This window comes from Antechinus flavipes, chromosome 4, assembly GCF_016432865.1.
Source record: "Antechinus flavipes isolate AdamAnt ecotype Samford, QLD, Australia chromosome 4, AdamAnt_v2, whole genome shotgun sequence".
NCBI classification, from domain to species: domain Eukaryota; kingdom Metazoa; phylum Chordata; class Mammalia; order Dasyuromorphia; family Dasyuridae; genus Antechinus; species Antechinus flavipes.
This window is the reverse complement of record NC_067401.1, coordinates 157,138,562-157,277,203: the sequence shown is the minus strand read 5'-3', so window position 1 is coordinate 157,277,203 and position 138,642 is coordinate 157,138,562. Positions and strand designations below refer to the sequence as shown.

Sequence of the window (138,642 nt, the reverse complement as noted above, 5' to 3'; positions counted from 1 at the left end):
TAGTGGTATCCAATTGTTAACCAATTGAAGCTGGCTAAGTTTCTTTTTTTTTTTTTTTTTTTGGCTTTCTCTAATTTTTTTTTAATAAGTTTTTATTGACAGAACCCATGCCAGGGTAATTTTTTACAGCATTATCCCTTGCATTCACTTCTGTTCCAATTTTTCCCCTCCCTCCCTTCACCCCCTCCCCCAGATGGCAAGCAATCCTTTACATGTTAAATAGGTTACAGTATATCCTAGATACAATATATGTGTGCAGAACCAAACAGGTCTTTTGTTGCACAGGGAGAATTGGATTTAGAAGGTAAAATAACCTGGGAAGAAAAACAAAAATGCAAGCAGTTTATATTCATTTCCCAGTGTTCTTTCTTTGGATGTAGCTGCTTCTATCCATCCTTGATCAGTTGAAACTGAGTTAGCTCTCTTTATCAAAGAGATCTGCTTCCATCAGAATACATCCTCAAACAGTATCATTGTTGAGGGATATAATGATCTCCTGGTTCTGCTCATTTCATTTGGCATCAGTTCATGTAAGTCTCTCCAAGCCTCTCTGTATTCATCCTGCTTGTCATTCCTTACAGAACAATAATATTCCATAACGTTCATATACCACAATTTACTCAACCATTTTCCAATTGATGGGCATCCATTCATTTTCCAGCTTCTAGCCACTACAAACAGGGCTGCCATAAACATTTTGGCATATACAGGTCCCTTTTCCTTCTTTATGATCTCTTTGGGATATAAACCCAGGAGTAATACTGCTGGATCAAAGGGTTTGTGCAGTTTGATAACTTTTTGAGCATAGTTCCAAATTGCTCTCCAGAATGGCTGGATGTGTTCACAATTCCACCAACAATGTATCAGTGTCCCAGTTTTCCCACATCCCCTCCAACATTCCACATTATCTTTCCCTGTGATTCTAGCCAATCTGACAGGTGTGTAGTGGTATCTCAGAGTTGTCTTAATTTGCATTTCTCTGATTAATAATGATTTGGAGCATATTTTCATATGTCTAGAAATAGTTTCAATTTCTTCGTCTGAGAATTATCTGTTCATATCCTTTGACCATTTATCAATTGGAGAATGGCTTGATTTCTTATAAATTAGAGTCAATTCTCTATATATTTTGGAAATGAGGCCTTTATCAAAATCTTTGACTGTAAAAATGTTTTCCCAGTTTGTTGTTTCCCTTCTAATCTTGTCTGCATTTCTTTTGTTTGTACAAAAACTTTTCAATTTGATATAGTCAAAATTTTCTATTTTGTGGTCAATAATGATCTCTAGTTCTTCTTTGGTCATAAATTCTTCCCTCTTCCACAGGTCTGAGAGGTAAACTATCCTATGTTCTTCCAATTTATTTATAATCTTATTCTTTATGCCTAGGTCATGAACCCATTTTGACCTTATCTTGGTGTACAGTGTTAAGTGTGGGTCAATGCCTAGTTTCTGAAGCTGGCTAAGTTTCTAAAAAGATTTAGCAAAGAACCGGGAGCCATTAAAAAAAAATTATAGGAAAAGTTAGAGACACCCGAGCTTCATGTTACTTTTTTGCTAATTTTATGGTTTACAGGTAGGTTTGAGAGATGGTCTGCTCACTATTCTCTCAGGAACTTGGTTATCACTGACCACAGATTGTCTGTCTGACAGTCAGCAATGTTTGTAAAACTATACTAGAGTATTCCTAAGGCCAGAAGACTTTAGAATCATTGACAGATAGATTGTTGGAACAATAGCACTCTAAGGTCAGGAGACCTCAGGATTACTGCTATATTTCTCCCAGAAGCTGCACCTATCACTCAATATGAGAGAATTGGACTAGATGACCCCTAATATTCTAGTTTTAAATTTATGATTTTATCATCATAATCAGCACTTTTTCTGCTTTTCTGCTAGCCCTAGATCCACAAAAGGGTCCCCTAGACCTTATTGTATCCCTTAAAGAAAAATCCCCAATCTTCACTATATGTATACTACTTCACCTTTTCCCTGTTGGCTATGTCTCCCTTTTCATCACTAATTTCTACAATGGATCCCATATCTCCTACTGAGTTTTCTGACTCTGAGGATGAATGTAAACATAACTTTTCATTTTCCTTTACTTAAGGCAGTTATGCCCTAAGGCCATGAAAATTGTCTAGAAACTTAGATTGGGCTTGACGAGGCATTAAAGAATGATGGAAGTGGGGAAGAAGAGATGATAAACTTAGAATTCCTGCCTCCAGAGCAAAACATCCCTGTGTTCCTTACAGGAAATTTTTAAAAATAGCAATACATCAAAAATATCTTATTTTCGTAAAGAGGACAAGGATGCTTTACTATGAAGGCAGAGATTCTGAGCAAAAATTATTACTATACATTTAGGGTGCTGTGCAAATGGGAGAAATGACCCTCAGTGTCATAACAGGACAACATTTACAGAATTAGAGAAAATATATGTTTATGTGTAATATATACACATATTCATCATCAGAGTTTAATTTTTATTTTGTCTCATATTTTTTTTTTTTGGTCTCATGATTTTTTTTTTACAGGCATGTAAAAAAAACTAGAGCCACAGGCAAATGCTGCAGTTATACTAATGTTATTATCTTATTTTGGGTCCACTAAAATATAATTTTTATTATAAGGTTCAATAGATTTAGAAAAAAATAAAATAACTGATTTTACTCCTAAATTTTTTGAGATTAAGATCTCCTCAACTAAAAATAGTCTTCTTAAATCTTCTCATTGTATGCTAGATAATTACAGGAAAATGTGTGATTAGGCAGTAGTTTGTCTAAAAAAAAAAAAAAAAGATATGAACATTTGTTTAGTGAGTCAACGTATTATGCAGCCACCAAATAATAATAAATATTAATAAATAATATTATACTTAAGATAATATATTATTAACTATTATTATTAGTTAATAAATAACTAATGCAATCTTGGACTGGATTAAAAAAAATAGCTTCAGGAATAAGAAAGAAATAATTAGACTGTAATCCGTGCTAGTCAGATTTCCTCTAGAATATTGTGAATAGTTCTGGGCATCACAGTTTAAGAAGGACATTAATAAGCTACAGATGTCTAGAGGGAAGTAACCAGCATGGGGAAAGTTCTTAAGTCCATTTCATTTAAAAATATGATGAAGAAACCAGAGATATTTTAGCTTAAAAAAAAAAAACAAAGAACTATCATGTACTCTCTAAGTATATGATAGTTGTCTTTTAAGTATTTGAAAAGCTGCCATTTGGAGGGGTGAAAAAATTTAATTTAGCCAGAGAGGGCAAGACCAAGTACGAAGAAGCCAATTTGAACTTCATGAATGTCAGGAAAAACTTCCCTAACAATTAGAGCTGTTGTAAGGTGAATGAACTATCTCAAGAGGTCATAGGACACCAGGATCACAGCTCTAGAACTAGAAGGGATTTCTAAGGTAGGAGGTTATCCCTCCTTAGCAATTTGCAAGCCTCTTCGCCACTTGTTAGATATATTGTAGTGGAATTTCTTCTTGGTATAGTTTGGATTAGATGGCTGCTGAGGTCTCTTACACTTTTAAAATGTTGTGATTTATAAAGGATCCAGCCATAGCAAATCCTGCTTATGTGGTATAGCCATTGGGAATGATGGGAACTCTAATCAAGTCTACCCTGTTCCCTTTGTCAACCTTGTGGCACACCAAAGGAAGTAATATTCTTGGGATTGTTTTATCTTGTCAGCATTACCAAGGCTTGACTAACCCAGCAAAGTCTTCTGCAGATAAAGGACCCTTCATTTCTCTGAAGAGGCACACTAGAAATAATCCTGTCTTACTATTCTAATCTTTATGAACCAAAGCACCCTCATTATTTTGTATTAGTATATCCCTCTTTCTGTGTACCCATAATACAATTTCTGATACAAATAGTACTAGAGCATCTCTCTTGGCATACAATTTATGAGTGTAAATTAAGGGACTATCCCAGATGTGATAATACTTTTTAGAAGGTTTTATAATAATACTTTAAATCACATCATTTCAGTCACAAAGGGCTATTAGATTATCAGTGACCTGATTGTTTTGTCTTTTAACAAGATAAAGAGCTATCAGAAACTTTTGTCAGTTATTTATATTCCAAACAGCTTTCCTGGAACCTGGTGTTGTGTCACTATCATGCTATCTTTTTTTTTTTTAAGTGATATTGCATTTTAGCCCTCTTCCACTAACAAAAGGCAGGGGAAGAACCAAGGCAAATACAGGGTTTGCTGCATCATATCAAAAGACTAAATTTTGGGAGGCCTTAGGAGGGAGGCCTCCAGAATGCTGGAGTAAGCTCATATGGCTTTCAGGAGTTAAATTCTCAGTATAAGCATTTATACCTCAGAAATACTGCAAACATGACAAATCAAGGTTGATTTATTGTTTTGTTGATTGTTACTATCACTTAAAATGATGGAGAAATGGTAATAATTCAGATTAAACATAAAAGTATATCGTCTACTTTTTTTTTTTTTTGGTGGGGATAGAGCTAGTTATTAAACATTAACCCGCACATCTGGATCACTATATGTTTGGAAGCACATAGAGAATTCATTTCCAAAATAACTAAATTATGAATCATACATGAAGTCATCTAGATGTAGAGGAATATCTTGGCCCACATTCCAAAAGTAATAACAGAAAATTATATGAAGGACCATTTCCTCTAACCATATTCAGGCCAGCTATGCAATTGACCTTCATAGGCCTGTGTGTTCAAACTTTGGCTTAACTCTATTGTGGTTTTTATTCTGACCCATTGTAACAGTGACATAGTCTTTTCCTCACTCAGTTTTTTAAAAGAGAGAGCTGGAGCACAGAACTCCTCTAGTCTGTCCATGGAAAAATCAGGAAAATAGAAGTATATTGGTACAAAGCCAGCTGGGACAAAAGAGTCTTCCACAAAAAAAAAAAAAGGGGGGGGGGGAGTATAAACCTAGTTATGGTTGTCTCCATATGAAATTTCTGTGAGGCAGAAATACACTGAGATTTGCTCTCCATGTGATCCTAATTTCTCAAAGGAGAGCATTGAAGACTTCCAGACCTAGTGATCACAGTAGAAGAAAAGCAGTGTTAATGGATGAGGACAGGACAAACAATGATGAGGCCTGATACCTGGAAAGGAAGAGAAAAGGTAGAAGGCAAGAATGCTAGAAAAACAAAAGATGGGTAAATCCTGTACTCCCAAGAACATAAAACAGTGAGATTCATGAAAAAAAAAAAAAAAAGGAAAAATAAACTGACAATCTAAAAACATGCACAATGCAATAAATAAACATAATGCCCTAAAGGATAAAGATTTTAAAACCACCAGTGGAGTGGGAAGGAAGCAAAACAATAAAGTCTTGGGAAGAAGGTTTGTTTTGTTTTGTTTTTAATTTATAGAAGCCCTCAAAAGCCAACTGCTAAATGTCACACACAGCACAGAAATAATATGAAACTTGTAATTAAAAAAAAAAACTAAACAATAAACACATTGTTCTAGTTTCTTCCACAGATACTATAATTTACTGTTAGGTTCTTTAAACTATTTCTTAAATTTGAGGGCATCTGTTATTCTGCTTGAATAAACAAATGAATGGAAACATCATTCATCTTTCTCCTCAAAAAGAGTCCCAGTGGAATGGTAGAGCACAATGGAGACATAATGAAGAAATAAAATATTGTGGAACTTGAAGGTATTTGGAGTTGATTCTTCAGACTGTCTGGATTTGTTGTGTTTTTTAAAAAAGAAGGAGGCTTCTCTTCCTTTAGGTACTACCAAGAGCTGAATTTCAACAAATGCTCAGGAATAGGAAATAGCCAACTTTTATATTTATTTCTTGCTCAGATTTTCAAATATATAGTGTTCTTAAATCAATAATTACTATCCAGAACTATCTTTCAAATTTTGTTCATATTTTATAAGTATTATAACTCTTCTGCCACAATTCTCATATTATAAAATGAGCTAATTTCACACATGCTTATTTACTTTTCTCTTTCTCTAAATTCTGTAGATGGCATAGGTCAATAAAAAGTACCAAGGCATTAGAATCAAAGAATGTAGAATCAAATACTGGCTTTATTATTAAGTTTTCTGAGACTCAGTTTTCATAGTTAAAAAAAAAAAAAGTAGGGACTGTACCAGATGACTTTTAACTCTACAGTCTATGATTTCTGTAAAAATATGATGATAGGTTCAGAAAAAATATTTTTAGCTTCCAAATTTGCTTTTGTCTATCTTGGAGTGCTTAGAATTTTTTAAGATGATTGTATGAAGACTCCATTTCTGATTTTATATTATCACAGTGTTGCAATTGAGTAAGTAATTTCCTCTGCTATTATTGAGTAAGTTGCTGTTACCAAACTCTTTTTGTATACTGTGATGACCGCATATTTAAAATCAGCCAGAGTCAGGAATTCAGGTTAAGGGAAAAATCTTCAGTCTTTATTCTCAGTAGAGGTGAAGAAGAATTGCAATAGCAATATGGGCAGACAGGAAGCCAACTAGAAGAGGGAGATCGAAGGTGAAGGGCCATCGTGATAGCAATGTGAGCAGCTGTGACAAGACGCCAGCCAGCAGTCTCTCCTTCCCCTTCCTTTTCCACTCCCCTGCCTCTACCCACCAAAACCGTCATTTCCTATACAACACATCAGGACTTGCACAAAGAGTGGGCGGGGGCCATTCTTTCTCCAAGCATATATATTAATAGAGTATGGTCCAGTTACTATTTAGCCTCACGTGCTTGGGACCTCAGTGCGTCAACTCAAGCCTCAGCCCATTACCGTATACACTTCTAAGAACTAGAGTCATTATTTTGTGTTTAATAGTGGTAGCTTTAAATTCTTATCCATCTTACGACCCATCTTCCAAATAACTGCTCATTGTGGGCTCTGGATATTTGGTATCTTGTTTTATTTTCTTATCAAAAGTAATATCTGTGCCTTAAAATTTGTGTACTTCTGTGTTGCTACATGATTGGTTTAGTTTAAAGGTTTGTGCTATGGAGATAGGTGAGCCATGTAGCATCTCCAGCTTTTGGAGTCAACACAACCTCTAGAGAAGGAAAAATAAGAACCCATATATCTACCTACTGACATTTAAAAAGAGCAATTCCTTTTAACAAATCTCTCAGATTGGCTAAAATGTGGGAAAACAAGGACACATACATTGTTGGTGGAATTGTGAACACATTCAGCCATTCTGGAGAGCAATCTGGAACTATGCTCAAAAAGTTATCAAACTGTGCATACCCTTTGACCCAGCAGTGTTTCTACTGAGCTTATACCCCAAAGAGATCTTAACAGAGGGAAAGGAAATGTGCAAAAATGTTTGTGGCAGCCCTTTTTGTAGTGACAAGAAACTGGAAACTTAGTGGACGCCCATCAATTGGAGAGTGGCTGAATAAGTTATGGCATATGAATGTTATGAAATATTATTGTTCTGTAAGAAACAACCACCAGGATGATTTCAGAGAGGTCTGGAGAGACTTACATGAACTGATGCTATGTGAAATAAGCAGAACCAGGAATACAATGATCAATTCTGATGAACATGGCTCTCTTCAACAATGAGATGATTCAAACCAGTGCCACTTGTTCTACACTCAGAGAAAGGACCATGGGAACTGTGTGGCCCACAAAATAGTATTCTCCCTCTCTCTGTTGTTGTTTGCTTGCATTTTTGTTTTCTTTCTAAGTTTTTTTCCTTTCTTCTTGATCTGATTTTTTTGTGCAGCAAGATAACTGTGTCAATATGTATACATATATTGGATTTAACATATTTTTGAACATATTTAATGTGTGTTGGACTGCCAGCTGGGGGGTGAGGAGAAGGAGGGAAAAATTTGGAACAAAAGATTTTGCAAGGCTCAATGTAGAAAAATTACTCATGCATATGTTTTGTAAATAAAAAGCTTTAATAAAAATTAATTAATTAAAAAAGAAAAAAGAAAGAAAGAATAGTGTAGAGGCAGCTAAGTAGCCAATGAACAGAACACCAGCCTTGGAGTCAGGAGGATCTAAGTTCAAATCTATTTAATTTACAGAAGCCCTCAAAAGCCAACTGCTAAATCTAAATATCACTCACAGCACAGAACGACTTTGTGACCCTCCCAGAACAAATTACTTAACCTCCATTGCCTCCAGAAGAATAGTGTAGTAAACTCAGTTGAGAAACCTAGATATTTTTCTTCTCTCTAGTCTTTGGACTTACTACACATGTAATTATTTCTTGAATTGTTTCTGTTTGATCACTTTGGACTATGCTGTCAATTTTGGCTTTGTAATCTCCTAGCACCCTAAAAAAAATGGTCAAAGGCTACAGAGCTTAAAGAGGCCTCATTACTTTCCCATTCAAAAGTGGCTGGCTGATAATAGCCACTTTCTATCAATTATTATCATGGTAAGGTCATTGACATTGTAGATCCATAGAAATCAGTCATCAACTCAGCATGTTGTTAACTTTTTCACTTACTTGTCCTGTAGCACAAATCTAGCAACTGTTCATTTGAACCATGCTCTCTATCAGTGGTCATAGTACTGCATTCTTGTCTTGTTATCTTCTCTGATCTAAAGTCCTTTTTATATTATACTGTCCCTGTACTCTACTTCTTTTCTGCCATCCTTTCCAAAGACTTAAGGAAACTTGGACTCCAAAATATAGACTCAACAGTTGGCCCACTGTTATTTGCTGCCAAATCCATTAATACAGATTAGTTGACTATATTTCTTCCTGACGCCAAATAGTACATTATCTAGATTCTATGTACTATATGCTGGGACATGATTCATTTTTCATCCACAAGATTTTCCTTGTTACTATATATTTACATGCTTGGACCTCTGCCTTTTACCTAGTCACAGAACCTCCTGAAAACACACTTTCATGTAAATGGTCACTACAAGACCTCCTGTCTGTTTTCATGATCATTATTGCTAAACTATAGGATTATAACAACTTTCTCTACAGACTTCCTATTAGAGTCTATGGCTGAAATTTTCCTGGATCAACTGTCCTGTTATGACTTAGCCTATCACCACCCAAACTCAAGAAATATTAATAATAGTAATATTATGAATGTTCTCCTTACTTGTACTTTCTATATATATAACATATAATAATTATATATATATATAAATAATATATATGTAAATATAATTGTATATGTATAATATAATAATATAACATAAAATAGCCTAAACTTATTTTACTTAACAAGAAATTTCTTATAACAAGAGTTAAAAGAAAAATAACTTATTTATTTATTTATTTATTTATTTTTAGCATTAATAGTGTATTCTTAACCCAAAATTTCTAACAACTGTTTGTAAACAAGAGCCAGTTTGGTTCAACAAAAAGAGTACCAGACAAGAATCAGGTGACAACTAGATAAGAATAAACACTTCTACTAACATACCAAAGAAAAGTAACTAATTTTCTTCCAGCATCAATTTCTTTATTTGTAAAAAATGAGAATAATATTATTTGCTGCAGTTATCACACAGGATCATTGTAAACAAAGCATATCTGTATATAGTAAAAGGTTATGTAAATGAAAGTTGTTGTGAGTACTATTAAATTATTTCTGACATCTAGTTACTAATGTATTCAGGTTCTAGTTTTAATCAAGCAGGAAGTCAGGTGGAAGTTTATCCTCAGTTGTCCTTTAAGAAGTAGATGCTAATTATTGTCAGCCTTTCTCGATCTTAAGGTCGCTAATAGCTGTTAAGATCAACTGAAATTCTTTTTCATAGAGGCACTTCCAGCTTAAACCTTCTCAGGGACTCCCTATAAATTCTCCACAAAATCTAAGTATAGCTTTTTTGATCTTCTTCAATCTGTTACAATTATTCTTCTCGGAGTCCCTCCTAGATGAAAATAACACAATTCTCTGGTAATTACCCCCCATTTCCCATTTTTAAGCAAATATAAGTTTTAAACAAACATAAATATTTTTATTGACTGGATCAGTGTATTTTAGAAGAAGAAAAAACAGAAGACACTATAGAATATGTGAAACCTTGGCCCATGTGGAAATAACCTATTTTTCATATGTTTATTTTAATTTCCTTTTAGCAAACATTTCTTATTCAAATATTCTTAATCTCAATGGGATATGATGAAAAAAATCATTATAAAAAGAACTCATGGATCTTTTGGTAACCACAGACTATGTATGTTATTGCTTAGACAGCTGTGATCAGATTCCCCAAATCTGAGGTTTGCTTTTTACCATAAATTCAGTATAATATTAAATTGGATACAACAGTTAAGCTACAAATCATGCTTATGAAAATTGTAAATAAGGGAAAGGGCCTCTAGTGTCAAAAGCACAAACATGAAAATAAGTAATTTTGAGTTTTATTCTCATTGCTAATGTCTCATAAGCCAAACATAGTTCTCTTCAGTTTCTAAGCATTGCCTTATATTAAGTCGGAAAACTACATTGATCCTTGTCTGTCTAGGAGAAACATTATAAGATATCTCTCACTAATTCTCACAAAGTGTCTTACCATATAGTCTCACAAAGTGCATCTTTTAAAACCACAAAGGAACTAATTCTATCAGTTACTTGGGAAAAGAGCTATGCTGTTATGAATGAAAATGAAATCTTTCAAGGAAATGAAAATTCAAGCATATAACTTTCAAGGTAAAATTACACCATTCAGTACAATTTTTAAAAGGTATGTTTATCTTCAAAATGGGTATTAATTAATACCTGGCTGATTAGATCAGGCTCTTTGGCACTATATTATATTTTATTTTAGTATTTTTTAAATAAAACTATCCTTTCTCAACTACTGATTTTGTATTTCAAAAGGTACTTGTTGAGTTGTGTGTCTCTTTGTGACCTTATATGACATTTTCTTTTTTTTTTTTTAATTTTTATTTAATAATTACTTTATATTGACAGAATCCATGCCAGGGTAATTTTTTTACAACATTATCCCTTGCACTCGTTTCTGTTCCGATTTTTCCCCTCCCTCCCTCCACCCCCTCCCCTAGATGGCAAGAAGTCCTATATATGTTGGATATGCAGTATATCTTAGATACAATATATGTTTGCAGAACCGAACAGTTCTCTTGTTGCACAGGGAGAATTGGATTCAGAAAGTATAAATAACCCGGGAAGAAAAACAAAAGTGCAGATAGTTCACATTCGTTTCCCAGTGTTCTTTCTTTGGGTGTAGCTGCTTCTGTCCATCATTTATCAATTGAAACTCAGTTAGGTCTCTTTGTCAAAGAAATCCACTTCCATCAAAATATGTCCTCATACAATATCGTTGTCGAAGTGTATAATGATCTCCTGGTTCTGCTCATTTCACTTAGCATCAGTTCATGTAAGTCTCGCCAGTCCTCTCTGTATTCATCCTGCTGGTCATTTCTTACATAACAATAATATTTCATAACATTCATATACCACAATTTACCCAGCCATTCTCCAATTGATGGGCATTCATTCATTTTCCAGTTTCTAGCCACTACAAACAGGGCTGCTACAAACATTTTGGCACATACAGGTCCCTTTCCCTTCTTTAGTATTTCTTTGGGATATAAGCCCAATAGAAACACTGCTGGATCAAAGGGTATGCACAATTTGATAACTTTTTGGGCATAATTCCAGATTGCTCTCCAGAATGGTTGGATTCATTCACAACTCCACCAACAATGCATTAGTGTCCCAGTTTTCCCGCATCCCCTCCAACATTCATCATTATTTTTTCCTGTCTATATGACATTTTCTTGGCAAAAATACTAGAGTAGTTTGCCATTTCTTTCTCCAGCTCATTTTACAGATGAGGAGCTGAAGCAAACAAGATTAAGTGACAATAGCTATAAAGTCTGAGACTAAATTTGAACTGAAAAAATGAGTCTTTCTGATTTCAAAGTCCACTGTTCTATCCACTGTGCCATCTAGCTGCCTTTGAAAAAGGGGGAGAAAATTTCTGAATTCAAAGGGACTTCAGAGTCTACCTTGTAGGCAAGTATCTTTTCTAAAATATCCTTGATAAGTAGTCTACCTGTATCCACTGGAGTACTTACAGTAATGAAGATACATTCACAACTTGAAAAGTCTATATAGAGGTATCATGGTATAGTAAATAGAGCACTGAACTTTGAAGCCAGGAAAACCCGGGTTCAAATCATGCCTCCCACCCTGATCCTATGTGACCAAATGCAAGTAATTTAACCTGAGCCTCAGTTTCCTAACCTATATCTGTAGTAACTGTTTTACATAGAGATATTACAAAACTTTAAAGCAAGGTAAAAATTAAAGTTATAATTTATTGGAGATAATTTATTAGAAATAATTATTTGCTCCAAAAGTTGTCTATTCAATTTTAGGGAGTAACCATAACTGCTAGGAAGTTTTTCCTTAGAATTACCTGAAGTCTATCTCTCTGCATCTTCAACCCATTCTTTCTAGCTCTGTGTTCTGAGGCTCAGAAGAACAAATCTGTTAAACAAATGTATATGAGTGTGCTATGCAGACCCCTTTAATTTTCTACTGTCTCCTAAACAAGATGTGAAATGCCATGTATTAGACAAGCATTTATTATGAACTTACTATGACCAGATAATATGTTATAGATGTGTATGGGAGAAGATAAAGACAAATTTAAAATAGTCCTTGCTCTCACGGAACACTACAGAGGTAGTCTTTGAGCTGACCTTATAGAAGGGTGTTAGGAATTCTAAGATGTGTAGAAGAGAAAAAAATGCATTTCAGGCACAAGTAAAACACAGAAAGAGCAAGTGGAATGTCTTATATGCAACGAAAAGAGAGAAAACTGGACTATATTGACTTGAAGCAAAAACATTTGGAGAAGAGAGAGAGTAGCAGAGAAAGCAAAGCAATTAAACCAATCCAGTAGAAATAGAAAGAATGATGGCATCATTCTTTATGTAGAGAAACCTATATGTCCATGTGGTTCCTCAAGAGAAAAGAAGTCAAAGCTTAAAGAAACAACCTAAAAGTATCCTTTCATTAGGTCTGTGAGTCATATGGATTACAGGGGTCTCTGTGGGACCACTAAAGGGTAAGAAATAAATTAAGATGTGAATTTTTTGTACTTTCCACTGGGTTAAAAAAAAAAAAAACAAAACTTTTCTTAAATTAAAAAAAAAAAAGGTCAATTATTCTTGCTGTTTGCCTGGAGTTGAAAACATTTGATAGAAAATTAAACAGGAGTCAAATACAAATTTTGGAATTCCAGAGGAAATCCAGGGTAGGCCATAAATCATAGAAATAATTATTAAGATGTGTTAAAGATGGAATTGAATGAATGGTGAGTCCAGATCTACACATCCTAAGCCACAGGTTAAAAATAGAACACCTTTTTCCATGGATTTTGAATTCCTCACCCTAGTCTAATCACTCCACAATTATCCATCATCTTGTCAATATCCTTCCCTAAAAGGCTTTACTAAGGATCGAACATAGTATTACAGAGAAGTTCTAAAAAAAAAAAAAATTGTGAAACTGCAATATCCCCTTTTCCGGGAAATATATTTAAATTAATACAGGCTAACATAGCTTCATTGCTTTTGGATCCCACTGTCAGCTTACATTGAGATTATAATTTGTTAAAATTCTTAACTATTTTCCACAAGAAAAGTTTCCATTTCAAATAAGGAAATTTATTAACATTTATTAATATTTGTTGTTTAGCCAATTATTCATGACTCCATTTGGGCAGAGATACTGGAATGATTTGTCATTTCTTTTTCCAGCTCATTTTATAAATGAAAAAACTGAGGCAAAGAGGGTTAAGTGAGTTGCTTAGGGTCATACAACTAGTAAATGTTGGAGGCTAGATTTGAACTCGGAAAGATGAATCTTACATTTAAGGATGCCCCAAAGTGGGACTGTGGAACTGATATCTAGAGAAGCAGTAAATTCCTTCTCACTAGAGACCTTCAAGCAAAGGTTACCTGTTGGGTTTGTGGTAGAGGAAATTATATTTCAAATATGGGATAGCCACTTAGATCTCTTCCAACTATACAATCTAGTGATTCTATAAATTTTGGAAATGTCAACAACAATGAGCATTTATTATGAACTTACTATGAGTCAGATAATATGCAGTAGGGGTGTAAGGGAGGGTACAAAAACAAATGTAAAATAGTCCTTGCCCTCAGGAACACAGCTGAGGTAATATTTGAGTTGACCTTTGAAGGGAGTAAGAGTTTCTAAGATGCAGAGAAGAGAAAGGAAGTGCATTATAGGCACAAATAAAATCATGGAAACAGAAAGTGGAATGTTGTATATGCAAGGAACAGAGAGAAGACTAAATTAGTTAGGACACAGAGTAAATGATAGGAAATAAGGTATAGTAAGCCTTGGAAAGAGCATTTGGAGTCAGATCCCCAAAGACTTTTAATGTCAAACAGAAAGATTTTTTTTTTTAATACTAGTAAATAGGGAGCCTTAAACTTTTTGAGTGGAAAAGTGACATGATCAGACCTATCTTTAAAAATATCACTTTGGCAGTTGTGTGCAAGATAGATTGGAGTTGGGGCAAAGGGTAGTGTGGCTAATTAGAAAGCAGTTGAATGAATCTAGATGAAAGTTAATTAAGGTAGTTGTATGCACAGACAGAAGAGGTCAGAAGAAAGATGCTGGGAAGGTAGAATTGACTTCTGATGATTGATTGATTGAACTTGCAAGCATGAGAAATAAAAAGAATATTAGTTCTTGACAGAAATAGGGAAATTTATGAGTTGGTTTGGGGAAGGAGTAGAGGAGGAATGTGCATTCTAATAAATATTCATGTTAAATTTGAGATAATTATGGAACATCTAATTGCAAATAACCAAGTTAGTGATACAAACCAGGATAAACCTCAGAAGGAAGATGAAAACTGGATACATAGATTGGTAATTGTCTATAGACATCTGATAATTAGATCCATTGAGTCAGATATCAACAGAAAAGTGTAAAGAGAATGGACAGAATATTTTGGCACTCCCATAGTTATGGGAAATTACTTTTTTCAAAATCCAGCAGAGACTGAAAGTGATCTGCCAGACAAATAGGAGCAAAACTAAGAGGGAGCAGTGTCACAAAAAATCCAGAAAGGAGAGAAAATCAGGAAAAGATCAGAGAAGAACGTTCTGAAAAAAAAGTCATGATTTTCAACAAAGAGATCATTGGTAATTTAGAAAAAAGCTGTTTCAGTTACATGATTAGGTCAGAAGACAAATGGAAAAGTAATGAGAAATTACTGAGAAGAGATGAATTAGGAACAAGTATAACTAGATGTTCCTAGGGATTTGACTGTGAAAGGAAGGAGACACATGAACAATGATGGGACAGTGGAGTCAAGTGAAGGTGTTTTAAAGATAAAGAAGGTTGCTGCCCTTTACTCACCAGATTGGCAAAAATGACAAAAAAGGAAAACTTTAAATTACTGGAGGGGCTCTAGCAAATGAATAAACTATGGTGGAAATTAGGAATTGGTAAAGACATTATGGAAAACAACTTGGAACTCTGCCTCCAAAGTCAATAAATTATGGATTTATTCTGATGCAGTAATACCATTGCAAGGCTTATAGCCCAATTAAAGAAATAGTAAAAGGAGATGTACAAAAATATCTATAGCAGCTCTTTTTGTTATAATAAAGAAATGAAGAAGGTTATTCATCAACTGAAGAATGGCTGATAAAATTATAGTAGATAGATATATATGAATATTACTACGAAAGCAAGAAATGACAAAGAGGTTGGTTTCTGAGAGTCTTGGAAACATTTAAATGAAGTAATACATATTAAAGCAAGTAAAATCAAGACAATAACTTATGTAATAACATTATAAAGAAAACAACTTTGAAAACTTCAATTTAATTAGCAGTAACTGACCACAACTCTGACTGAAGATGAAATGAGGAATAAAAAATATTTTGAGATATTGTGGTTTCTGTTTAGTCATTTTCCATCATTTGTTACTCCTTTTGGGGACTTCTTGGCAAAGATATTGGAATGATTTGCTATTTTCTTCTCCCAGATCATTTTATGGTAGAGAAAACTGAGGAAAACAGGGTTACATGACTTGTCCCAGATCACATACCTAGAAAGTATTTAAGATTGGTTTTGAATTTATGTCTTCTCCAGGACCATTACACACATATTACCAATATGTTTTCTTAATTATGCATATTTGTTTCCAATTTTTATTATTTTATTATTTATAAGCATATTTTCATAATAGCCACACTTGTGAAAGAAGAAACAGATCAAAAGGGGGAAATATACACCAAAATAATTAAATGGAAAAAATGTGCTTCAATATGCATTTGAATGCATTAGTTCTTTGTAGTGTCTCTTAACTCTACCCTAACTTTGTAGCTTCCTTTTGAGCTACTCTTAATGCCCGTCAGTTTCAGCACAATTAGGCCACACTTACCTGTTTTCAGGCACCAATCGGGATAACATAGAGGTAGGGGTGAAGCAAAAGAGAACTTATTCTCAGATAGCACATATTTATACCCCACTGAGGATCTGGGGAAAGGGAGAGGTCCTCTAGGAACCTGGCATAATGGCATTGGCAGGAGAAGAGGGAGGGAGGTGTGCTAGGCTTTGAGAGCACTAAGGAGGGAGACATGGTATCTGGGGTCAGACACGGCCTCCTGGGGCTATGTCCCACCTCCACATAGGACTTATCTGCGCCTCAGTACCTCTCATCCCTCAGGTCCTCCCACATGCCTTGAACTGCATTCCTTGCTCCTAGAGGCTTTTTAACCCTTACAATTCTTTATCTGGATGTGGATAATATTTTTCTTCATGAGTCTTGTCTTGAATTATTGTGCTGCTGAGAAAAGCTGAGACATTTAGTTGATCATCACACAATGTTGCTGATATTACTATATAATATGTTTTCCTGGTTCTTCTCAGTTTTCTCATCATCCCAGGGTTTTCTGATCATTATTTCTTATTGCACAATAGTAGTCCATTACATCTGTATACCACAGTTTGTTCAGCCGCAGTTTCCAATATTTTGCCACCACAAAAAAGGGTAGCTATAAATATTTTTGTACATGTAGGCCCTTTTCTCTTTTTTATGATCTCTTTGGGATACAGATCAAATAGTGGTATTAATAGGGAAAAGGGTGTGCACAGTTTGGTTGCCCCTTGGGCATAGTTCCAAATTGTTTTCCAGAATAGTTGGATCAATTCACAATTCCACCAACAATGCATCAGTGCCCTAATTTTCCTTCATCCTTTCCAGCATTTATCATTTTCTTTTTTTTGGCATATTAGCCAATCTGATAAGTGTGAGGTAGTACCTCAAAGTTGTTTTAATTTGCATTTCCCTAATCAAAAGTGAGTTAATATACTTCTTCATATGTCTAGAGATAGTTTTGATTTCTTCATCTAGAAACTGCCTAAACATATTCTTTAGCCATTTACCAATTGGGTAATCACATGTATTCTTGTAAATTTGACTAAATTCTCTATATATTGAGGCCTTATCAAAAACATTTGCTGTGAAGATTATTTCCCAGCTTCTGCTTTCCTTCTAATCTAATCTAGAATTAGATTCTAATCTAATCTTAATTGGCTTTGTTTGTACAAAAGCTTAATTTGCCGGTCAAAATTATCTATTTTATATTTCATAATACTATTTCTTGTTTGATCATAAATTCATCCCTTCCCATAAATCTAGAAGGTAGACTATTCCTTTGGTATTCTCATTTGCTTATGGTGTCATCCATTATGTCTAAATCCTGCACTTATTTTGACTTTATCTTGATATATAGGATGAGATCTTGGTCTATACCTAATTTGTCTTGTTTTCCAGTTTTCCTACAGTTTTTGTCAAATAGTGAGTTCTTATCACCAAAACATATAACCATATAACAAAACCATAAGAATATAGTGTTTGATAAACCAAAAGTCTTTAGGTTTATCAAACACTATGTTCTTATGGTCATTGACTACTGTGCCTTGTGTAACCTAATCTATTCCAATGATCCACCATTCTATTTCTTAGCCAGTACCAGATAGTTGTAATGCTTGCTGCTTTGTAATATGGTTTAATATTTGATATTGCTAGCTCACATTTGCACCTAATCAGAGTTTATAATCTTTGTGATATATTGTTGTTATAATCTTGAGAGTATTTTGTTCAAAATTTTTGCATTGATATTCATTAGTCTATAATTTTCTTTTTCTGTTTTATTTCCCCATAAAAATTATTCTAGATTTTTCTTTCTCTGTGTTAGCTCCCCATAAAAAGAGTTTGGTAGAATTCCCTTTTTACCTATTTTCCCCAATAGTTTATATAGTATAGAAATTAATTGTTCTTTAAATGTTTGGGAGAATTTACTCATAAACCTCATCTAGCCTTGGGGACTTTTTCCTAGAAAATTCATTAGAGTGTTCGATGTCTTTTTAAAGATGAAGTTATAAAGTCATTCTATTTCCTGATCGGCTAATCTGGGTAATTTATATATTTTTTGGTAAATATTAATTTCTCAGATTGTCATATTTATCGTTATATAATAGAGCAAAATATTTCATAATGATTCCTTTCATTTTATCTCCATTGGTGGTGATTTCACATTTTTCACACTGGCTATTTGGTTTGCTTCTTTCTTTTTTTAATCAAACTAATCAATGGCTTATATAAACTATTGTGAAGTGTCTTGGGTGAAGAAAATCAAGGAGGTTGGTATCACTATCAAAAAGTATGTGGAATGTGCAAAAATGTTTGTAGCAATTCTTCTTGTCATGGCAAATTGGAAAATTAGTAGATGTCCATCAGTTGGGGAATGGCTGAATAAATTATCATACATGAAAGTAATAAAATAGTATTGTTCTATTAAAAAATGAACAAGCTGATTTTAGAAAAGCTTGTCTCTGTGAATACTAAATATTTATAAACCCATACTAATTTCACCTTTTTCCTTTTTGTCTTAATTTTTCTCTCCCAACATGACTCATGTATATATATATATATATATATATATATACACACATAGATATATCTATATGTGTATATATATATATATATATATATACATATATATATATATATATATATATATAGTACTCGTATAATTAAAAAAATGTATGTGGAGGAAATATGGAAAGAACAGAGGGGAAATAAAAAGACTAAAAATATAGGAGATCATGTCATGAAAGACTTTACAAACTAGAGAACTGTGCATTTGATCCTGGAAATAACATAGAGAGCCACTAGATTTGAGGCAAGAGAATAGCCTGGACCAAACGATAAGGTTTGTGAGGTGATGAAAATCCATAGCAGGGAGCCCCTAGTGTCAGGAGACACAAAAGTTGTATATAAGAGGTATTACTAAGAACACAATCAACAGGATGTGAATATTTTGGAGAGTGAGAATGACATCTAAGTTGTGATCCTGGTTGACTCGGATAATGGTGCTCTCTACAGTAATAAAGCTAGAAAGAGAAGGGTTTAGAGGGCAAAAGATGATTTCAGTTTGAGACATAGTTTGGATTCCTACAGAACATCCAGTTCAAAATATCCAATAGGAAGTTGGAGAAGAATAAAAGTCAGAAAAGAGAACTGAACTGATAAGTTTAAGTAACTTGTCTAGCACCACAAGCCAAAGGAAAGGATGTTTCTAGATGTCTCAGTGATATAAGATCATTCTTTGGGAAGATTAACCACATATGCATTATTCTGTTGGCAGGGGCTAGCATGCTCAGCTCCTCCAAGTCTTACTGATTTTACTTAATTATACTGCCTTTTCTCCTGATTCTGCCACTACCCTATCCAAGTAACTTAGCTCCTTAGTAACATCTATTGGTTATATGTATGAACTACATCTGCCTTTTCCCCCTCTGATTTCATTTCTTTGAAGGTTTAGATTATATTTAGATAGATTAGATTAGATTTAGATTATATCTGTATATAGAATATATTCTAATAGATTAATTCTGCATTTTGCGTCTTTTAGAGTTTCCTGCATTATTGCTGTGTATATACATTCAATTTTCCTATGCATTATTTTATTTTTTCTGAACTTTAAGATGTTTTATGCTAAAAATTTCTTCTTTTGTAGCTTTAAAGTTTTAATTTAGCCCAAATGCCTCATTTTGTGAAAGATCTTTAAATTTTCTTTTAATTTTGTTTTCCTAATTTTTTGTTTCAACAACTTCCTTTTAAAGTACACTTTGGTCACATTCTTTTACCAGATTATATTTGGATTTTGAATTCATATTTTTTTTTATTTCATGAATTCTGTTGCACAATGTTTAACTGAATAGGCTGAATCTATGCTTATATTGTGAACATTACTATTATTTGACAATGCCAAAGAAGATGCTTTTACATAATTTCTTGCTGATGTAAGTAGAATTAGCTATTGGACACATTGCTGGCAATTTGATGATGATAGCAATAATCATTGCTATTAACTGTATTGTTGGGGGTAAGACTAATTTGCTTAATGAATTGCTCTTTAGTAAGTAAAACTTAACTAAAACTTAGTAAGTAAAAAGAGTATTGTCAATTACTATTATGAAAATATAAGTACTGAGGGCTTGAAGCCAGGAATACTCATCTTCCTGAGTTCAAATGTGATCTTCCAACACTTTGTAGTTGTGTGACCCTGGGCGAGTCACTTAATCAGTTTCCTCATCTGTAAAATGAGTTTGAGAGGCAAATGGCAAACCACTACAATATCTCTATCAGAAAATCCCAAATGAGGCATGAAGAGTCAGACATAACTGAATAACCACCACCACCTAGTGCTCTGTTTCATCATATATAACAGCCACAACTCTCAAGTGACTCATACATTGAAAACCAGCAATTTCTGACTTGTAAAAATAAACATTTTAACTTTCTGTGAAAATGCTTGATGCTTGCCATGTGCAGTGTTTTCTAACACTCAAGAAGTCATTTATCTGATTTGGAAGATAATGTCAAGTTCACAGAATTTTACTACTATTCTACAAAAGATTCTGGATACATAAACTGCAATTTTTCTTCATGATTGTTTGCTCATTACAAGGAGTATAGTATGTAATGTTTACATATTCCTTGTCCTTTGGAATGTTTCATCACAGAAACAGTTCTGATCCTCAAAGAGCTCATTTTTTATGTGTGGGTCAAGGTGGTACAGAGAACACAGATAAATTAGAAATACATGGAGGAGGGAGAAAGGCCTCATTTAGGACACAATATTTAATTGAGCTTTGAAGGAAACCAGATGTTCGACAAGACAAGAGATGAGAAGGTTTCTTTCAGGAAGAAGAAACAGCATTTGCTGTCTTTGGGAATATAATGAAGTCAGTTTTTCCAGGTCTTAATCACCTCTCTGGAAATCTGTTTACTTTCTTTGTGGCAGCTTCTTCATGGTTCTGCTTTCATTTTATTACTGAAGGAATCAAACCAGATTTTGATATTCTCATCATAAAAGAAAACAAACCACACAGAGACATTTAAAATACAATTGGGGTCAATTCTGTGGGTCTTTTTTGTATTCCTATTAGTAATGGAGAGAAAAAAAGCAGAAAGAACCCTTCTTCAAAGAACAATTCCTATATTCTAATAAAGGACTTAAAGATCAGCATTTTAAAATGCAGAAATTTAGTTTGGTTTATTAATTTTTGGTGAAATAGTTTTGAGAAAATGAATTCCAATCGTGACTCCAAAGGAATGATGATGTATATTTCTTCTCTCTATAGAGATAGTTATTAATGAAGAATGCTGGAATCTAGTTAGACAGAGTTTACTTATTAAGATATTTTCTTTCTTATGACGAGTTAAGAAGGGTAGGATTTATTGGAAAATGATAATAAAATACGAAAGCCATTAATAAAATACTTTTTAAAAATGAATGTAATTTCCTGTAGACATTAAAAAAGTAATGCCAGAAAACAAGTTAAATTTTATATTCATCATAATTTAATGAATTAAATTTAATAATAATTATTAATAAAAATAATTTAATGGATTAAAAACCACTTATCACTCTAATTAAAAGAAACATAATTAAGGCAAATATATATATATATATGTACTACAATGGAGATGGTCTAAAATGTATCAAGCAAATTAAAGGGTTTTTTTGTTCCTCTAGTTTAAGCTTGTGTGATCAACTAAAACTCTCAAATTAAAGTCTTGTGTATTATTATGTGATATCTTTACATTATGTGATAGATTTATAAATATTTCCTAAAAATAGACATCTACTGTTTATCATGTCTGATGACATATCTTTTCAAATTTAATATCCCAGAAAAGATATGCTTTTTCACCATGGAACTGTGGGTTGATTTGAGTTATTGAAATAGGCTTTGTTGTCAACAAAATTAACATATTTAAGTCTGTCATGATATAGGCGTACATAATTTTGCCCTCAGAATATACTAGATGAAGACAAAGATTGAAGTTAACAGTTCTAACCAGCTGCTTCCTAGAAGAGCCTGGGGAGTAGAATAAAAGTTATGAATTTAGGCATTAGACACATATGAATTATAATATTCACTCTTTAATAGGTTAACATCAGAAGTCATATTTTCAAAGCACTTAGTTTGGTATCTTAAATATCTTTCTCAAATTCAGTGTGATCAAATGAAATGGTCATCATCTCACTATCTTTTATTAAAAGGTAATGATATTTCCATTAAAAACTGTACCAGGCTGAAGCATCAAACATTCTTTAAGTATACCAGAAAATGATGTAGTACTGAAAAATGAGGTTTGCCTCACATTAGACCAATTTTAGAGCATGACATATCTAAACTCTCCAAAATAAAAAGAAATTATATATTTGTATGAAAATTTAAGACAATTAGCAGTGTAGGTAACAAAACTGTAGCTCAAGTTCTCAAAAGTTTGTTCCATAGCCTTTTTAAGTGAAGACAATAGCTTGTGTTATTAAAAAGCAGTAATTGGGAAAGATAAATTGCTTTTTAAAACTAGATATTCGTTTGTGTTGCATTTCCCCTTTATAAAGGTGCTGCTCACATGCTTAAAGCAACGACAAATGACATGTGCCAAAGTTATACCTTTATAAAGAAATGAAACATTAGCCTGAGAAAATTTTTCCACTTGTATTAAAAAGCAAATTGTTACAGTCATCAAAAAGAAAAGAATACATGTGTATTCTCTCTCAGACCAAAAAATATAAAGATGGATATTTACAATGTTAATTCACATTCATGCCTTTTCACTAAATAATTTTTTTTCTTCTGTTAAAATAAGAGATCGACAATTATAAAATAAAAATAAAATATGTGCATATAAAAATAAAGGCTTTCACTTTGAAAGGCAAGTTTACTAATTTAGGTCAAGGAAAGGAAAAATAGTCAGGTGGCAAGATGTTGTTAAGATCAAAACCATAAAAAGCATTAACTATTTCCATTTGTTCAAAATCAATGCCATAATTCATACGTAGTTACCACTTATCTCAAGGCTCTCATGAAATTTTAAAAAATGTATGGAGTATGTTTAGTATAAACACAACAGAATAAAATTAATATGAAATGCTGAGTAAAAATATTCCTATGCTTATCAAATTTTTACTATAAACTTATTAAAGTCAAAAGAATTTAAGGAAGGATTCCAGGCTTAAAAGCAAAATGCCAATATGAAAATCTGACAACTTTTCTTTTGAGACAAATCTAATGAAACACGTTCCCATAAACTTAATTATATAATTTTAGTTACTATAAATATTATCTATCGCTCCTCACATCTCAATTTATAATTTTTACAAAGAGATGACCTTGTCCAATAACTTACTTGTGCTTTAAAAAAATATCCTGAGTGAAGTGGATGTCATTTTTTAAACCACCTTTTGGGCTAAAGACACATATAATATTCTTTTTTAAGAGACATCAGAAATTATATTTTCAAAGCATTTAATTTAGTATCTTAAATATTTTTGTAACATTTAGGTCTCTATCATATAAATATTTCTGGATGGTGCACTGAAGTATTGTTTCATTAATATGTTCTACTATATATATATATATTAATATATTGAAACTGGTCCTTTTTTTTTTTTTAAAGACTATATTAGCCACACATTCAACTTGGATAAGAATAAAAAAACAAAAATATGTTACCAAGGAAGCATAGAATCAGTCTTTATCTCTGACAATCTATTAGGGGCGGGGATGGGAATAGGTGCTCCAGAGATAAACATCATGAAAAATGCAATGTTCACTAACCACCAAACTTGTACAAGAATCTGTACTTAAGTATAACAGAACATCAACTAACTTACCATGCTATACATTTATACATACCAAAATAAAATTATTTGATATAAAAAAAATCCATGTAATCTTCTGTACAATGTATGTTTTACCTAAAATTTAAATTGAATTTTCTCAATGTGAATAGATTTTATCAAGGGTTCAACTTCTCTCTGCTTAGTTGTTTTTTTTCAAATATAGATATAATTTGATAACTGTTCGTTATGATTTATTTCATGTCCAATGATTAAAAATACCCTCAAGTGAGATACTTCTTCTCAACCTTTTAAAAAGAATCAGCCTTATGTATTACAATGATTTTTGGTATTCAATGATATTAAGGCTCTTCAACAATGATTTCTTTCAACCATGAAATATTTATTTATGAATTTATCTAGGAAAGCAAGCCATTTCATTTTAAACCTGCCTTTCAACTGGCAATAGTGTTACTCAAGTTCATGCTGCCAGTACAGAAATGAACAATGCCTAAGTCAAAAAAAGAAAAAAAAGAACAAGGCAAGAGACGAGAGTCTCAAATAAAGAAATCAATTATATTCCCTATTACCTTGGGAAAACCTTGTAACAATAAGGAATTTTAGCAATCTTGAATACAAAATATGTTAGGGAACAACAAAAATTCAAGGCTGTAGTTCTTTACTGAGGAAAAATTATATCCAAAGTCATTATTTTTTAACTAATTAGCAATAAGAGATAGCTGGGGTAGAAATAACCAAAATGAACAGTAAGCTCACTGAGGTTTCCTTTCACCAAGCATCAGCTGGGAAGATCATCAAGATGACTGATACAAAAAATAAAACAGGGACACTCTTAGTCATTAACATATTTCTGTCTATTTGCTATGGATGTAAACAGCATTAATACAAATATGTTCCTTAAAAGTTTGCTGTAAATCTAATTTTCTTAAGTCAACTAAAAATGCATTAGTAAACTTGATATTTAAAGGAGGCCAGAAATAAATCATTTTAAAATGAATAACACTTTATTATATAAATAATCACTCTAATGTGTCTTTTCAAGCTGTTATTTTTGTGCTTCTGGTCTTCTTATGTTGTGATCACATATATTGTGCATCATACCATAAATTGCCTTTCAGTACTATCTACAATTATTGGTGGAACTAGGCAGTGTCTAATTTAAATTAATAAGATTTAAGCAGCTAATGGGAAGATCATATTGCCTGATATCTGTATAACATATCTGAAATTTTATTATATGAAATAATTGTGGTAAATCATAGCTTATATTAATCTTGTCATACTTTAGCTCTGGAAAATAATAAAAATCTGCTTTGTCTCTTACCATAGACAATAACTTCTATCATTGGTTCTGATCTATAATAAATCCAGCCAATTATGGTTAAAATCCCAAATAAGGATTGTCTGTGAAGTCAAAATGCTAACAAATATTAACAAGCCTAATCTTTCTCCTTCCACGTCCTCAAAAAGCAAATATGCATACCCTTCCATACTAAATAAAGGAGAAAATACTCTATCTAAAAACAAAAAACTGAATTATCCCAGCCTAGCAGTTTCTCTATTCCAGACAGCTATGCAGCAGAAAAAGAGTATCAGCTAAATCATATAATATAATAAATATAATTTATAATGGCCAAGAAATATCAGTAGCCCCACACAGAAAATACACTAAAACAGAAATCAATTAAATTAGCTTGAAAATACAATGAATATTTTTCTAACCTAAAGTACTTAAAAGAACCTGAAGTAAAACCATTCATTCTGGTTGCCATCTAGTGGACATATTTTTTTTTTTAATATGAGCTTCTATTTCAGAGATCTTTTCAACTGTTTTTTTTTTTTTTTTTTTTTGTTAAGACAACCTGCAATTGGCAGCTTTTTGTGAGGATTTAATTCTAAAAACTGAGAGAAATAAAAGTTTATAGTATCCTTTTACTCTCTCACCTATATGCCAGTTTATATCTTTATTTATTAATATGCTGCAATATAATAAGCTTATTTTCTGGAGGTGGACTTTTCCCCCCAAAAAAACATAAAAATTCAATGTAAAAGAACTAAAAAAAATATCTTCCACTATTAGTGAAAATGTAAATAGAAAAACACTGTTCGTAAAAGCTGAGGAATGAGAAAAGTAAATACTTCTCTCAAAATACAAGTCGGAATTAAATATCCTTTAGATAGTAATACTAAAATACGATTAGCTACACAAAAGAAAACCAAAACACAGTAACATAGTACTTCAATTAAAGAATTCTGGAAATGCAGTGATATGACCATTTCCTATGACCCAAATGTTTTCATGGTTCACAGGACATGTTAAAAAGTTTGATCTTAAAACAATATAAAAATAATATGAAGTGGAAGGAAAAAAAAAATCCTCTCAGAGGATTTGAAAGGTAAGAGTTCAAAATACAACTCTGTCTTCCTGGGTTCTTTCCCACCAAAGAGTGCTATTTAAAGTTCCGCAACTGTTATCTTCTTCCTCCTGTTCTTTAGTGAGTTCTACAAAAACCTAATGGGAAAAGAAGTAAAGTATAATACATGTGCTGTTCAAGAAGATAGAAGAGATCTTTTAAATTACTAAAATTTGGTTCTAAGTTTTGATTTTAGGCATTAAAATAGATTTCGTGACATTATAATACAAAGAGTATAACTTAGGAACACAGAATAAATTTGTGCCATGGCTTTGTCAAATTATTTCATTCCCAATTAGCACATTCACTTAGCATTATTAGTTACAAATAGTACTAAATTAGATTAAACAGTAAAGTAATATAACTAGGAAATTCACTGGCATTAAGAATTTTGAATCTACTGGCAGCAAGAAATTTTGACATTTTAAAACAATTTCTATGTAAATATGATACGAAAAATTAATCAGAAGAATATGGGAGTCCAACAACCAATACCATCCAGAGATCTAGAATCTCTGGCACAGGTACGCTAACAGAAGTCCCATAGGAGTAAGTTGTCTCTGGAACATATTTATCATTCTCAAACCCTTCTCTACACCTCAAGCAGCTTGGAATATGGCTCAGGATGCAAAATGTTGCCAGAGATATATATCATATAAGGAATCAAAAAGAAAGGGAAAGCTACTTAAGAATAAGAAACTCCTTATGTTGCACTGCTTTATCACAAAGTGATCATAATGGATTATTTCCTTTCCCTTAAGAAAATCAAACTGATTCTAATTGTATTTTGCAATTGATTTTATTCTGTATCACCTGATATATTGTAAAATTCCCTGAGCCATGTTTCTTTGCCGATGAGTTAATATAAAAAGCTCAGCTTTCTTCTCTGAGCTAAAATGTCTCATGAATCACCTTATTTCAAAGAAAATATATAGTCTCTACACATTTTACTACCCATATACAACTAAGGGAGATCTGTTATTTCAACAAGAAGCCTTGCAAGATGCATATGGGCATCAGGAAGTCTGTTATCTCTGCAATGCTGGCTGTCCTTCAAAAAAGGCTGGACTGTTATTGATACTAATCATACTTCTGGACACCACTAATGAGCTTATCAATAGCTATAAGATAGAAGAAGAAATTGCTGCTAGTCTTTTGTTCCTGACTTCCAACCAATTATATTGTTTTCCATCATCTATGAGACTTCAAACTTTGAAATCAATCATGTTTTATGGCTCTTGTTCTTCTCTTATACTTCCCAAAACCATATGAAGGCTAGTAAGCACTATTTTATTGTCACTTGACTGAATGAGGAATTGAGAGACTTTATTTTTGGCAACTGTTAGGCTTAACAATAAAGTGAACTTGCTCTGTACTTTTTGCCTCAGTTTACCTTAATTTCAATCACAACACACCTCTTCCAAAAGTATGAGGTGTGCAAGAACAGAAGAGGTGAGTCTTAGGAATGCTAGCCTAGAAATGTTTTCTGCTTTGATCTACCACCCAAAGGTTATTACCTATGGATGCTATTTGTTACTTGCTCCATAGTTCAGCTTCCCCCTACTTCCTAATTGGAGTAACACAAATAGTAATTAAGTCTTTAAGAGAGAGATTCATATAATCATCATTTGTGGATGTTTTACACTATTAAAATTATTTGACTTTACTATACCTGTTCCAAAGTTGCTTGAGAAAAGTTGTATTCCTCAATACTAAAAGTATGTTTAGCTATTAAAAAGACATGAAAAAAATGGTTTACTTATCATATTTTTAAACATTAAAAGAGATACATGATTAATGATATTAAATTTTTTGGTGAAAATTATGTCAGAATACATTGATAAAAACTTTATGCATTCTAAATTAATAAATCTATTAAAAGCATATCACTTCTACTGTTGCTGAGACAAGTGAAAGCTGTCTGGTTGAATGCCATTGTTAAATGGCACAACAGACTATCTCAAACAGGATTTCTTTAATCAATTCTTTCTATCAATTTGCATAGAAAGATAAAATGACTGTTGGTTGAACTAATCAACCACCTGGAGGCCCAGTGAGAAAAGTTTGCTGGGTCTTCAGGGAAGTACAAGATTACTAAGAGCTAGCACTCTACATAACCTACCATAAACTACTAAGTGCAAAAAAACTTTACAAATGATTTTATGTAGCAATAGCATTCTGAATCTGGAGTTCCAAGCAACAAAATTACAAATGATCTTGTAGAATATACCACATTTATGAAGTTGGAGAGTTTCTTATATGTACTTTAAAAATATTTCATACCTTCTTCTAGCTTAGAAAAAGACTGTGCAAGAGACTGTACATCTTCTTTAGGAATTTTATAAGCCAAAATAGAAGAAAAACTGAAAAATAAAATAAAGCTTTAATTACAAGAGGTAAAAAGTGATAATCTTTACATGAAATCAACCCATAAAAGTAATGAATTATTCATTCCTCTGTTCTGAAGGTTAAAATCAAAATTAAGATAAAAATCACAAGCATATATATACACATACACATAAAAATATATATGTATATATGTGTGTATACATATATATGAATAAAAGATGACATTTATTTTCAATATATCAATGAAATTGTGATCTCATTGAAATGAATATTCATTTTATCAGAACATATCAAAACCCTTCTTATACCTTCTCAACCTGAATAATATTCCAAAGATAATCTTCTCACTACAATGGAAACTGTCACTGAGGTCTTCCTACATTTCGGAAAAATGAAAGGAGTATTCATCTGCTGTCTTTTGCTATTAATGGGCCCGCTTCCTTCTTTGGCTTGTACATTTCCTCGATGATATCCCTAACTTCACTACTTGAAAGTATACTACCACTGGAAATACATGGAACTGAACCTCACCAACCATGTCATTCATCTCTATGTTTGAGTCACTTTCAATTTTCCTTCGAAACTATGATATTCCAGATTTGCAATTATATCACATTACCAATAAAACAATTATATTGAAAGGATGGATCACTGCACTGGTGAATACATGGGGATCCTTAAAAGAAATATGCAATTTTCCAAATACTATCCGTCTCCTTCTACTATACCTATTCAAATTCATGGCTCATTTGCAGTGACTACCTCAACTATGTGTGCTGATATATTAAATGGCAACTAGCTCTGTGCTATAATCTGGACTATAAATATTTTTATACTATTTAGTTTTTCTTATATAGACTGATAGACTAATTTCATCAGAAAAAAAATGGATTTTAATAAGAAAGCACTATAATTCCTAGGGTCTGATTCATTAGTTCAATATCTTCCATAATAAAAGAAGATCCTGCCATAACTGTGGCTGCCATATTCTTTTACTTCATCATCAAGCATATATTGGCTGAAGCAGTTCCTGTCAATCAACAATCATTAAGCATACTATGTGCCAAGGATTTGCTAAATGTTAGAGATTTAAAAAAAAAGGTAAAACCAATCCCTGACCTCAAGAATGGGAAGGCACTATCAGTTGGCAAGGGAACAAGGTAAAGTCTCTTGCAAAATATTAGATTTAAGATTAGTTCTGAAGGAAGCCAGAGAAACTAAGAGGTAGAGACAAAGAAAGAAATTATTCCAGGAGAGTATGATAGATAACCAGTCAAAACATATGGAGATAAGACAAAGTGAATTAAATATAAGGAACAAGTAGGTCAGTGTAGTTGAATTTGAGAATATGTGGAGTATTACAAAGTATAAAAAAACTGGAAGATGACAGATTATGAATAGCTTTTAATACCAAATAGAGCAGTTTATATTTGATCCTAGAAGTAAGAGGATATCATTGGAAATCACTTTGGTGGATTAATGGAAGATGGGTAGGAATGAGAAGAAAGAGTACTTTTTTGTGTTCTAATTATTTTTTCAACTATTAACATAAATGTGGTTTAATTTTTCGAACTGACAAACTTGGTTTTCAGGAAGCAGGTTTCATCTGATGCTCAAATTATATTGAATTTGAATTTATATATCAATGGTATATCCTCCTTTAAGAACTCATGATCCATATCAATGAGGCTTCAGGATAGGAATTTGTCTTGACATATAAAATGTTCTGAATTACAATATTTTACTTTTTTAATGTTTTAATTACAAAAAATGCCATTTTTCTTAAAGAACTGAAAAATCAGAATATAAGAATTATCGGGTCAACAGTAGAATCAAATTTAAATGCATACTAAAACTATATTATAATTTCTAATATTTTAATTAGGTATATATTCCCCTCAAAATGAAAAATCTTAAATTTTCATACAGGGAAATACTGTGTATAATTACAATATTAAGAAATACTGCTACAATGAGATGACTCAAACCAGTTACACTTATTCAGTGATGAAGAGAGCCATCTACATGCAGAGACAGAACCGTAGGAACAGAGTATAGACCACAACATGGCATTCTCACTCTCTCTGTTGTTATTTGCTTACATTTTGTATTCTCTTTGTTCCTTCTTGATCTGATTTTTCTTGTGCAGCAAGATAACTGTATAAATATGTATACATATATTGGATTTAGTATGTATTTTAACATGTTTAACATGTATTGGACTACCTGCCAGCTAGGGAAAAGGGTTGGGGGGAAGGAAGGGAAAATTTGGAACAAAAGGTTTTGCAAGAGTCAATGTTGAAAAAATTACCCATACACATGTTTTGCAAATAAAAAGCTTTAATTAAAAAAAAAAAAGAAATACTGCTGAAGTTTTTAATATTTACCTTTCCTGACGAATTGCATTTGGAAAAATATAGTGAATTTGTCTTTGAAGCTGTTCCACTTCCAGATTTTCCATCCAGTCCTTTAATTTAATTTCCAAAAAGTAGCCTCTGCCAAATTTACTCTTTAGGTGTTGTACAGTGCCAATACATCTGCAGCAGTTTTGGGGGGAAAAAAAACCCTAAGCCTTGTAAAAAACAACATGATACATTTTAACATAAGGTGTCATATTTGAATTCCAAAACACTATTTTAAAAAAGTTACTTAAACCATGGCCAAAAATGTATATACCACACCTATTGTACGAATTATATTCTCAAATTGATTCATACTTAAGGATTACCTTCTAAATTAAGGGGAGAAAAAAGCATACAGACAGAAGTGTATTAGTTACATGCCTTTGATTGAGATATTATGTTGACTATAAGCTCCTACCTTAACTGTCCAGATACCAAAATTGCCACTCTATCACAAACCGCCTCGGCTTCTTCCATATAATGTGTAGTCAAGATGGCTGCACGCCTTTTGTTTTTAAATGCAGCACGAATTGCTCTCCTATAAGAAATTCAAAGGAAGGGGTATTTGTAATTTTATATTTCTGTTTTACTAGAGATACAATAGGTTTTGCTGTAATTATTAAAGCTTTTTAAGGCTTAATTAAATATCTGACTAGTAATAATTTGTCAAATATTATACTCACTATTTCATCACATGCAATTTCAATTGTTTGATTCATATTTCCATTTTTATTCCAAAGTTTTAAAAAGATAAGGAAAGTGCTTGTGTTTTTATTGTATCTAAATTAAAATGGCAATTTTATAGTGATATTTTTTAAATGACAAATATTAAAATTAAATAAAATAGGCAGCTAGGTAGCACTCTGGCAAAAGCACTGGACTTAGGGACAGGAAGACCTTAGTTCAAATCTGTCATTAACATACCTACTGGCTGTGGAACCCAATGAAAGTCACTTAATATAATAATAGCTCCTCCCTCCCAGAACTGTTGTGAGGATAAATAAAATAATATTTGCAAAGTGCTCTGAAAACCTTTAAGTACTATAAAAACACTAGTTATCATTAAGATTATCTATTCCAGGCTCCTCATTTTTATATATGAAAAATAGAAGACAAGAGTTTGGTTAACTATTTAAAATTCCAAATTTGTTGAAAGACTAAATACTTTTACACAAATTGAAGACCTAAGAACTATTACATATACATGTAAAGTATACATGTAAAGATGCATCTTAAAAATGATAAATGCTTAGAAATAATAAATTACAAAATGGTTTTGAACTATATCTCTTTTTCTAAATTATACACATTTAATAATTTTATGGTTGTTACAAAAACAACTCCATATTTTAAGAAAAATGACAAGTCTTATTGCATTTAAAAGGACTTTTCAGCTTACTAAATCAAAATTATGGTTTCAATATCTTCTTCCTATACCATCACAGAATATTAGAGCTGGGAAGGATTTTAAAGGACAACTAGTCTAACATCTTTGTTTTATAGATGTGGAAATCAGGATTCAAAGAGATGAGATAAATACTCTTAAAAAAACATAGCCAGTTAGCAGACTAGGCACTGGAAACCAGGTGTCCTATTTCCCCATCCACCATTCTTTTCAATTGAGACCTATGTACAATTCAAAGGTAAGAATACAACTCTCTTAGTCAAATAATTTTGATACTTTAAAGGTTTTAGTTAGAATATTGATGCATTACAGTCCTTAGGAGTAATGAAATAATAACCTACAGGCTACTTGGCCTTGGGAATAATGTAGTAGAAAGCCTCACAGTAGTAGAGACCCCAGTACTTTTCAAGAAACATCAAGAATGTAGCTATTGGGAATGATGTGACAACCTTGGAGAATTGTGTGAAATGGAGGGAATTGAATCTGATATCTTTATTCCACTAAGCTATCCTTCAAGGATGTGTGGTTTGTCACCCAAAGGTCTGGGCCACCATCTTGCACCTAGACCCAAATAATGAACACTTAGTTTTATGAGAGAGGAAAGGAGTCATTGTTAGCCCTCATGACCAAACTTATTACCAAACATGCGAGTCCCAATCCCTTAACGTAATTTATCCTGCTCTGTTCTTTTTTCTGCACTCCAATTCCTCCTCTAACAGTTTCCCCTATAAATTTACTTGTTTGCTCCTTGCTTTTTGCTATCTTCCTCTTTTGGAATTTAGTCTGTTTTAATTGCCATTACAATTACAATAAAACTTTGCTTCTTGACTTGGAAATTATCTAAATCTCCAAATTCTTTTAGGATACCTGTGTCATTGATCCAAAATACCAATATTCTGAGATCTCTCTGAATCCCAGAAATATAATATAATTTAATGTTCTTTGATTTTCTTGTGGTATACTTACCACATATGCTGCTTGGCTTTAGGATCCATACCAGTAGATGGTTCATCTAACAAAGTAATCTGGGGAGTTCCAAGCATGCTTAGTGCAAAACACAACTAGAAATAACAAAATAAAAATAGCTAAGTATGAGATTTCCTGAGGTTCCCTCACAATAATATAAAGTAGTATGCAAATAATTTTTTAATGGGAATACCTTTCGTTTTATTCCAGCAGGCAATTTCTTTGTAGTTTTCTGAAGATGTTCTTTTAAATCAAGTGCATTTGTGATTCTGAAAATGGGCAACACAGAGTAATACCTTTTAATATAAGTATCCATATAAAAGCTAATTAGTCATATAAATGTTGGTCATTTTAGAAAGGAAATTAATTGGTGACCATTATTCATAAATAAGAACAAAACCTTCACAGTTTCTCATTCTGCTAAGAATATGGTTTCACAATTAAAATGATAATAATCTTTAAAATATAAAAAAACTCACAAAAAGCAGAAGTATAGGATGTCTTTTTTTTTTAAAGTTAACACTCTGTTAACCATCTCCATAAGAAAAATTCCATGTACTTGTATAAAAATATGTCTAAGTTCTTCTTGTACCCACACCAACCTGGCTTCTATCTTTTCCTTATCTTCCCAAAACTCAGTTTAAATAAATATAGAAATGAAAGTATTGCATGCAAAGAAAATTGTTACCTTTTTATGACTTCTTTCACATCACTTCTATTCATTCCTTTCACAGCTCCATATATTTCGAAGTGCTCTTGCAATGTAATATCTGGCCAAAGTGGATTTGTTTGAGGACAATATCCTATGTACTTAACAGAATCATCATCTTTAGCAGCCAGATCTGAGGAATAATCTCCTAGAAGAACCTATTTAAATATAAATTCATTTTTTTTACTAAATATTGGTGCACTACATACTTTAAAAAGAATTGTTTTATTGAACTTTTGATCATCATCTAAGTTAAGAACTAATCAGAATTATATGGCTTTTGGCTAAAGACTATTATAAACAATAATATCTAAACCAAAGGTTAGCAACCATGACACACAAGATGATTCTACACAGTCATTAGCAAAATCTTCTTTTATCTTAGGACTTTTTCAACCTCTATAAAAGGCATCACCTTTCAATCACTGCAACCAACTTGCGAGGTTCAACCCAAAAAACTTCTTCTGAAGGTTCATTTTAATATGTTTCCAGTTCTTTGGCCCTATTGTCCCCATCACTACAATGAATTTGGAAGCCTCCACATGGAAATAACCATAAGCAGAGGTACCTTCACATCAATGTACTAACTGGAGCCAATGTATTCTGAAAGCTGTTTGCTACTGGTACTGTATACTGACTTCATTGTCAGTAAATTTCTAACTTCAGCTTCACTAACGTCTGTGATTTAGAGGAGTCTTCTGACTAGGCAAAAAAAAAAAAAAAAAAAGCCTTTATCGTCCATCACCTGGCTCCTTACCTGCCAACTTTTCCCACATTCTTAGAAAAGAATATGTCTAAAGTTTTACTTGTACCCACCTCAACCTCTATCTTTCCCTTACCCTCCCAATCTACCTTTCCTTTTGCATCTTTTCTTTGTTTAAAAAAACAAAAGAAAAGAAAACAACAACATACCTCCCTCTTCATTCTAAATTTCTTCCTCTTACTTTTTTTCCTCCCAGAATTAAAGGTCTTTGAGGGCAAGGACTGATTAATTTTTTCTGATTTGTTCACACAGGGCTTTTGTGCATTTTAAGCATAAAATATATTTTTTTTTGGCTCATGGAAATTTGGCTCCATCCTGAAAATACCTCATTCCTTATCACCATCTTCAACACCTTCATTCCTTGCTATCATTTTTAATGCCTTCCCTTTTTCTATGTCACAGCCAATAAAATCAAATTAAAATTTACTGAATACCTATTTTATACTAAGTGTTGTGCTAGTTACTAGGGTTTCAATGCAAAATGCAACAGACATTGCCCTCAAAGGATTTGACAGTCTATCACAGTAAACAACATGTACATATATAAGTATAGTATTCCTTTGAGGCTACTTTCCCCAATCATATACTCACAGATAGAAATCCCATGAGGTAACTACTAGTTCAGGTTTAAAGTACTCTGTGGGTTTATACTTCTAAAACTACTCCTCACTAGTATATTTTTATTTATCATCAGGCATCAGACACATAAAAACATACAGAAGAGAGCAAAAAGAAATTCAGTAGGCAGAAACATGAAAATCACTATTAATACTAAATATTAAAAATAATGCATATTTTTTTAAGAAACAGCAAGATACACAAGGTAGAATCAAAATTTCCTATGCAATCCTTTTTTATTCATGTTAACATTTGTTAATAACTATCAAATTCTTAATAAAATTATTTTAAAAACAGAGAAACAATATAAGCTAGTAAATGTTATTCAAGTAGTATACTCTTTGAAAGACAAAAGGAAGCAAACAATACAATAATTCAATGATACAAGAAATAAGGCTAACTCCTTTTGGGGACTATTCCAACTTGGATAGGCACTGCAATAGCTAACTCCCTAAATCCATTTTAGGATTAGCCATTTTATGGAGTCAAGGATTCATTAAGAACTTGCCATGCCTTAATGGTATCTTAGGTTCCTTGTTGATTTCTAAAACCCCTTTCCTTGCTAAAAAAAACAAAAAAACCAAAACAAAAAACCCTTTATGAATTTAGCTCACTGTTATTAACATAAAATCTTTGCCTCTTGAAAAAAAAAAAAGAAAATAGTAAAATAAAATGAAAACAATGAAAAACTTGAAAACTTGAGGTATACTAGTTAAAAAAAAAAAAAAAAATCCTTGTGATAGAACAGAAGGAGAAATGTTTGACTCACCAAACTCCCTGAAAGCCATGATCAAATAAGAAATATATTATTTTTCAAGAAATTACTTAAGAAAACTTTTTAAAACAATTAAAAGAGAGGAAAAAAAAAAAAAAAAAACAAACAAGTGAACTGAAATCTGTAGAGGGCTGAAATTCTTGAGTCGATGCACTGAAGTCAGGACAGCCGAGCACTTAAGGCTAACTATGATTGGACAATACTCTATGGGCATATGCTTGGAAAATGGCCCTTCCCACTATCCTGTGCTGGCTCAATGATTGGTGTAAACAGAGGATTATAGGAGGGACTAGGAGGTGGAGTAAGACTAGCCCGGGTCACTTTTGTGGTGGACAAAGGAGAAGGAGATTGTGGAAGATCCCCTTCACTTCTACCCTTAAAGACCAAGAATAAAGACTAAGTACTTTTGCTTATCCTGACTCCGGCTGATTCTAAGGCATCCTGAGCGCTAGCGCGGTCATCACAGAAATCCTCAACTGCTATAGCCAAAATTCAACGAAAAAATGCCACACACAATCAATAAAAAAGAAATCAAATACCAAGAAATCAGAGCCAGGATTACACACAAAATTAAGCAACAATTATTATAAAATAAAAGAGATCCTGGAATATGAATACCCACAAAAGGCAAAATATTACTATCCTGTGAAATGAATTATAATTGTGTAAATTTTTAAAAAATGGATTTTTAATAGAATATTTTTTCATGCATTCATACGAATAAAACCAGAGTTGGGTAGAATTTTTGAAACAACTGATAATGTTCAAGAAGTACGGGATGCAGAGTCTGTAAAGAATTCAGAGGCTCAGGTCATCTTTGGGTCAAGGGGCGAAAAGCTTTATGATCATACTAAGTAAGGCAAAGTTTCTAAAAGAACTCACTGCCCTAAGTGGGGGCAAAGTGCCTAATGAACCTCCCCCTTCTTAACAAGAGAGGAGGTAAAAATAACATAAAAGTCATAAAGCAGGCAAAGGTCCTAGAGAGCTTGCAATTAGCAAAAGGGAGGGGAGGGTCTTGAGGATTGACATCTATAGGTGGGTCTTCAGATAGGTAACTGGGAGGTGTAGATAATCTCAACAAAGCAAGGAATTCCACAAGAGCCCATAGCAGCAAAGATCCACTTAAGGACAAGATAATTCTGTCAATGCTCCTCCCTATGGCCCATCTAGACACAGATTTGCTAGCAGATATTCACCTAATCAGTAATCACAAGGGACAGGGAAAAAAAGAATATGTAAAATAAAGATGGAGGAGTAATTAACAGGCAATCTCAAAAACTTCACTATTATCTGAAGTGGGCAAATCAAAGCTAAAGGCATACAGAAAGTTCAGTCAAGAAATTTATCAAATAAGAACTCACTTTTTGACAAAAATTGTTGGAAAAAGGAGAAAATAATAAGAGCTGAAACTAGATACATTATTTCACACCCTATATACAAAAATAAGGTTGAAAAGGGTACATGATTTACATATATATATTTACATATAAAGGGTGGATAATAGCAAATTAGGAGAGCAAGGGAGAGTCTAGCTGTCAGATATGTAATATTAATCTTTCCCCAATTGATAAATAGTCAATATGAACAATCTTCAGAAAAAGGTGATGGGAAAAGATAATAATAAAGGTGGGAGGAAATGTGGGAGAACTGGGAAACTAATAGATTGTTGGTGGAGTTGTGAACTGATCCAGCCATTTGGAGAGTGATTTGGAACTATGCCCAAATGACTATACTGTGTCTCCCAAAGAGATCATAAAAGAGGGAAAGGACCCACATGTGCAAAAATGTCTGTAGCAGTTCTTTTTGTGGTGGCAAGGAATTGGAAAGTGAATTCCCCATCAAATGGGGAATGTTTGAATAAGTTATAGTATATTTAATAATGGAATATTATTGTTCTATAAGGAATAAAAAGCAGGCTAATTTTAGAAAAGCCTGGAAAGATTTACATGAACTGATACTAAATAAAGTGAGCAGAACCAGGAAAACATTTTACAAGAAGAACAGCAAGATTATGTGAAGATCAATTATGATAGGCTTAGCTCTTCTTAGCAATCCAAGACAATTCCAAATGCCATCTGCACCTAGAGAAATTTTTGGTTTTGTTTTTTTCTTGGGCTTTTCCTTTTTGTTCAGATTTTTCTTTCTCAATATGACTCATCTAGAAATGTGCTAAAATCTGGTAATACATGTATAACCCATATCTGATTGCTTGCTGTCTTGGAAAGGAGTTAGTAAGATAGGAAGGGAGGGGAAAAAAAAAAAAAAAAAAAAAAAAAACCAACAAACTGGAACTCAAAAATCTTCTAAAAATGAAAACTGAAAGCCATCTTTACTTGTGTTAGAAAAATAACATATCAATAAAATCAAAATTTTAAAAATAATGGAATTCCATGGTTTTTAAAGAAGTAAAATTGTGGGCCACTAAAAGGAGAATATAGTGATTCAGTGTTGCGATTATGAGTGTGTAGTAAAATATTCCCAATGAAGTGTCTTGATATTTTTCCTTCTATTGGACTTCAGGACTGGAGAAAAGAGTGAGACTGATGACTTTGCACAGCTCTACTTCACTCAAATCCAACTAAAAGACATCACTCTCATGATATCATGAAGGAAGAACAATAGTCTCCTTGTACTGTCTACAAAAAAAAGGAAATCTCCAGGTTATGTCTATAAAACATACCTCTCTCTGGTAACAAAATTACTGGTCAAGATATTTCTCAACTTCGACATTTACTTTAAAACCATCTATTTGCATATTGCTTTTCTATGATTTTTTGATTTTCTACTAATTAAGTTGACTTTTCCAAAGATATACAAAACTTGTCAATAATAAAAAGCAAAACCTATATCCCAAGTATATGTACATTTTTAACAAATCTTTCACTAAATCTTATGAACAAATTATGCATTTTCAGAATAATTTTGTAAAGAAAATTATGAACTCAATGTTTTCACTGATAACAAAATAGACAGTAATCTTGTTGCTATACTGTAAATCAATCTTGGAACAAAATTGTCATTATAAAAAAAATTTAATTCAAAATCTATACTATACCTGGCCCGAAGTTGGTTCAATATCACCAACAAGCATATTAATAAGCGTGCTTTTCCCTGCACCATTTGGTCCCAACAATCCTAGTATCTCTCCTAAAAATAAAATTTAAAAATTAGCATGTATAAATTAAGTAAAAATTGGAAGCCATTTTTCTAGGAGACAAAGTTTAATACCAACCCTTCTTTACACACACAGAAACATGTTTAGTTGCCACTTTCTTTCTTTTTCTTGTAAGAAGAAAATCTTTCTTCTCATCATATTCTTTATGTAAACTGCTAACCAAAATAGCTGGTTTCTAGTAAAAGAAACATTATAATAAGAATGGGTTAAGAATTATCTATGTACCATAATGAATGAATACCATGTGCATTCGTTCATTATTATTTTTATGAAATCATAGAACATCATAATCTCTAGGAAAATCAAATATGCAATGAAGAAACATCCTTTGAGTATAAATAAGCCAGAAATATTGTCAGAAATTAACTGACAAAAAAGCAATAAGACAGCATCAAAAAAATGTATAACAGAAAAGGAAAAACTAACAGCTTGCTACATTTAAACCTATGTAATCAATTCAGTCTTTACTAAGTATATGTCAGATATTGTGCAAGGCAATGGACATATAAATGTAATGAATAAAATAATTCATATTCACAAATAGTCTGCATTCTAAAAGGGAAAACAACAAAAGTATAAGTAATTATAGAGAATAAACAAAGAGTAATAAAATACAAACTGGTTTGAAAGAAATTAAAAAATACAAAGAATTTCAGGAACATACTTGGTTTCATTTAAAAGAGATGATATTAAATTTAATATGAGAAACAAAATGAATATCATAATATGACAAAGTATTTATTAAACACCATGCTTAATGAGCTGAGCTCTATGCTAAGCACAGGTCAGAGAATCCTCTTTCTCAAAGAGCTCATAATCTAATTGGGGAAGAAACATATAAGAAGTTCAATTGTAAAGTGGTAAAGTCCTAAGGGGATGGTGATAGAGTAGATGGCAACAATAGGCAAATGCCTGGAATCTGAAAGAATTTGAAGGCTAGAATAAGATAACTGATAAAGTCTAGTAGTCACACAACTGAAAAAAAAAAAAAAAAAAAAAAGGATAAAGTTGGTGTTTCCTAGCTCTAAGCGAAGTGAGTATTCAAGAAGCCATGAGCAGCTCCTGGAAAAGTGGAGAAAGGAGATAATGGGAAGAAAAGAACAAGGAATAAAGGATGGTGGTAATGGTTTTCCCACTAGCTAGCCACCTATATGGGTTCTGTTAAACTGAAAAACGTCATGTTTTTTTATTAATTGTTCTTAATATTACTGTGTTGGTGATGTGTTTTAAAGACAATACTTTTTTGTATGATCTGATGCAGAGTGAAATAAGAGTTTACACAATGAAAACAACGCAGGGAGAAAAAGCTCACGATGAGAATTCTGATCAATGTAATTATCAATCATGACTCTAGGAGGCTGATGATAAAGCATGCTTCCCACCACTTGGCTGACAGATGATGGACTAGAAGGGCAAAATGGGATACGTTTTCAGACATGGCAAATGTGTCACTTTGTTTTGTTTGATTCCACTTATTTTTCAGGAGGGAGATCTTTAAGATGAGGATTAAGTTAAAAGAAAATAACATCAATGAAACACTTAATTAAAAAGCCTTATAGAAAAGAAGAGAAGGAAATTCATAAGAGGATGCAGACAAATAGGACAGGGTCCTATGTTTAACATATATTCAAAAAGCAAACTAAGGTAAAAAAAAATTTTCATGTATAATCTTTTCTACACAGTTTAAGCTTAATTTAAGCTTAAGAAAATCCAAAGACACTCAATTTAAGAGAAAAAAATGGGGAACAAAGTCTTACAAAAATGAATGTTGAAAATAATATTTACATTGTATTTGAGAAAATAAAATACTATTTAAAAAAGAAAAAGGAGATCAAAATTATTTCTGAGAAACTGGTAGATTGCTTTGCTAGTAATTATGTGCCACTGTTAAGCCTTTGTGCTAATAATCAACTCTGTTATCCATCCCTGCATCTTTCTTGTTTTGGAGAAAATGTAAAACTTCAATCATCTCTCTTAGTCACTACTTTGCTATTCATTATGTTAATGATGTACAAGTTCTCTGTTTTTTCATTTTCTCATTTTCATTTTTTGTAATGTTGGCCTTCTTATGACCAAACAGAAAATAAGAAAATTTCCACAGCCTACTTCTTCATGAGATTGCCTTTCTTCTTATTTTCTTGTTTCTCAACCCTCCAACCCTGAAAGTTTTTTGTTAGAGTTGAACTGTTTTTGTTCCTTGTGCTGTTTGTCTTTTTCTATTAATTTTTTAAATTTGGCTTTTACTTTCAATTACCAATTTAAAGGAATAAAGAATTTTTGATAAACTTTCATTTTCCAAATGCTATTCTATCAAAAATGTTTTCTTTGAATGAAAAGACACTTATTAATTGCTTATAATGTGCAAAACACTATACTAAGAACTTGAGATATAAAAATATAGCTTCCTGCTCTTAAGGAACTCTCATTTAAATAGGAAAGTAGTCATATGAATGAAAAAATTTCAACTGCAAATTAGATGGAAAGACATAGTGGTCTTTTTGGTGCATCTTCTCTCAAGTAATTTTCAATGAAAAACTCATTTTTTTCTTATAGTGAAGAATTTTAATGACAAAAAAACTTTATACCAAGAACTTTGTTTTTTAAATCTTCAGAAGCTGCTAAGGAAGAAGCTACTGAAATAGCTTAGAGATAGCTAACAGACTGAATCTCTACAAGAAGTGTTCCTCTGGTAATGGTTATGAAGGCCAGGCTGGAACTGAATTGGTGGGGAAGAAGGTGAGGAGGTACTGCTATTTCTGGGTCTTTTGGTTTTATTTATCTATTACTAGTCTGGTAATTGGTCAATGCTTGGTGTTGGTGGGGCAAGGATAGTCTGGAACGCCCCTTAACGTAAGTATTGTTCTTTTTGATGAACACTGTAGGTTGGACAATACTAAAATTCCCAGGACTCTAGAATTCAGGATTCTGGGTCCATCACCACAGTGGTCCAAAGGAAGATGGCTATTAAGTCACATCAATATTTTAATCCACCTGGTTCATGCTACCATCTCTCTTTGGGATGCCTGGCTATTTCAGTTAAATTGGCTTACCTGCCCCATTGGTGGCAGGGTGCTATGGGGTTCAAGTTTCCTATTATGTCCAGTAAGATATTGATGTAATTTTTCAAGTCATTTCTGTAGGTCTTCAAAAGCTCTTAGTAACTTCTGCAATGGTGGTATTTGATGTCTGTGCTTGGGAATATTTGTTGATAATTTCACTTTCCTCCTATGTTTTTTACTATGGCAACTGCCATCACATATCCTGTTGAGTATAAGTCCTGAAACATTTTTGACACTTCCTGTCAAATGTTACGTGTAAAGTGCTTTGAAAACTGTAATCCTTAAAGCAAGATATAAATGTTACCTTCTATGATAATGATGTAAACTCATGATGGCTATAGTAAATGCCAACTTTTAAAACTACTATTTTCATATAATTCTGCTAATTGAATTAATATTGTCAATCTCAAAAGGGGCATTTCAAAATTCTAGTCTAAAGTATACTCATTTCCTTTCTAAACTATAACTCATCAGGACAGGCAGAGTCAAGATAGCAGAGAGCAGAATTCTCCCCGACTTTCCTCAAAATCAACATTAGATCAAATCCCTGAACAGATTTTAGAGTGTCTGAACCAACAAACTTCAGAGTGTAACAATTTTCCAGCTTAAGATATTGTGGAAGAACTTCAGGAAAGGTCTATCTCATTGGGCAGGGGGGAATGTGGCCCAGTACAAGCACAAAATATGAAGCATCAGAACTGTTTTTGAAGTTTCTGTTTATAATTGGACACAGTGATTGACAAGATATTGTTGTATTACTTGAAATTTAGGCAAACTGGCCTATCACTAGAGTAAGACATATGACTAATTTTTAGCATAAAATGCTGGTCTTTAATGTAAGTATTCATGTCTTCAGTTTATTTATATATAAGGTGAAACAAAGAGAGGAGCTGACAAAGATTTGAAGAATGTCTGTCTTCTGAATATCACTTTCTACTTGATGGATGGCTGACTTAAGAGAGGTTATCTCCAGAAGATACCTAGCAGATTTGTTATCTCTCAAATAAAAAACTAAAGAGTGAGGGTATCCTGATATCCACTTACTAAAAGGATAAAACAGATCTTAATCTCATTGGCAGTTCTTGTCTCTGGCCCTTGTTCAGTCTCAAGGTGGATCTATTAGATGAGCTCCATATGTTTGTCAAGAAACATCCTTTTTTAGCAGAGTGGTCGCAATTTTTTAAAAATTAAGAACCATCAGTAAAAACATATTGAGCATATCAGCACTGTGTCTACACTTGACTTCTCAATTCAGAAGATACTTGTTAGCTGTGCACAAAACCTGGGTCTGTCTCAGCTTCCTCATTTGCAAAATGGGGAAAATAAAAATACCTATCTCTTGGGGTAATAATTGTCAAGTACTTTGTAAATCTTCAAATGCTATATAAATGCTAGCCATTATTATTAGTTTTTATATACTTATATATTTATATGTATAATATATATTTCATTAATGCAATAATATACATAAATATTCTACAGAAGGTAATAAAATATAACTAGTGTAATTAAAAAATAAACCAAACAATATTTATAAAATAAACATTTTGTAAATGGTTAAAAAACCTCTTGCTATTTCTAAAATTATATAAAATATAGCTATTAATAACATTTTAAAGTATTTTAAGAAGAATAATTAGTGCAAATCTACATTGCTTGACTCATTTTAAAAAAATCTTTCTTGTTAGTGCTATATGATATATCCATCCAAAGGTTTGCTTGAGAGAATCATATATTTAAATAAGAAATTATGAAGTCCAATTTTCTAATTTTACAAATGAGGAAACTTCCATTAAGGATTTTTTTTTTAATAACTTGCTTAAGGTCACTTAGAAGTTACCCAAAGTAAGAAGTATGAGACATAGCATTTAATACAAGGTCCTCTGAATACTAAATGAATACTCTTTCCAAACAGAAGAAATGAATCATTGGCATGACTTAATAAGTCATGATACTCATTTACTAATTGCATCCACCAAACAAGGATTTTTTGGTTGAAATTTGACTAACAAATTTCCATATTTCTAAATATCAACCAATTATTCTCACAAACAAATCAGGAGCTATTTCATCACATAAAACTTTATGGGAATAAGTTCATATAGTACTGATTATTATTTTCACCCATGATTTTTTGTAGGAATTTTTTAAAGCCATTTGTGTAGTTTGGAAAGATAGCCTTAGTTAAAATTAGACGATATAAACTGTTAAGTCTACTTAACAAGGCATATGTAAATAATAATACTTTGTAGTTCATTGAAAAGAAACAAATGATACAGGTACTTCTGTCAACTCTGTTACATTGTGGAATATTTCCTTCAAAATATTTCCTATACTATACATCAGAGCTGTCAAACACATAGTCCAAAGGTCCATAACCCTCCCAAATGCAGCCCAAACCAAACTAAAATTTAGCTGGAAAATATCTGACAAAATAAAAATACAATAAAATACAAATAACACTAATTTCTGATTTCCTAAATCACTATGTGGCATTCAAGGATTCTTATATATGATTTAGTGGCTCCCATTTCCAAAGACAAGGTTTACTGGCCTTGTACTTCCCTGATGATAAATATATAAAAACATTATTAAGCTATTATTTATGTGAAATTTTGTCTCCCACAAACAGCTGTTTTTATGATAGGAAAGTATTTTGTAAATTGCAAATCACTAGATTTATAACTAATACCCCTTTGAGGTACTAGTACTAGTAAATATGCCAACTTTACAGATGAGGAAATTTAAGATCAGAGAGTTAAGTTAGTTGCCTGAAACCCAAAGCATGTATGTAAGTAAACAAATCAGGACCTGAATTGTGAGTATCTTTCTAATGTCACACTGTTTAGTTTCCAATTAGAGCATGGTAACTAACTCATATGTGCTTGGATGATGAAAACTTTTTTGTGTATATATGTAGTTTGTCTCCTCCAATATTACCAGTAGAATATAGCTCTTTGTTGGGGGGGAGAAGGGGGGAAGAGGGGAGGGAGGTGGTACATGTGCGTGTGCATGTGTGCCTGTGAATATATATTTTTTCTTTTATGAGGCAGTTGGGGTTAAGTGACTTGCCCAGAGTCACACATCTAGGAAGTGTTAAGTCTAATGCTGGATTTGAACTTAGGTCCTCCTGACTCCAAATTCGGTGCTCTACCCAATGAACTATCTAGCTGCCTCCTGTTTGTAAACTTTTAATTCCCAATGCCTTGCACAGTGCTTGGCAGCTAATAAGTGCTTAATAAATGTTTGTTAATTATTACCCTCACTTATTATATTACATATAAATATGGATTATTTCTAATGTCTTTGTAAATGAGTATTTCTCCAATCAGTATTACTTAGAAGGACAAGGTTACCTCTTCACAGCATTGGCAAGTCATCATTTCTTTAACTTTTAATCTTTCAGCTTTAACATCATCATCTTCATCTTCATTATTTGGTACTTCCACAAACTTCCTACTTTTGAGTTTAGTCGAAAAGGTTCTACATGTATATAAAGGAACAATGTGAAATTTCAAATCACTATTAGGAAATTTACATTTCCAAGTTAGTACCAGTAATTTCTAGCTAATAATTAGTTAATTCTTTAAACTTGAACTGACCTGAAAAATGGATCTTTTCTTACTGATCTGCCTCCATATTTCTTCTCAAAATACTGTAGTAAGAATATCCACACAACACATTGCAAATAAGGCTAAAACAAAGAAACAATTTCTAAGAATTCATTGTTTAACATTTTCATGTATTATGAAATAAAATGCAATTAAGTATGATTCCTTCTCAAATCTAAGAACTATTCATACCACATTTTGAGAATCTCATATGATTAAAAGATTAAAGAACTAAATAATTTACAGCATGTAGTACTTCACATTTTCTCAGAATTCTTGAGAAAATATAAAGTACTACTTGTAAATTTCGTGAAAGAACTCTTTATGTATATTAAATAATTGTGTTTATAATAATTGTTCATGTAAATAATTCAATATAACTGAAACAAAGAAAATAAAAATAAACAACCTGAGTTTTTTTTAGCCTATAAATAAGTAATCAGAGGTTGTGGTCAAAAGGCATGAATGATAGCATACCTAAAAATGACAATATGGTGAATAAGCAAACAGTACCAAGATCCCAAATCATTTTTCTTAGGATTAATTAAGCATTTTTAAATTTTTTTGGTGACTAAAATTTTAACAAAAAAGTTTTTGCTAATGAAATGTATGTGAGAAATCAAAGTGTTATTATCCAAGTTTGACCTCAGTCTGGTAAACAATCCCTTCCAAATAATCTAATAATCAAATTGTTATCTTTTATAGACATTTACTTATTTGGTTTGGAAAGAATCAAATAATGTAAAAAATATGGTAAAAGTGATGAGTGTGCTCAAAATAACATGACAGTATGAAGAACTGAGAGGATTCTTACCGATAAAACAGCTATTAAAAGTCGGTCCCATGGATTATAACTGTTTTCATTTTTTTGTACATTCTTCCATGAAATCTAACATAAAATATTAAATCATTAAACTTTTATTTCACAGGAGAAAGTAAAATTATAATTAAAAATTAAAGAAAGTTACTGCTTTCAATAATATACATTCTTTTTCTAGTACCAACTAGATTTTTATGATTTCATTTTATACATTTACATGATTTCCCACTGTATTTCAGCAAAGTCTTCTTTTGGAATAATCTAAATCCATAAAATGCTTCCCAAAACATTTTTGTAATCAGAGACAGGGAAGATAACTAAAAACCAGAGGTACAACTATTAAGTGATTAGAATATAAAAAAAATTACTAGACCTGGTAAGCAAAATCAATTTTTTTTCCCTCATCAAGTAACCCAATCTTTTAAAATACTCATTCTTTGGATGGATTAATAAATTTCCTTTTTTCTTAAAACCCCCTAAAACCCCCTTATGCTTTATTTTCTTCTATCCCAATTCTGGATATTTTAACATTTAATCTGGACTCTAAAATAATGTTCCTTTCCTCCTTTAACAATATTTACTTATCTACAATGTATTAAGAATGACATATTATGAAAAACAAGCTCCTCATTTAAAAAGTTCCATTCTAAAGGGGAAATTTATAAATTATTACCACAATAATTAACTGGCTATATTACTAATTTTTAGCCAAAGAAGAGAAAGATTCCCCCAATATTCATTCAAAAATCAAATCCAGGATTTTTCACATTTTCATTAAATATATACATAGACTAATGGGGAGGGGTGGGAAGAAAGGGAGAGAACCTGGAACTCAAAAGTTTTAAAAACAAATGTAAAAAATTGTTTTACATGTAACTGGGGAAAATAAAAATATTAAGTAAATGAAAATAACAGATATAGATTGATATAATAAACTTACCTTTATAAAACTAATCAGGCACCCTAAGAGTGGGTAGATTGGATTGGTTATGCAGAGGATATAATGAAGGGCAGTTGTTACTGTGTAGTATCTCATAAAGAAAGTTATTTCAGTGACTGCAATGGAAATCAAGGCTGTCTAAAAATTGAGAAAATAAATAGAAATATCCTTAGACATTTAAACTACAATTAACCATATTCTCTTCCTATTCTTAATAAAAGTGCAGAAAGTGCTGGTAAGATGTGACAAATAACAAATAATTCTACCACAGCACATAATTTACTCTTATAAGGATTTGAATGCATTAAATAACTTCTGGGACAAGAACTGGAGAATTAACAAACTTTGTAAAGTAAAATACAACTTACCACTGAGTAGATAAATGACCAAAACTCTTTAGTATTTAAAACTTTTCTGAAGGTGAAAGATGCGACATAGGTAAAAAGAATAACAGATGGTACATAACCAATAAGGCAAAAAACCTGCAGAAAAAAGGAAAGAGGTATGATTTACATAAAAATTATCAATAGCAAGAAAATGTTATGTTCAATAGAGAATGCCACAGTCATATTTTAAAAGAGAAAAAATCTTTACACTATATTGCCTGACTTTCCAAGAAATAAAAATAATGCAAACCCTTGACAATTTAAGGCAGAATCTATATCACCTTTCTCCTTATCTCCCACACATCTAAGTTTTATTGTTTTTAATGTAATTATTACAGATTCAAGTTTTTTGCTGATTATTATCATTAATCTATTTTTCCTCCATCCTATGATGTCTGCATCTTCTCAACAGGGCTCCTAAGCTAAAAGACAGTAATTTCTACCTGAGAGAAAATTTAAACCAATAATTTTATATTTATGTCTATGTTAGTGCTTTGCAATTGTCAAAGATTTTTATCACGGAAATGAAGAATTTGGGGGCTAGTCATTGCTATGTAATCTCAATTATTTTTAGAGAATGGTGACTTCCTAAAACAAACCTATATTAAAATGAAATACAAAAGTATATTCAACAGCCATATTTTCCATTATCCTCATAATTAATATACTTTCATTAACTTAAGTGATTTCATTCACTCAATTATCTATTTAATATACGATTATAGGATCTAGAACTGAAATATAGCTGAGAAAACTGAGGCCTAAATGGGTAAATAGATGAACCATAAATTGTAAACAAATGTAACTCATTTTCTCTTACTCCAAATGAACAGATACACTATTAATCAAAGTAAGTGGGAAACAAAGCATAAAAGCAGTAAGAAACAAAATACTCATGGGTTATCTCAAAAAGAAAATAAGATTTTCAATGCAAATCTGTGATCCTGAATAAGTCACTTGAATTTATTACTTTCATTTTCTCCTCCATAATGTAAAGATCATTTGCTTATCAGTACTTTAATTGTTAGTATCAAATTCATCTTCTTCTTCTGTAACAAAAATCTGGAATTTTATTTGCTTAGTATGAAATAAATTACTTATGTGTTCCTTCTCTGCCTCTATTCCCACCAAGAAAATCTAGCTCTAGATAAACTATCAAGCAGTTAAATTTTGTCTTTAATCTCCAACCTTCCTTTCATAAGTCCTCTCTCACCTTTTTACATTAAACAACTGAACCCTTTTGCTCTATTTGCTGGATTATTCTTTCTCTCACCATAAAAATTTCAAAGAGTAGTTGACATTTGTAGAGCCATTATGTTTTGGGTAGGATCTATGACTTCACACTCCTGGTGAGGAAACCAGAGATGACTGTCATCATGGCCTTAGAATTGCCTCTCACAGCCCATAAGTAAGCCCAGCACTTGCACACTAGTCTCCCAGACTTTTAGACCTCTGTCCACTATACCGTGCTACCTCTCTTATAGCCATTATGTACCACCTTAGCTCTAAACAGAGAGGCAGCATGACAGAGGAGAGAGCCATGGAACTAGAAAGACTAGGTTCAAGTCTCACCTCTGACACAGATCAGCTATGTGCCAAGAAAATCATTTAACCTCTTAGGGCCTTAAGAAATTCTCTAAGACAATAATGCTGAAGGGAAGAGGCTAACTTGCAGTGCTAGAGATAATTGTCTTATCTGAAAGTTCCTAAAATAATGAGATCATAGTCCAGTCGTAATTCTCCCTCTCTAGAGTAAGCAATATAGCGATCAGTATACAGGTATTACAAATGAGGATATTGGGAGCAGCGCCTGTATGGCTAGGCAGAGCTAGAGTGGGATGGGAACTCAGCTCACTCCTGACTCCAAGTCAAGCACTCTCCTCTAAACTAGTTTTTTTCAAACCTTAGTGTAAATTCAATGTGTCTAAATACTTCTTCCAGGCTTATTTGCATTTTAAATTTTATTGTGAAATGATGGGCTTTGCAACAGGTATGATACATTTCAAACAATAGGAAAAGGAGCACAGGATACCACTCATCCCTACAATCATAAAATGTAAGGTAACTACTATGTGAAAAAGCAGACCTGTCTTGAAAAAGTATTGCTTTAAATTATACTAACTGAAATATAAAAGCCAGTAACTTACCACAGAAAGGAACTTCAAAGCATAAAAATAAACTCCATAGTGAAATGCAAATAAACTTCCTAGCATCAAAACAAGAACAACAAAAAATAAGGGGAAGTCAATTATAGCTTGTCCAGTCCAATAAGCAGATGGAAAAAGACCTGAGATCTTCAGTTGGGTATATGATTTGATCTATAAGAAAGGGGGGGAAAACCAAAACAAACAATCCTGAATATAATTAAAATTACATATATACATATATATATACACACATATATGTACAAATGCATACATATAAAATGATGAATTAATGAAATAATCTAAGCATGACATTAAAAATATGAAATCATTTCTATCTACTCTCTCCAACCCTTATATCCAAGCTAAGAAAAAATCCCACCATCATAACCAAAAACAAAGAAGTGTACAATTTTATATTAAGCAAGCAACTTAGCTTAATATTTCGCATTTCTGAAGAATTTCAACAAATCTTCAAGAACAGAAAGACTATGAAAATCACAGTATGTTAGGTCAAAATGAAATAGGAATAGCAAATTATCAGGTATTTTGAGGATAATCTATACAGAGAATGTATGTAAGACCAAACTAAAAGCAACAGTTTTCTCAAACTCAAATTTTATGTTTTTAAACATTAAAAAACATACAAATACATATGTATATATGTACCTATCCACACATACATATATGTATGTGCACGTATGTATGTGGATGGATGTATAAAAATATCTAACGTTTCTGATCCAGAAAAGTTTTGAGAGAAGATAAAAGCTTGAACCAGTGAGACACTGGTGAAAAAAGGTGAAGGGGAAAAGTTCAATAAGGAAAAATGAACAACTTTCCAATTCATAAAGTTAACAATTCATTATGATCCTTCATAATTTTATGTGAAATAACAAATTTCTAAGTATATATATTTAGATGAACATATAAAAAGATACCATGAAGCCAAGTAAAAACGACTTGTGATTTCATACAGTGTCTAGCATATATTAAGGGCTTAATAAATGGGCTTAATAAATGCTTATTGAATGATTATCTGTACTCATTTTCCACTAAATAATTTAATTTTTGTAATGTTATTTTTTAAAAATAGCTTAAGAAAATAAGAGATAAAAAGGCAGATTTAGAGGGGGCAGATTTAGAATTGTTGGAGGAAGGAGAAATTCCCTATATCTAATCTCCTATGATTATCCTAAATAATCCATTAGTCCCAAAGCTAGCACCAACATGATTATTACCATCAAGAACTGCTACTACTAAAACAAAAAGAAAGGAAGAAAATAAAATTGAAAAACAGTAACAACACAAATATGATCTTATATAATGCTCAAATTAGGAAAAAAGGTGCTGAATAGATTTAGTTCCCCTCTCCATGCTATAATTGATACCAAAGGTATCTTATTTCATCTCCTTTCCCTAAACATTTAATTAAGGAACAAATACCCTGCTAAGTCCTTTAGTTATCTGGTTTTAGTAATTTCTTAACTCAACTTATACAACTTATTAATGGAATAGATTTTTATATCAAATTAATCAGCTTTGTGCCTGTTGGAAAGAACAATTAAGATCAATCAACATTTATTAAAGCATCTACTATGCAGAGGCACCGTTCTAAGCTCTCAGGACATAAAGGCAAAAACACAAAGTAGCTTACTTACTAAATGAGGAAACCATATATAAATAAATAGATACATACATGACATATAGTAAAAGGAAAGAAGGAAAGGCTCAAGTGACTAAAGGTAGTGAAAAGTATTTCAAAGGTATCTATCCTTCCTGAGCTGAGTCTGGAAAGAAGCTGGGTAATGTCAAGAAGCACAGGTAAGGAGAATTGTGTGGGAAGGAGTAAAAAAAAGCGAGAAAACTTTCAGAAAGGAGTCAGGTTGTGAAGAATCTTAAATATCAAAGAAAGGACTTTATAATTGATCCTAGAAGTAAGAGAGACTTATATCCGATAAGGTGACATAGTCAGAACTGCCTATTAAAAAATTGCTTGATAGCAGTGTGGAAGAAGATTGGAAGTAAGAAAGACATGATAGGAAAACCTTTGAACTAGATCAATGGTTTGTAAATGTTAAAAATGTAGAAATGACAAGATCTAGTAAATAATGGTTAAGTTGGATGAGTGAAAGTTTAGAGTTAAGGGGGATGCTGAAGTTGTAAATTTGTGCAAGATTTAATAAAGGAATCCAAGAATATTGAATTTCAACTATTCTTCAAAATGTCCAGGCAGTAGATGTGGAATTATAGTTCAGAAGAAAGAGTTGGGCATGACAAATAGATCTGGGACTTATAATAGAAATGACAATTGAACTTTTGCTAGAAATGATCATTGAATACATCCAGCCATTCTGGAGAACAATTTGGAACTATGCTCAAAATGCTATCAAACTGTGTACACCCTTTGACCCAGCAGTGCTTCTACTGGGCTTATGTTCCAAAGAGATTTTAAAGAAGGGAAAGGGACCTGTATGTACAAGAATGCTTGTGGCACCCTCTTTGTAGTGGCCAGAAACTGGAAACTGAGTGGATGTCCATCAATTGGAGAATGGCTGAATAAATTGTAGTATACGAATATTATGGAATAGGATTGTTCTTTAAGAAATGACCAACAGGATGATTTCAGAAAGGCTTGGAAAAACTTACATGAACTGATGCTGAGTGAAATGAGCATGACCAGAAGATCATTATATACTTCAACAATAATATTATATGATGATCAATTCTGATGGATGTGGCCCTCTTCAAGAATGAGATGAAGCAAATCAGTTCCAATAGAGCAGTAATGAACTGAACCAACTACACCCAGTGAAAGAACTCTGGGAAATGAGTGTAAACCACTACAAAGAATTCCCAATCCCTTTATTTTTGTCCGCCTGCATTTTTGATTTCCTTCACAGGCTAATTGTACACTCTTTCAAAGTCCAACTCTTTTGTACAGCAAAATAACTGTTTGGACATGTATACATATATTGTATTTAACTTATACTTTAACATATTTAACATGTATTGGTCAATCTGCCATCTGGGGGAAGGAGTGGGGGGAAGGAGGAAAAAAAATGGAACAAAAGGATTTACAACTGTCAATGCTGAAAAATTACCTATGCATATATCTTGTAAATAAAAAGCTACAATAATAATAAAAAAAAGAAATGATCATTGAAATGAGAGAGTTCCAAGAAAAAAAGTAAAGGACCCATGATACAACTCGGGGATATATCCACAATCAGGAGGTGGGACAAGCATGAAGAAATAATGAAATAATGAAGAAACAAATGAAATTAAGAAATATTAGTCATAAAGTTAGGAAGAGAATAGAACATTTTCAGCAAAATTCACAGAGAAGATAGTTACCAATGGTATCAAATGCTAAATTTAGATAACTTTTTAAGAGTTTAGCAGGGAAGAGAAGACAAGATACAGGATATTAGCTAATAAAAATGATAGGATAAAGTGATTTTTTTTAAGGATGAGAAACACAGGGAGGAATTTGTAAGCAACAGGGAACCAGCTAGAAAAGAGGGAGATATTGAAAATTAAAGAGAAAAAGGAATGTAAGGATTTTTAATATCAAATAGAAAAATGTTTATTTAGTCATAGAAGAAAGAGGGAACTACTGGAGTATTGAGTAAAGAAGTGATATAATCAGATTTAGTGATTTAAGACAAAGAAACTAGCCAGAAGGCTATAGTAACTATTCAGGTAAAAGATGATAAGGGCAAGAGCTACAGAACTGATTAAGGAGAAAGATATGAGATATATCATAGAGAAAGAATTGACAAGATTTGATAACTCATTGGGTAAAAGTAGACTAAGGAAGTGCAAATAGTGGAGAATAACTCCCAAGGTTACAAAGTAACAAATCTTCCAAAAAGGGAAAGTTGACAGAAATAAGGAAGTATGGGGAAGGGAGTTAATTTGGCTTTGCAGTGAAATTTCATGAGTTTTTTGGGCAATATTAACTAAGATCCTTAAAAGACACACAGTTCTATAAGCCCAGTGAACTATTGGTGAAAAAAAGACCATAGCTCAAGAAAAAAAAAAAAAAAAAAAAAAAAAAAACCAAGGCTCAATAAACAGCTGATAGTCACCTGCAGAGAAATAATAATTTAACTCATGGGAACTAATTAGATTATGAAATGAGTCTCTGATGTTAAATTTGAATTACAGTGTTCTTCCCACTGTCTGATCCTGACTCTCACACAAGATCCCAGCCTGAGATTCAAATTCAGAAAACAAGGTTTTCAATAGGAAACAATATACAATCCCATGAGATGTTCCCATTTACAAAAGCTTAATAATAAACATCACAAGTAGAAAATATTCCTTGAAAACCATTACTACAATGAATTACATTGCATGTTAACAGTATGGGGAACTGAGTCTAACTGGAGAGTACCTTGGATAAGGGAATAAAAGAAAATTATGATCATGTAGAACAAAATGAAATAGTAGGGAAGGACAAAAGATTTAAATAAAGTAGGGAAGGGATTTCCACATGGTAGAGTCATAAGTTACTGAATGATTATCATGTAAGAAGCACTAAAATCATGTTGACCAAGAAGTGGAAAGGTTTTTGAGGGTACCTGAATGTGCTTAAATGATGACAGTTAATGTTATATAAGAATAAGTAATATTAAAGAAGCACAAAATTGAGATGGCTTTGAAGTTGGGACTAACAGTAGCTACAAATAAAGCTGTATCAAATGTTTACAACATATTCAACTTGCTCCTTATCTCCATGGTCAAAATTGATATAAAATTGAAATGTCATCTAAAAGATTCATTCTTTCAATAAACTAATACTTATTAATACCGACAAAACACAAAAGTTAGCATGGCACTGGGTATTAATGTTATCATTTTGTTTTTTCCAACTGAATTTGTGATTTCATTGCTAAAGAAAATTTCCAACCAATAGAGACTGGTAGTGCTCGGCAATTTATAGTCAAAGAGTAGATAGAGTTCATAGCCTGAGGTAAGCAAGATTTGAGTTTAAATTTGGTCTCAGACATTTACTAACTGGGAAAGAGCAAGTCACTTAATATTTATTTGCCTTGGTTTCCTCACCGGTTAAAAAAGTACCTAGAAATGGCACTCCCATGAGGATCAAAGATGATAACTATGAAGTGCTTAGCACAGTGTCTGACATACACAAATAACATTATTATCATATTGAAAATCGGCCTCATAATTAGGAAGAGCTAATGTCAAGCTCTGTCTCTGAAAATCAAATAGATGTGATAGGTAGGACTACAGATAAAAATCACTTAACCTCTTGGTGCCCCAGACAACTCTCTCTAACACAAATGTGTAATAAATCTAGCAAATAAATTTAAAATTTCAAAGTAAAAAATTACAAATATTTTTGCTAATCAAAAATTTTCTTGAATGTTTTCTTGAAAAGCTATTTTTAAATTGAATTTTAAATTATTTAAAATGTACTAAAGATTTAAATATTAAAAGGAAACTTATGGCACAAAATTTTTGGTCAAAGAAATTTTATCATGCAACCTGTTCCCAAATCTATTTTCATAAATTCAACTTTTGTAGTTTGGATATATGCAATTTGAATATGAAATTCATTTTCTAAAAAAGTATTTGCATTACCTTATGATTTTCTGCATTTTCCATGGCAAAGTAGGGTGGCATCGCAGTCACAATGATTCCAAGCAAAGCTGCTTGAAAATACAGCTCAATTCTAAAAACTATGTCGGTAATTTCCTAAAAAAAAATAAAAAAGAACAGATTCCAAAGTAACTTTATACCATCACACTACTTTTTCTAAAGCATTAAAAGCACGTTAAAAAAAAAAAAAAAGTAGAAAGCTGATTAGGAACTTTCTGTCTACAGAAGTCAAAGTTGGGCCACTGATTGACTATGTGACTGGGTAAATCACTTCATTTTTGTTTCAGTGAGTATGAAATAGACAAAAGTCAAAGATGAGATATGTTTCACTTAAGTGAGTGAACATGCATATTCTGAGGAGGCCATGGCCATTGGGCTAAAGAGGTGGAGGGTAAATAGTTGCAGGATCCAGGCAGAATCTAATAGAAAACAAAACACATGAACAAGAAACTACAAAAGTGCAGGAATGTAGGAGTTTGGATGTATATAGCTCTTTAATTTAATTCTGCCTCTGTTTTTGTCTATGAAAAGTGTGAACTTTAGCTATAAAAGAAATTAAAATTCTGAAAAACAGCTTTGATCTGAGGGTTGGAGGCAAGAGAGTAGAACAGACAAGGCACAACAATTCAACTCTTCCTAAAGTCCTCCAAACAACTTTAAAATAATGGCTCAAATCAAATTCTGGAAGAGAAGCGCTAACAAAAGGTCCAGGTGAGACATTTTCCCAACCCAAAACAATGCAGGAAGTCTCAAAAAGAGATCTGTGACATGAGAATAGAAGCTGATCCAGAGCCCACATGAATATAATACCAGTGGTGCACTTGGTGATGGCAACAGCAGTAGCATCAACAGCAGCAGCTTTGAGAGTAAAGGGATAGTGCAACTAGTCAGAAAAAGATTACATGAGACCTCTATGTTAACACTAAGTACAAGATTAGACACTGTTTGATAATCAAATTGTCAAGCCTCCTATACCCACCTATACCCACCTCCAGGTCAAAGCCAAGGGCAGAGAAGACCACTTTCATTCATGAGGAAGCAAGGGTCCTGAGTAGTAGTATCACTTTTGGTCCCAAGGGATCAGGAAATGAGAGGAAGTATCATTAGAGATCCCCAAGAATCAGGGACCCTTCCTAGGTAAGAACTAGAACACAGGCCAGGAAAGCAGTGACTTGGACCTCTCCCCAGATAACATAACCCTGGAACACCCAAAATTTTTAACATCCTTGAATTAGCACTGAAAACAACACTGTAATAAAGCCTGAAGGTTTCAAATGTACTTCTCCACTCCACCCCCCTTTCCTGGGAACAGAGACTAACCATAACATAATAAAGTCAAGAAAATAGGCTAGAAAAAAATGAGCAAATATACCAAAAAAAAAAAAAAAAAAAAAAACCCTCCAGTGACTAGAAAGACCGTATGTATCCAGAAAATAATGAGGATGTAGCACAGAGCAAAGTCTCAAAGAAAAAATTTGAATTGGACACAGCTTAACAAGAATTCCTGCAAGAGATAAAAATGGATTTTCAAATCCATTTACCAAGAGTGGTAAAGAAAAAATTGGATTCAGAAAAGACAGCAAGGAAAGACAATTAGAAAAAGGCAATCTACAGCCTGGTAAAGGAGTACACACACACACACACACACACACACACACACACACACGCGCGCGCGCGTGAAAATAACATCTTAAAAAATAACATTAGCCTAATGGTAGAAGAAGTACAAAAATTCACTGAAGAAAAGAACTCCTTAAAAAGAATTGGACAATTTTTTTTTTTTAATATGCAAAGCTCACTGAAAAAAAAATTCTTAACAATTAGAATTGGGCAAAATGGAAGCTAATGAATCCATGAGACATTAAGAAACAATAAAATAAAATCAAAAGAATAAAAAATTGAAGAAAATGTGAAATATCTCATCAGAAAAACAACTAATCTGGAAAAAAATACTGAGGAAAAATAATTTAAAATTCTTGGATTACCTGAAAGCCATGATCAAAGAAAGAGCCTCAACCTCATATTTCTTTTTTATTGTTTCAAATTCCTCTTTTTTTAAGGTAATTTTTTTAACATGTTAGGGTTTTTTTAAATTAAGTTTTGAATACTAAATCCTATGCCACTCTCCTTTCCCTCTCCCTTCCCTGAGACTGTAAGCAATCTAGTAGTATATGGACATCAAATTTCAAGAAATTATAATGGGAAACTGCCCTGATATACTATAGGGTAAAAGAGAAACTGAATGAAACCACTGACCAGCAAAACCTGAAAAAGATCTCTAAAATGTAAAATCCCAGGAATATTATAGATACATTCCAGAGAACCCATCAAAGAGAAAATACAAGCAGCCAGAAAGAAACCATTCAAATATCACAAAACCACAGTTAATAATACATAAGAATTAGTAGCTACCATTTTAAAGAAGAAGAGTACTTAGCATATGATATTCTAGAAGGTAAAGGAGCTATCATTAAAACCAGAAATAACCTACCCAGTAAAACTGAGTATTCTTGAAAGTCCTCTATTTTATTAGATATTCTTTTTTCTGTGAAGGAGTTCTTCATAAGAATATCTAATAAAATAGAGGACTTTCAAGAATTTCCAATGAACAGATCAGTGATATTTTTTTTAAAACTGTTGTTCAAAAACAAGCCTCAAGAGCAGGGAAAAAAAAATATCATTATTCAAGAGAAATCATAAACAACTCAACAAAGTTGAACTGTTTACATTCCTATACAGGAAGATGACATCTAACTTCCAATAACTTTATTATCATGAGAACAGTTAGAAGGATTCTATATAGACAGAGGACATAAATGTGAGTCTATTATGTTAAAGTGCTCTTAAGAAATTTGCATGGGTGAGAAAGAAGGATGTATCAGGAAAAAGGGGAAGATAGGAGAAGGGGAAAATCATCTCACTTTATGTGAAAAAATAGGATATTTAAATAACCTTATCTTAGAAAATTAAATTGAATAAGACATAAATTAACTCTTTTAAGAAAAAAATCACCAGGATCAAATTCACAAGTAAATTCTATCAAAAATTTACGGAACAATTAATTCCAATACTATATAAACAATGGGAAAACGTAGATAAAGGAATACTACCAAATTCCTTTTATGGTTATAAATATGGTTGTAGAAGAGCAAAAACCCTAATGAATATCAATGCAAAAAATTTTAATATAAATACTAGTAGTATAAAATACTATCCAGGAGACAACAGCAATATATCCAAAAGATTAAATACTATGACCAGGTAGGATTTATACAGGAATGAAGAGCTAATTCAATATAAGAAAACTATCAGCATAGTGACCATCACAATAATAAAAACAATAAAAATTGTGATTATGTTAATCAATGTAGAAAAAAACCTCTGATAAAATACAATACTCCTTCCTATTAAAATCACTAAAAAGCATAGAAATCAATAGAGCCTTTCTTTAAATAATAAGTAGTATCTCTCTAAAACTGAGAGCAAACATCTGCTCTAATGGGGACAAACTAGATGCTTTCCCAGTAACATCAAGGATGAAATAAGGATGTCTATCATCAGCATTATTATTTAATACTGTATTAGAAATGGAGCTATACAAATAATAAAAAGAAAGAAAATAAAGGGATAAAATTACACAATAAAGAAACAAAGCTATCACTCTTTGCTGATGATATAATGGTATCATATCTCTTAACAAAGAAGTGAAAAACTCAAGATAAAAAGTGAGACAATTTTGGATATGGCTAATGCAGGAATTTGTTTTTCTTGACTATGCATATTTGTTATATAGGTTTTGGGGTTCCCCCCAGTTTGGAAGGAAAGAAAGGAAAGAAAAGTATTAATTTTAAAATTATCATTGCAAATATATTTGAGAGTTTCTTCAATTTTTCTAAAGGTTTTCTGAAGGCAGAGATTCCATAGAAACGTTAAGGAACTACAAATTGCATATAACTGCAGAAAAAATTCAAAGACATGCTCCTTTTCAATATTTAGGATATGAAATATATCCTAAGGTGCTTACAGTACAAAAGCTTTCTTTAAAAACAGAGAAGTTGAACAGCTTAAATGATTTCCAAAAATTAATAGGAAATATCTAATGGGTGTATCCAGTGTTAGGCTTAACTCCAATCAATTGTAATCTTTATATGACATTTTAAGGGGAGACACTGCTTTAAATTCACCATACCAGTTACAAAAGAAGCTCAAGAGGCTTTGAGAGAAGCTGAATTGGTTTTATCCAGTGGTTGAAAGAATCACTCAAAAACCCTTGGAAATATCAGTTTTTGCTACAAAAGAGACACCCACAGCAGTCCTTCATCAAGGAGACAGTATGATCGAGTGGGTGAATCTCCTAGTACAACCATAACAAAGCCTTATTCCTAAGGCAGTTCTTGTGGGTTAGAATTTTATTAATGGCCATTAAGTGAGCAGTACAATTATCTGGGATAAGACCTGACAAGATATACACCTTTTATACTAATGCACAAATTAAGTATACTGTAAAACCATCCCAGAGTGACAAATTTTATTGGCTATGGCTCCAAATTTTACACATGGGTTTCCATTAAAGATAGCCCAGCTATTACATAATTGGCAATGGATTTTTGAAGAAAAGGTTTCTAAGGTTCCTCTAAAAGGACTAATTATCTTTACAGATGCATCCAAACATAACACTTGTGCTGTATACTCTCGTGACTTAACTATAAAGAGAGTAGTCAGAATTCCTTTTCAGTGCACTCAGCAGAATGAAGTGTATGTGATCATGCTAGCTCTTACTTTATTATCCAGAAGATTTAAATATAATAACTGATTCAGCCTATTCAGTAGGTGTGGTACAAAGAGTTGCTATAGCCCAAATAAAATTTGCAGTTTCTAACATATATCAGCTCTTTAAGGAACTTAAAGAACAAGTGAGAAAGCATCTAGGTAAGACTTATATCGTTCATGCCTACTCTCATAGTGGACTTCCAGGTCCTATTTTTGATGGAAATTCAAAGGCAGATAGCGTTTTAACTAACTATGTTAACCAGTACTACTTTATTTCAGGAAGCCAAAGAATCTCATTCTAAATATTAGCAGGTTGCTTGAGCTTTATGTTTACAATTTGGCATAACAAAAGAGGAGCATAGTAAAAAGCTGTACAGCTTGCCTTCCTTTCCACGCTCCTACACTGCCTCCAGGGAGGAACCCTTGTGGTTTGAGACCCAATGAAATTTGGCAAATGGAAGTGACCCATTATAAATCTTTTGGCTGTTTGTCTTTTATCCATGTTGTAGTAGACACCTTTTCAGGATTTACTTTTACAATACCAGCAGCAAAAGAGTCCAAATGATCACTGAAATCCTTATATAAGCATTTGCAATTATGGGTGTGCCACAATCAGTAAAAACAGATAATGGATCTGCACATACTTCTAAACATTTTGCACACTTTTGTACACAGTATCAGATTTTAAACACCACTGGCATACCTTTTAATCCTCAAGGACAGGCAATAGTAGAGAGGAGAAACAGAGATATTAAGCCACTCCTCCAAAAACAAAAGAAAGGGGGAGCCACAGGTAACCATAGAGAACTTATAAATTTAGCTCTCTATACCATTAATTTTTAAATTTTTGATAAAGATACACTGGCTCCGGCAGACAGGTTTTATAACCCACTGGAAGGGCAGTGTCCAGTGTGAGTAACTCCACTATCTTTAGATAATCACCAGGTGATGTGGAGAGATCCAGAAAGTGGTAAATGGAAGGGACTACATAGGTTACCTGCTTGGGGAAAAGGGTTTGCTTGTATTTCTACAGATGGAGAAGGAATCAGATGGGTGCCAATGAGTTGTATTCGCCTTGTCCATCAGAGAGAGACAGAAAAAGAGAAAAAAAAACTCAAAACAAGGAGAAGACCTAAGAAACATCTGATACTGAAAGAGCATGGCTGATAATGAGACTATTACAGAACTTCAAAAACCAGCAGGAATCCTTGATTTCCTGAGATAAAAAATTGTTGATAAGACTGTTGCAGAAATTCAAAACCAGCAGGAATCATTGGATTCTCTGAGACATGATAAGACTGATGCAAGACTTCAAAATCGGCAGTAATTACTGGATTCCCTAACACAAGATGAGACTATTGCAGGACTTCAAAATTTGCAGGAATTATTGGATTCCTGGCACATGAAGTAATAGACAATAAATTGGTTTTGGACTATTTCTAGGACTTATGGACATGTATAATTCCTTATGTTGATTCATGCTATTTATCACATCACTACTAGCCTGTGTTACTATGTGCTTAAGTAATTTACGCAATTATGTGTAATACCTCCCATGTTGGTGGATTTATGTATACCTGTTTCAAGTGAGACCCTTCAGAAACCTGCTAATCTGATTTGATTTCCCATTTCCTTTGGTGTTTTCATCTCCCTTCCTGAGGTGTCAAGGAGGGTGATCACACCTCCTTTTTTGGTGTTTTCACCCCATTTTTCAGGAGTCAGGGAAGGTGTGATCACTTCCTTTTTTAGGGTTCTCACCTCCTTGAGAAATCAGGGAGGTCATCACCACCTATGTTCTAAAACAAAAGAAAGCAGGAGAGGTTATGGGCCAGAACTCTGAAATTGAAACAAAGGATTCTTACAAGGTACTAAGTCAATGGAATTGATAGAGACAATGGTAATCTAGTTTAGCATGGTTCAGTATGATCGATTTAATCTTACAACAAATAATTGTTTCCTAGTAATATAATGATTGGTTTATATTCAGTGTAGAGCATATAAGCTAGGAGCCTCAGACAGGATTCATTTGGAGAGATTCAGAGGGCAGAGAAGACAGGCAGGAAGGAGCTTAAGCTCTTGGAACCAAGGGGAGAGATAGGCCTCTGAGAAAACTAACCAGGCCCCAGGAGAGGAGACAAGACTTTGAAAGAGATAACAAAGACTTTAACCCCTGGCTACTCGTGTGGTGATTACTGAACTGAAATGAAGGCTGCTCCCAAAGACCCCAAGGAAACTGACTAAGAGAACTTTACAATTTTCCTATATTCTTTTTTGAAGTACCTATTGACAACTGAACAACTGAAAATGACCAGCAAAGACATTAGCATGATGTCTAGGAATTGATGTTAATATAAAGAAAGTAAAAGATGTTTAAATGGGACCTAATTTTACAAGTAGTCATATGAGTATTTGTAAGTATATGTATTTTTAATAATTTTAATATTTTTATACATTTTGTTTCCTGCAGTTCCTTATAGAGAGGCAATATGATACAGTGGAATAAGTGGAATAAGAGTCAAAAATCATTGTTCAAGTGCAACCTCTGACATCTCTTAGTTGTCTGACCATGGGCAAATCACTTAAGTTTTCAGTGTTTCAAGGAAACCTCTAAGTTTGATAAACAGTTGTTGATCTGCAAGAATAGAACACTGTTTCCTCATACATCTATACATCAATGAAATAACAATGTAACAAAACAAAAAAAGATAAAACAAAATGCAACCTTATAATTTGTTTGGGACTTGGGAAACTAGTCAATCTTTATTAAGAGATATTAGAATGAATTATCAAATTATTTTGTGGAATTTTTTTTCCAAAGATTTATGATTCAGCTCTGATGGCTCAGTGAGGTCTACTTGGACCTCACAATACTAGGATTCTAAGGTACAAAATATAACATTCACCTTTAAATAAACTTTTATTAAATTTCCCATAATATTTATTATCAAATGAGATATTTAAGCTCATATGTGAAATCTCATGAAGCTGCATGATACAGTAGGTAGAGACTAGACATGGAATCAGGAAAACCTGGGTGCAAGTAGGCTCTGATGCCTAAAAGTTGAGAAAATATGGGCAAATTATTTAAATGTTCAGTGCCCCAGGCAACTATGCAAGACTTAATGACTACTTGCCAACAGAGAATTGCTTCTAAGACCAAAAGTTATAAAATGCCACCAGAGTAGGGAATCACTTACACAGACAAGCTGCAAAGACAGAAATTTTGTTGAAACATGAAGATATAATACTGTAAATTCACCAGTAACTGTAGACGAGGACTTTCAAGCACTATCTCTGATATTAAACATTTTTCCCCCTAGTTTCTTCTACTTTAAGATCCATTCTATGATTTCTAATGTTATAAACAAAGTCCACAATATTTGCTTAGAATCTGCATTTAACTTACTTGAAAGAATGGTGTGCTCCAGATCTGGATATTTTCTGTTACATTTAAATGATAAAGAATAGAATTGCTAATAACATTCATCAAAACTGGTAGAGAATAAATCATAGTACTATTGAAAACAGTTACAAATATGTAATCCTACAACAAAAGAGAAAAACAATTACTTAAGTACAACTGATTTTGTACTTTACTGTTACTGATATGATGCTTTTCAACTATTATAATATTCTGTATCTTTCTTTTGACTTTCCAAATATGACAAGATAGTTTGATGGCTCTTGGCCGTAGTATTTATAATTTCCTGATTGACATTAAAATGTGTGACTCTGAAAAAGAGAACCTTAAACCATGAATTTGAAAAATATAAAAGATCTATCTATATTTAGCAAATGAAAAACAGTTGAAGTCCTTTAAAGTCTCTAGCCTATTGGTCATACATTAAGAGCTTAATACTTATATAGTCTAAAAAGTAAAATTCAGCATTTAACAACCAGATTCAATCGACTAATTACTAATTTTAACATAATTAGAGTCTTATCATTCCATGGAAATGCACATCAGATAAGTCGAGCTTTATCAACAAAAATTATATGTCAATACAAACCTCCCCCCACACAAAATTTACATGTTTCTCTTACCTTTCCTGAATGCATTACATTTAAAGCTGCACTGTGAGGAGCAGCAGATACATAGTCACTGACATTTAACACATTCACCAAGATGTTCTGACTTGTGAAGAAACTCAAGAGATCATCAATATCAGTATCTGGCAAAAAGGAATAATAAAATATCAAGGTATTAATTACTCCATGTTAAAAAATAATTACATCACCTAACAATAAAAAATGACTTTTTTTCCTACAGAAATTTCAAGCATTTTGTCTTTTCATCATTCTACACATTCCCCTAAGTCATTCCTGTGGCAAAGAAGCAGACCAATTGTGTTAAAGGAGAAAACAACAGTACATATTTCAGTATATGCAATACAACACAATACAAAATTTAGAAGTATCAATAAAGATTATCAGTCTGTAACAGTATATTGTTATATTCATTATATTCTATTTTTTAAAAATAAAGTCCCTAATATATCACATAAAAACATTTATAAAGAGTTAATTTTAAAAATTTGTATTCATGAACTAAAATATCAATTACTTTGAAAAAATACATTTACTGTATTGTGAATGCATATTTATTATAAGCATAGAAAATATATTGGAATATTAAATAATTATGAGTGTCTTCACATAAGATAAGCTGTCATATCTATTTTTACATTAAATCTTCATTAATACTAAGATTTACTTTGTTTTAAATTATTTACATTTCATGTTTAGTTCAAAATTTCACTTCAGAATGTTTCAAGAATCTACCTTAACTCCAAATCTTACCAGTTGAATTTTGAAGAAGAAGACCTGTTTTGTATTTGTGAGCTTTCTCTCCAGGTTTCAAAAAATATAAGTCTGGAGTAAGTTTGATGGGAGCAACAGTATTCTTAAAATAATGATGAACCAAAAACATGAAAACCTGAACAGCAAGAAAAATTAAAAGCAGGAGCAACCTTTAAAACAACAAAAAAAGGGCTTATTAATTTAAAAGACTTACAAGTCATGGCAATTTTTCTAGTTACTAGCAAATGTTTTAAACAAGTCCTTATTCACATGATAGATATAAAATCTCTGAAAAAGGAACAGATTGAGGTACTAGCATGGACTTAAAAAAAAGCACAGAATATTCAATTCTGTGGGAAATTTAATTTTTACAACTTTAACTCTGAGTATAAAAACTGATTATCTGATACTGAAATTAAACAGTAAAAAGGAGATTTCTGAGTCAAGTTAATCCTATACAGTTATTATATCATATAAAACCAAACTGTTATATACACACATACACATACATATTTTGGATAGGATAGTATTTCATCTGTGATTTGATTAATACCAGACTCAGAAATAGGATCATTATGATGATTACAAATTTATTCATGATGTGAAACCAAAGAGAGAATAGTCCTGGATTTGCCCTATTTTACTTAAATATTAGCTTATATTTCAGCATAAATTAATCAAGTCATGTCTACTACCCATAGAGTGTGAATTTTTTATCGACACATCCTCTTTCAAGAGATTTCAATATCATATTCTTGTCTTCATCAGGTTACCCCTCATCCAAGTGATGAACAAGTTACAAAACATCACAAACCTATATTTCAACCTATGTGCTCTTGGTATTTTGTACTTAGTAACAATGGGAAGTTCCAGCCTAAGTGATTCTGCTTTCTCATGTATATTTTACATATTAAAATCTATTAATTATACAGATTTACATATATATACTTACACATATTTACATCTATGAGAAAAAACCCTAGAAAATATATCATTCGCACTTACTTCAAAATATTAAACAAAATTTCTACTATTAGTTTTTTTTAAAGAAACCATAAAAGGTAAATACAATATGCATGAAGATTCTTAATTTTATTTCATGAAGGCAGTTTATAAATGATACCTTATAGACATCTAGTTGATGAATACTATGTCATGAATAAGAAGAGTTCATATTTATATATTAGTTTATGATTTTGAAAAGGTTTTCCCCATGACAATTCTGTGCATCAGTAGTATCTTATTCATAAGGCAATTCAGCCTCAAAAGATAAAGTGACTTATGCCCAGCTGGGTAGCTATTAAGTATCAGAGTGTGATATCAATTCATACTCCGGACTCCAAAGCCAGTCTTTTCCCACAATCTCAAACTGTTTTCCAACTAAGAGAATATAGGTCTGAAAATTCTAAAAACTACAATAGAGAGCTGGCTCTAATTATGTATACCTGACTAAGTCTCTTAATTTCTCTGGGCTTCCATTACTCATCCACCAAATAGAGATAATGAGAACTTCATTTAATAACAGGATTGTTGTGAAGGTCAAATGAGAAAAATAATGTGCAAACACTTTGAAAAAGATGAAGGTGCTATAGAAATAAATTATAATAATAAAGATCACAGAATATTTGAAGCATAGAATTCTGAGCTAAAGGCACCCAAGTATAATCCCTTCATTTTCAAATAAAAGAAATAACAAAGATTACTAATAGTCTATTAGCTAAAGTAATTATAAGCATAGTAGTATTTTTTCCATCTCTGGTCATATGTACTAGTAACTATTGCTATCATAATTATATGCATCATTTTCTACATTTTAAAAATGTAAAGATAAAGCTCAGTATATACCTCTTTAAAAGAGAAAACTAAATTCAGACAGAGGGAATAATTATACTTACACAGATCTCAATGATTTACTTTCACGTTTCAAAGTAAGGAAATGAAGTTTCGTTATCATACACACTTGCTGCTTCCAAAGAGTCATAGTGCTTACTGTGGATGTTTTGGTTTCAGAGAGTATAAGCAGACTTTGCTCCATTTCATCAAAAGATTTTGAATCTGTTTCTTCCTCTGACTGCTGCTGGCTAAATATACTATAATCTATATACCAAAAAGAAAAACAAAAATTTATTACTGTTAAATGGTATACTTCTAAAAGTGAATAGGGTTCTGTAATATATACCTTAATAAAAATAAGTAAAATAAATTTATTTCCTATATTTATTTATCTTTAGTTGGCCCAAATTCAAAATAATGTCAGATCTTTTAAATAATGAACATGAAATTAAAAAATGTTTAAAATATATATTTCTGAAATGATTACATAAATGAATCAATTAAAAAGTAAAATTATCAAATTTTCTTTAACCAAGTATGACTAAATGGAGCAAGTGAAGGAGTTTTTAAGCCAAAAACTAACGCAAAAAATTTATTGTAAAATGCATCTAAACGTTTCAAGATGTGAGTGAATAATCACTTTTGCTACTATCTTCTAACCAAATAAACCCTCCAATAATTCTAATAATAGAAGAAGAGGCTTTACAGGTTGTAGATCCAGCTTCTACCAGTCTAAGACATTCTTGGCAAACACACAGACCGAACTTAAATTCAGTATCCTTTAGTAGACTAAATAAAATGATATCTTTTCAAGACTTTTCTAGTTAAAAATAACTTGGGAATATATGAACAAATGCCCTGGGCATAGTCTTCCTAAAGCAGCATAGATATAAGGAGGTGGATCAAGCGAACATCCTCCAAACTCCTGTTATAATATGTTTATCAAACTATAAAATGTTAAAAAATAACAAAAACAAAATTTCTATCAACATCCTGATATTCATGTAGCACCACTACCTCCTCACCTTCTCAAAATCCTTAGCCTGTTTCAAATGCAAATTAAATACCATTTTCTAACTGAAATCTTTCCTGATCCCCAATTGTTACCAGTGTCCTCCTCCCACAATTACTTTATATTTACTTATCTGTGTACATGTTGTATCCCCCCAGAAGAATGCAAGCTCTCTGAGGGCAGGGATTGTTTCATTTTGTCTTTTTATCCCCAGTGCTTAGCACAATACCTTGCACATAGTAGGTGTTTAATGTTTGTTAAACTGAATTGAATTTCTGGTTCTGAGTTGTCAGAGAAGGTAAGGCTTTTTACCAGCTTGATCAATTTCTGCTTCAACTTCCAGCTTTAGGAACACATCTTCCAAAGTTGTCATGGAAACTCCATAAGAAATAACTCCCAAATTAGAATGTGTCTCTAGATCAGAAAACAAGCCTGAAAGAAAAAAAAATTAAAAAAAAAAACTTAAGTACACTAATTTTCCATTTTCTGAAAATTCATCTCAGTGATTGAACTAAATGATTTCTAAGTTCCTTTCTAAAACCAAAATTTATTCCAAAAGCATCATGGAATCAAATAATCTCCTAATAAAGCAAAATAAATATATAGAACACACTTCTACTATTGGAAAGGAAAAGAAGAAACTGGTCAACTGGAATCCAGAATTCAGAGATGTACTCTGGAAAACATGAAGGGTTTTATTAATGTTTTCTCCACCTTTTTAGAGATTTTTCACTTGTGTAACCAAGCTGGCTTCTTTGAACAGTTCTCAGCATTTTCTCTTCTAGAAAACTCAGACAGCAATACCAACTATATAGAACACAGGGATGAAATGCCTGGATCTCATAATGTATAAAGAAAATGGACAAAAAGTTGTTAATTGTAATATTAAGCAGGGCAGGTTGAACCAAGGGATTAGAGAATATTGTTCATTATGACACCAAGACAGACATACATAGTGAGACTACATAGAGAGTGAGCTTACATCATGCTGGAAAGAGAATGATCTGTTATCAATTAAGGAATTTCTCCCTTCTCTCATAGGCTTCCAAGGTTAGGGACGTGATTCCAGTTAGAAGAAAACTTAAAGGCTGCACAGAAGGTATCAAAGGGAGACGCCATAGTAACTACTGTTAGAAGAATACTAAGATAGTGAATGTTTTGATGGCTGGCTTATTGCACAAGGGTGGATGCTACAATTTCTCCCCTTTCATCATTAATAGTACGCTACTGAAAGATCCTTTGGATTTGCCAAGAATAGCCAACACAAGATTGAGAAAAAGGACTTTTTCAACTCTTTACCGGAACAATTAGCATCCTATGAGCTGCATTATTGTATTTCTGATTTCATTCAATAAAAGCATTTTATTGATCAATAAATCAATCCACGGTCCCAGTCAATCTAAGAGAGTAAGATACCCAGATAATCATTGGGAGATTGGTAGATACAGGGAAGCAGGCAAGCATATGCACAGAAGAGGTTTAAAACTATCAGTGTACCTCAGGAATATCACATCTGGTATTGAGTCTTCACTGAGTAGCTATCCCAGACTATGCTCCTAAAAGGAACATAGTCATCTCATCCACCCAACTTTCCTCTTTTAGGGAAAAATGTAGACATATCAGCATTGAGAAAAACTACCTGTATCAGCACCAACAACTTCCTTTACATGTATGATAAAAAGCCTATGTGATTTCTGCTTATGATTGTTTTTCCTATTCATTGGGCTTCCTTTCCTCGTTGAGCTGTAAAACAAGCCCGGAATACTTTCAAGATAATTTAAGAAACTGTAGTCTCAAATTTCTTCTGCATGTCATTAGTCTTATGAATCATTTCCCTATTTCTGTCCTCTTATGTACCATTCCAATTTCTTGGAATTATATATTAGGCACTGAAATGTTATGGTTCAAATGTGCTGACTTTTATCACTGATGACTAATAAATGTTACAATTTTGTGATTCAATTGGATCTGACACTAAGCATTTTCCAGACCTGTTTTTACTTCTAATCCTTTTCTCTTTGTTTTCAATGCTATACAATTTATAATTTATCAAGTTCCTTTGCAATGTTAGACAAAAGAATTGCCAGAATCTATTAATCAGGATTAAAGTTACAGTCATAAGAACTAGTTTTATTCTTGTGGGTTCATGATGTAATTTATTTTTTATTAATTCCTCATCCAGTATTTTTCCTGGGAACATGAGAATTTGGCTGGTTTTTCCACCTGGAAGCATCCATTTATGGTTTATGTTAGCTTAGGCCTTAAAAAAAAAAATAAAGCAACTTTGATGCAAACAATCAGTTTTAAAAGATATCAGATAGAGAAACAATTTTATATCCCATGACATAAAAGGCAAAAAAGGCTTTTGTGTTCAAGCTCCTAAACAATTAAGACAATGTTCCTCTCTTCAGTAGGCTTTCACTTCCTCCAGAGATTAATATAGTTTTTTTTGATCTATAGTATTTCAAACTTCTGAAAATTAGAGCGACATGAAAGGTTCTAGCTAAAAACGATTCTCCTTAGAAACATCCCAGGAAATATTTAAAAGGGCAATTGATCATAATTCAAAGTAAGCTCTTCTACCTAGTCTAATAGTTCAAAAGAAGATGGCTGTAAGCCTGTGGAAACTCTGGTCAAAAGTACAAGCAGGGAGCCTGAAGCCAATGTGATCTCCATCAAAAAAAAAAGTCTTGAAGCCAGGGATATCTCAGTCCCAAACAAAGTGAAGTCGGTACCTTATAGGTAGCTATGTAAGAAAACATAAATGGAACAGAGATGCACAGGCTATCCATGCCATGGCTACCTAGGAGGCATTATCTCTGATATCCAGTTGTAATAGCAATAGGAGGCTGCCAACATATAATTGGTGATTTACTTCAGGGAAATGGGACCAAAGTCAAAGACTTTTTGGCTACAGAGGCAGAAACCAGGGAATGAGTCAGATAATGGAGTCTGGTCCTAGTTGGACTCTTGTCCCTTGATCCAGACTAAGGGTTAAAGAATATGATGGGGAAGGGTCCCGGAAGGTAGCAACCCCATCTTGAATTGCTTCAAGTCAGCAACAGTAGCATCCAGATTGTAGAGAGCATATAACAAGGACCTAGCATCCCATTCAAGGGACTATGGAAGAGGGAACAAACTAACCTGTTCCAATCAAAGAACTGAAACTGGAGAAATGAATCAACTAAATTAAACTTAATACAATAATATGAAGTAGTAAACCCAGAAGAGTAATTCCATAAGTGTCAGTAAAACTTTAGAAAAAAGAATATTTAGGCCAAAATTCTTTCAAAGTAGATGGAAAAAAATGAAGAAATAAAAATTAAACTAAATTTGTAGCCCTAGGGTAGCATCCTCTCTCTCTCCTTTTCTTCTTCAAGAAGAAAAGTACTCAGGGTTTCTAGGGAGTTCAACTAGACCCTCTAAAAAGTCTCACCTATTAAACCAAACTATAAAATCCTCTGTATTTACAGTGCTACTCTAGTCTCCCACTGATGGGAAAAACCCAAGATCACTAGAAAATCAACATGACTTTCCTCTGAACTGCACAGTGCAGAAAACATATTGTACCACAAAAGGGCAAAACCAATAGTTGGCTCTTCATTTTGGCTCCATATCTCGCTTCAATTTTTTTTGATATAGGAATTCCTCTAATGGTACTCATTAACATTTCCATAACTACTCCATCCAAAACACTTCTCACACAAATAAACTCAGATCTAAACAATAGGAAGACTATCAAGTGCTCATGGGTAGGCTGAGCTAATATAATAAAAATGAGAACAATTCTATTTAAATTAATCTACTTACTGAGTGTTGTACCAATCAAAATGCAAAGAAATTACTTTATAGCAGGAAAAAATAATAACAAAATTCATTTTGAAAGAACAAAAGGTCGAGAATTTCAGGAGAATTAATGAAAAAACATGCAAATGAAGCTTAGCATACCAGACCTAAAACTATAAAACAGTGGCCATCAAAACCATTTGGTACTGGCTAAGAAATAAGAGTAATAGATGAGTGGAATAGATTAGGTTCAACAAAACACTATAGTCAATGACCAGAGTAATATAATGTTGGGTAAATCCAAAGACCCCAGCTTCTTTTCTTCTTCTTCTTCTTCTTTTTTTTTTTTTTTTTGGCTGAGACAATTGGGGTTATGTGACTTGCCCAGGATCACCCAGCTAGGAAGCGTTAAGTGTCTGAGACCAGACTTGAATTTAGCTCCTCCTGACTTCAGGGCTGGTGCTCATACCCCAGCTTCTGGGATAAGAACTCACTACTTGATAAAAATTTCTGGGAAAATTGGAAATTAGTATATGGCAGAAACTAGAAATACCTAACACCCTATACCAACATAAAGTCGAAATTGTTTCATGATTTAGACATAAAGAGTGATACCATAAACAAATGAGGAGAACAAGGGATAGTCTATCACTCACTCAGGGTTAGTATATCACTCAGATCTATGGAGAATGAAGGAATTTATAGCCAAAGAAGAACTAGAGAATATTATGAAGTGCAAGACCTCATTTCCAAAACATTTAGAAAATTGACTCAAATTTATAAGAATATGAAAGATTCCCCAGTTGATAAACAGTCAATAGATATAAACAGTCTGATATAAACAATTTTCAGACAAAGAAATTAAACCCTTTTCTAGTCATGTGAAAAAAAATGCTCCAAATAATTATTGATTAGAGAAATGCAAATTTAGACAATTCTGAGGTGCCACTTCATACCTATCAAATTGGTTAAGATGACAGGAAAAGACAATAAGGAATGCTGGAGGGGATGTGAGAAAATTGGGACATTAATACATTGTTGGTAGAGTTGTGAATTGATGTAATAATTCTAGAGAGCAATTTGGAACTATGCCCAAAAGGTTATCAAACTGCATACCCTTTGATTCAACAGAGTCTCTACTGAGTCTCTATCCCAAAACAATCATAAAAAGGGAAAAGAACCCACTTGTGCAAGAATATTTGTAGCAGCCTTTTTTCTAGTGTCAAGGAACTGGAAACTGAGTGGATGCCCATCAGTTGGGGAACGGCTGAATAAGTTATGGAATATGAATGCAATGAAACATTATTGTTCTATAAGAAATGGTCAGCAGACTGATTTCAAAATAACCTGGAAAGGCTTACATGAAATGATGCCAAATGAAGTGAGCAGAACCAAGGGCACAGCAACAACAAGATTATGTGATGCTCAGCTGTGATGAACTTGGCTCTTTTCAAAAATGAGGTGATTTAAGGCAATTCCAATAGACTTTTGATAGAAAGAGCTATCTACATCCAGAGAGAGGACTATGGAGACTGAATGTGGATCACAGAATAGTATTTTCACCTTTTTTGTTGTTGTTCATTTGATTGTTTTTTTTCTTATTTTTTTTTCCCTTTTGATTTGATTTTTCTTGCACAGCATATGTTTAGAAGAACTGCACATGTTTAACCTATATTGGATAACTTGCTGTCTAGGGGAGGCAAAAGGGAAGGAGGAAGGAAGAAAAATTTGGAAGACAAGATTGTGCAAGAGTAAATGTTGAAAACTATGTTTGTATATATTTTAAAAAATTAAAAAGTTATTATTTTTTCAAAAAAAAATTATATCATTACCCTCCCTTTAGCCACTGGTTTCTAGTAAATACCTCCTAGGAGTAAAGGATTTCCCTGCAGCGAATAAAGAGCTTACATCTACCAATTCTCCCTATGCAACAAGAGAACTGTTCGGTTCTGCAAATATATATTGTATCTAGGATATACTGCAACATATCCAACATATAAAGGACTGCTTGCCATCTAGGGGAGGGGGTGGAGGGAGGGAGGGGAAAAAAAATCGGAACAGAAACGAGTGCAAGGGATAATGTTGTAAAAAAAAAATTACCCTGGCATGGATTCTGTCAATATAAAGTAATTATTAAATAAAAATAAAAAAAAAAAGAGCTTACATCTAGGTATGAAATACTTCTATAAAAATATCTCCCTCCTACCTCTGCTTTTCCTTTTAAAGACCCAATTTAGAGAATTACATAGGTTCCTGAGAAGTAAGGTTCATAGATGATGGTTTATTTAGTAACAACTCCAAATGCTTTCCTTTTTAAGAGAGTATCAATCCACCTAACCTAAAATCATTATATATGGAAGGCTATGGTGTTTAGTGAAGTGATCTTTAAATGAAGTAGTGGTTCACTGAAAGGGAAGGTTGCATGACTTATAGCTATCTGAATTTGCTTCTCCTTTGGGAAGCTAATGTTCCACCCAGAGTAGTGTTATAAGACTAAAACATGAAGAGGTACACAAGGACCACTTTTAGTAAATCCAAGTATCTGCATGAGAAAGGAAAAGGAGATCCAAAGTAATTTTATTTTATGGGGTTTTGTTACAATTGTAAATTTTACTACTGATATGATTAAAAGGAAAAAATAATATGCAGATCAATAAAACAAACATTTTTCAAGTCATTAAATGAATTAAATATTTAAAAAGGAGAAAGAAGTTTTTTTTTTTTATTCTTTGCTGATAATGATGAATCTAGCCTCCTCTTAATTAAGTTAGCCATCCTTCATCTAACAATGGCTGGTACTTTCTTTATAAATTCAACAAATACTTTGAAGATCATCTCATAACTTTACAGGTGTTATTCTGCTTTTATTTTAAAGATGAGAAAACTGAAGCCCAAAGAGACTAAATGACTTATCTATAATGTAAGGACTAACATCAGAAACTGGATTTGATCTTAGAAGCTCTGACCCCAGAGTTGAAGCTTTTTCTCCTGTAACACACTGTACATATTCATATCTCCCCCCCACACACACTTTTTTTTAAACCTATATAGTACTAGTTTTTGACAAAACAATTACTATATGCCAATTATTTAGTGCATACAACCTAATGGTGATTTGTTTTTTGTTACTCTAGTTTTCAGAGACTATCAGGAATCTATTACTGGGCTGGAACTAGAAGCATGGCAGAATGGCAGAATCTCCCAGAATCTACCCTCAGTTGCCATGATCTTTGAAAAATCACATATCTCTATGTCAGGATGATGCAGTAGAGTAATAGTTATTTTCATAACAATATGTGTAAGTGGCTTAACTATAACAAACAAAGACTTCACTATCCTCTTTTTTTATTATACTTAAATTTTCATTAAACTATTAATATCAGAATCCTCAAGCTGGAAGGAAATTTAAAAATCCCTCTCAAGTGTATTTCTACTTCTTAGGGCTACAACCAAACTCAGAGCACCATGTTTCCTTCAAATATTCTTCTTATACTTTATAAACTCTTCATTAAAGTCAGTAAGATTCACTGAGAAGACAGAAGGGAAGGATATTATTTGGAAATGCAAGTAATATAAAATAATATTAAACATATTGTTTTTTAGAAAATGAAACATTCAACTCTCCCCAATTTAGGTTAATAAAACTTCTTTCAATCCAGATGGAACATACTCACTCCCAGACAACCTTCTTTATAACAGTATAAATTAGAAATTAGGATATCATATTCATCAGCAAAACTTCTAATCTCAGTGAGGCAGACTCTCTGCTATGATCTTGTAATATCTTGATATTATGTACTAGATTATTATGAAAACAATGAATTCAGAAATCCACTCTAAATGAGGCCTAAAAAATTGTCAAGTTCAGAATATAGAACAAAAGAAGAAGAAATGTTAACAGAATTCTAGAATTTAGACCAGGAAGACTTAGAAAGTAGAAAGTATGTTGCTACTTGTTTTTATCAAAAGTAAAATAGAAGCAACCTTTTCCTTGGTTAAAGAAAAATGAAAGAATTGTAGAATACTACCACAACTACTAAATATCATAAGGAAAAATAATCAGGGAGAAAACTTGTCTATGTTAATCCTGAATCTCAACTCAATATCACAAATGAAGTTAGCCAGTCAAGAAATCATAAAAATAAGTCAATACCTGAAAATTTATCCATGTCTTTAAAAGGTAAGCTATAGACAAGTTGCTGGTCGTTCTGTTGTAATAAGTTAGCTCCACGAATATGCTGCTTAACCAGTGATGAAAGAGATTCTGTGATGCAATGCTTGTCTATGTACATGCTAAAGAAAATCCAGAAATCATAATGATGTTTATTATATGACAAACTAGGAAAACAGTTAATTTTAAATAATGATTGCTTTGAATTCACATAAACAATTCAGCTGCATTAAGCTGCCATATGGGATGCAAATGTTTAAAATAATACCTTAGTCGGTAGCCAATTCCCCATTTACTTTTCAGAAACAAAGACGATCCAACACATTTCAGCATTCCTTGTGATATCACAGCTTTCCTATCTGTAAAGAAATTTACAATTTGCACTTACAATTTAAGAAATCCTCTTTCATAACAACTATACTTTGATACTTATAATTTTGTTTTCATAATTACTTAAAGTATTAGACTTTAACAGAAAGAACACTGATGAATAGATTAGTGACTTCCCAGATATAAATTAATGGCAGAGATTACAAAACTTTAATTTCCACCTCCATTAGTATTATTTATCTATTTATTTGTGCTATTGAATATATACTGTAGAAAAACTGCCTGCTTTTGCAGAACAAAAGGTTGTTGTTTTTTTTTTTTTTTTTTGGTCACAGATCTCTTTGGCAATCTGTTGAAGCTTATAGATCCCTTCTTAGAATAATATTTTGTTGTCAATGAGAGATTAATAAAAATAGAGTTGTCATTTTTACCATTCCTGGATCCCTTGAAATCTATCCATAGATCTCTTGATCCATATACATCAGGTTAGAAATTTTGGCCTAGAATAAATGCCCTTAGGTGATACTTTTAAACTTTCAACTACCTTAGCTATTCCTCAAAATTAAACACTTAATGTATGTTTTCATGGAGCACCCATAATTTACAATCCCTTTTCTTCAAGACAAAAATCTCACCAGCAAGAATGTCAGCTTCATCCATAAAATGAGTGCTAAGTACTATCACTCGATTGCTTTTTCTATATTTCAAGAGATTCCAAACAATATGACGTGAGCAAGGATCCATTCCAGCAGTTGGTTCATCTAGTAGCAATACCTCATCAAAAGAAAATATAAAAAAATCATAGGAAAACATACAAAGAGAGATCTGGAAATTTAGTGTCCAAACTTTCTAAATACATCCAAAGGCTTCCTTTTATAAAATAAAATTTCAAAGCAGTAGTAGACTTTATTTTATTAATCTTTCTACCTGTAATTTTTAATTGCTAAATATATCACAGAAAATTGATTATAGATGTCTCCAATTTGTTTGGAGACAATCATTTTGGATATGAACATATTTTTAGTACTGAATTTTTTAGAAACTAAATTCTGCATTTCTGGTTGGCAATAAAATGTATAAAACAAGTGGAAATAAAGAGATAAATAAGGGGGAAAGGAGACATAATGCAAAAATTTCTGATTCCTGTAAAAATTGATCAAACTGTTTTACTAGAGTACAACTCAAATCATGCCAAGACAATTATTTAGTGAGCTTAACACAAAAATATTCAAAGTGTACCAATTCAAGTCTATCCATAATGCAATACATATTTATTATGTCCTTATTATATGCAAGAGCCTATGCTAGGCAACAGGGAAAAAACAAAAACAATCTCTACACTCACAGAACTTGCATTATGGTGATACAACATGCAAAAGGAGAAGTTTTTTATATGAGGCATTTGGGCATGAACAATTAAGGGAATCAAGAAATGTGTCACCTAAATTTTGATTTTGAAGGATGCAAAATATTTTAAAACGTGGAGTGAGAAGGAAGTATATTCTAGACACGTGGGACAGTTTGCCCAAGGATAGGAGATGAGGCATCAAGTTTGTTAAAGATCCAGTTAAGTCTTGAGGCAGAGAACACATCAAATAAAATACCGTGAAGTAAATCTGTAAGGGTGGTTTTGTCTGGTCTACAGCTAAGAGGAAGAGAAAGGGAAGAATGGGAGCCTATGACAAAAAGGAATTTCAGAGTTCTGATACATAAATAAGTACTAGGGTTCTCTGTGAAATATAGGATATCATTTCTGATAATATTTCTTGGGTACACCTTTATCCCTGGTATTTTGGGTGAAGTTCTGTTCGAGGTATAGATTATGATTTCAATCCAGTAGCCAGGAAACAGTAAATTATACTACTTATCTTTCACTCCCCAGAGGCAACTCAGAATAAGAGATCCCTTCTCAATTTCCATTGATAATCAAGTTCTTTCCACACACTAAGTATGGGTGCAACCCACAAGCCTATTTCCTGGGCCTTCTAATTTTTTCTCAATCCTATTTCTCTATTTAATCAGCTCTCATCTCCCATAGGTTTAATTGTCATCTTTATGCAAACAAATTCTGATTCTGTTATGTTCGAGACCCCAAGTTGGGATGGCAAAAAAAACCATGCTTTCTAGAGCCCCCATGCTGGGGTGATTAAAATATACTGTCTTAATGGAAAAGTGATGAGGCGGGACTACTAAATATGGTGGGAAAATGGAGTCTATTTATTCCAAGAACTTTCCCCTTTTTATATCCTCATATTGTTAGGTAACAAAAACAACACTGGGCTTGCACCAAGTATATACTGTGCACGTGGCACCACAAAAACAACTTGCTATTGTATGTAGTTTGCCACCTAGTATTACTCTTTGCCACCTGGTATCATTCTGCTTCAATCACAACACAAGTTGTCACTACTCCCTGACTTCTCAGGAAGTCTGATTGCCCTTAGGGGAGATGGGGAGCTGAACCAGACATTGTTAGCAGGCTCCCTCTGGGCTGAAAGGTCTTATATCTCACCCAGATTTCCCCCACTTTCTGAGACCCTCTACATGATTCTATGTATCTAAACTCAATATATCCCAAAGTGAACTCATTATCTTTTTCTCTCAATCTATATCCTTTCCCAAACTCCACTGTTCTGTGAAGGAATACTATTCTTCCAGGTTCCCCAGTTCCTAATCTCATCATTAACCTTGACTCAACTCTCCTTCACCCCACATATCCAATTAGTGTTTAAATCTTGTCATATCTACCTCTACATCTCTCAAATCTAATTCCTTCCATTCAAACGGTTTAGTTCAGACCCTCATTACCTCTCACCTGACTAATTCTACAGTCTCCTAATGAAACTCCACGTGTCAGATCTCTCACTATTTCATCTATCCTACATATTTGTTGCCCATATCATTTTCCTTGAGGATAGATCTAATAAGTGTTTTCTCTACTTTATCCATGCAAAAAGTTTCCTATTGCTTCCATGATTAAATTTAAACTCTTGTTTAGCATTTAAAACTTTTCAGGACCTGACCTCAATCCAGCTTCTTCTTCAATTATATTCCTTCTAATACTCTGCCATCTAGTTAAATGGCATTCTATTTCAAACTTAGGACACTCTTATCTCCAGTTTCCAAACCCTTCCATGGTCATACTATATATCTAGGACACACTTCTTCCTCTTCTTTTTCTCAGACTCTCTTCCTTCCTTTAAGGTGAAGTTTAAGCACCATCTTCTGTTCAACACTATTCCTGATTCCCTATTCCTAATGAAAGAATTATAAAATATTACCACAACTACTAAATATCATAAGGAAAAATAATCAGGGAGAAAACTTGTCTGTTAGACCTGAATCTCAACACAAATGAGGTTAGCTAGTCAAGAAATCATAAAAATAAGTCAATACCTGAAAATTTATCCATGTCTTTAAAAGGTAAGCTATAGACAAGTTGCTGGTCATTCTGTTGTAATGTTTCCTTTCCAAATTACCTTACATTTAACTGGATATTTATCAACTTTATATTATATATACGTTTATATGTTTTGTCTCTTCCATTCAAATGTAAATTCCTTCTCTAGGAGTTCTTTACATTATTTCATGCTTTGTATTTATACCCTATGACTTAACATCTGGCACATAGTAAGGAAATGCTAAACTCTTATTGTTTACCTAATCTCCATATGTTCCAAAATATCTCAAATACTAAACACATGTATAATAGAATGCATATTTCCATCAAAATTCATTCCACTTCTAAATTTCTACATTTCCACTATCCCTCTATATTCATCTTGATTTGTTATGCTGCAGGCAACCTTGTTTGTTCCTTCTCATGTTTCATCCCCATCTAATCATTTGTCACATCTTATTTTTTCTTTCTCTACAATCTCTCTCACAGTTATGCCCCTTCTCTTTATTTACACAGCTTCCACTTTTAGTTCAGGCCTTAATTACCTTTAGCCTGCTCTGTAATAAAGTCCTTTAATTAGTTTCTGTCTCCAGTCTCTTCTTTTTCCAATGTATTCTCTATAAGGTTCCAAAATGACATTCCCAAGTTATGGTATATGGTATAAGAATATCATTTTTCTATAAGAAATGATGAGCAGGCTGATTTCAGAAAAGCCTGGAAAGACTTACATGAACTGACACTAAGCGAAACGAGCAGAACCAAGAGAACATTCTACACGGCAACAAGATTATCTAATGGTCAATAGTAATGGGACTTGGCCCTTCTCAACAATACAGTGATTCAAGGCAATTCTAATAGACTTGGGATAGAAAAGGTCATCCACACCCAGAGAAATAACTATGGAGACTGAATATGTATTGAAGCATAGTATTTTCACTTTTTGTTTATTTTTTTCTTTCTCATGGTTTTTCCACTTTGGGTCTAATTTTTCTTGCACAACATGACAAATATAGAAATATAATTAAAAGAATTGTACATATTTAACTTTCATATTATTTGCTATCTTAGGGAGGAGAGTGGTAAGGGAGGAAGAAAAATTTGGAACACAAAGTCTTACAAAAATGAATAGAATGGTGATATCTTTACATGTATTTGGAAAATAAAATACTATTGAAATTTTTTTAAAGTGATATTTCCAAAATGAAGACCATGCTATATCTTTCTACTTAGATCGTTAGTCTCAGTCTCTCTTTCTATGTCTCTACATATGTATATGTGTATTTCCTATGCAAAAATAAATCATTTGGTGCCTAAAAGATAGATATGCAAAGAGTACTATAGATGGATGCTACAGAATGCTCACTCTTGCTCCTCCCAGATATTAAAGGAGATGAAAGAAAGTATACCCCAACTTGAAGAAGATGCCCTGAAATCCAGCATCTTCTGAGGGAGATCCTAGAGTGATTTCCATAGGTGCAGGAAGGATAAAAAAAAAAAATTGAGGGAAATGAATGAGATGAATGCAAGTATGTTTTAACATAAGTTGGAGCTATGAGAAGTAGGATAGAAGAGAAGCTCCACCAGAGTATAATATACTCTACAGGAGGTAAGGCTAAGGGAAGACAGAAGGAAAGTACAGTGGATAGGAGTAGGGCAAGAGAATTGTGTATTTGGAATCATAAAATATAGGAGGGAAAAATAGGGTAAATACTTATGGATTATCATCTAGACAATGTGTAATTAGAAGAATCCTGCATGTGAAATATAATTGGCTCTTCATCTTGCCTTATATATTAAAATCCAATTCCTACACTAGGTCCTAGAAGTAAGAAGCCTAATGTCTGAATGTCCTGCTCAGCAGGGTCTAGAAAATAAGAAGTCTGGTGGTCTGGGTGTTCAATGGTCATGAATTGTTGGAATCCTTACTAATTGCTAACTAATTAGAGTTGATCTAATCTTACAAGAAGATGTTTTGGGCAGAACCTGAAACAAGGTACTAAGTAGAACTAATTAATACAAGGCTTGTGTTCACACCTTTACTCATTGGAGTTCAATGAGTTCACACCTCCCTTGAAGCTCTTTGGGAGCATAAATAGAGCTTCAATGGGCCAGTCAAGGAAGTTCTTCAGAGGAAGAAGCTACAAGTCGAGATTTCACTGGAATGACATGAAGAATGGAGCTGGCTGGAGGCTGAAGAAAGCAGAGGCAGAGGCTGAAGGACCATAACTTTGGATTTGGCGACATTCGGAGAGAGCTCTTGGAACCAAGCAGAGAGATAGGCCTCTAAGCTAACCGGGCTATATTGGAGATAATAAAAGATCTGAACTTTTATCACCTGGCGGCGTTTTGAGAAGAAAAAGCTCACCACAATGAATGGTAAAGGGGCTGTTTTTCTCATTTATTTTGACAAAGCTAGGCAAAATAGTAATTCCCCAGATGGCAACAGATTCAAGTTTTGAAATCCATTCCATTCGGTGCAACAAAAGAACTGAACAATGATTCAAGGCAGAGTAGCTGTATATTCTCAGGCAATGGATCTCAATATTAGGGAACAGCATCCAAACTTATTCCCTAACTAAACTAAGTCATCAGTCAAGAAAAAACAGTTTTACCTCCCAATTCCCTCCCCCAATGACTCAGAGCAAAAAATTTCAATGAGACAATGAGCCTCTAAACTTAGGTAGGGCTGTAACTGGAACTTCTATTCTTTAACAATTAAAGCAACATGACTCCCAATAGAAATGATGACACCCAAAGGCTCCTATGTTCTCTTCTTATTGTCATATACTCCAAGAAAGAAAAAGAGAAAGACTCAACTATTATTTTATGATACATACATTGCTTCAAAACCTTCTACAAGAAGGCTTCCCTAATCCTTTATTCAAGTGCTTTCCCACTTTAAATTATTCCTTATCATCTCTCAAGAGAGTATAAGTTTCTTGAGGGGAGAGACCGTCTTTTGCCTTTTTTTTTATCCCCAGCACTTAGCACAGTGCCTGGTACATAGCAGGCACTTTATAAATGTTCCCTTATTGATTGATACCAAACTTTTCAAAATGTGGTCAATATAAGGAAGTTGTAGTTCCAAGACCAGAAGAATAAACGGTTTTCTTTCTATTGATATGAAATAGCAGTCAGCCAATAAATAAAGTATGTGCCTTCCATGTGCTAGGCACTGTGCCAAAAATGCTAGGGATACAAAGAAAAGCAAAAGATGATCCCCACTCTCAAGGATCCAATCCAATGAAAAGCAAATACAATGGTACCTCAGTAATCATTATTAATTGGTTCCAGAAGGTACAATGAGTGCTGAAAATGACAAGTACCAAACAAATTTTGTTATACGTCTGCATACTCCAACTATTCCTCTCCACCTAATTCCTCAAAGGGGCACTGAGGCTTCCACCTTGGATAATTAAGCCAGGGCAGCCCTGCCAAGGACTTTTTGACACAACTGTAAGAGAAACCCCACACCATTCAAGCTTCCTGGATAGAGGAGGGATGGATATGAAGGCCCAACCCCTCTGCTGCCCAGGAGTCCTGACCCTCACCACTGCCGCCATTGCCACTGCTCTTACTCCTTCTGCTTCTCCCCCTGCCAAGCACCACAGTCACTCTACATGCCATCTGGTACTACTATTTAGGGAGGCAGGAAACTATATGTTGTACCCATATCATCCAACAGGAAATATAATACCTGACCTTCAACACACACAATCTCAGTATTGTGGGCTCCAAAATACCAGTTCGGTCCACTACCACCTTCAGTGAGGAAGAGGTGCCTGCAGCCAAGAGGCAATAGCAGTGGCAGCAGGGGCTGGGCAGTATGCCTAGCCAGCCTCACATCCCTCCTGCTCAACCAAGACAACAACCTAAGTTCAACAAGGGACAAGCTAGAGTTGAGTCTTGAAGCATTTTTTTTCTCCCTGAAATGCACCCAGGACTGAATTTGATCAGTTTCAAAGTAGAAGTTGTAAAGTATTACTATAACTTGGTACAAACTACATCAAAGATAGACTGAAAATAATCAACAAAAGGAAAGGCACTAGACTCAAGAAGAATCAGAAAATGTTTCCTATAGAATGTGAGATTTTAACTGGAACTTGAAGAAAATCAGCAAGTAGAGATGAGGAGGGAGAATATTTCAGATATGGGAGAGAGCCAGTGAAAATGCCCAGTTGAGAAATGGAATTTCTTGTTTAAGAAACAACAAAGAACATCACATTAGAAGAACATGGAGGAAGAAGGTGATAGAAGGTATAAGAAAATAGGAAATATACTTCAATACTTTCAGCTATGACCTCATTATTATGGGCACTACCTCAATAATAAAGTAGAGGTAATGCATAAATAATAATTTCTAAGAAATCAATGTGAAAATTTATCATTAGCCCAATACAAAATAAGCCTCATTATAGCATTTCAGTTGCACTTATTCAAAATTATTGATTAGCGAATACTGATTAATTTTAGCTTAAAAGAACAAATAAGACAAGAAAAAATTACAGTAAAATGTGAGAAAAAAATGATTCTAATTGTATTCAGCTAAGAAGTGGAGACACTATAGTGAATAATCAAATCTCTTTGGGTTTTGTGTAAATTATAAAGCACAGGACTAATGTGAACTGCTTAATGCTGATGGTTTTCTACTTAAGATTCATTTTGGTTATATACTATAAATGTCTTGACAAAAGTCATTTCTCAGGGAGTTACTTTATCTGGTAATCAAATATCAAGTATAAGTTAAGTAACTTGGTACAACTGATTTGGTTTTCTCAACAGGCTGGGTATTGTTCAATAGAAACAGTATCTCACGTGCCTCTATATGACTTTTCTATTTTCCAATTTGTAGAATATGTTGTAGTTGTCCTAAGCATACAGTTAAAATACCTTAATAGTTTACAATAATTACCTTGGGATCTCCAAGAACAGCAATACCCAGTGATAGTTTTCGTTTCTGACCTCCACTTAATTTTTTTGCTTGGTTATCTTTGATGGCTTGCATATCCAAATCTAGTAAAACTTTCTGTACCTTCATAAAAAAAAGGGAGAGATTATCAAAAATGTTATTGTTCTATAAGAAAATTATGAAATGGACAGTTTCAGAGGAAATGGGAAAGACCACTATGAACTCATACAAAGCAAAGTAAATAAAACTGTGAGAACAATTTGTATGATGATAAAAACATTACAGAAAAAAAATACTCTGATCAATTAAATGATAAACCACTTGTGTCCCGAAATCTAAAGATGAAATATGCCCCGTTCAGTAAGGTGAATTTAAGATGAAAAAGGACACATATTTTGGGGCAAGACCAATATCAAAATTTATTTTGCTGGACTATGTATGTTTACTATAAAAGATGTTTTTCCTTTATGTTATTATTCAGTGGAGACAAAAAAATGGCCAATAAAAAATAAAGATTGTTAATGATAAAATAAGTTATTTTTTCCCAACTATACATATATATGTATATATGTGTATATGTGTGTATATATGTGTGTGTGTGTGTGTATACAGAGTGAAATCAATTTGCTTAATTATAAATATTGCTTTGAAGGTAGGAGGATCATTTTTGACATATATTTACCAAAAATAAAAATAAAAAAACAGGTTAACTATGCTCTGTGCTGAGAATAATCTTACACATTATGAATAGCAGTTTTTAAATGTGGTATAAACAAAATTTGCCAAAGTTTACCCTAATATTCTACACTATCTATTTAATTGGTTTTTTTAAGCTAACATAAACTTCTGAATTAGCATGAGGCACTTTGCCTTCGGGGTACAGACTTGTTATCACTATTTAATAATATATGCAAAGTAAAGGTATGATTTTCTATTTAAGTAGCATACCTCTTGTATCACGCTGTTGGCTGGAATCCCTTTGATAGAAGCCAAAATTGACAAATTCTCTTCCACTGTCAGTACATCAAAATTTATATCTAACTGTGGGCAAATTCCAATCATTTTTCTTGCTTCAAACATTTCATCAATTTCTGAGACTCTATGTCCATAAATAGATGCAAGCCCTAAAAGCATAAGAATAAAAATTATTTTAAACCTAAAACCTTTACTCTTAATAAGATAAACTGTTAGAGCTATTAAGTGATTAATGATACAAATCTATTTTTAAATGGTACTCATCAGTTTTCAATTTCTATCAAAAAATATTAGTGCATACCTTTTCATTTGTACTTTGAATTCTTTAATTATTCTAAATTGAGGGGTAAGAATAAAATAAAATAACTAAAAATTGAAGTAACTTTTTATAAATAAAAATACCAGACAATAAAATATGAAAGCTTTATTTTCAAAGTAAACTATTATATTGTTTTATATAACTGACATTTATAAAGCACTTGAAGATTTACAAAGCACTCTCGTGTAAATGATCTAATTTGAGCCTTGAAACAAAGACTTCTGGCACCATTATTTCCATTTTACAGAGGCTCAGAGTAGTTAAAGGACATGGTTCCAAAGGTAATAAGGGTCAGAGTTAGGTTTGAACCTAAACCTTCCAACACCCTACCTACCAAACCACATTATCTTTTAGTAATTCCTTTAGTTTACAAGAAAAATTTAGAATTATCATTTTACAGGTAATAGACTACCTATTCTTCTTCAAATGTGAAATCTTAGATCTTTTGGCCTATCCTCTCTACTTGTGTCATATACTTTGGAAGCTTAGAAATATTTCCATAGGTATATAATTTTATGTGCGTTTCATTTAATCTTGCTCTAAAACTGATGAAAATACTGACTTAAAAATGTCACATATAATGACTGATAATATCTAATAGAATGTGAAAAATATTCAGTTAGAGTTTCAAGTACTACTGACCATCATCATCTTTTAGAAGAAAGAACTAGCCCTAACCATACAGTTTTAAAGGGGGCTAAGACTAGAAAGTGGCTTAAACCCACTAGGGTCAATGATGGGGAAAAGGTTTTTGTACCTGCTTAGTAGGCTCATTGCATACTATGACACACTTCAAAGGCAGAGATAATGGCTATTTTTGAATATGGGATATATGACCAGGAAGGGGAAATATATCTAGGAACAACATATATGGGATGGATGAGGAAGACTGTAAAGCAGAACTCTGAAGGAAGAAGTAGAATTATCTTTAGAGTATAAAAGCTTACTTTCTTTTCTGTATCAGGATGTAGAATTCATAGGAGTTTTAACACTGCAATTCTGCAGTTTTTGGTAAAGCTTTAAAGTTAACACATTCACATCAACTCAAAATATCAGCATCATTTGGTATTTTTGCAGATTTTCTAGAATATATCTGAGATTTAGATATAATAGGACCAAAAATCCCTGACAGCAAAGCTTAGATGGCTACCCCTGATTCAGCATATTTTATCCAACGTGTGATAGAATTTAGAAATTATGCTCCTCTGATCTTCAGGGCAGTCTGTATAAGATTTCTAGATTCCCCTTTGAAATCGTCTTGCTATTGCTACTTCATACTAGCTGAGAGGGACAGGATGGAGAGGAGTTTGGGGAGACCAAAACAAAATCAATTTTAAAAACATTTGATGTGCTTAAAAGGGGAAAATTCCACATAAAATCAATAACAACATGTTTTTTATAAGTCCAAATTAAGTAAGACTGGAGCATACCAATGTTTTTCTAAGCTGGGGCTTGTTTTCCTGGGGATGTTCTCAAAGAGTACTCATAAAATGTTCATTAGAATTAAGAACTGTGAGATAAACCAAGGAAAGGCTATAAAGTTCATTAACATCATCTTCTAGCAACTGTCAATCATGGGGCTTGTCTCAAACACCATAATACCTCTCCTTCACCAATTGCAGCTCAAATCACTCATTCTCCCTTCTCCTGCTACTGTGTCACATTTTAACTTTCCCCTTCAGAGAGGTAATGATGTGATTCCAACAGGAGAGTCTTAGCAGCACATATATACATGTGTCACTGAAAAAAAACCTGTGTCTCTTTCCTCATCTTTAGCATTATTCCACTAGAAAAAGAAAAATTAATGCTAACAATGGACTATGAAAAATTCTGAAGACCGCTAGTATAAAACTACTTTTACAGAAAAAACAAAACATCAATGTGAAAGAATCCTTTAAAATACTTAAAGACAGAAGTTATAAACTCTTACCATCTGAAGGTGGGCAGAGTCCACAAAGAATGTTCATTAATGTGCTTTTTCCTGTTCCACTATGGCCAAGTAATGCTGTAATCTGACCTTCATATATGTCAAAGGATAAATCTAAGTAAAGAAAGAGAAAACTATGAACACAGAAATAGCACAGATGAAAAAAATTAAGAGTGATTAAAGGGTTTATAACAATGGAGCATCACTGACTATGACAAAGAAAAAAATTTAAATGTTACCTTATTATGAAGCAAAATAAGTAACATTATTGTAAATGACTGAAAATTAAAGAGTAACAGAAACCTAAGCTTTATTTGTTATATTTCAATATATATTACAATGGTATGAAAGCTAGGAAGCTAGTATTTCTTCTGGATATGAGTTGGTAATGTCAAACTACTTAAGTATATTGTACTGGACAAGAAGGGGGATAGAGAATTAAGAGATAAATTGCCCTTAAATTAAACCCAGAAAAGTAGCACAATATATGATTTTATAGAAATTTTCTGTATGCAGAGGCCCAAAGAGTATCAAGGAGAGAAGATCCAAAACTTAAAAGCATTTACTACAATTCAAAAACAGAAAATTAATATTGAGATTATTAAAACCACATGATTTGACATAATAACCAATGAAACTGTGAATCAGTCTAACATATCATTTTGGAATGATGAGAGAAAAAAGACTAAGCTGTTCACTCCCTTCAATCCAGTGATCCTACTAGGGGATACATACTCTAAAGAGGTTAAAAATAAATAAATAAATAAATCTCCAATAAAGACTCACATATTTATTATACAATATATTTAGAGGAGTACTTTTATATGACAACAAGAAACTTAAAACAAAGTGGGTACCTATTTATTAGTGGGTGGCTAAGCTGTGGTATAGCAGTATAACCATATTATTATGCAATAAGAAATCACAATTAAGGGGAATTCAAAGAAACTTGAGGCAAGTGGAAGAGGAGACAGAGCCCTGGACCTTCAGTTAGATCTAAATTGAAATCCACTTTGTAACTTAGTAGATATAAATCACTAAGCAAACTACTTACCTGCTATCTGCTTCAGTTTCCTCAACTGTAAAATGGAGACAGTACTTACATCTCAGAGTTGTTATAAGAATAAAGTCAGATAATATTTGGAAAGCTCTTTGCAAACATTATAGCACTATAAAAGTGCTATCTTAATAACGATATCTGATAATCTGATAATCTGATGTTGAAAGTAATACAGAAAAACCAGAAAAACAATATGCACAATGACTACAACACCATAAGTTAAAAGATCACTAAAGAAAACCCAATCTCTGAGCACTATAAAAACTAATAACAGTTTTAGCAACCAGATAATGAAACATATCTTACTCCCCTCAGAGGAGGCAAGAGACTAAAAGACAGAATTGTGACAGATACCATTTGACAGTCATGGGGCATTTTTACAAAGGAGGATTTAATACTTTCAGAAATGATCATGATATAAAAACTAAAGGCATCATTAAAATTTTATTTTTAAAATACTCATAATTTTTAAAACTATTTCTTCTTAAATTCAATGTAAATTAAATGAGAAAATCACATACTTCTTAGTGCCTCCACAGTTTCACTTTTCTTTCTGAATGTTTTTTGAATGCCACTGATTCTGGAAGACATTTTAGTGAAAAGAGAACAGAAATTGAGAAAACAGAGTAACATACTACCATTTTGCATCAAACATTGATAAATACATAAACTAATTTAATAAACGACCAAAAGTTGAATTTTTTTGTAAGTTGCAAAGGAAAACATTCTCTTCCATTCTCAAAATCTGAAGATATTCTCTGTAACTCTAACAACAGCATACTTCATATCAATAGTATATCATTATTTTAGTGTTTTATATATATATATATATATCACTAGTCATTTTGCTCTAGTTTCAGCCCTCTCAAAAAAAATTCAATGACTTAATATATAATTCAAACTGCTAACAGTAAGAAAGTCAGACAATATTAAATATATTTTCTTCCTCATAAAATTTTTTTCATCAAGAATATCTCCATGTTTGATTGTAAAAATTGTGCATCAGTGACCAGAAGACAAGCCTTGTAGTTCAAAACCCTGCACTATTGTATGTTCAGTTGTTTGAGAGAGATTTAGTTTAATATGTTTGATTTTAGTAACCTAAGGCTCAGAGAAGGGCAATATCAGACCCACAGGCATAACTGAAAGAACTGAGATGCCATTACTTAAAGAACTGTTAATGGCCTTTTAAAAAAATCATTATAAATTGAATGTGGAATAGCTAAGTAAATTGTGTTACATGAATATAATAGACTCTAACAATACCATAGGAAATCATGACTGAATAGTTTAGGAGCATGGGAAGACTTAGTAAAGTGAAGCAGAGAACCACGAAGTATAACTAATAAAACAATATACATGCTGACTATAACAATAACAATAGAAAAAAATTTAAAAATCAGTAATGCATAATTATAACCAAGATTGGTACTAAAAATTAGTTGAGGAAATACAACTCTAATCCCCTTCTTTGCAGGAGATGGAGCATATGGGAATGTTGTTTATATTATTATAAACTTAAGTTTACCTGAACTTTTTTCCTTTTTTTATTATTTATAACTATAGATGGTTTGCTAGGTAATGGAATCAGAAGGAAGGAGAATCTTATTTGGAAATAAAGTAAAACGTAGTATAGCAGTAACATTTTAAAAATAAAAATCATATAGAATCAAGGGTTCCATATAACTGGAGATGGGAAAATGTGGTACAATTCTGAAATGAGGGGAGAAAATAAATTACAGATTAGTAAACCTCTCATTTTATTCATGGAAATAAAATTTAAAATATATTACTAAAGGCATAGTTTGGGGCATTCTTAAAATGGAAACAATGATAATTAACAGTACTGAAAAGTCAATTTGAGTTCCCAGGAACTGTCTGCTGGGATGTTTCACAAATTCAAGGCACTGCAACATACGAAGTACTAAACATGAAAATGTTAATTTTTAATTATACCTAAAATATGCTTTAGAGAAGAGACACTGGTTTAGGACAGCTACAACAGAGTAAGGTAAATCTCACTGGCTAAATAGAGAAAATATCTAAGTTCAGGCAGGGGGCAAATTCAATCTGACAAATTCTAAAGGGCTGAGTCATTCAGAAAAGAGGGAAAAATTAAGTGTTAAGTCTAGTTCTCTGTAAGTATGTGTAGAAGAGAACTTTAAAAAATTCAACTGTGTAATTTCCCTTTCGATTGCTATTTTAAGCCTCCTTTTATTTCTAGGGAACGGGGGCCAAGAACAATGTACGTATGCCTTCTTCCACAGTCCAAACAGCATAAGAGAGAAGCCAGTTAAAAAGCAATGGTATTAGAGGTAGACAGGACAGACAATAAAAGACCCGTGGTATTACAGAGAAACCCTTTTACAATAAAATTGCATCTTGAGACTTTGAATTTTCTATGGTCCTTAAAATTACAAAGCTTACTTGAATTTCAGATATGGAATAAGACCTTCTCTTCAGTCCTTCCCCCCATGACTTTTTTTTGGCTGATAAGTCAAAAGCAAGTACAATTTTAAAGTTCAATTAATTTGATTTTTAAAATATGTTCATTGAGATTTCAATTATATTAATATGTTCAAAAGTATTCCAATAAAATGTAGGACTACTTTAGATACCATGCAGAGAAAAAGAGGAATGAATGAAATGATAAAAAGTAATATTTATTCTACTTGTTCTTTTCAGTTCTGCAAAATGAAGGAAGTTTCAGTCTGTTTATTTCTATCTACACAGCTTCAAAGTTTTAGTGAGTGAACCTGCAAAACATCTCTTACTCTAAATTATTTGATTTTTGGTGATGTAAACCAAAGAAAAATGATTCTCTAAAGAAAACTGATTAGCAAAAATATTTTTTGTTTAAAATGAATAGGCCAAATTTTAAATAAAAATTTGAAAAAATATTCAATCCCACAAATAAAGAAATGCAATTTTTTAAACTGTGAGGTTTTTATACATCAATAATTGCTTGTTGATTTGGCCAAAAGAAATAAAGCCAACAAAACTCTGTGGTGTCAAAATTGTGGTAAAAGAAATACACTTATACAGGTTATAAAAAATATAATCCTTTTGAATCTGATAATATATACAAATGCAAACAATTACAAAAATGATCTATCCTTCAATATAGAAATCTATTTTAGTTTTATTTTTACTATTAACATTTAACCTATTAAATATTTGTCCTTAAATATATAATAAAATTTGGATTATTCTATATTTTTAATGTTCTGGTCTGCAATATCAAGATAAGCAGTATTTTCACAAAATCACTGGATGTCAGAAGCAGAATGGAACTCGGAAGTCATTTAGAACAATCTATATATGATCAATTCCCTTCTCAACAAACACAATTAGTCAAATAGCCTTTGCTTAAAGACTTCCAATGAGGTAGAACCCAATATCCCCTGAAACTGGGTATCCAACTTTGATTAGTTCTAATTCTTAGCAATTTTTTTTTCTTATGTCAAGCCTAAATTTAACTTTTTTCCAACTTCAATTCAATTCTCTTCATTAGCCTACAAGAATATGACAACCCTGGTATTCACACCTCATCAGTACTCTGGATAGTGGGCAGAGAAACTCCTTCATAAAGGAGACAGCTCCATTCAGCCATCTCTTCTTTTTTCATCCAGCTGTTATATTCCACTCCTTTGGACTTTATCATCATGGAGATTATCTTATTAGATTCAGTCCAATATTCCAATCTCTAAATGAATCCCTAATGTTAGCTATCCTTTCCCATTTTGTTACCATCTGCAAATCCATTAAGAATTGCCTCTATTCTTTTATTTAAGTCACTGACAAAATGCTAAATATCACAAGGCAAAATACAGATTTCTGGAAAAAATCAACTAAAGACTTATTTGTAGTAAACATCATTTACATTAATCATTACTATTTGGGTCCAATTATTCCACTACTTCCAAAATCGCATAAATAAGCTATCATCTAACTCATGTGATTCTATTTTGCATCATAGAATTCAAGATTATTAAATGCAATACTAAAGTTTAGTTTTTCTAGATGTTCATTACAATCTCATTATTAAAATATCCTAGAATTTTGCCAAGAAATCAAGATAAATCCCCTGGCCTTTATTTCTAAGACTATTCTTTTTGTGGAAAATGAAGTTTTTTCCTTCTCTAAGAACTTTATTATCTCTTCCATTTTTCAAAAATATTTCAGTGATCACTGACAATGGCCCAACAGTCACAACTTCAATCAATCAATAAGCACTTGTCAAGTACTTATTATGTGCTCTGTGCTAGTCACTGGGGTTACAAAAATAAAGAAAGAAAAAGAAAGAATTTACATTCTAATAAATACATATAAGTATATGCTGAATAAATATAAAATAAATTCAAGATAGGAAAGGAGGTACTAGTGAAGTGGGAAAGCACCCCAGATGGGACTGTGAGAAACATAATCTTGAATCTTTGTAGTTAGATGTTTATTACTAGTTCTTCACACCCTAATGCAAATGGCATTTTTACAGATGTGCTGTCCTAAAAACCTAAGACCTTGACAACTTGATAAACATAAAGAAAAACTATCTTATTGCCATCTGGGAATGGTACCCTTAGAGTGATAACCTTATTGCCGTCTGGGAATGGCACCCTTAAGAGTGATAACCTTTGTCTCCTGTCTAGAATAGAAATTCCTTTTATTATGACAAATGTATCAAGAAACATTTTGATGTCTCTCTCTTCTTTCTATAAATATGTGGCCCTGAGACCACTCATTATTGACCCCTCCTGTCCTGGTGCGGGAGATCAGTTCTGACCATAATAAATGCTCTTAAAAACTTTCATTATTTTGGCTGTCCTGTATTTTCTCTTGAGTGGACACTTCACTAGCAGTTAGAAAGATAATATAATAAAAAGTAATATTTAAAGTATATCTTCAAGAAAGAGAGGGATTCTATAATGGATAGGTTAGGATGGCACTTATTCCAGGAATATGAGATGGGCAGTACAAAGACAAAAGATAGTATATGGAGTATCATGTGAGAGAAACAGAGAGATGATTACTATTTCTGAACCACTGAAAAGTGCCTAAAGGTGAATAATATCCACTGAGGCTGGAAAGATAGATTGGCAACAGATTTCTCCTTCACATAACTGCAAAAGAGATTCTGATGAAAATTTGGCTATGACTATTCAATCAATTCCAATGTCTTCCTATTGCCTCTTCATTAAAACACCAACTCTCTTGGCTGGTGTTTTTAAGTCCAGTGCAACTGGAATGGAGAAAAACTTGAAGCAGAGAGACTTATTAGGAAACCAATGTAATATTCTAGGCCGATATAATGAAGGTTTGACATACATGGTAAGCTGAAAGAATAAAGAGAAGAGATTAGAAAAGAAAGATGTGCTGGTAAAAATGAAGGGATCTGGTAACAACTTGAATACACAAGATGAGGAAGAACAAAAAGATAATGATAAACCTAAATTTATGAATGGAGTTGAGGGAAAAATAATGTGTTTTGTTTTAGACATACAGAATCTAAGATGTCTCAGAGACATCCAGTTTAAAACATCGAATAGGAAGCTGGTGATGTGAAATTTAAGTTCAAGGGACAGTTTAGACTCAGTGATTTCAATTCATCAAGAACAATTCAGTGCTGCCTAATTATCTCTTTATTCATCTAGGGCCTCAGGTCTATACTAGCTAACTTAGTCCTGTCTTTTACAAATCCAAAATAAATCTACTTGGCAAAGAAAACAAATAAAAGAAGACTAAATCAGCTCTGCCTTTTCTCAGTCATCAATTAACATTTTCCCCTCTAGTCAGAGAAGTAACTTTTATTTCAGAATTACTCTTTTCTATCCCCAGTGTAAATTACAAAATATATCTTCTGACTTTCCTAACTTTCCTCACTAGCATCAACTCATCGTCTTGTAGCACTTTGATTTCTGTCTAAATTATAAATGAGTACAAATTATTCATACCTAATAGCTTCTTTTCCTAGAAATTCTGAAGAAACAGGTTCAATAATCTCACTAAAACCAGGATTTCCATTTATATTGCTTTCAGATAGCTCTTTATAATTTCTTTTGTTCTTTGACCAATATGAAGGCTTCAAAAAATATAAAGATGATCTTCGCAGTCCAAATTCACCTGAAAAGAAAAAAACCCCAATTCTTCCAACACATATTACAATTAGTATGAATCACAGATAATGGCAGCCATGTGAAACTTAGAACAATTTAGAACCTAAAATCCTAAAACCTAAAATTCAAAGCAAAGATAAAATATTCAGTGGAATTTCAAAAGTCTGTTTTCTTTTTAATCTAGCTTACAAGTAATATATACACTTGTTTTATCTGCTAGAAAAGTATTTAAAAGCCTAAATTATTCTATCTTTTGACATAATTTATTTTTGAAGTGACTCATGCATAAAAATAAAAACTTAAACCAATAGAATGACTATTCTAATTCTATTCTAAAAGAGGGCTCTTGTCTTAAAAAAAAGCTTTGTTTTAAAACACACACATTATATATATATATACATATACATATATACATATATACATACATACACACACATCTATATTTTATATATATATTCTAAAGCTATCTTTATTATCTATAATCTACATACCTGGAATGACTTGATCAAGATAAACAGCTAAGAGGATGTAAAATACACTATTGAGTACCAGCATTATAATGGCAATGATAAGAGGATAAGGACCTTTGATCAAGTTGGAAAACAAAGCACCTTCATCTAAATCTTCTAGATACATGACCTGAAAATAATTAAATTGAATTTTAAGATCATTTTAAAATAAATACATAGTAAGAGACTTCAAAACTTTCAGAGTAAATATTTCTCTAGGGGAATAAAAAAAGAAAAGAATCATTAGAGAGGGAAATACTGAAGATTAAAGTGGTTTAATGGAGGCAATCTATTAGAGAAGGAAGACAACCTCTTTATCAGAGATTGGAGCATTGATTCTTTATTAGCACTACAAGCTTAGTTTTAACATTTGTCTGTGTAAAAATATAACCAACCCCATTTTAAAACAATCTGATATATTTTTAAAGTTTATCTTCCTAAAAATTGTCTTAAAGTTTTAACTACAACATCTAAAATAAAATCTGAAAAAAAATTTTAAGTCATCACTACAGCAATGATAATCTATACTTTATAAAAGAAAATAATATTCCTGACAGAAATAAAAGAATGAGCTCTTGATTTTTTTCTAGTAAAGATTATATTATGCAAAGAGGATAAAAGAGGCTCTCACTCTTGTTTTTCTTGTTTAATTTTTGTAAATTGTTTAATGCAATGCTTTGCACATAATAAATTCATAAATAAATGCTTTAATTAGATATTCAAATAAAGTAGGGTTTAATAAATTATGGAAAACTATAAGAATAAAGTCATAAAAATTTAGCATTTGCAACAAATCTAAACTTTTCCAGTATTATATAAAACTTCTCTTGAGATATGAAAAGAGAAGATTCAACAAAAATACAGTTAATTTACTCACCTGTGCAATGCCAATTAAAAATGTACACTGACAGAAGGGGCTAAAGAGCCATACTAAAGACTTAGGGAAATCCTCCAGCAATACAATCAAAAGGCCCACAAATCCAAATGCCACCGTGGCTAAAAATTCAACTATTCCCACATGTTTTGATTTTTTAAAAAGTGGTGTAAGCATTAAGGCAAAGAAAACCTAAAAAAAAAAAAAATTAAAGTTAATAAATTAATTTTAATTTAAAATTATCATGTAAAATAAAATCAATATTAAACACTTGAGTAAAACATTTTAATTTTCACAGACCATCTTATGTACAATAAATGCTAAGAAACTTACAAACTCAAAATGTTAAAACATTAAAAGTTATATAAGAAATTTGAAAGTGTATCCATGTTCTTTATTCATATAGATGTATATGTATGAGGGGATCTGTAACTATTTATTAAATATTTACTTTGCAAGAATTTTGAGAAACACCAAATAATTGTTTTCAAGCTATAGCATATTTTTATATGGTTTCAGCAAAAAGTGACCAACCAATAAATTCAGAAACTGATGTATCTTCAATACTTGGAATATCTTCAAGTTAGTATTTAATGGAATAAAAATACATACATAATTAACTGAGGAAAGAGAGGAGAGTTTGGAACTCTCATTTCATCATTGTAGGGAACACATTATGGAAACTTCCTCCACCAATGTGGATGGACAATTAGAGGCTAGATGACTTTCTAAATGTAATACCGCTAACTGACCCCAAACTAGCTCTCTTTCAACTAATCCATAATTTTGAAGTTAAATACTTACTGAAGATAATCCATACAGGAAAAAAAGAAGAAATATCACAAAACAGCTACTTTGAGGAAATAATGAAGAAGCTGTTGCAATGACTGCCATGAGAAGAGACATAATAAAAATCAAACTTGTATATAATAGAACCCAAGAAAGCCTAAAAGAGAAAATACAAATACATTTAGATCTAGTATACAGGTTAGGAATCATAAGAATCCATACAATCAAACTGTTTTAGCATCTTAATTATTTTCAAAAGATATTTAAACAATTTACTCAGCTACCTGTAAAAACCATCACTAATGTGTTAAAATTTGTACAGGTCATAAACAATATAGCTGTGATATTAAAATTAGAAATTTTGTTAAATATGAAAATAAAATTATTTTCTTTCAATGAGGTAAATATAACTATGATTATCTTTACAAATCGTAAAGAGTTATAAAAATGCCAGCTAATAATATTTTTATGTAACAGCAACTGATGGTAAAGGGCTATTCTAAAGAGCAACATAACACAGAATTGCAATCAAATTATCATAAAATATAAAATAATAAAGCCAGGGACAGCTAGTTAGTGCAGTGGATAGAGCAGCAGCCCTGAAGTCAGGAGGATCTGAGCTCAAATTTGGCTTCAGAAACTTAACACTTCCTGGCTGTGTGACCCTGTGCAAGGCACTTAACCCCAATTGCCTTAGCAAATAATAATAATAATAAAGTCAGTGTGACACTGTTCTCTAGGACATGTGGCAAAAGTCAAACTTATGAATTTAAAGACTGTGTGTAGAAACTCTCCATCATCAAAGCATTTGGGAACACCATAATGTCTATTGCAAAATTAGCCAAATCCAACCTCAGTTGTATAAAACTCATAGTTCAATGGAAAAGCTGAATTAATTAGTGTGGTTTTTTAATTTTTACATTCTGTCAATTTACTACTAATTTACAATTTATTTTTTGGATGTCTAACACTATGGTTTTTCAGGAAAGAAAAAAGGTTACAAGATCAAGTAACTTGCTTAAATCTATAAAAGTGTTACGAGAAGTTTTTAAAAACAACAGCAAATAAAAATAATAATAAAGGTAATTTTCAAATTCCAGTAGACTAAAAACTTTTTTCAAAATTCCCCCCAAAATAATGAGATAAAAAGTACAGAACATGAGTATTTATGAAAGATACTCTTTTTATAAAACAGGTATAAAGCTAGTTTCTATGTAACTGAAAAGGTTTATAAACGATGGTCTAATGACAATTTGCTTATTTACACTTTTTCTTCCACATAAAATGCCTATTGGTAGAAAAATCAGGTTCAATATAATTCATCAGAATCTTAAATTAGCATGTTCATATTATAATTTTTATGATCTTTTACATTAAATATACAAGTCTTTTTATTAATCACTGTAAATATAGTGACCTACCAAAATGAAACAGAAATTTCACTAAACTGAATTTGCAATTATGGATCAAATAAGAACAAAAATTCTTTATGTGCTTTCTTGTAATATTTGAATTTACTACATTTTAATTCCTCAATGTTACTCTGAATATCTGGGAAGAAAAGTCCATATTCTTCTATACAATGAAAACTATTTTTAAAGTACATAAATCGTGGTATTTGGGGAAAAATTAATTAGTTAATTAAATGCTTTTAGCTTCTCAAGAATTAAATTTCTGATTTAAAATTTTTATATAGATTAGAAAGTATACAATGAAAATGAATTTAGCATTATCAGCTCAATTAATTATATAAAATTTATGACTGGGCTTAAGTTCCATGATGGCAAATTGAGCAAATACTAAAACTAAAACAATATTGATAACAAAAAATCAGCCTTTGATTTGCATTTATAAATTATCAATCACCAACTGTAAGAAAGCAGTTAAGTGTATATACCATATACCAACATCCCAAAGATGTTTGTCATCTTTATATTTTTACTCATCTTTAAACACAGTTGTACCCAACCAGCAAATCCATAAGAACAATGTAGAGCGGGAGAGAGGTGAGAAAGAAAGAAGGGGAGAGAGAAAGAGAGAAAGCAAAAGTACACACCCAGGCTGAGCCAATGGAACAATCATCTAGCAGAGATGCTATGCAATATGAAAGACAATGCAGGGACATTACAAAAAGAAGATAATTTGCCTTAGCCACATTTATTCCCTATTTCTACAGAATGAATAGACTAGCAGACAGGATCGTATTATTCAGTGTTAGTAAAAAATTAAACTTAGAATCCTGAATATTTGGGTTGAAATCTCACTTTTGACAATTCTTAGGTGTTTGATCACGGGCACCATTTAGCTTAAGTCTAAGTTGCGTCATCTGTAAAATGAGTAAGTTGTATGAAATGGCTTTATCAGATCCTTTCCAATGTAAATATATTCATATATTCTAAAAAATGAGGAAATTTACCATTTTAAAATTTAAAGTTAGTGTATACTGCAATGACTAGTCATTCTTATTGCCATTTATCTATAATTCAATGCTCTTTCACAATGTATCATCTGCATCACAAAAATTTGGAGGAAAAAATTGGAGATTAGCAAATTCATCTTCAACATCATGTCACCTTACCAGAAATGTAAATGAAATAAATGCATTTTTTATTAATGACACACAAACAATTGTCTGAATCTGATTTGATATTATCAAGTTAATCTCTAATATTAAGGAAACAAGCATGAAAAAGTAGTTAAACAAATTAGCATTTAAATTAATAATAATTAGTAAATGTTATTAATTACAACACAAAGTTTAAAACATTAAAAAAAAACATACCAAAAAGCAGTATCATGAAGCCCCACTATCTTTAAAAACTCTTTCAACTTTTTTTCTTTTTCAGCCACAATATGAATTGCCAAAAAGTATCCAAAAGGGGAAAAAGCTATAACTAGATAAATTAAAATTACTCCTCGAGGAAAGTTATCTATTTCTATAACAGCAGTTTCTCCCATGACAACTGCTTTAGTAGACTCCAATTCATCCCAGGCTGAATAATTGGTCTTTATCTATAAAAGAAAATAAAATTGTCTTTTAGTCAATTTGGTTTCTAATAGATGTCCCTAAAAAAAATAAAGAAAAACTGTAAAATAATTAGTTAATTAAGAACTTTAACAAACTTAGAACACACAAGTGAATTAAATAAAATGAATAACCCTGATGTCATTCTACCAATTAGAAAAAAATTTCCTAAATCTAACATAACAAGAATCATCAGGCTTTACACTGAAATATAAAATTAGAATTGGTGGAAACAAATTTTCTCCTTTCCCTAGATGGCAAGTAATCCAATATATGTTAAACATGTTTTAAATAATATTAAATAAAATATATGTATACATATTGATACAATTATCATGCAGCACAATAAAAATCAGATCAAAAAAGGAAAAAATGATTAGAAAACCAAAATTCAAGAAACTGACAACAAAAAAAGAGTGAAAATATTATGTTGTGATCCACACTCAGTTCCCACAGTCCTTGCTCTGGATGTAGATGGAACGCTTCATTACAAGATCATTGGAAGCGGCCTCAATAATCTCAATGTTGAAAAGAGCCACATCCATCAGAACTGATCATCATATAATCTTCTTGTTGCCATGTACAATGATCTCCTGGTTCTGCTCATTTCACTTAATATCAGTTCTTTTAAGTCTCTCCAAGACTCTGAAATCATCGTGCTGATTGTTTCTTATAGAACACTTATAAACATATACATAACTTATTCAGCTATTCTCCAATTAATGAGCATCCACTTAGTTTCCAGTTTCTTGCCACTATGAAAAGGGCTGCCACAAACATTTTTGCACAAGTGGGTCTCTTTCCTCCTTTAGAATCTCTTTGGAATACAGACCCAGTAGAAACATTGCTGGATCAAAGGTATATACTTTTTGATAGCCCACTGGGCATTGTTCCAAAATGTTTGGATCAGTTCACAATTCCATGATATATTAATTAGTGTTCCAGTTTTCCCATATCTCCTCCAACAATCATCTTTATCTTTTCCTGTCATCTTAGCCAATCTGAGAGGCATATAGTGATACCTCAGAGTTCTTGTAATTTGTGTTTCTCTAATCAACACCTTTTCATACGACTAGAAATGGTTTCAATTTTTTCATCTGAAAATTGTCTGTTCATATCCTTTGACTATCAATTAGAGAATGGCTTGAATTCTTATAAATTGAAGTCAATTCTCTATATATTTTAGAAATAAGGCTTTTATCCGAATTCTTGAATGTAAAAATGTTTTCCCAGCTTATTGCTTATTTCCTTCTAATCTTGTCTGCATTGGTTTTGCTTCTACAAAAACTTTTTAATTTAATATAATCAAAATTGTCTATTTTGTGTTCAATAATGTATTCCAATTCTTCTTTGGCCACAAATTCCTTCCTTCCTCCAGAAATCTTAGAAGTAAATATCCTCTGTCCTCCTAATTTGCTTATAGTAACACTCTTTATGTCTAAATCATGAACCCATTTTGACCTTATCTTGGTATAGGGTGTTAGGTATAGGTCAATGCCTAGATGCTGCCATACTAATTTCCAATTTTCCCAGCAGTTTTTGTCAAATATTGAGTTCTTATCCCAAAATCTGGGGTCTGTGGCATTGTCAAATACTGGATTACTATAGTCATTGACTGTTTTGTCTTGTGAACCTAACCTATTACACTAATTAATTACTCTATTTCTTAGCCAGTACCAAATGGTTTTGATGACCACTGCTTGTTTCATAATATAGTTTCAGATCTGATACAGCTAGGCCACTTTCATTTGCATTTCTCTTCATTAATTCTCTTGAAGTTTTTGACCTTTTGTTCTTCCAGATGAACTTTGCTATTTTTTTTAGATCTGTAAAATAATTTCTTGGGAGTTTCATTGATATGGCACTGAATAAATAGTTTAGATAGTATTGTCATTTTTATTATATTCACTTGGCCTGCCCAGGAGCGGTTGATATTTTTCTAATTGTTTAGATCTGATTTTATGTGGAAAGTTTTGTAATTGTGTTCATATAGATCCTGACTTTGCCTTGGTCGAAAGACTCCCAAATATTTTATATTATTGACAATATAAAATAATTTATATTATTTTAAATGGAATTTCTCTTTGTATCTCTTGCTGCTGGACTTTGTTAATATATAAAAATGCTGATGATTTATGTGTATTTTGTATCCTGCAACTTTGCTAAAGTTGTGAGTTGCTTCTAGTAGTTTTTTAGTTGATTCTTTAGGGTTCTCTAAACATATCATCATATCATTTGCAAAGAGTGATAATTAGGTTTCCTCATTACCTAATCTAATTTCTTTAATCTCTTTTTCTTCTCTTACTGCCAAAGCTAACATTTCTAATACAATATTGAATAGTAATGATGATAGTGGGCAACCTTCTTTCACCCCTTATATTATTGGGAAGGGTTCTAGTTTGTCCCCATTACAGATGATGCTTGCTGATTATTTTAAATAGATACTACTGATCATTTTAAGAAAAACTTCATTTATTCCTATGCTCTCTATTGTTTTGAATAAGAATGGGTGTTAGATTTTGTCAAATGCTTTTTCTGCATCTATTGAGATAATCATATGATTTTTGTTAAATTGGTTATTGATTATAGTCAGTTATGCTAATAGTTTTCCTAATATTGAATCAACCCTACATTCCTAATATAAATCCTACTTGGTTATGAAGTATTATCGTAGGGATGACGTTCTGTAATCTCTTTGCTGATATTTTATTTAAGATTTTTGCATCAATATCCACTAGGGAAATTGGACTATACATTTTTCTTTCTCTTTTTTGATCCTACCTGGTTTAAGCACCATATCTGTGTCATAAAAGGAATTTGATAGGACTCCTTCTTTCCCTACTTTCCCTATTTTTTCAAATTGTTGGAAGAACTCCAAAAGGATCTTAAAAGAGAAGAAAAATGGATAAAGGAAATGAAAAATTTTGCAAGAGAGTCTGGAAAAGGAAACATTAAAATTACATCTCATAAGAGGCAAAAAAGACCTATATAATTGAGAAAAAGAAGGGATGGAGATAAACATTATATAAATCTTACTCTCATCAGATTTGGCTCAAAAAATTTCAGACAGATTTAGCTTCACAGAGGGAAGTAGGAGGGAAAAGAGGAAAGAAAAGGGGGAGGCTAAGGACTTCTATTTCTAAGAAGCAAAAGGGGACAGGAATAGGAAAGGGGAAAGGGTTATAAAAAGGGAGAGCTATTTGAGGGAGGAGGTGGTCAGAAGCAAAATACTGGGAAGAAAGGAAAAGGGGAAAGGAAAGAGAAAAATATAATTGGAAGAAAACAAGATGGCAAGAAATACAGAATTAGTAATTTTAACTGTGAATGTGAATGTAAATGGGATATATTCTCCTAAAATGGAAACATATAGCAGAGTAGATTAAAAGCCAGAACTCCTACAATTTGTTGTGTATCAGAAACACATTTAAAGCAAAATGATACATTTAGAGAAAAAGGAAAAGGTTGAAGCAGAATCTATTATGCTTCAGCTGAAGTTAAAAAAAAAAAAAAAAAAAAAGCAGGGGTAGTGATCCTGATCTCAGATAAAGCAAAAGCAAAAAAAAAGATCTAATCAAAAGAGATAAGGAAGGAAACTACATCCTACTGAAAGGTACCATAGATAATGAAGTAATAGCAATACTAAATATATATGCACCAAGTAGTATAACATCCAAATTCCTAGTGGAGAAGTTAAGAGAGTTTCAAGAATAATTAGACAGCAAAACTGTTCTAGTGAGGGATTTCAACCTTGTTCTCTCAGAACTAGATACATGGAACCACAAAATAAAAAAAAGAAAGAAGTAAAGGAGGTAAATAGAATTCTAGAAAAGTTAGATATGATAGATATTTGGAGAAAATTGAATGGAGACAGATAGGAATATACTTTTTTCTTGACAGTACAGTGACTTATTCAAAATTGACCATGTATTAGGGCATAAAAACTTCAAAATCAAATGCAGAAAGACAGAAATAGTAAATGCATATTTTTCAGATCATGATGCAATAAAAATTACATGCAATAAAAGTCCCCAGGGGAAAATAGACCAAAAACTTGAAAACTAAATAATCTGATCCTAAAGAATGAGTGGGTGAAACAACAAATCATAAACAATCAATAATTTCATCAAAGAAAATGACAATAATGAGACAACATACCTAAATTTATTGGATGCAGTTAAAGCTTTTCTTAGGTAAAGTTTTATATCTCTAGATGCATTATATGCATAAAACAGAGAAAGAGAAGATCAGTGAATTGGGAATGCAACTAAAAAAGCTAGAAAAAAAAAACAAATTAAAAATCCCTAATTAAATACCAAGTTTGAAATTTTGGAAATAAAAAGGGAGATTAATAAAATTGAAAGTAAGAAAACTATTAAATCAATAAACAAAACTAAGAATTGGTTTTATGAAAAATCCAACAAAATAGATAAACCTTTAGTTAATTTGATTGGAACAAGGAAAGAAGAAAATCAAATTATTAGTATCAAAAATAAAAAGGGAGAACTTTTTACCAATGAAGAGGAAATTAGAACAATAATTAGGAATTATTTTGCCCAACTATGTGTCAATAAATCTGTTAATCTGAGTGAAATATACTTAGAAAACTATAGGTTGCCCAGATTAACAGAGGAGGAAATAAATTACTCAAATAGTCCAATTTTCAAAAAAGAAATTGCATAAGCTATTAATCAAGTCACTAAGAAAAAATCTCCAGGGCAAGAAGGATTTACAAGTGAATTCAGACATTTAAAGAACATTTCCAATACTATGCAAACTATTTGAAAAAATAGGGAAAGTAGGGAAAGAAGGAATCCTACCAAATTCCTTTTATGACACAGATATGGTGCTGATGGGGACCAACTCCTATCATCCTTTGAGGTTACATCTGGAGACGATTTGCCTTTTAGTGTCCTCAGAGTTTGAGGTCTGTTCCTCTCTTTCTCCATAAAAGCTATGTATGGTCAGAGCTCTTTTTGCTTTTTTGCTAATTTTTCAAAGGCTGAGGTCTACTCTTAGGGCAAAGGATAGATTGTCCCAAGCATTGTCTACAGGTGACAGCTGCTTTTCCCTACCCTAGGCTGGTCATGCTGACTTCCTTCCTCTGCTAGGTAGGTTTGAATAGGTACTCCATGTTTCTGGGGTTCAGAGGCTCATTATTTACTTTTTGTATTTGCTTTGGATCTCTCACAGCTACTCTGCTGATCTACTGACTTGTAACCAGGACAGAGTAGCCTAAGAGTCTCCTAGTAAATTCCCCAGCACAGGGATGTAGTTTTTTCTGAGGTTCTTCCAAAGTATTTTCTGCTGGAAATCTGTTACATTCCAAATATTTGTCACTTCAAAACCCATTCAGAGGTTTGACTTGGTTTTGATCTGAGGGATACTAGGAAGAGCTCAAAGATTCTATTCTATGCCATCTTGGCTCTGCTCCCCTGTATTCTTGTGGTTCTGTTCACTTCATTTTATGTCATCTTTTTTTGAAACCATCTCTTATTTTTCCTTAGAGCACAGTTTTCCATTACATTCATATACCACAATTTGTTTAGTCTCAAACTGACAAGTAGCCTCTTAGTCTCCAGTTCTTTACAACTACAAAAAGTATTTTTGTACATAGAAATCCTTTTCTACTTTCTTTTATCTCTTTGGGGTCTGAAATTAGTAGCATTAATTGAGTCAAAAGACATAGAGTTTAGTACCTTTGGAGGAACAATTTCAAATTACTTTCCAGAATGGCTGGACCAACAGACAGTACCACCAACAGCATATTAATGTGTTTTCTCACAGCCTCTTCAATACCTGTAATTTTCTTTTTTTATCTCCCTTGCCAATCTTATGGTTGGGAGGTGAAACTTCAATTATTTTAATCTGTATTTCTTTAATTATTAGTGACTTGGATAATTTTTTTTTTCATATGGCTATTGAAAGCTGGGATTTCATCCAAAAATTATCTATTCATATCATTTGATTATTTATCTAAGAAATGACTTAATAAATTTGAATTAATTCCCTCTGAGTTTTACCTGCTTCCCTTCTAATTTTCACTGCACTTAGCTTTGTTTGTGACAAAAACGTTTTCATTTTATATAAGAAAAATTGTCTATGTTCTCTTCCAATGATCTTCCTTTGGTCATGAACTCTTTCCCTAGTCACAGATTTGCTCCTTGAAATTATTCATAATGTCATCTTTTAAGTCAAGATTATGTTTTAATTGAAGTTTCTCTTGATAAATGCTGTGAAAAACCAGTCTTGTCATTTAACAGGCCTCAACACTCAATAACTAGTTTCTGCCAAATTGCTATTAAATTGAATCTAAGAAATTTAAATTACAAAAAAATTCTTCAATTTTTGTTTCCATGAAATATTCTTTTATGTAAAATCCTTGTTATACTTAATATACAAATACATTTAAACTTGATTATATTAAAAACAGTAGCTTTTAACTTAAGTTTTTACAACTGAAATTACTGTTATTTAGAATCTTATATCAAGTTTAAAGTCCCTAAAAGGAGCCATTTCAAAATAAAGGAGCCATTTCAAAATTGTCCATCTCAAAATAAAGCTTACTTATAGCCTGATGAATATTACGAAGCAAAACACCAAAATGAGATTGAGAAAAATGAATAAAATGAGGGGAAAAGCAAAGACATGGAACATAGTTTTGTAAAAATACTCTGTTACTTAACACAAAATAAGTTCTGACCAGAGTCACCTCAATCTAATCTATAAATCTCCATATTAAGGTTTTCTTGATATCTGGCATTCCATTATTATATGTATATAAGTGTATTTGTGTAGAAATAAACATATATATACATACAGAAATGGATTTTTTGCAAAATACACATGTGGTACTACTCTAAAGAATTATATCAACTATTTAAGCTAATAAAAATCATTTTAAAGAAAATGATACATATGGAACTTTAATAAATATCATTTATAGAAATTATACCAAAAAATAAATTGTTAAAATCCCATAACAACAGGAATATAATTAAAATTAGATTTTCAAATTTTAGATGTTTGTATTATAAAACTAAACTTTTTACTTCTTACCCTATTCTAAATCCTGTGTTCAGCTACTAATATGATTAAAATTGTGTATTTTTTTTACAAGTTGGCTTCTTTGCAAAGAATTTAACAATTCATAAAACATTATTTCCTATGACTACTTTTCCATATTTACCTGTATAATTGCAGCATCAATGGAGGTTTGTAAAGCTATGAACCCTGAGTGCCAGTATAGAGCAGCCTCACATGACTTTGAACAACCAGCTATTAAGGAAACAAAAGGCATACACAATTTTGCAAAATGACATTAAAACTCCTCTCTAAAGACAACATAAATAGGAATGATGCATAAACTAATGGCATATGCTAATCATCAGAATGAATACATGCTATCAGTGGAAATCACAATTCAATTATATTTCATCCTGTGGTATTCTGTTCTCTGACTCTCATCAATCCATGGATAAATCCATGGCAAAGGTTTAGCTAATTCATAAACTGGAGGCTTTCTTTTAGATTATCCAACATCTTTAAGAATGAATACAAGGTTCATTCAGGCTGTCCCTCTATTATCCCTTGGCTCTTGCTACAAAGCCTAGTTCACCTTCTCTAATAACATGGTTGCTTGACAATATTAATTTATTTCAGTTCTTGTAAGGCAATTCATATTTGGTAATATAATATAGTCTACTCATACACAGTTATGATTATTGAAACAATATATTTACCAACTTCTATTAGTCAGAGAAAACAAACTGCTATTGTTCTAAAATATACAGCTTTTTGATCATTCAATTTATTTGTGTTGGTAAATATCTACACACAATAGGATATTAAAAGTCATATCAATTAGCATAAATAGAAGTAAAACTGAAAATGAAGTTATGCAAAAAAAGTAATTTTCTTTTATCAATTAAATTTGCCACAATCACTTATCAGCTTTAAAGCCCCTACAAACAAAAGAACAAATTTCTGCTTTTGACAATGTATTGCTGAGCAAATAAACTTGTGTGACTCAATATACCATGGGATTATGTATTTTGGGAAGTAAGGAGGCACCTTAAAGGTCATCTAGATCAATGATCATATTATATAGATGAGGAAACTTGAGAGCCAAAGATGAAATAATGATTTTAATTGGCAAAGAAAACGTGGAAGGGATTGCATATAGAAACATATCACAAATGTTTCCATACCATAATATACTAATATAAAATGTGTATTCTAATAAGTATTAATATAGAATGTTCAATATGGTTTACTTAATAATTTCAAACATAGATCAAAACCATAACAAAATTATTTGATACAATTCTCAAAAACTTGACTGGGGATATTTACCTCTAGAATTCATGTAGACAGAAGATACTGGGATCATATCAGGAAAAAACCGCAGTTCATAGGACATGAAGTCTTTGAAAACCACACCCACAAAACTGGTAGGTTTAGAAAGACTGGCTTCTTGCAATTCTCTTTCATTTGCATACTTTTCAGTAATTATGACTATAAAAATGTTATAAATATAGTTATTCACAAACTAGAATGAGTAAAACACAGAAGTCCAATGTTTACACATTTTAACAAATATTTATAAATCTTTGTTTTTAGTACTCCTTGAAATTAAGAAATTCCTAAAAATTCAAATAGCATAGCATTCTAATAAATTCTAAAATTTCTATAATGCTTTTCTTCCAAAAGCACAAAAATGTCTAATAATAAATACTTCCAGTGATAAATCTAATTTCCCTTTCAGGGCTAGTATTTTTTACTTCTTAACTGGAAGACAAAGGAGAACTATTTATAATTGAAATATTGTTTCTTAAATTAAACATGAGAAGACTACAGACAATAATGGAATTAAAAGAATGAAAAGCGATGAAATTCAATCTCAAAGCAGACCTAACTCCTTAAAAAATTAAGATTCTATGCAGTTGCCAATACATAAGTTTCTACAGTAATCTTGATTAAATCATTGTACAAGTTAACAGCTGTAGGGAAATTATTTGCAACAGAAATTACTGATGCTACCATTTAAACCCAATATTTCTTGCTCCGCCATTAAAGAAAAATTATCTTAACTTCATTCAGGCTTCTTTTTTTCCAGCCCCAACATTTAAGATCTATCTTGATAGATTTATTTTCAAACATTTAATCTTTTCTGAATTTTCTACACACCATTCACTTTTCTCTAAGTTAGACACAACTTTTAAACAGGTCTAAATAATGTTGAAAAAAATAAAGAAAATCCTCAAACTTGTAAATGTTTTACTGCCCTAGTTTGATGATTACGTTTTAGTGAAAATGTCATGTAATTAAGGTACAAATAGAAATAGTCATGCCTCCTATTTAAAGAAGTTCTCTTAGAACATCATTTTTTTTTTTTGTATTTTTTTTTTAGTTGTTCCAGAATCAGAGCTTTAGAATGGAAAAAGATCTAGGAGGTAATTTAGTCTAAGACTATTTTACAAATGAGGTGAATGAGGTCCAGAGAGGTGCTGTGACTTGTTCAAAATACGCCCAAGTCACATGATTTTGAGTATACTGTCATTTTGCACTGCACCACATGACCTTTTTTCATTTCTTAAGCTCCTCATGATTCTAATTATTTTGCCAATCTCCCACCTTTCCCAGCCCAGTATTCACACACTTTGTAAACATTCTTTCATTATTTACATTTTTAATAAAAAAACATTATTTAGGCTCAGGGGGAAAAAACTTCTAATAAAATTAGCTAATTGTTTTTTTTTTTTTAATTATGATTTTTCTCTTCCAAAAATAAAGAAACTCTTATTTTTATTAATTCAATTTCTAGGCTTTTTTTAAACTTTAGATTGTTAATCTCTCCCTAGATTTTCTGAATTTGTTTTCTAGTGTTTATTTTTTTTTAATTTGTACACTTTATAGCTTTTTGCGTTTTTTATTTGATAAATGATCTTTTCATTAGTCCGTTTTTCTACTTTTGCTGCATCTCACAATTTCTGATCTATCTCATTGTTGTTACTATCTTTAATGAAGTGATTTATTCCTTTCTATTCTTTATTCTTTTACTTCCCATTTCTCTGAGATGAAATTATTCAATCTCCAACTAATTCTTAATGCTTTTTTCAGTTTTTTTATCTAATATAATTTTGCTGTTATGATAAAAGATGCAATTAATATTTTTCTATATTTGTTAGGTTTTACTATTATAATGCATGATAAATCTTTAAAAGTATCTTGAAAAGCTAATATATATATTTTATGCACACATATATACATGTTTATATATATTACTTTCTACTTTCATAATAAGAGCCAGAATTATATCACATCTAACTTTTAAAAAATTTTATGTTTTTGTTTATTTTTTGGTTAAATTTATCTACAACTAAAAAGGGTACAATTCAGTACCTAGTTACTACACTTTTACTCTTAATGTGTTTCCTATTTCTCTAATATGTCTCCTTTTAAATTTATTTAGCTATTCCTTCTAAGAAATTAAAATTAATGACATTTAGTACATACATACTAAATACAGAAATTAATTCATTGTTTGTGGCACTTATCACCAGACTTAGGATTTGTTTTGTTTATGACTCATTCTGTCATGAATATATTCTCCCTCTCATACCCCAAACCTTTTTCCCTATTGCTGTTTCTTTCTTTTTCCTGGATGAGTTAAATATATTCCTATTTCAAAATTTCTTTGTTCTCTCTTCTGATCAGGTTAGATGAAAGTGAAGATCAAGTGATGCCTCTTCCCTTCATTCTTTCCAATTTACCATTTCAGTTGTCACTGATAATTTTCTGAATAAAAACTTTCATTAAGTTACGTAATCATAAAACATGATATGATTCATACTGGTCTGCCATATCAGTAATTCAAGAAAACAATAAGCCAGCCTCTGGCCAAACCTCAGCAACAACCAAAGACCTATATATCTGGCATTGTAGCTTCTTCAAAAGCATAATGCTTATATCATTTCTCTGATCTCAAACTGAGAGTTAAATGGCTTTATTTTCTAAGCTACAGCTATAACTGCCGTTTTTTGCTCTACATACAGTTACTAATTACTAATATTGAAAATATTTTTATCACTTTATATATTAAGGTATCACTAAATTATAATACAAATATGAACTACTAAATAGTTATTTCATGAATTGCTTATTTTATAAGAGGTATCAAGGAAAATATAATCAGAGAAAATATTAACTTAAATATTTTCTCTACTATTAATATATCAGTCAGCAAAAATGTCAGTTTTGTTGAAATAACCAATAAGAGCCACTCAAACAATTTAAATTATGCCATAATTATTATACTACAAATTTCATTAAAGAAAAAAATATTTATCACATAAAGAATTGCATTAACTCAGTACAATCAGCATATTAGTCATCTAAGAAACTACCACATGAAGCTGGAAAAATACATATATAGGCTCACAATACCATCAGGAAGATAATGAGAAGACACTATATTCATGATGTTTCTTGTAACATTAGTCACTGGAGCATATGCAATAATGAAGTCAGACAGGACAGATTTATCCAAAGGGTCAAGTTCTGTATCAGGTACTTCTGCATACTTCTTATTTGGATGCATCATGCTTATTAATATTAACCAAAATAAAAAAAAAAGTGGAAAAATAATTTCCTGCAATTAAAAAGAAACAATCTGATTAAAATGTTTAAAAAAATAAGAATACTCTGAAATTAGAAATTTTTGAATTAGCTATCTAAGGCAACTTTCTAAATATATTATATGGTCCTTCCTTTGCCTTCAGTATCATAAAAATATTTTAAAATCTAAAGCCTTGGGTAAATGAAGTGATGCTTGAACTAATACCACTGTATCTCATAACCATTACTATACCTAAATATACTTAATGAAGCAGTAATAAATACAACTATGAAGGTGTGTGTGTGTGTGTGTGTGTGTGTGTGTGTGTGTGTGTGTGTAACTTACAAAGTTAGAGTGCAACATAATCAGTCAACAACCATTATGTGTCTGGCACTGTACCTGGCACTAAAGAAACAACAACAACAAAAAAACCACCTCTGTCCTTAAAAGTTTATATTCTATTGGGAATGACACTAAATACACAAAAGTATATACAGAACACACATACAATAAATACAAAGTAATATCAGGGGAAGACTGTATATAAGAAAACCAATTTGAAATGTCCAATAGGCACTTTATGAAACAAGTTCTGGGGAGTCTAAGATTGGATATATAAATAAAGCATTATGTGCAGAAATCATTGAACCCAACAGTTGGTCAGGTCAAAAAGAAAAATTATGTAAAGGGAAGAAACCAAAAGGAGAGAAATATTTTTTTAGAATATACACAATTGGGGAAGGCTGATGATTCAGTAAATGAAAAGGAATAGCGAAGCAAGTTGAAAAATGAAGAGACAAAGTAGTGTCATGAAAATCGATAAAGTTAAAAGTATACAAAAGAAAAGGTTAAGAGCAACCGTATCAAATGCTACAGAAGCAACTAGAAGGATGAGGACTGAGAAAATGCCATTGGATATTACAATGAACATTTCCTTTAAAACTCTGGAGAGAACAAAGAAAGTTTGAATAAAATACTGAGAACCACAATACAGAATCAATGAAAAAGGAATAAAAGCATTGCTTTATGCAGTGAAGGTCCAGTTAACATTAGAAACAAATTTATATGGAACTTAATCACCGTGGATGTCATTTGTTGCCAGGATTATTTCATCACACATGAGTAGAAGAAGAAGAAAATGATGAAAATAATTCAGGATTAGCGTGTGGCAAGATATGATTGGTAATAGGTCAAAAGGGCAAGGAATTTTTTTTCTTTGAGGCAATTGGAGTTAAGTGACTTGCCCACCACAAGGTGCCCATACCTAGGAAGTGTTAAGTGTCGGGGACCGAATTTGAACTCAGGTCCTCCTGACTTCAAGGCTGGTGCTCTATCTATTGTACCATCTAGCTACCTCTAAGAAAAAGGAATTTAAGAGGAGAAGATAATATAATTGTTTAACTATAAAGTTAAGATTAAGTTATGCCTTAGGAAAGTATTGAGAAATGGAAGGACTGAAGATCACGGCAAAATAGGTTTAGGAAAAGTGAGCTTATATTTTAAAATTAGGGAGACAAACTACTATGCTTTTCAGTGAAGAAAGATAATGCTGTTTTCTGGTAGTAATACAGCTGCCATGATCACAAAGACTGGAAAAATTGTTACTAGCACCAGTTAGGTCTTCAAGCACAAATAAGATTTTAAAGCTCAAAGCTACAGCTATGGAGGAAAAAGTGGACAATTCCATGAACAATTAAAATTTAAAAGGAAAAATAAGATTATAATACTATTACTATATGTACTGTGGAAGAAGTGGCTCAAATTATCTTCTCCAGGTAAGTCCTTCACTCAGTCTTGAATCTGACAGCTTCCAGCAAGACTCCTTACCTCCCTTGCCTTAATATTCCTTACCAACACTCCCATAAACTTCCCTGATATGTCCGTGTAACAATCTCCCCTCTCAGAAACGTTTAAGACATGCTGAGTCTACCTTGTTCTGCTTGTACCTGTACAGTCAGTCTGCTATAAATGATTTCTTGCAAACTACAAGACTACCTGTAGCTTCTAGCATCCCTCTGCATCTCTCTCTCTCTCTCTCTTTTTTTTTTTTTGCCTCTTATCAATATTAAAAAAGACTCAGCTGCTGAAGACAGAGAACTCCACGGTTTTAGAAAATTTCTCCTCCCTACATGGCCCACTGGACAGATTTTTGAGTTACTGAAACTAGTTACACTTGGACAATAACTCCCTTATCTACCTCCTGTTAAGTAATAATATCCATTTTTCTCCAGTAAGCACACTTTTTTTCTATAACCACTTTATTTTAAACTACACTTCTTTGGTTCACACAATACTTTTGGATACTTAGCTTATGAAAGATGCCCTAAAATATGTATATAAGGAAATTCTTACACCACATTCTTTGTAGATGCCATCCATTTTCATATCTACCCCAATCAGCTAGAAGAAGTGGCTACCTCCTTCACTCTTAATTGACTTATTAGTATTATAATCCAACTCCAACCTTAAGAACTCAGATTGGTGATCTTAGATCCCCCAAAATTTCCACTACACAATTATAAGAATTAAAATTAAAACAATTTTTATTCTGGGAGTAGTCGTTCTTTTTAAAAATATTGAGAGTTATAAAGGATTTTTAAAAGTTTTTTATTATTAAAGATTGTTATTAGCAAACTAATTATATAATTGCTTGGATCTTGTTCAATCTTAGTAAACTAGGATAAATACAAATATAGTTCACCACCTTCACTATGTATTTTAAGGCTTATTTAAGGGACAGGATAAAAATGGCCATAGGGAACAGGAGAAAATATTCTTGAATAATATTAACTGAGTAAGCAGAAATTAACTGCAATTGCTAAGTCACTAATCTGATCTTTTAAAATAATGGAGAAGGAATGGGGATAATACAAATATAATTGAAAGGCAAATGTTATGATTTTTTTTAAACTAAAGAAAATTTAATATGTAAACTACATTGCAATAAAGAACCCATTTCCAGCAAAATATTGAAATGTACTATTAAAAGGAAGATTATCATTACGAAAAGGATGCAGCAGTGATTTAAAACCCAATTCAATAAATACTTTTTTTTATTTTCCTAAAGGAGTTCACATTGTACTGGGGAAAACAATATGAATATAGGTAAACACCTATAAACCATACAAATTCAAAAAAAAGAAAGGTAAAACTGGATGAAGCAGGATAAGGACCAATAAAAACCAAAAAGGGTGTCTAGTGGTAAATGGTACCACAGCTATTCTTTGAAGGAATTTAGGAAGAGACAGAGGTAAAGAGGAAGTACATGACAAAAACAGAAAATCACCTATGCAAAAGTATGAATAGGAGAGATAATGTTTTGTACTATAGTTAGTAGGTCAGTTTGCTGAGAATGAAGAGTAAAGGGATATGAAAATAAGACTTATGGGGGAGGTGGAAATCAGATTATGGGGGTTTTAATGATAAACTGAGGATTCTATATTTTTCTCATAGAAACAATAAGATAACAGTGATTATTTGTGAATTGGAGTGACATTAGATCTATATTTTAGAGAGTATCAATTTAGCATCTGTGTGAAGGAATTAACTAGAATTCTCATCTCTCTGATGTTCTCACCCTTAACTAGACTCCATATAGTCTACTTTCCAGCAATTGGCCCACTCACAATTCCTCAAATAGGCCATTCCACCTCTGATCTCGGAGCCTTTCCAAAGATTGCCCATGGCTGGAATGCTCTAACCCCTCATCACTAATTCTTGGTTTCCCTAACTTTCTTCAAAATTCAACTCAAATCTCACCTCCTCCAGGAAGCCTCTCTGAGCCACCCTAGCTACCAATACCTCCTTTTCTCAGACTTCCACTTATTCTGTAATCTTTACATATCCAATTATTTACAACAGAATATATTATCAGAATCAGCAATACTCTCAGCCAGGAGATACCTCTCTCACTTCTGTAAATGAATTCCTGACTAAAACTTTAAAAAACTCAAATAAGAATTATAGTTGATTACATTATAAAAACGAAGATAAAGTATCATTCAGCTTACCTGAACACTACTTTTTTTAGTCCTACATTTAATTAGATAATTCTTGAGTAAAAGAGTTCGAGTTTGCCTCCATACTCCCACTTCTCTAATTGCTGTAGCCATGTTGTCTGGATTAATCTAGGAATTAAAAAAATAGAGAAGTTATATAAATACTCACACATTTATATAGCATATAATCACTATGGATTAGAGAAATACAAATTAAAACAACTCCAAGATACTACCCCACACCTCTCAGAAATGATAAATGCTGGCTGATGTAGAAGAGGGAAGAATAACGACACTAATGAATTGTTGATGGAGTGAGCTAGTCAGAAAAAGAAAAAAAAAGAAACACAGCAAGACCTATATGAACTAATTTAGCAAAACTAAGAAGAACCAGGAGATCATTATAGGCAGTAAAAGCAATGTTGTAATGATGATCAACTATCAACTGTGAAGGATTTGGTTATTCTGATCAATACAATGGTCCAAGACAATTCTGAAGGACTCATGATTAAAAAAAAAAAAATGCTTTCCACCCAGAGAGAAAACTAATGAACTCTGAGTATGACTTTTCTCACTTTATTTTTCCTATTTTTTTGAAAAATAATAGAGAAATAGCTTTACCATAGTTTTCACATTTATAATTGATAATCTTCTAGTTGAGTAGGGGAAGGACAGAACTTGGAACTCAAAATTTAAAAAGAAAAGAATGTTAAAAAATAAACAATAAATTGAATTTTTAAAGCTGTTCCTATACCCAAATGGCTATCAAACTGTGTATACCCTTTGATCCAGCAGTTTCTACTGGGTCTGCATTCCAAAGAAATTATTAAAAAGGAAAAAGAATCCATGTGTGCAAAAATATTTGTGGCAGCCCTTTTTGTAGTGACAAAGAAATTGGAAACTGAGTGAATGTCCATTAATTGGGGAATGATTGAATAAGTTATAGCATATGAATGTAATGGAATATTATTGTCCTATAAGAAATAACAAATAATATGATTTCAGAAAAACTTGGAAAGATTTACATAAGTGAAATGAGTACAATCAAGAGAACATTGTATATAGCAATGAAATTATGTGATGATCACTTGGCTCTTTTCAAGAATAAGGTAATTCAAAGCAGTTCCAATAAATTTGTGATGAAAAGAGCCATCCACATACAGAGAGAACACAATGGAGACAATGTGGATCAAAGCATAGTATTTTCACTTTTGTTGCTATTTGCTTGCTTGCTTGTGTTTTTTTCTTTCACCTTTTCATTTGACTTTTCTTGTGCAGCATGACAAAATGGAAATGTAACATATTATATTGCTTGCAGCAAAGAGAAAAATTTGGAATACAAGATTTTGCAGGGGTGAATGCTGAAAACTATCATTGCATGCTTTGGAAAAATAAAAAAATCTATATAAAAAATACAAATATGTTCCTCAAAGACAGGCATTAAAAACTTAAAATCGCAATATTATATAGTAGCATTTCACAGAGTAAACTTCCACTCTCAGCTAGATACAAATTATTTAGCATGTCAAAAAATAAAACTTACCCAAAATCTAAGCTCCTAGCAAAAGTACCTTGTCTCCAATGAATACTCAATATATACCGAATGAATGGAGTAAATATATAACTACATGAATATTTCCATTTAAAAGTATAATGAAAATTCAGCTTTCTATCAGAATAATTTTGAAATGTGTTTATTACTTGAACAAGTCACTTAAACACTCTGGGATTCATTTTCCTCATATGTGAAATGAGGGATTGACCAAATGAACTTCAAGATTTCTTTCAATTCTAAATCTATACTATGAACTCTTTTATAAATGAATAGGTATTTTTTGGTCAGTGACATCTTTATAACAGAATCACAAAGTCAAAAGAATTTTCATATAAAATATCATCAGTCAATAAATGTTTATTATGCACCTGTTATGTGCTGGGAATTGTGCTAAGCAGTGTTTTATTATTTTTCACATCTTAAAAAAAACTTTAGTTTTGTTTCTTTCTTTAAAAGGTATCAATGAGAGTAACAAGACTAGCAAGATTCCTGAACCCAGAAAACTTCCTGTTCCTAAAAGAAAGGAACTATTTGCCAGAGATAGGGCAATTGTATTTGACTCAAGAGAAAAAGTATTAGGGCAGCTAAAAGGCTCAGTGAATAGAGTACCAGCCCTGAAGAAAAGGAACACCTGAGTTCAAATCTGGCCTCAGATACTTACCAAAGACCAACTGTGTGATCCTGGACAAAATCATTTTGCCTCAACCAAAAAATAAAATAAAATGAGAATATAAAAGTTGTAAGCAAGGTTTAAAAAAAAAACAAACTATGAATTACAGAATTTAATTATCTAAAGAACTCTCTCACTCAACACCATCATTCACATGCTAACAAAGTACAAGAATAAGGAAAATTACAGAATTTTGCTGTGAGGGTTTTCATGACTATTTCATGACACCCATTCATCCCTCCAAACCACAAGAAAACGATAGATATTGATGCTACCAAGTCATGTTAAGAAAAAGATGAAAAGGCAACATGCCTGTAGGCAGCATCAATTAGAACTGCAAGCTAGAGAGAAGCAACTTGTTTCTGATGGAAAGAAAACTAGGAAGGTGCAACTTGGTTGAGTACCACTCATTCTCCTTGTAGGTTATCAGAGGAGGGAGACACAGAGGCATCCCGACATCCTAGCACTGGATGCCCATATGACAGTTAAAAAGAAAAAGACTAATATGAAGAGACAATAAAAGGAGAAAAAACTAAATTGGCAAAATGATCCAGAGAAAAATCTCAACATAAGCCCCCCAAAAAAGCAAAGCATATGAACAAAGAGAAGAGAACAAGAAGTGAGAAAAGTGAGAAAAAGGGAAAAAAAGGAAAAGAAGGTTTAGAAAAAGAAAGAGAAAGAATGAGTAAGAACTGAAAGGGAAAAAAAGATCATGAACGAAAAGGAAGCAATAGGAAAAAAAAAGAAAAAGAAATCCTGTGGACCCCTCAGAGATCATAGAACAAAAAGAAAGTATAGAGGACTTCTGGATCATGTGAGCAGAAAAATCAATGATTATATTTTTCTTTTCTGATCCTCACGACCTCTCCAGAACTGAATTATACAATGATAAAGCAACTTCCACTGCCTCCATGGTCTAAAATAGCCAAAATACAAAAGAAAGTTTAAAAAAATAATAAAATAACATGAACTGATTTAGCCTGAGTTTACTATTAGTCTATATGCAGCAGCCAACAAACAGACTTGCACAAAACCAAATCCCAAACTCCAGTCCTCCCTTCTTCTTTCCAGTGTTGTAGAGACCTTAGCTTGGGCTCCACAACTCTCCTTGGATCACAAAAACAATCCAGAGACAGCCAGCAAAGCAGCAGCAGTCCTTCAAGAACAAAATCCTACATACAGTACAAGTATTGCAAAGTTCTAGAAGCGAGCCAAGGAGCAGAGGGAATGAGACTGGGCATCGTTTTGATGAGGTGCAGTATTCCATTAAGCTTGAGGGAAAGAGCTGAGCATTCAACTGGGGCTAGTTCTATCTATGCCAAAAAATGAGTTGGATCAGAGACCTAGGATGCTGAATCATGAATAAAACAAAGGCTAAGGAAGGGAAGAAGGGAGGGATAAGCAGGGGATAGGAGAGACTGAAATTACCAAAAGATGTGGAGCAACTCTGAAGTGGTAAAACTCTTAGGAATACTGCAATATAACAGCCCCGATGCCAACTCCTGGGAAAAATATAGTTCAGCCTTTAGGCTACCTTGCCTTAGTTAACTTTGTACAGTCAGGATGCTGAGTCCAAAATATCTGTCAGATAACAAACTGCTGGTCACCAATAATGGGATGCTTGAAGCTAATGAGTATCAATAATGAGGTCCCAGAACTTGACCTAGTGACCTTTCAGGCTTAAAAACACACAGGGTATCCTAGCTCTGCCCAGGGTTTGATGAGTAGGAAGCCTGTGCACAAAGAACTTGATCATTTTCCAACTCTATCTCTAAGCCATCTCAGTGATCACCTGATTTTTCTGGCTTTTCCCTATAAATTTAGCTGCTTGCTCTTTGCTATCTTCCTCTTTTGGAAATCAGCACACTTTAAACTGGCATTACAATTATAATAAATTTTGTCCCTTGACTTGGAGATGGGTCTGAGCCTGGAAATTTCTTTAAGATACCTAGCAACACTTGTCTGGATCCCCTTAAATCCCCAAATTTTTGGAGGGGTCTTCTACCCTATCACAAAGATCCTAGAAAGAAAACTCAAATAGTGTGAACAAAGCAGATACAACAAGTATCACCAGAGACAGTCAGATGTGAACAAAGCAGATACAACAAGTATCACCAGAGAGAGAGAGAGAGAGAGAGAGAGAGAGAAGAGAGAGAGAGAGAGAGAGAGAGAGATTGAGAAGGAGAAACAAATAACATCTATGAGTAAAACTGGTCTGGAACTGTCAGCTAAAAGATTCCTTCTTTCCTTCTTTCCCTCCCTCTACCTTTCCTTCTTCTTTCCTCTTTTTTTCCCTTCCCCCTTTCCTCCTTTCCTCCCTCTGTCTACCTAAAGTATTATATCCTTACCTAGAGATGCTCCTAAAAGCATTTTTTCTCTTTTGTTCTTACTCCCTTTCTCCATTCTCTGTATCACTTCCTTTACCTTCAGATGCCTTTTTTTTTTCTCTTCTGCACCCAGGATATCTTGGGGTTCAAAGGCTAGATTTCTCTATTAAGGATCAGACCTTAAACCAAAACCAATCTGATTCTAATTGGCCACCAACAGGTCCTAGACTAAGTAAGGCCCATTTGGTCACTGTTTGGATCCTGACTGACTCAGACTGAATATAAATAGCAGTCCTTTCCATCCAAAAATTCTAAGGTTCTTCCCCACCCTTTTTAAAATTTTGTTTTAACTAGGCGGAAGAGATTCTTTGGATTCAAACTGAGACCTGTTGAAAAACTTTGTTTAAAAAGGCCAAAGTCTTCCATTTCATCTAGGACCATCCCCAGTCTTCCTGATCTATACCTAGCCACTGGACTCACTATTGTGGAGGGGAAAGCAGGTGACCTTGCCCAGCCCTTTCTCATTTAAATCTAATTCACATGCATGTCATGGCATTACCTCCTTGTGGCATGGTCATCTTTAAGAAGGAAGGACAAACACAATAGCATAATCAAGAAAATAGGGAAGGGCCCCTGTCCTAATAGACAGTATTCTGATAGTGAGGTTCATAGAAAAGCAGAAATCCAAGGCAAGCTCTATAAGATAGTCGCAGAAATTACCCAGAGGAGAGAACCTATATGAATACCTAGGAAGTTAGGATTGCACAAGAAACAGAGAATAAAGAAACTCTAGAAAATATAAAGATTGTGAATAAGAGAATAAAGGTCTAGAGTAGACATAGAGGATGAATAATGAAGACAGAAAGATTTTGGGAAAAGGCAGAAAATTTATAATTAAAAAAACCTTCTAGTTGAAGGGAAGGAAAGGGAAAGAAAACAGAGAGAAAAAAAAAAGAGGGGAAGAATTATATAAGTAGATAAAGGCAAGAGAGACAACGGAACTAATAAATAAAACTCCAAAGAGAAACAGGTAACAAACATGAGGAGGGGATTGGGCGAAAGTGAAAATAGGATCATCTTAGAAAAGATTAAGGTAAATTAACTGAAGGAATATAGTTATATTTATAAAAGAGGAGGAAAAACATGACCTGAAAAAAATTATAGAAAGAGATGGAGGAAAATATATAACTAATTTTCACAATTTCAAATGTGAAGAAATAATGAAATAAAAAAGAGCAACAGACTAGAAAACAAAAACCTACAACCTATTGCTTATAGGAAACACATTTTAAAAACAAGAATGGAAAAATATTTACTCTATATCAAGTGAATACAAAAATTGCAGTCATGCAAACACTGTAGCAAAAATAAATATTCAAAAAACAAAACAAAAAAGGATAAATAAGTAAGCTGCATTATGCTGAAAGGAACCATAAACAAAAAATTTCATTAATAAACAACAATGTTCCAAATGTTCTGACATCTAAATTCATGAAGGAAACATTCACTGAGTTGCACAAAGACAGAGAAATAACACAATCATGACATGAGACTTCAAAATCCCTCTCTCAGTTTTGGACAGGTCTAACAGAAAGATAAAACAAATGGAAAAACATAAAAAAACTGCTGGACAAACTAGAATTAAAAAGACTTATGGCATCTTCTAAATAAAGCAGCTAAAAAATAGACATTTGTTAGTACCATATGGAACTTTTATATAAATTGACCTTAAATTTATATAAATGTAAATTGACTTTTATGTATATTAAAACACAGGAATATAATAAACAAGAGTAAAAGAGAAGAAATATTTAATACATGTTAATAAACATTTAATACAATATTTAATAAAAATAACAATCGGTTCAGAGACCACAAATCAAAGATTCAGACCAATATGGTGACTTTACAATGAACCAAAATAATGAGTGATTGAAAGAACAAACCATAGAAGCATTAACTACACAAAAGAAAATTATTACAATAAAACAATATACCAAAATTTCTCAAATGCAACTAAAGCAGTCCTTGGGGGGGGGGGGGAGGGAGAGGGAACTGCATTACTACAAACATACAATAAACAGAAAAAGAGAGTAAAGGAATTAAAAACAAAAAAGTGAAATGAGAAATAAGGTAGGAGTTTTTTTTTTTTTTTAAACTTAGAAAATAAGTAGCTAATGTGATTTTTAAAAGAGATAGGAAAACCAAATTTTGCCAGAAATGAAAAAGGAGAACATAATTTAAGAAGAAATTAAGGAAATTTTCAGGAACTATTTTGCCCAATTTCATTCTAAGAAAATGAGAACTTACTAAGAAATCAGATGGAAATACAATAAATACAAAAATATAAAATATCTAGATTAACAAGTGAACAAATATCATATTTAAAAAATTCAATATCAAAAAAAGAAATCCAAAAATCCATAAATGAACTCAAAAGAAAAAAATCTCCAGGATGAAACTCATTTACATTTGAATCTTATCAAACAAAGAACAACTAAATGCAGTTCTATAACATTTGTTTGCAACAATGAGAAAAGAAAGCATCCTTCCTATCACTTTTTATAATATGCATTTGGACTTAATACCTAATTCATCAAGAGAGAAAGCAAAAAAAAAAAAAAAAAAAAAAAAGAAAACAATAGGTCAAAAAGCCTAATGGATACTGACATAAAAATGTTAAATAGAATAGTAGCATGTAGGCTACAAAAACTTTTTAGAAAGATTATACGCTACAATCAGATTGGGTTTATTACAGGAATACAGGTTTGGTTCAATGAGGAAGGCTATAACTATAAGAAACCATATTTAAAATATAATTTTAAAAGCATATGTATCAGCAGACTTTGAAAAGAAAGCCTTGACAAAATCTAGCAACATGCTTCTATGAAGAATTCTAGAAATCATAAAAAGTAATCAACCTTTATTTAATAGAATAAGTAATGGCCAACTCAAAAATAACAACATTAAAAATAATACAAGAAAAGCCTTTGTAATGAGAGTAGAAATAAAACAAGGATACATACTATCACTATTAACTGATTAACATAGTCCTAGAAATAATATGTAAAGCAATGAGATAAGAAAAAGAAACTGAATGAAAAAACATGAACAAAGAGGAAATAAATCATTTTTTACGGATGATATAATGGTGTATTATTACTGGAATCCTAGGATATCAAGTAAAAATTTAATGAAAAAAATAACTTGGCAATGCTAGAATATATAAAATAAATCTATCAATCTATCTATATGCATATATACATATACACATACATACATATAAATATATATGTGTATAACCATACAAACATGTATGCACATCAAGATTCACCCAGGAATTATATGAATCCAAATAAAAAATATTCTTTGCAGAAATAAAGGCAAATCCATATAACTAAAGAAACAGTAATTGTTCATGGGCAGGTCAAGTCAATAGTTTAGAAATTATTAATACTCTCTAAATTAATTGACTTATTCTCCTTGACAAAGCAATACTCATTAAAATTATATGATCCTTTTTTTAAAAGAGAGAGAGAGAGAAAGGCTCTTGGAATGAATTAGATAAACAACAACAAGAACCAAACACAAAAACATAGCTGATAACTCCAACGACCAAAGTTACTGGAGAAAGGACTCATTATTTGACAAAAGCTGTGAGGGGAAAAATAGGCACAGTGTGGCAGAAATTAGGTTCTGATTAATGCCTCAACTCATATACCATAGTTAAGTTCCAAATAGATACAATACTTATATCTAAAAGATATACTATAAATAATAAATAAGTATGAGAAGCAAGAAAAAAGTCACATCTAAGATTTATGGTTAGGAGAGAAAAAAGTTCCCAACTAAACAAGCAGTACAGAAGACCATACAAGATAAAATGAAGAATCTACATTATAAGTTTTTAACAAAAAATCTAACATAGCAAAAATTAGAAAAGAAGCAGTTAACAGGGGAGGAAATGGGAGAAATCTTTGCAGCAAACATTTCTGATAAAGGTTTTTTTATTCAAGATAGTTAAAGATAGATAGATATGAGAAAGAGAAAGACTGAGAAAATTGATTTAAATTTATTACACTAAAAGATATTCTACAATAAATGCTTAATCTATACAATGAGGCAATTATCAAAGGAAGCAATCCAAGATATCAATGTTCAAATAAAAAAATGCTCGAAATCAGTAAAAATTAGAAAAATGAAAATTAAAGCAAAATTAAAGTTCCACTTTACATCAGACTGACAAAAAGAAAAATTATAAATGTCAGTAGAGTTGCAAAAAAAAGAGGCACATCTCATTATTGGTAGAGCAGTAAATTAGGCTAGTCACTCTGGAAAGCACGTTGGAATTATGGAACTAAAAGTTACTAAAATGGGTTATATACATTGAGCTATAACTATACCATTACTAGGTCCATAATTTTGAGAGATCAAAGAAAGATGAAAACTACTTATATGTCGAAAAATATTTATAGTATCTCTTTCCATGATAACCAAAAATTGGTAATGAGATCACAAAAAGCCAGATCAATTGAACAACAAAAAGATATCTTCTTATTGGTGAGCAGTTAAACAAATTATGGTATAGGTATATAAATATATGGGTACCAAGTAACAGTATTGTGCCATAAGAAGTTGTGATATGGACTGATTTCTTTGGAAATTGCTAAGACCTTTGAACTGATTCTGAGCTCCATGAGCAGAACTGTGAAAAAAAAAAAAATCTACACAATGATAACATCATAAAGACAACTTAGAAAGACTTTAAAATTTTCGTCAATGAAATGATAAACCACTAATCCAAAAGAATAAAAATAAAACATACTACTCACAGTAGATAATGAGGAAACCAAATTATCACTCTTTGAGATGATGTGATGGTATACTTAGAGAACTCATAAATTCTACTAAAAAGCTATTAGAAATAATTCACAACTTTAGCAAAGTTGCAGGATACAAAATAAATCCACATAAATTCTCAGCATTTTTATACATCATCAACAAAATCCAATAACAAGAGATATAAAAAGAACTTCCATTCAAAATAACAGTCAATAGCATAAAATATTTGGGAATCTATCTACCAAAGGAAAGTCAGGAATTATATGAGCAAAATTACAAAACACTTTCCACACAAATAAAATCAGATTTAAATAATTGGAAAAATAGTAAGTGTTCTTGGATAGGCCCAGAGAATATAATAAAGATGGCAATACTCCCTAAACTAATCTTTTTATTTAGTGCTATAACAATCAGACTCCCAAGAAACTATTTTAATGACCTAGAAAAAATAACAACAAAATTCATATAGAAGAACAAAAGGTCGAGAATTTCAAGAGCATTAATGGAAAAAAAAAATCAAATGAAGGTGGCCTAGCTGTACCTGATCTAAAACTATATTATAAAAGCAGCAGTCACCAAAACCATTTGGTATTGGCTAAGAAATAGATTAGTTGGTCAGTGGAATAGATTAGGTTCACAAGACAAAATAGTCAATAACTACAGCAATCTAGTGTTTGACAAATCCAAAGATCCCAACTTTTGGGATAACAATTCATTATCTGACAAAAACTGCTGGGAAAACTGGAAATTTGTATGGCAGAAATTAGGCATGGACCCACACTTAACACCATATACCAAGATAAGATCAAAATGGGTCCATGATTTAGGCATAAAGAATGAGATCATAAATAAATTAGAGGAACACAGGATAGTTTACCTCTCAGACTTGTGGAGGAAGAAGTAATCTGTGACCAAACTCACTAGATCAACTAGAGTTGATAGAAACAATGCTTAGGTAATTGGTTCACACATTAGAGCTCACACCTTTAAGAGAGTTTTACACATTAGAGCTCACACATTAGAGTTCACAAATCCGGGAGATTCACAAGTTATACCTCCCATAATCCCAATCTTGGAGGAGGAGTCAATCTTTGAGTTTACACCTCTAAAAGAGCATAAAAAAGGAGCTGAGTCAATGGAGTCAGTCAGTTCGGAAGATTGAAAGGGTGAGAAGAAAGTGGAAGAGATTGAGAGCCAAAGTTCAGTTGGGAGATTCAGAACTGGGGACTCAGAAGAGGAGAGGCTGAGGCTAACAGAAGCAGAGGAAAAAGACTAGCAACAAGAGCTCTAGGAACCAAAGAAAACTAACTGGGCTATTTTGGAAGAGACACTAAAAGAATGAACTTTTATCAGCTGGCTGCATTTGAGGTGATTATTACTCTGAACTGAAACTAAGGCTGCCTCTAGAAAACCTCCCCAAGAAACCTGCTCACAGAGAACAGATCATATTTTAGAAAAAGAAGAGAACACTAAAACCAAAGAAGAACTAGAGATCATTAAAAAAAATTTGATTATATCAAATTAAAAAGCCTTTGTACAAACAAAATTAATGCAAACAAAATTAGAAAAGAAGCAACAAACTGGGAAAGTTTTATAGTTCTGATTAAGGCCTCATTTCCAAAATATATAGAGAATTGAGTTTAATTTATAAGAAATCAAGCCATTCTCCAATTGATAAATGGTCAAAGGATATGAACAATTTTCAGATGATGAAATTGAAACTATTTCCACTTATATGAGAGTGTTCCAAATCACTACTGATCAGAGAAATGCAAATTAAGACAACTCTGAGATACCACTACATACCTGTCAGATTGGCTAAGATGACAGGAAAAAAAAAATGATGAATATTGGAGGGGATGCGGGAAAACTGGGACACAGATGCATTGTTGGTGGAGTTGTGAATGAATGCAACCATTCTGGAGAGCAATTTGGAACTGTGCTCAAAAAGTTATCAAACTGTATATACCCTTTGATCCAGCAGTGTTACTACTCAGCTTATATCCCAAAGAGATCTTAAAGAAGGGAAAGGGACCTGTATGTGCAAAAATGTTTGTGGCAGTCCTGTTTGTAGTGGCTAGAAGCTGGAAATTGAATGGATGCCCATCAACTGGAGAATGGTTGGGTAAATTGTGGTATATGAATGTTATGGAATATTATTGTTCTATAAGTAATGACCAGCAGGATGAATACAGTGAGGCTTAGAGAGACTTACATGAACTGATGCTGAGTGAAATGAGCAGAATCAGGAGTTCATCATTATACACTTCAACAACAATTCTCTATGAGGATGTATTCTGATGGAAATGGATATCTTCAACAAAGAGAAGATCTAATTCAGTTCCAAATGATCAATGATGGACAGAATCAGCTACACCCAGAGAAGGAACACTGAGAAATGAGTATAAACTGTTTGCATTTTTGTTTTTCTTCCCAGATTATATTTACCTTCTGAATCCAATTCATCCTGTGCAACAAGAGAACTGTTCAGTTCTGCACACATATATTGTATCTAGGATATTATAACATATTTAACATGTATAAGACTGCTTGCCATCTAGGGGAGGGGATGGAGAGAAGGAAGGGAAAAATCGGAACAGGAGTGCAAGGGATAATGTTGTAAAAAAAATTACCCATGCATATGTACTGTCAATAAAAAGTTATAATTATTTTTTTTAATGTAGTACTCACAGAGAAGTAATTAAAATACAAAAAGAGACATCATATTTGGGGAAAATGCCAAGGGTTACAAGTGGAAAAAGTTTAAAAAGCCCCATTATAGAGAAAGAAGAGAAGATGGCCAAGAATAGATCCTTAAGTGAATACCCACAGTTAAAGTAGCATGATGTGGATAATCAGCCAGAAAAGAAAAAATAGGACAGGCAAAACAGGAAAGTAATGACATAAGATCCAGAGAGATAAAAGTATTTAGAAAAAAAGGTGGTCAATAACGTCAAATGTAATTGATAGGCCAAAAAGTATTGGGACAAACATACACAAATGCAAATATTTTTTAAAACCTCCCTGGAAAAAAAAATCCTTATCACACATTCATAATTCTGCAAAACAAACTCCTATTTTCATCAAATCCTGGAAAATAGATGGAGTAATAACTTAAAAACTGTTGAGATCCCCTGAAAATCAGTATCACACACACAAAACAGCTTTGATTACTATATTTTTTAAAAATCATAAATAAAAACCGACACTATCTATTAGATCCACAGAACAAAATGGAAATGGGTCGTCACCTCCTAAAAGAAATCCCAAGAAAAAACTCTAAAGAATTAAAGACAAAATTCTAAGTTTCAAAGTTGAAGGAAATACACTTCCATAAGCCAGAAAGCAGAAATTCAAACAATAAAGAATTACAATTAAGATCACAAAAGATCTGACAGCTTCCACTATACATGTGAGAAGACCTTGGAATACAATATTCCAAAAGGCAAAAATGCAGACAACCAACCAAGAATAACTTATCCTGCAGAGCTGAATAAAGTGTTACTAGGGAAAAAGGGGCCTTTTAAAGATTTTCAAAGCACTGATGATGAAAAGATCAAATCTGAATAGAAACTGTGAAATATAAATACAAGATTCCTGAGAAATTTTTTCTACCTTTTTTTTCTTTTTAATATATTTTACTTTTTCCTCAATTATATATTAAAACATTTTAATATCATTTCCTAAAGTTTTGAATTCTATATTCTATCCCTTCCTCCTCTCCCAATTCCAGAGACAGTAAGAAATCAGATATAGATTATATGTGATCTTGTAAAACATGTCCCTATTAGTCATTCTGTAGTGCTAAGATACAGAGACTAGTAGAGACTGATTTAATTTAAGTGAAAATTTATTGCCAGCAGTCAAACAGGGCTCAGTTTATCCAAATTGAGTGGCCCCAAACAAAGAAAATGCAAGGGTTTTAGAGAATCCTAATTGCTGGACAAGCAGGATACAGAAGCTGAACAAGCTGTTAGCCTAACATCTTGCAGCTGTCCTTATCTTTTAGGAGACAAGGGAGGTATTTCAAGGTCTGTCAGATCAAGAGACAAGGGAGGTAAGGTGTGATAGGGACCATGATTCTAGAGAAGGACAAGCTTGTTAACATATAAAAACATAACTGGAGCTTTGACAGGACAGAAGGCAAGATAGGAAAATATAATTCGATGTCTTGTCAAAAGACAGGAGATGGAGAGGTGGGGAAGGGGGGCTATAGAGACAATATGGAGAGGTGGGTGGGCACCTGGACAATATTTTTCTTTTCTATCCTTCATTGTGTCAGAATAGTATGTGAAGGAGGTCGGTGCCTCAAGGTTTAGGATTTTCTTTTAAAGTCAGTTCCCCCAAACCTAATTGCAAGAAGATGGGGGAGAGTGGGGCAATGACCTATTATCCAAGGTCTAACAATTTTGCATAAGACTGGAAATAGAACACTCATTCCCATTAAAAACTCCAGAGAAATTTCAAAAAGTAAGTTTATTCCAGCAACTGGAAGGGGCTTTATGGAGAACAAACAAGTGCCCCTTGAGAACAACAATTTGTTCAAAGGGCACAAAAAGAGTTAAATAAGACAAAGAAGAGTAGTAAGGATGCACTGTTTCTGTTCCAAATTTTTCCCTCCTATTTCTTAAAAACTTCTCAAGAAACTGGAAAATAGTTTAGATTAGCACCTCACATATTCTATGATATATATATAATATGTATATATATAATATGTATATAATAGAGATTTCATTTACAATCTGCTTTTTCTATTATTCCTTATATATGGAATTGTTCATGTTCATTGATGCTTGTCAAGTTCATATTAATAAAAAAGAATTTTTAAAAGACAGAGGAAAAATTATATGTGGATCTGGTGGCAAAAGAAAATCATTGGAGTTTTATTCAGTAAGGTTAAGAAAAGGATCAGTGTTTTTCCTACACTTTTGGAAAATCAATTTAACAGCTGTGTAGAACATGAAGCAAGACTTCAAACAAAGCTAATACTTAGGTATCAAAAAACCAGGAAAGAAGATAAGAGCCTAAACTGCAGACATGTAAGAAGAGAAAAGGATGGTTTCAAGAAATACTGAGGAGATAGAAATGACAAGATCTGGCAACTGATTAGGTTGTTCCTGACAAATACATGCTATTTAATCTTAAGTTCTTTGAGAGAATTACTGATGCAAAAAAATTGCTTTTTCCTGGTTCTCCTACAAGTCAATTTTATTGTTTCATTAGCCATAACATACCACCCTATATATATATATATATTTCCCAAAGTTCTGTCCTAGCCTCTCTTCTACTCTATTTTACATTCTTATGATATCTTACTCAATAATCTTTTCAGCTTCTATAGACTTAATTATTATCTTAATGCAGATAACTCCCAAATCTATATGTCCAGCCTTAGGTAATCTGAGTTCCAGTCAGATCAATTGTCTTTTGTGTCAAATTGGATGTCTCACAAGCATATAAACTTAACACATCCAAAACTGAACTCACTATTTCCATAAAGGAGCAAATATAAACTCCTCTGTTTGGCATTTAAGGTCCTTCACAATCTGGCTCTAATCTACTTTCCAGGTTTATTATGATATTTTTTTTTTACTTATTCAGACAAATGGCCTTTTTGCTGTCATCACACGAGATTCCCTCCCTCCCACCTCCATACTAGCAGTCCCTCATATTTGGAATATGCTTTATCAATATCACCTCTGATTCTCAGAAATTCTTTTCCTTCAAAACACTACATTGGTAGCATGTTTCATATGAAGCCTTTTCTGATTCCCAGCTACAAGTGATCTTCCCTTAAAAAATTTATTTACTTTGGATTTATCTTGTATATTATGTACATATCTACATATATAATGAAGTTTCAAAAATAAATGAATAGATGCTCCCTGAGGGCAAGGACCAATTCTTGTTTGTTTCAGTTTTGTATCCCTAGTCTCTACCAATGTGGCACAAAGCATTAATAAATGCTTGTTAATTAACTATTTCATATCTTACCAGTACTCAATATATATATTAAAACATTCCACTAAACAAATAAATATGCCTATTGTTAGAAATTAAGACTATTTTCTACTCTTTTGCTCCTATAGTCTATTGCTGATTTCATTATCCCTTACCTTCTAAACTCATAATATTAAAATTTTTCCTCTTTCTACTAAAATTAGTTTTGTGAAATAGTTGAAGCTACAGGAAAAAAAATTGGATTTTTCCAAGTTTTTTTTAACTAATATTTTCAAGGTTTTCTTCCTCAAAAGTCATTTTTTCAATGCTTCATAATGGTACAGTAGTAAATAAGAAATCTTAGAGATGATACAGGCAGAATACAAACCAGTAAACAGCTCAGTGTGTTCTACTAGAAATCATACTGATTGTAGATTCAAAAGACCTAATTCAAATCGAGAATAACACTTATTAAGTAGGCAACCTGATATAAGTCTCATTACCTCTCCTAATGACATAACTGATATTACCTCTCTCTAAGAAATGATGTTAAATAAATGTTTTATAAAGATTTGATGCCTAAAGAAATATGAGCTCTCTTTACAAAACCAGAAAGGCTTAAACTAGAGAACCTAGTGACTCACTATGTCTGTCAACTAAGGATTAGCCTCACTTAATTTGGGTAAGCTCAATATCAGAAAATTAGTGAGTGATCACATATATTTCAATGAAGCAATTCATAGAATCACAAGGCATCAATCTAGAAGTTATAAGGTCCATCAGAGGAATCAGTGTCCATACCAATACTAAGATCCTTAAATGTTATCAGGAACTTAGAAAATGGAAACTATTTTCATGCAAACAATAGTGCAACAAAGGATCTAAAATTAATGTGTATGGTGCAACAGTACTTTACAATGTTGACAGAGCTGATCTCAAACAAGAAAACTTATGTTCGAATTCTGCCTCTGACACACACAAACTAAGTAATCCTAGACACTTCACTTCACTTTTCAGTGTCCCAGACAACTTTTTAAAACTATGAATTATAGAAAGATTGCTAATCGTAAATGGCAGAAGAAAATTTCTCATTAAGAGATTCCTATATTAATAAAATCACAAGTATAGTTAAGACTTTTAAAATTGAATTTTAACAATGTGTATGCATGGAATTTAATAAACATTTATCAAGTGCCTAACACATGACACTTTGAAAATAGAATGCAATTTCCTTGAGTATTGGAATCCTTACAAAGTGTAAAGTCATTAGAGTTGATAGAGACAAGAATTATCTAAATTAGCATGGTTCAGTATGATTGATCTGATCTTGCAAGGAGATGTTATCGGCCAGAAGAAACAAGGTACTAAGTGAAACTGATAGAAACAATGCTCGTGTTCACACCTTTAGAGAGCTCATATAAGTAAGAAGCTCTTAGGGCCACAGAGCACTCTGGGAGATTGAGAACCAGGAGCCCTCTGGGAGATACAGAAGCCCACAAGCCCTCTCTTGAAGGCAAAACAGATTCATTCCAACTTTCACCTTGGTGCTGAGTGGAGACATTCGGAGTTGAGTTAGAGGAGTCAGATCCATTCCATCTTCCACCTTTGTGCTGGCTGGAGGCTGAAGAAAGCAGAGGCCGAAGCAAAGGACAAAGCTGCAAGAGCTTTTAGAACCAAGGAGAGAGAGAGAGGCCTCTAAGAAAACTAACCAGGCTATACTGAAGGCCACAATAAAAGATTTGAACTGGCTGCATTTGGGTGATTATTACTTTTAAATGAAAGTAAGGCTGCCTCCAGAAACCCCCCAAGAAACCTGCTCCCAGAGAGAACCATTATATTTTAAAGAAAAACACCGCACTTGAAAAAGGATCATTTTTTTCTTTGTATCACAACAGTGAGTGCCAAGTCAGGGCAACATAATCAATTATTAAGTACTTGTTGATTAATTAAAATACTAGACATTTCAATGCAATTCTTTAAAGAAAGAATCTTAAAATGGACCCTATGACTCATGTGAATGTAACATAAGAGAAACTATACTGGACCTGAAGTCAGCAGGATCTTGGCTTTGAATTCTGACTATACCATCTAGGCAAGTCATTTAACCTATCTGAGCCACAATTCCTCAAGAATGCCTAATACCAACTTCACATGACCTGTAAGGAAATAAAGGTGTATATACAACCATTAGCAGACAGAGAAAAATGTCAACTACTACCCAATACAAATAACAAACAAATGATGTTCAATTATATAGCCTTTGATTCCTTACAACTAATCAGACTTCAGGGTAAGAAGCACCTTAGGTAACAGTGCCCAAGAGGCTCTCCTTGTGTACATGCAATTAAACAAAGTTATCTTTTTAAGAAAAACAAGTGACTCTACAGCCTCAGCTACATATGCCTAGAGTACAGATTCAGCCAGGGATTCTTATAGTTTACTTGGAATAGAAACAATCAAACCAAAGTTTCCTATTCTTTTTTTTTTTTTATATACAAAAAAAAAAGTGCTCTGAAAATGTGTACATAAATCAAATTATACAAATCAAGTTTATTTCGACCAAATCACTTTGATAGCAGGAACACTTGCTACTTAAAATATTCCTAGTGGAATCATTTTGTAAAACTATTAATCCTGAAAAATTAGACATTATTATACAATATCTTGAATACAATACATATAAACACATAATAAGCATATTCGCTTGAATAATGGAATTGAAATAATTTACTTGTTAATCGGTCACAAGTTTTCACATTCAATTTTTGCTTAAAGTATACCTAAATAACAAATTTCCAATCGTTAGTCAGTAAAGGTCCCAATGATATCCAAATAGATTTTTGATTATGATTATAAAAGTAAACATTTAAATGGAAACTTTCCAACAAATACTACTACTCTATATTGTCACATCCAATCAAAAAAAGTAGCCACACTTTAGAACTATTCCTTAAAAATAAAGATGAACTATTAAAAAAAACCTATCTCCTTAAGCTACTATTATAAATAGGACCAAAACATCTACAGTTTATTTGGCTTTATATTTGACTGGGGCTCTTTCTTATTTTTTGGACCCATTTTTTTTTTTTTTGGCTATAACATTTTCATGTTCATTTTCAAACAATTCATTTTCAAAACATTTTCAAATCGTACAGCCCCAAACATCTTTTCAAAAACATCTCATCAATATTTAGTATTGTCGCTCATCATTTAGTATTGCCTTTTCCAAAAATTATCAATTTGACACTTTGTTGATTTTCAGAGGTTTTGTTCCTTCTAACAAGGTCTGAAGGATGAAAATATACACACAGCGTCTTACTCCCTTCTGCCTGGTTAGTTTCATTACAGGTCACGAGTTCTTAATCTTTTCTGTCTTAGACCTTTTTAGCAGTCAGGGAGCTCTTCTACAATGAATTTTTTTAAAGGCGGAAAATAAAATATAAAGAATTACAAAGGGAAGTCAAGAAGCATTTTTTGACAAATACTTGTCAGACTGAGCACTGAAAATCTCAAAGGTTGGTGAAAATGAAGATATTTGTTTTTTGTTTTTTTGATTGTTTTGTTTGTTTTTTAATAAGTTCCCAAGACACCAGCTGTGTGATCCTAAGCATGTCACTTAAAACCCTGTTTGCCTCAGTTTCCTCGTCCTTAAAATGAGATGGAGAAGGAAATGACAAACCACTTCAGTATCTTTGTCAAGAAAACCCCAAATAGGGTCACAAAAAAGTTAGATACGACTTAAAAACGACTGTACAAAGCCGAACTCACTGAGCCCAGGTGAAGATTTCCTGCTAGAAGCCCCAAACAGATCACCAAAGCAGTGCAGGTAGCCTCTTCTCTCCTCCACGTCCTCCAACTCTCTACTCCAAGGAGACTCCCCTGCCGCCGCCACTCTCCCTCCCAACCTCCCAAGACGGCAGCTTACAAATCAACAATCTTGTGGGTGGCTGGAGGAGTGCAACGAAAAAAAATACAAACAAGATGACACAACCCCACCCTAGGGCCGGTTCCTAGCCAAGGAACCTGGCCTCGCCTTCCCCAGCGCTATCCTCCAAGCCCTTCTCTCCATAAGCTATCCACTCCCCTCCGCTCTCCGCCCCCCACCCCCATCCCCTCCCTCCACATACACACTCTTCCTGGGGAGGATGTTTCGACTCCATCCTTCTCCCACCCCTCCCTCGGCCTCCTACTCTCGACCCTCTCCCCAGCACTCGCCTCTCGCCTCACCCAGCTGCCTTAGTCGGTCGGTTTCACTGACCGACGCGGGGCTCCCCGGGCTCCAGCTCCGGTTTTTCCCTTCGCTTCTTCACTTCAGGCCCTTGGGCTTCGCTCTCGCACTGGGGGGCGCCCGACTGCGGAGGAAGTGCGACAGATCTGTTTTTTCTCTTTTTTTTTTTTTTTAAATTCTTTTTCTCTGGGGCGGGAAGGGGGTAGGGAAAGGAGAGGGCGGCAGAGGGGAAAATGGGCAAAGCAAGGCGCAGAAGCGGCGTCGGTAGCAGCGTCAAGAGCAACTGCTGTGCTGGGGGCTGCCCACCTGCTCCTCCGGCCTCGGAGACGCCAGGCAGGAGGGAGGAAAGGGGCGGAGCCAGGAGGCGCGAGCCCCGCCCCGCCTGGAGCAGAGCGCACCCACGGAGTCCCCTAGGGCAAAGTGGGGATGCGGCAAACAGCTAGGCAAGCGACCTGGAGACTTCTGACCTTGCACTGTTCGATGGCAAGCCTGTCAGTCTCTCCCCCAGAATATTGCTCATCTCCCCGCCCCCTCACGCACCCCACGCTCATTAAACACGTTCCCCGCTTTCTCCCCAGAAGCCTGCTGTTCTGACTGAGCTTTCTTATCACCACCATTTATTATTGACTGCCCACTTCTGCACGCTCATGCTCCTTTATCAGTAAGCATCTATTAGGGTCCTGTCTGCTGCCCTTTCTCCTTTCCTGTTCATCCTCTGGTTATTCTGTTTTAGTCGTTTTCATCATCATCATCATCATCTTCGCCTTCTTTACACCCTAAATCACCACACCCCTCCTCACATCGACGTAGTTCTTCCAGTACTGACTTAAGCACAGCGCTTGACACATAGTTGTTTATTTCATTTTAGAAGAGAACCAATGATATTTTGGGGTGATAGAAGGTTTAATAAATGCTGATTGACGAAGGCAACATATTTCTCTCACCCCTGTCCTTTTTTCCTCAATTTTTCCTTCCTCACCATCTGTTTCTTCCAGTCAAGGACCCATTGATTTCAAAAGTGAGGTGTTATTTGATGCCTAAAGTGTTGTTTTTTTAATGTTTAATTGCTTTCTGTCTCTGTGTGTTGTGTTTTAAGACCCTGCTCTCTGTACCAAATGTTTTGAAAACCCTCCTTACTGTCTTAATTGTTTTATGACAGTACTCTGACATAAGGGAGTCCTCTTGGGAAGAGGTAGGATTTTGACCCTGAGTGTAGTTACAACTATCAATATCCAGTTTCTGTCTAAGGAAATATTCATGGAGCAGCCGGACAAAACAAGCCCTTAATGAGTTTGAGTGCTGAAAATAACAAGTAAAACAATAGGAGTCAGTTCAGTGCAAAGCTAAAGAGAAACCAACATACAATTCAGATATATACAGTAACAAAATATAACATGTAATGGCAGCTATGATTAACAGAGACATGAGCAGGAAAGGAATGCTCCAGAAGAAAGTCATTATCCTGCTGGAGGTGAAGGTATGTTCCAAAGTACACCCTCAAAGAGTAATTATACTCTGAGAATGTCTAACAGTATATATTCAGAAAATTCTTATACTCTGATTTTGGACCCCCCCACCCCTTGAGCTGCCTGATTTGCACATGAGAATTTAAGCAAAATAATATTTTAGGTAGCAGGGAGAAAAAACAAGTTTGTGATAGACACAATTGTACTAACCTTCAAAAGAAGTTATCATCAATATTTTTATTTGAATGTCTTCTTTAAGCTTACAGCTTCCTTTAAGCTGTAGACCGTCCTGATTGTCTGAAAAGCAGCAGACCTAGTATTAAAACAATGTTTGCCATAAATAGCTTCTATAAGCCACAGCCTCTCTTAAGGATAGAGTGCCGTAGTAGTCTTATGACCATAAGGCTCTATCTTATTATACTCTCTTTTTCTGACAAATATGATACTGACAACAGCAATCATATCTATCTAACCAATTTTTGTTAAAAATTACTTAGCTACAGTTTATTTTAGTTTATTATTGCCCAAACATTGCTAAACTATAAGAATGTAAAGTCAAAGATACTAGAATTGGAGACAAAAATGTGAAAACAAGAGAATTTTTGTACATCTGCATGGGAAAAGAACCTGATGTTGGGAAAGATTGAAGTCAAAAGGAAAAGAGGATTACAGAATATGATATGGATAGATAGTTTCACGGACACAACAGACAAACTTGTACAGACTTTGAGAGACAGTGGAGGATAGAAGGCCTGATATGCAGTGATCCATGGCATCACCAAGCATCAGACATGACGGAAAGACTGAATAAGAAGCTTTTCTTCTCTATAATGGTCTATTTCTGATTATAGCACTACCTAGAATAGCACCATGTAGGCCACTGTAGTGGCCCCTAATGTCTCTCTGGACAGGCTTACTTACCTCTGAAAAGGAGTTTCCAGGAGACCATCACTAGGCTTCTATAACTCAGATTTTCTTGTGATTGTAGCAGTAATCTTATTTGGAGGCTTCATACTCCATTGGAACTTCTGAGTTCCAATTAATC

At 32.7% G+C, this 138,642-nt stretch overlaps 1 protein-coding gene across 4 annotated transcripts; it reads right to left on the bottom strand.

The window, feature by feature from the left end:
- Positions 1 to 22,455: 22,455 nt before the first annotated feature.
- Positions 22,456 to 136,613, bottom strand: ABCA5 (ATP binding cassette subfamily A member 5). Of its 4 annotated transcripts, none has more exons than XM_051995223.1 (40): positions 136,162 to 136,613; positions 135,672 to 135,850; positions 116,582 to 116,698; positions 112,400 to 112,604; positions 109,307 to 109,468; positions 108,141 to 108,229; positions 100,712 to 100,941; positions 97,945 to 98,086; positions 97,144 to 97,332; positions 96,249 to 96,396; positions 95,596 to 95,764; positions 90,166 to 90,224; positions 88,588 to 88,698; positions 86,312 to 86,487; positions 85,367 to 85,486; positions 77,690 to 77,828; positions 76,993 to 77,083; positions 76,707 to 76,846; positions 69,080 to 69,199; positions 67,818 to 68,019; positions 65,923 to 66,092; positions 65,167 to 65,294; positions 64,529 to 64,666; positions 56,335 to 56,448; positions 50,725 to 50,895; positions 48,560 to 48,673; positions 48,192 to 48,329; positions 47,246 to 47,320; positions 46,423 to 46,514; positions 46,177 to 46,303; positions 39,819 to 39,936; positions 39,642 to 39,733; positions 34,410 to 34,588; positions 33,915 to 33,990; positions 33,722 to 33,816; positions 31,769 to 31,888; positions 31,336 to 31,485; positions 28,883 to 28,962; positions 28,272 to 28,327; positions 22,456 to 26,697 (listed from the first exon to the last, which is right to left on the bottom strand). In XM_051995223.1, exons 3-40 carry the CDS (start codon positions 116,681 to 116,683, stop codon positions 26,590 to 26,592), a joined length of 4,935 nt encoding a protein of 1,644 aa, XP_051851183.1. In that variant the 5' UTR covers positions 116,684 to 116,698; positions 135,672 to 135,850; positions 136,162 to 136,613; the 3' UTR covers positions 22,456 to 26,589. The 4 variants fall into 4 exon arrangements, with proteins under 4 accessions (XP_051851183.1, XP_051851181.1, XP_051851184.1 ...); XM_051995221.1 differs by having other exon boundaries at positions 136,131 to 136,611; XM_051995224.1 differs by lacking the exon at positions 135,672 to 135,850 and having other exon boundaries at positions 136,119 to 136,613.
- Between the last annotated feature and the right edge of the window lie 2,029 nt (positions 136,614 to 138,642).

Excerpts from the sequence above, each read along its gene's own strand:
- ABCA5 (XM_051995224.1), bottom strand. The coding sequence starts at position 116,683 with ATGGCTACAGCAATTAGAGAAGTGGGAGTATGGAGGCAAACTCGAACT. Across the intron at positions 96,397-97,143 it reads TTTTAATTGGCATTGCACAG|GTCATGTATCTAGAAGATTT; the intron begins GTGAGTAAATTA and ends AATTATTTTCAG. Across the intron at positions 26,698-28,271 it reads CTCAAGCAACTTTGGAACAG|GTTTTTGTAGAACTCACTAA; the intron begins GTATAGTAAAGT and ends TTTTCCCATTAG.